This window comes from Theropithecus gelada, chromosome 1 (genome assembly GCF_003255815.1).
Source record: "Theropithecus gelada isolate Dixy chromosome 1, Tgel_1.0, whole genome shotgun sequence".
Lineage (NCBI taxonomy): Eukaryota > Metazoa > Chordata > Mammalia > Primates > Cercopithecidae > Theropithecus > Theropithecus gelada.
In genome coordinates this window covers 71,351,065-71,493,795 of record NC_037668.1, presented here as the reverse complement: position 1 = coordinate 71,493,795, position 142,731 = coordinate 71,351,065, and the positions used below count along the sequence as shown (strand labels likewise).

Sequence of the window (142,731 nt, the reverse complement as noted above, 5' to 3'; positions counted from 1 at the left end):
AGTTAACTACAGCTGGGTACAGTGGCTCACTCCTGTAATCTCGGCACTTTGGGAGGCTGAGGCGGGTGGATGACCTGAGGTCAGGAGTTAGAGACCAGTCTGGCCAACATGGTGAAACCCTGCCTCTACTAAAAATGCAATAATTAGTTGGGCATGGTGGTGGGCACCTGTAATCCCAGCTACTCGGGTGGCTGAGGCAGGAGAATTGCTTGAACCCAGGAAGCGGAGGTTGTAGTGAGCCGAGTTTGTGCCATAGCACTCCAACCTGGGTGACAAGAGCGAAATTCAGTCTCAAAAAAAAAAAAAAAAGTTAACTACATTTATTGAGCTGTTACATTTCAAACACTGTGCTAAATGCTTTATATGCACAAAAATTGTTTACATTTAGATATATGCTATCATTAACAATGTTCTTTTTAATAGTATAATTTAATGATTTTTAAATAAATTTGCAAAAGCATGCAACTATTACCGAATCCAGTTTTGGAATACTTCCATCACCTCGATAAAATCTACCACCTCAATAAGATTACCTGTGCCCAGTTATAATCAGTCTCCATTCCCACCCCTAGCCCCAGGCAACCATTAATCTATTTTCTGTCTATATAGCTTTGCCTTTTCTGGACATTTCATATAAATAGAACCATAGACTATGTGGTCTTTTGTGTCTGGCTTCTTTCACTGGGGATAATTGTTTTGAAAGTCACCCATGAGGCCGGGCGCGGTGGCTCAAGTTTGTAATCCCAGCACTTTGGGAGGCCCAGACGGGCGGATCACAAGGTCAGGAGATCGAGACCATCCTGGCTAACACAGTGAAACCCCGTCTCTATTAAAAAACATACAAAAAACTAGCCGGGTGAGGTGGCGGGCGCCTGTAGTCCCAGCTACTCGGGATGCTGAGGCAGGAGAATGGTGTAAACCCGGGAGGCGGAGCTTGCAGTGAGCTGGGATCCGGCCACTGTACTCCAGCCTGGGCGACAGAGCGAGACTCTGTCTCAAAAAAAGAAAAAAAAAAAAAGAAAGTCACCCATGAGGTAACATGCATCAGTATTTCCCTCCTTTCTATTATTGAATAGTATTCTATTGTAGTGTTGATTGATGTTTCGGTTGCTTCCACTTTTTGGCTATTAGCAATAGTGCTGCTATGAACATTTACATGCTAGCCTTTGCGTAAATGTCTGCTTACATTTCTCTTGGGTAGATAACAAGGAGTGGAATAACTGCTGGGTTGTATAGTAAATTTATGTTAATCTTTTTAAGAAACTGCCAAACTATTTTTTTTTTTTTTTTGAGACAGAGTCTGGCTCTGTCACCCAGGCTAGAGTGTAGTGGTGCAATCTCCGCTCACTGCAAGCTCCGCCTCCCAGGTTAACGCCATTCTCCTGCCTCAGCCTCCCGAGTAGCTGGCACTACAGGCGCCGCCACCACGCCCGTATAATTTTTTGCATTTTTAGTAGAGACGGGGTTTCACCGTGTTAGCCAGGATGGTCTCGATCTCCTGACCTCGTGATCCGCCTGCCTCAGCCCCCCAGAGTGCTGGGATTATAGGCGTGAGCCACCGTGCCCAGCCCAGAAACTGCCGAACTATTTTCTAAAGTGGCTGTACCATTTTACATTCCCATCAACAATACCTGAGGAGTCCCATTTCTCCATATCCTTGCCAGCATTTGGTATTGTCTATCTTTCTGATTATAACCATTCCAGTGGGTGCGAAGTAGTATTTCACTGTGGTTTTAATTTGCATTTCCCTAATGACTAATGATGTTGGGCATCTTTTTATGTGCTTACTCACCATTCATATATCCTCTGGTGAAATGTCTATTCAAACCTTTTGTCGATGTATTAATTGGGTTGTTTGTCTTCTTATTATTGAGTTGTAGAAGTTCTTTATATATTCGGATACAGATCCTTTATCAGTTGTTGGCTTTAAAAATATTTTCTCTCCTTCTGTGGCTTACCTTTTCATTTTCTTTAGTGCCTTTTGAAGCACAAGAGTTTTCATTTTGATGAAGTTCAATTTATCAGTTTATTTTATGAATTGTGGTTTTGGTGCATTGACATTAACATTTACATAGTTCTCTGCTCTGCCCCTAAAATATGTCCAGAATTCAACATTTCCCTTTACCTCTACTCCACCGCCCTGCTCCAAGCCATCCTTAGCCTGAACAGGATAATTGCCACAGCCTCCTAATGTCTCTCTATTTCTGCCCTTGCCCCCTACAGTCTCCTCAACACAGCAGACTGATTCTTTTTAATTTTTTAAAAATATTATTTTCTAGGCTGGGCACGGTGGCTCATGCCTGTAATCCCAGCACTTTGGGAGGCGGAAGCGGGTGGATTGCTTGAGGTCAGGATTTCAAGACCAGCCTGGCCAATATCTACTAGAAATACAAAAATTATCCAGGTGTGGTGGCACGTGCCTGTAATCCCAACTACTCAGGAGGCTGAGGCAGGAGAATTGCTTGAGCCTGGGATGTGGAGGTTGCAGTGAGCTGAGATCTCGTCACTGCACTCCAGCCTGGGAACGGAGCAACACTCCGTCTCAAAAAAAATAAAAATAAAAATAAAACGGGTTTTCTGTTTTGTTTTTTCCAGCCAGGCACAGTGGCTCACGCCTGTAATCCCAGCACTCTGGGAGGCTGAGGTGGGCAGATCACCTGAGGTCAGGAATTCGAGACCATCCTGGACAACGTGGCAAAAACCTGTCTCAACCAAAAATACAAAAATTAGCCGGGCTAGTTTTTTTTTTTCTTTTTTTTCTTTTTTTTTTTTGAGACGGAGTCTTGCTCTGTCGCCCAGGCTGGTGTGCAGTGGCACTATCTCCACTCACTGCAAGCTCCGCGTCCTGGGTTCATGCCATTCTCCTGCCTCAACTCCCCGGGAACTGGGATTACAAGCACCCGCCACCACTCCTGGCTAATTTTTTGTACTTTTTTAGTAGAGACGGGGTTTCACCATGTTAGCCAGGATGGTCGCGATCTCCTGACCTCGTGATCCACCTGCCTCGGCCTCCCAAAGTGCTGGGATTACAGGGTGAGCCACTGCGCCTGGCCTTAATATTTTTTTTTTTTCAAGCAATTATCCTGCCTCAGCCTCCCGGTAGTTGGGATTACAGGTGCCCGCCACCATGCCCGGCTAATTTTCTGTATTTTTAGCAGAGACGGAGTTTCATCATGTTGGCCAGGTTGGTCGTGAACTCCCGACCTCAGGTGATCCACCCGCCTCCACCTCCCAAAGTGCTGGGATTACAGACGTGAGCTGCCCCGCCCAGCCTAGAGTGATTTTTTTTTTTTTTTTTTTTTTGAGAGGGAGTCTCACTCTGTCACCAGGCTGGAGTGCAGTGTTGTGGGCTTGGCTCAATGCAACCTCTGCCTCCTGGGCTCAAGCGATTCTCCTGCCTCAGCCTCCCGAGTAGCTGGGACTACAGGCACATGCCGCCATGCCCAGCTAATTTTTGCATTTTTAGTAGAGATGAGGTTTCACCATGTTGGCCAGGATGGTCTGGATCGCTTGACCTTTTGATCTGCCCACCTCAGCCTCCCAAAGTATTGGGATTACAGGCGTGAGCCACCGTGCCCAGTCAGAGTGATTCTTTAATACTAGAAGTTACATCATGTTACTCCTCTTCTTACAACCATCACATGACTTCTTATCTCATTTTGAAGAAAAGCCAAATCCTTTTTTTCTTTTTGTTTGAGACACCCAAGCTGTCACCCAGGCTGGAGTGCAGTGCTGCGGCTCACTGCAGCCTCTGCCTCCTGGGTTCAAGCAGTTCTCCTGCCTCAGCCTCCCGAGTAGCTGGGATTACAGGTGTGCACCCCTACACCTGGCTAATTTTTTTTTTTTTTTAGATGGAGTCACACTTCTTCGCCCAAGCTCAAGTGCAATGGCGCAATCTCGACTCACTGCAACCCCCACCTCCCAGGTTCAAGCAATTTCTCTTGCCTCAGTCTCCCAAGTAGCTGGGATTACAGACACATGCCAGCACGCCTGGCTAATTTTTTGTACTTTTATTAGAGACGGGGTTTCACCATGTTGGCCAGGCTGGTCTTAAACTCCTGGCCTCAGGTGATCCACCCCCTTCGGCCTCCCAAAGTGCCGGGATTACAGGCCTGAGCCACCACTCCCAGCCGAAAAGCCAAATCCTTTTAACAGCCTACAGACAATCATCCCCCACCCGCTCTCTGCTCACTCTTCCAGGACCCTATTTCCCCTCAGGTCTGAATGGCTTGCTCCCTCACCTTTCAGGGCCTCACTGAAATGTCACCACCTCAGTGAAGCCTTCCCTGACCACCAGTATATCTTTTATTTTTCTATTATTTAGTTCTCTCCATTAGAATGCCTACTCCATGAGGGCAGGGACCTTTGTTTTGTTCACCACTATCCCCAGCCCTTGGAGCAGCCCTGGCTCCTTGTATGTGCTCATTAAATATTTGTTAAGTCAATGAATGATATTCCTTAATTTCATCCATGCAATGAACTTTAGAAGGTGGCATTATTACTGTCCCATTTTAAAGCTAAGGAAACTAGAGTGCAGGGAGGTTAAGTAATTTGAAATGAGCAGTCAGCCTGAGGATGTGTATGCAATAAAATAATGGGCTGGGCGTGGGTCACACCTATAATCCCAGCGCTTTGGGAGCCTAAGGCAGGTGAATTGCTTGAGCCCAGGAGTTCAAGACCAGCCTGTCTTGGGCAACATGGCAAAACCCTGTCTCTACAAAAAATACAAAAATCAGTCAGGTGGTGGTGTGCGCCCGTGGTCCCAGCCACCTGGGAGGCTGAGGTGAGAGGATCAGTTGAGCTCTGGGAGGTGGAGGTTGCAGTGAGCCAAGATTGCACTCCATTGCACTCCAGCCTCCGCAACAGAGCAAAACCCTGCCTCAGAAAAAAGAAAAAAAAAAAAAAAGAAAGAATGAATGGACGATAAACTGAAACTGAATGAATAAACGAACAAAGACTATGTTTGTAGACTAATGATGCCTTCAGCCTTCACCTCTGGGTCATTTACATTCAGCCCTTGCCAGTGGGCAGTAGTAGCTGAAAGAAAGTAAACAATCTTCTCTTGTACTTTGGGAAGCTCTGGACAAAGAGCCTGACAGGAGCCGCCCAGATAAGAAGCCACAAGAGTAAGCACCAGGAACACACTGACACACTCTGACCTGGTCAGCCTGGTTCCCTGGGGAGCGGGCTTCTGCAGCCAGTTTAGCCCATGTAAATAAGAAAGAAAATTCAGCCTTAATTCAGCCTTGAAGACAAGGTCAGTTGGCAATACCAGGGCCCTCTAGCCTATGAAATATAGAAATACAAATATAAAAATGCTTAGCGGGCCAGGCATGATGGTTCATGCCTGTAGTCCCAGAACTTTGGGAGGCTGAAGAGGGCAGATCACCTGAAGTCAGTGGTTCGAGACCAGCCTGGCCAACATGGTGAAACCCTGTCTTTACTAAAAATACAAAAATTAGCTAGGCATGGTGCTGCATGCCTATAATCCCAGCTACTTGGGAGGCTGAAGCAGGAGAATCGCTTGAACCCAGGAGGCGGAGGTTGCAGTGAGTTGAGATCATGCCACTGCACTCCAGCCTGGGCAAAAGAGCAAGACTGCATCCAAAAAAAAAAAAAGGCTTAGAGGCAGACACACACACACCCACAAATACACTGAGTTCCAATGTTTAACACAGACATTGCTTTCTTTCCTAGCTGATGTGTTCTCTCTACTCTGCAGAGGATGGTTTGGTGTTTCAGGCAAAGACACAGAGAGCTTTGGGGATGGCCGGGCGTGGTGGCTCACACCTGTAATCCCAGCACTTTGGGAGGCTGCGGCGGGGGCGGATCATCTGAGGTTAGGAGTTTGAGACCAGCCTCGAACATGATGAAACCTCATCTCTACTAAAAATACAAAAAAATGGGCCAGGCGTGGTGGCACATGCTTATAATACCAGTTACTCGGGAGGCTGAGGCAGGAGAATCACTTGAATCCGGGAGGTGGAGGTTGCAGTGAGCCGAGATCGTGCCACTGCACTCCAGCCTGGGCGACAGAGTAAGACTCCAACTCAAAAAAATAAAAGCAGAAAGCCTTGGGGAGCAGGAACAAGGTGTCCCATGGCCCATGTCTACCTCGCACTCATTCCTTTATCCTTTGCCTCCACCCTGTGTTCTATTTGTTTGTTTGCTTTTTTAATCTCAGGCACTAAAATAACCTCTTCTCAAGGACAAATGCCATCCATTCTTTAAGACTTGGCTTAACTTTTACCTACTCGTGCATTCTTTTATTTCAAGACTTTTTACTAGGCACCTATTTTGTGCTGACTCTGGAAATACAGAAATAACAACTCCATCCGTCTACTTGGGACAATTACAGGTACTTCAACTCAACAACAGTAAACTCTTGGCCGGGCGCGGTGGCTCATGCCTGTAATCCCAGCACTTTGGGAGGCCGAGGCAGGCAGACTGCCTGAGCTCAGGAGTTCGCGACCAGCCTCAGCAACACACTGAAACCCCATCTCTACTAAAATACAAAAAATTAGCCAGACATGGTGGCTTGCGCCTGTAGTCCCAGCTAGCTGGGAGGCTGAGGCAGGAGAATTGCTTGAGCCCGGGTGGTGGAGGTTGCAGTGAGCCAAGATTGCGCCACTGCACTCCAGCCTGGGCAACAGAGTGAGACTCCGTCTCAAAAAAAAAAAAAAAAAAAAAAAAAGTAAAATCTTGGTTCTCCCCTAAGTCTACTCTGCTGTCAGTGTTCCCCACCTCAGTAAAGGCACCAGTATTCACCCAGGTGCTCAGTCATTCTCGATCCTTTTAGCAGCCCACATCCAATCCTATTAGTCTTACTCACTTTCAAAACTATATCCTGAATGCTTCTATTACCTCCCCATCACTATCACTATACTTCAAGCAGCCATCACCCTCCACCTGGAACACCACAACAGCATCCTGACTAGACTCCCTGCTTCTGCTCCTGCCCCTTCCAATCTGTTCTCCAAATAGGTGCCAGAGTGATCTGTCAAAAAAGCAAGTCCCCAGCCTGGGCAACATAGGGAGACCCTGTCTCTACAAAAAAATTTAAAAATTAGCCAGGTATGGTGGTGTGCACCTGTAGTCCCAGCTACTTGGGAGGTTGAGGTGTGACGATGGCTTGAACTTGGGGGGTCAAGACTGCAGTGAGGCGTGATTGCACCACTGCACTCAGGCCTGGGCGACAGAGTGAGACCCTGTCTCAAAGACGAAGAAAAGCAAATCCAATGAACTCACTACCTTAATGAAAACTCCTTAAAAGCTTTCTGCACCCCTATCCTGAATCCAAAGTGCCTTGCTCATGTCTGCGACAGCCCCTGCCCATTCTGCACCCCATCCTGCCCCACTCTCCCCTTGCACTCTCTGGGCTGCAGCCATGCTGGCCTCCGTTCTGTTTTGCTAAAACACCTCTTGAAAGAGCTATGTTCCCTTGTGCCTCAGGATCTTCATACCCTGTTGAGCCTCTTCCTTGCAGAAGCCTCCGATTCCCCACACTTGTCTGGGTCCTGCTGTCCCATGCTGTGGGACCTGGACTAGTAGGAGTCAGAGGCTTCTGTGAGAAAGGGGCTCACCATGCATCCTGCATGCTTCCTGCAAAGCATCTGAGCTTTTGATTGTGTGTGTGTGTGTAAGATTTCTTTGAATGATGTCTGTCTTCCTGCCAGATTAAGGTTTCTAAGGGTACTTTGGGCTGGGCACGGTGGCTCATGCCTGTAATCCCAGCACTTCGGGAGGCCGAGGCAGGCAGATCACTTGAGGTCTGGAGTTCAAAACCAGCCTGGCCAACATGGCGAAACCCCATCTCTGCTAAAAATACAAAATTAGCCAGGCATGGTGGCACATGCCTGTAATCCCAGCTACTCAGGAGGCTGACATGAGAATCACTTGAACGTGGGAAGCAAGAGGTTGCAGTGAGCCCAGATCGCACCACTGCACGCCAGCCTGGGTGACAGAGTGAGACCCTGTCTCAAAAAAAAAAAAAGGGTAGGGACTTTATTATTTCACCATTGAATCTCAGTACCTTGGACAATGCTTGGTTCATAGTAAGTGCTCAATAAATATCATTGGAATATGATTTGTGGAAAGAATGGACAAATGAAGCTAGGTGGGTTGTAGTTTGTATGGTAGTTAAACATTCAGGCTCTGGACTCACAGAACCAGGCTCAAATCTGGGTTCTGCTCTCTTCCTAGCTGTGTGACTTGGAATGAATTGGTTGACCTCTGAGAACCTGTCTTCCATCGCAAAAGGAGATTGTAATACAAGCTACTATACAGGGTTTTTGGAGGAACTGAATTTTTTTTTTTTTTTTTTTGAGACGGAGTCTCGCTCTGTCGCCCAGGCTGGAGAGCAGTGGCCGGATCTCTGCTCACTGCAAGCTCCGCCTCCTGGGTTCACACCATTCTCCTGCCTCAGCCTCCCAAGTAGCTGGGACTACAGGCGTCCGCCACCTCGCCCGGCTAGTTTTTTTTTTTTTTTTTTTTTTTTGTATTTTTTAGTAGAGACGGGGTTTCACCGTGTTAGCCAGGATGGTCTCGATCTCCTGACTTTGTGATCCACCCGTCTCGGTCTCCCAAAGTGCTGGGATTACAGGCTTGAGCCACTGCGCCCAGCCGAGGAACTGAATTTTAACAATACAGGTAAAATGCTTGTCATATTTAAGTGCTTAATAATTCTAGTGGGTATTACTACAGAACATAATAGGTATACACCATGTTTGTTGGATTTAAATCTTTAGGACCACATTGGAGCTCAGGTGGGGGTAATTAGAGAATGCTCTGAAAATCTGACAGAGGGCGGAGGCTGGAAAGGGCAAACCCTGAAAAAGCACCTGGGACACAAGGTCTTTCGGGGAGACTGAGGAGTATCCCAATTCTGGGGCTAAAAACCTCCCTCCAGCTGGACTGGGTAACCCTTATTTATGTATTTTAGGGATGAGGTCTTGATATGTTGCCCAGGATGGAGTGGGACGGCTATTCACAGTCAAGATCATGGGACACTAAAGGCTCAAACTCAAGGCCTCAAGGAATCCTTCTGCCTCAGCATTTTTTTTTTTTTTTGAGACAGTTTTTGCTGTTGCCCAGGCTGAGTGCAATGGCACGATCTCAGCTCGCTGCAACCTCTACCTCCCGCGTTCAAGCAATTATCCTGCTTCAGCCACACAAGTACCAGAGATTACAGGCGCCTGCCACTATGCCTGGCTAATTTTTGTAATTTTAATTTCACCATGTTGGCCAGGCTGGCCTCAAACGTGGCTTCCCAAAGTGCTAGGATTACAGGTGTGTGCCACTACGCCTGGCCCTGCCTCAGCTTCTTGAGTAGTTGGGATTACAGGTGTGTGCCATCACATCCAGCTCTCCTTATTAGTACTTTTAAAAATTTGAGATGGAGTCTCCCTCTGTCGTCTAGGCTGGAGTGCAGTGGCGCATTCTCAGCTCACTGCAACCTCCCCCTCCCAGGTTCAAACAATTCTCCTGCCTCAGCCTCCTGCGTAGCTGGGATTAGACACACACCAGCATGCCCGGTTAGTTTTTTGTCTTCTTAGTAGAGACAGGATTTCTCCAGGTTGGTCAGGCTGGTCTCGAACTCCTGAGCTCAGGTGATCCACCCGCCTCGGCCTCCCAAAGTGCTGGGATTACAGGCGTGAGACACGGCACCCAGCCACCTTCTTACTGATTTTGAACGTAATGTTCCTTGGTGAATCTCCACGTAAAGTATTTCTACTGTTGGTGTGGGGAACTGGGAGAAAAGCAGCTCATCCTGGTAAGGGTGAACTTTGGTGTGGTGGATGCAGAGATCCCTTGTGAGGTGTGAATTCCTTCCTGGAGTGGACGAGGGTGTGTCTCAGGGAGGGAGCAAAAGGGTCTGAGGTGTTGGGAGCGAAGATTCTTGAGGATTGGATGCTGGCAGCTGCCAGGCATTCCTTCTGACAGAGTGACTTCCCGCCACACGGCCAGCACCCACTCAGCAAACATTGATGGAGTCCCAACTCTGGGCGGGCTCTAAGCTGGAGGCAAATGAGACACAGCTATTGTCCTCAAGAAGTTCACAGTCCAGTGGAGGAGACAGATGAATCAAACCATAATTATAATGCCAATTTTCATTTCCTTTCTGCACGACAGCCTGGATAATTTTCTTGGTATTTCCGCCCTATTTTACTATTTGAACAGCTGAGGAAGCACAGATAATAATTTCAGCACAATGCTATGGTTCCTGAACCAGCAACACAGCTGGATGTGAGACTAGTTGAGCAAGGAAGACGAGGGGCTAAGGAGGGACTCCTGGGAGACGGATCTCGGATGAGATGTGCTAGCAAGGGCTCCAGGAAGAGGGGATAACGTGCAACCACAGCATGCTGTGTTTTCCTATGTGACACATGCTTATGAAAAAAGTGCGTATCAGAGGTAGGAAAATTAGAAAATGCATTTAAAATAGGGAACATAACCACCCAGAAATGTGCTAACATTTTGGTGTCTACGCCTGCCAGCGTTTCTCAAATTTTAATGCTCATGCAAATGCCATACGGAACTGTCAAAATACAAATTCTGATGCAGCAGGTCTGGGGTGGGGCCTAAGATTCTACATTTCTACAAGACCGGCACATTACCACTTGGCCACCACGCCTGAGTCAGATTCTACTTTTTTTTTTTTTTTTTTTTTTTTTGAGATGGAGTCTTGCTCTTTCACCCAGGCTGGAGTGCAGTGGCACAATCTCGGCTCACTGCAACCTCTGCCTCCTTGGTTCAAGCGATTCTCCTGCCTCAGCCTCCCGAATAGCTGGGATTACAGGCGCCCGCCACCACGCCTGGCTAATTTTTTTTTATTTTTAGTAGACGGGGTTTCACCATATTGGCCAGACTGGTCTCGAACTCCTGACCTCAAGTGATCCACCCGCCTCAGCCTTCCAAAGTGCTGGGATGAGGCGTGAGCCACTGTGCCTGGCCTAGATTCTACATTTCTAGAAAGCTCCCAGGTGATGCCGACACTAATGGTCTTTGGATTCACTTCAGCAAGGTGGTAGCCTATATGTGTGTGTGCATAGTATGTTCAATTTTTCAGTATTATGAATGATGATGTAGTGAATCTTTCCCCACAGATTTTTAAATTATGTGTCCAGTTGTTTTCTTTATATAAATGCCTAAACATGTATTGCTGGGTCAAATTAAAGCATAATTTAAGGGTTTTGATAGATATTGCAAATTCTCCTCCAAAAATGTAGAACCAGTTTATATTCCCACTAGTAATTTATAAGTGCCTAATTCCCTGCATCAATATTGACACATAACTCTTGCCAATTTGATAGTCAAACAGTTCAACAGTTGTTCCTCAGTATCCTTGGGGGATTGCTTCCAGGACCTCCCACAGATACCAACATTTGCCCATGCTCAAGTCCCCAACATAAAATGGTGTAGTACTTACATATAACCTATGCTTATCCTCTCTTATACTTTAAATCATCTCTAAATTACTTATAATATCTAATACATTGTAAGTGCTCTGTAAAACAGTTATTACACTGTATCGTTTAGGGGATACTAACAAGAAAACATGTCTGTGCGTGTTCAGTGCAGATGAAAGTTTTTTCCCTAATACACACATATACACATACACATATATATACACATATATGCATACATACATACACAAACACACACGTATATGTATTTTTTTTGAGATGAAGTCTTGCTCTGTCGCCCATGCTGGAGTGCAGTGGCGCGATCTTGGCTGACTGCAACCTCCACCTCCGGGGTTCAAGCGATTCTCATGCCTCAGCCCCCGGGGAGCTGGGATTACAGGTGTGTGCCACCACACCCAGTGAATTTTTATGTTGTTAGTAGAGATGGCGTTTCACCATGTTAGCCAGGCTGGTCTTGAACTCCTGACCTCAAGTGATCCACCCACCTTGGCCTCCGAATGTGCTGGGATTACAGGTGTGAGCCACTGCGCCCAGCCTTTTCTGAATAACTTTGATCTGAGGTTGGTTGAATCCATGGATGCAAACCCATGTATACAGAGCGTCGACGATACCTCATTCTTGTTTTGATGTGTACTTCTTTTATTAGTAGTGAGGATAATAGCTTTTGTATTTTTACTGGAATTTGCCTATCTCCTTTTGAAATGGCCTATTTGTGTCCATTTTCTATTACGGTGTTTACTTTTGCTCTTACTGATTTGAAAGAAAGCTTATCTATTAGGGTAATTTAACCCTTCGATTGTTATAAATGTTTTTTTTTTTTTTTTTTTTTTTTTTGAGACGGAGTCTAGCTCTGTCGCCCAGGCTGGAGTGCAGTGGCCAGATCTCAGCTCACTGCAAGCTCCGCCTCCTGGGTTTACACCATTCTCCTGGCTCAGCCTCCCGAGTAGCTGGGACTACAGGCGCCTGCCACCTCGCCCGGCTAGTTTTTTGTATTTTTTTAGTAGAGACGGGGTTTCACCATGTTAACCAGGATGGTCTCGATCTCCTGACCTTGTGATCCGCCCGTCTCGGCCTCCCAAAGTGCTGGGATTACAGGCTTGAGCCACCGCGCCCGGCCTGTTATAAATGTTTAACACCGTGTGCTTAGGAAACCACAAGTATTTACATAAGGCTGGAGTGAAAAAGAGAGATGGACCACGTGTGGAAAGTTAGACAGACCAGGAGGGACAAGGGCATCAAGTGTCAAAAGTGACAGCCTGCCATTACTGGGGGACCATGGACAGGTCCCAAGTATCCTTGAGTTACATCACAGCTCTCCCTCTAGAACCTGGGATGGTTGCATAAGTCAGACAGCGCTTCCTCTCTTTGAGCAGGGCTGGAGGAATACAGCTTTCTTTTCATCAGAAATTTTAAGCTTCATTTAGACTCCAACCTGCTTTTCTGTTTTATGTTAACACATACATGCTTCAGAAATGTTACTGTCAACTTTCTTGAGTAAAATAAAAATCTGCAATAAAAATTGAGAGAGGGGAATTTTTAAAAAGTAATCTAATGCCCATTTGGAAGAAAAATAGGGGAATGGCACTTACTAGTTTTGAAAAAATAAAAATTACTTGTGTCAGGTAATAAAGCCACCAAAGTTAAATAAGTAGTTCATCTTAGACTGAACAGACAGATGAATGAAACAGACTAATGGCCCAGAAGTAGACTCTGTACATATAATTTATAATACAAAAAGTAGCCGAGTGTGGTGGTGGGTGTCTGTAATCCCAGCTACTCTGGAGGCTGAGGTGGGAGAATCACTTGAACCTGGAAGGTGGAGGTTGCAGTGAGCTGACATTGCATCACTGCACTCCAGCCTGGGCGACAGAGTGAGATTCCATCTCAAAAAAAAAAAAAAAAAAAAAAAAAAGGCTGGGTGTGTTGGCTCATGCCTGTAATCTCAGCACTTTGGGAGGCTGAGGTTGGTGGATCATTAGGTCAGGAGTTCGAGACCAGCCTGGCCAACATAGCGAAATTCTGTCTCTGCTAAAAATACAAAAATGAGCCAGGCATGGTGGTGCGTCCTGTAGTCCCAGCTACTAAGGAGGCTGTGGCAGAAGAATTGCTTGATCCCGGGAGGCAGAGATTGCAGTGAGCCAAGATTGCGCCACTGCACTCCAGCCTGGGCAACAGAGTAAGACTCCGTCTAAAAAAAGAAAAAAAAAAATCAACGTGGGTCATAGGAAAAACAAACAGGGTAATTTGTTGCTGGGTAGCCTTCCTCCTCCAACAACTGCTTAATACAAAACTAGGAACAATGTCTTCACAAGTTTCTGAGGAAAATTATCTTGTATAAGGAAGCCCAGACCAAAGTTAAAATGGAGTGTGAATGTAAAAGATATTTTCAGACATGCAAGAAACAGAAAGTTTATAATGCTCTGTGAAAAAATTATGTGGGGGGGAGTACTCTACCAGCGTGAAAAAGAATCCAAGGCGACTCATGTGGTACAAGTGGCGGTGGCAGCTGAATATGATCCAGAGGTGAAGAACATCGAGAAAAAAGTAAAAGTTTGAAATTGTTTGAAGTTTGTTTGAAATTGATGTTTGAACGATTTTTCATAAACATACAATTAAAATGCTATTTATTGGTTTTCAATTTTTAGAATGAAAGACCTAATTATATTAACAAAACAGAAAGTATCAGAAGCCTCGACAATGTGAAATAACAAAAAATGGTAGTTGGAGGAGGGAGAAGGGAGAATCAAGGAAAGTGAGCTAATTTTCTCATTCTTCACAGAGGGTAATCAATAGATACTGCCAACAGGTGATAAATCAAGAAACAGGTGTTTAAATATAGTGTTTAGCCAGGCGCGGTGGCTCACGCCTATAATACCAGCATTTGGGAGGCTGAGGTGGGCGGATCACCTGAGGTTGGGAGTTGGAGACCAGCCTGACCTACATGGAGAAACCCTCTCTATTAGAAATACAAAATTAGCTGGCCATGATGGTGCATGCCTGTAATCCCAGCTACTAGGGAGACTGGGGCAGGAGAATCACTTGAACCCGGGAGGTGGAGGTTGCAGTGAGCCGAGATCGCGACATTGCACTCCTGCCTGGGCAACAAGAGCGAAACTCCGTCTCAAAAATAAATAAAATAAATAAATAAATAAATAAATAAATAAATATAGCGTTTAAAGTCATGAAAGGAACTCTAGAAGAATTAAAAGTAATAATATATCTAACAAAATCAGGAGGTAGAGGTAGAGATCATGTGAGTTGACTAAATTCCATAGTTTATAGCCAAGGAGCCAGCAGGCACCAGCTACTAAAGGCATGTGATGGCTGCCACTGGAAAAATTAAAATCAGGAATTGCAGGGAATGAAACTAGACTTGGGGAGAGGAGGAAGAAAAGCTGACTTTTTATTTTATTTATTTATTTATTTATTTGAGATGGAGTCTTGCTCTGTCGCCCAGGCTAGAGTGCAGTGGTATGATCTGGGCTCACTGCAGACTCCGCCTGCCCGCGTTCAAGCGATTCTCCTGCCTCAGCCTCCCGAGTAGCTGGGATTACAGGTGCCCACAGCGCTAATTTTTGTATTTTTTAGTAGAGACGGGGTTTCACCATCTTGGCCAGGCTGGTCTCGAACTCCTGACCTCATGATCCACCCACCTCGGCCTCCCAAAGTGCTGGGATTATAGGCATGAGCCACCGTGCCCAGCCCTGACCTTTTATTTTGGACCCTTCAAGACTGCACCTTTTTTTTTTTTGTGAGACGGAGTTTCGCTCTTATTGCCCAGGCTGGAGTGCAATGGCGCAATCTTGGCTCACTGCAACCTCCGCCTTCTGGGTTCAAGCAATTCTCCTGCCTCAGCCTCCCAAGTAGCTGGGATTACAGGGCTCGTGCCACCACGCCCGGCTAATTTTGTATTTTTAATAGAGACAGGGTCTCTCCATGTTGGTCAGGTTGGTCTCCAACCCCCGACCTCAGGTGATCTGCCCGCTTCAGCCTCCCAAAGTGCTGGGATTGCAGGCGTGAGCCACTGTGCCCAGCCTCTGAATCATTTTTATTTGTTTTATCATATGCATCCACTTATTTAATAAAAAAGCTATATAAATAACCATTTTTAAAATTATGGGACATCCATAACAGAATAGTATATAGTAGTTAAAAAAATGAGCTCCTGACATGGAAAGTATGTATTTATTTATTTTTATTTTTTTATTTATTTTATTTTATTTTTTTTTTTTTGAGACGGAGTCTCGCTCTGTAGCCCAGGCTGGAGTGCAGTGGCCGGATCTCAGCTCACTGCAAGCTCCGCCTCCCGGGTTCACACCATTCTCCGGCCTCAGCCTCCCGAGTAGCTGGGACTACAGGCGCCCGCCACCTCGCCCGGCTATTTTTTGTATTTCTTAGTAGAGACGGGGTTTCACCGTGTTAGCCAGGATGGTCTCGATCTCCTGACCTCGTGATCCGCCCGTCTCGGCCTCCCAAAGTGCTGGGATTACAGGCTTGAGCCACCGCGCCCGGCCGGAAAGTATGTATTTAAATGAATGCTTTTTTGTTTTTGTTTTCTTTTTTGAGACTGAGTCTCACTCTGTCATCCAGGCTGGAGTGCAGTGGCGTGATCTCGGCTCACTGCAAACTCCGTCTCCCAGGTTCACGCCATTCTCCTGCCTCAGCCTCCCGAGTAGCTGGGACTACAGGCGCCCGCCAGCAAGTGTGGCTAATTTTTTATATTTTCAGTAGAGACGGGGTTTCACCACGTTGGCCAGGATGGTCTCGATCTCCTGACCTCGTGATCCACCTGCCTCCGCCTCCCAAAGTGCTGGGATTACAGACATAAGCCACCGCGCCAGGCCTTAAATGAATGTATTTAAATGAAATGGGCAACTTGCAGCAAGATATGTATATATCATTCTAGTTACATAAAATAGAAAGTTTCTTATACATGTTTGTATATTCATAGGAAATGCCCAGGACGATGTAGACTAAACTGTTAACAGTGACTCTGCTCCAGGGAGTTGGGGGGAAGGAAGAGAATGGGGACTTCAACTCTGCACACCTGGATCCTAGTCAAAAGGTTTCTGTTGTTGTTTTAATAAATAATTTTTTTCTTTTTTTTTTTTTTTGCTTTTGAAAATTAAAATATTGGCTGGGCACAGTGGGTCATGCCTGTAATCCCAGCACTTTGGGAGGCCGAGGCGGGCGGATTACCTGAGGTCAGGAGTTCAAGACCAGCCTGGCCAACATGGTGAAACTGTCTCTACTAAATACACAAAAAATTAGCCGGGCGTAGTGGCACACACCTGTAATCTCAGCTTCTTGGGAGGCTGAGGCAGGAGAACTGCTTGAGCCCAGGAGATGGAGGTTGCAGTGAGCTAAGATCATGTCACTACACTCCAGCCTGGCCAACAGAGACTCTGTCTCTAAATAAATAAATAAATAAAATAATAAAAAAAATTAAGTCTTCAGGTTGGGCGTAGTGGCTCATGCCTGTAATCTTAGCACTGTGAGATGTTGAGGCGGGCAGATCACTTGAGGTCACGAGTTCAAGACCAGCCTGACCAACATGGCAAAAGCTCATTTCTACTAAAAATACAAAACTTAGCCAGGCATGGTGGCAGGCACCTGTAATCCCAGCTACATGAGGCCTGAGAATCGCTTGAACCTGGGAGGCAGAAGTTGCAGTGAGCCGAGATTGCGCCACTGCACTCCAGCCTAGGTGACAGGAGGAGACTCCGTCTCAAAAAAAAAAAAAAAAAATTAAGTCCTCATAGAAAATTTGGAGAATTACAAAGAACAAAAGTCACCTATCCTCACAACCCTCTGGTATATTTCCTTCCAAATATATTTTTCTTTTTTTTGGAGACAGAGTCTTGCTCTGTCGCCCAGGCTGGAGTGCAGTGTTGTGACCTCAGCTCACTGCAACCTCTGCCTCCTGGGTTCAAGCAATTCTCCTGCCTCAGCCTCCCGAGTAGCTGAGACTACAGGCGTGTGCCACCATGCCCAGCTAATTTTTGTATTTTTAGTAGGGATGGGGTTTCACCACATTGCCCAGGATGGTCTCAATCTCTTGACCTCATGATCTGCCCACCTCTGCCTCCCAAAGTGCTGGGATTACAGGCGTGAGCCACTGCGCCCGGCCCCAAATATTCTTTTCTTAATGCATCTGATGATTTCTAGCTTTAGGCAGGTAGCAGTGTGAGAAGAGCCCTGGAGTTAAGCAGAGCTGGGAGTGATACCAACTCCACCAAATTCCAGTTGGGACCCTTGAGTAGAGTGCTTAACCCTTCGGTCCAACCTTCCCCAGCTCAACAAATGGTAACTGTATCCTCCCAGCTGCTCAGGCCAGAACTGTGGGGTCAACCTTGACTCCTCTCTCTCAATTGAGTCCATCAGCAAATTCTATCAGGTCTGCCTTAAGATATAACCACAATCTGGTCAGTTCTCTCCACCACTGGATTTCTGCAGTCTTCTCAATGGTCAAGGAGCTGGCCCCACTTCCTCTCTAACCTCATCCCCTGCTACCCTATTGCACCCCCATCCATCAGGCACATTCCCACCCAGGGCCTTTGCTGTAGCTGCTCCCTCCGCCTGGATGCTCATCTTGAAGATACGTATGCAAAACTCCTCACCAGATTCGTCTTTCCTCAGGTCCCATCTTTTCAATGATGTGTCCCCTGACCACCCTAAATCAATCAATCAAACCTTCCCTCACATGCCCAATCCCTTTTTTTTTTTTGACAGTCTTGCTCTGTCACCCACGCTGGAGTGCAGTGGTGTGATTTCAGCTCACTGCAGCCTCTGCCTCCTGAGTAGTTGGGATTACAGGTGTGCGCCACCACGTTCAGCTAGTTTTTGTATTTTTGAGTAGAGATAAGGTTTCACCCTGTTGTCCAGGCTGGTCTCGAACACCTGGCCTCAGGTGATCCACCCACCTTGGCCTCCCACAGTACTGGGATTACAGGTGTGAGCCACCATGCCCAGCCCTTGATCCTTCTTATTGTACTCCCCACTAATTAGGCTTACCACCTTTTAACAAACTATAAATACATTGATTTATTTCTTGTATGTATCATCTGCTTCCTGATACTAGAGGATGAATGCCACAAAGGCAAAGTCTGTTCCATTCACTGATGTATTCCAAGCACTTGGGATAATGACTACCACACAGCAAATGCTCATTAAATATTTGCTGAAGGAGTGGATGAGGCCAATTTTTCTCATCGATAAAATGGGCTTCATACATTGTTGAGAATTACATGAAATACTATATTCCAAATAATTTGCATAGCAGTTACCTAGCCTCATTTAGGACAGTTAAGGATGGCTTCTGAAGAAATATTTTCAGGGGAGGGCTAAACAATGAGGGGTTAGCCAGGCGGAAGTGGGGGAGAATGTTCCAGAACAGCTTGTGGGAAGGTCTGGAGCTGAGAAAGAATGGTGAGGTGGACCGGGCACAGTGGCTCATGCCTGTAATCCCAGCACTTTGGGAGGCCGAGGCAGGCGGATCCCCTGAGGTCAGGATTTCAAGACCTGCCTGACCAAACCCCATCTCTACTAAAAATACAAAAATGAGCCAGGCATGGTAGCCCATGCCTGTAATCCCAGCTACTTGGGAGACTGAGGCAGGAGAATCACTTGAACCCAGGACGCAGAGGTTGCAATGAGCTGAGATCGCACTACTGCACTCCAGACTGGGTGACAGACTGAGACTCTTGTCTTAAAACAAAACAAAACAAAACAAAACAAAAAAAGGTGAGGCAGGCACAACACTTAAAGAATTGACTTTGTGATGGCTGGAGGGCAGGGGGCGAGAGGGGTGAAGGAAGATAAGGTCACATAGGCCAGGTCCTGCAGAGCATGGAAAACCATGGGGACCATTAGGGCCTGCCAGAGTCTCCTCAGGACAGTGACTTGGTCATGTCTGCCCTGCGAGGCAGAATCACTCTGGCTGCTGTGCTGAGAACAGGTTGGCCCAGGCAGTGCTGGGGCAGGCTGCCTGGTAGGAAGCACAGCGGCAGTCCAGGCGAGAGGGAAAGCGGCCTGGGATTTGGCTGTGGAGATGCAGACAACACGCGTGGAGGTCAAGCAGGCAGGGTGTGACGATGAGTGGACGTGGGGGTGAGCACACAAGCGATGCCTGCCTGGAATACTGGATGCGTGGGGTGCCAAGCACTGCAATGGGGTCCCTGGAGGAGGAGCAGGTTTGCAGGGGGTAGTGAGGAGGGAGGGAAGAGGAGGAGAGGGAAGGCTGACACTGGCAATGGAAAGGGCAGGGACTCTGGAGCAGACATCAGCAAACGCGGGTCCCAGCTCTGGCGCTTACCTGCCCTGTGGTATCTGATGAGTGATTCCACATAAGCCTGTTTCCTCATCTTAGTGGAGAGAGGAGGGTCATTCTGCCGGCTGCTCCCGAGGACTGGCGAGCAGGCCCATCATGCCCTCAGCGCAGAGCCTGCCTGGGGCAGTCCTGACTGCCGGTCTTCCTCAAGTGAACACCTGGTATTTATCCCTTACTTGAAAATGTTCAATGGCTTGTTATTTAGCAAAGTTAATCAAATTTTCTACCATCAATAATCATGTAATGATGGTGCCTTTTTTCTGAATAGAAATATGCCAGGCACTTAACTAGGTGCTGGGGATACCCCGAAGAGACTTGGTGCCAGGCTTCAGTCATTCACAGCCCCCAAGGAGATGGCTGCCAATAATAGAACGCAGTGAGGGACTCAATGGAGGTGGCCCAGGGTGTTAAGAACAGAAGCACTGCACCTGCCAGGGATACCTGCATCCCTCTGACAATCACTTCAATCCCCTCAGCTGCACGATCTGGCTCCATCCGGCCCAATTTCCCAGCCACGTCTCTCTACTCCAGTCTTAATGCTCTTCTCACAAAGTTGGTCTGTTACAAGCTTCCAAGCCTTTGTACATGTTCCATTGGAAAACCTTTCCCTTCCTTTAAAAACTAACTGCTACTTGGCTTGGCACGGTGGCTCATGCCTGTAACCCAGCACTTTGGGAGACCGAGGTGGGTGGATCACCTGAGGTCAGGAGTTCAAGACCAGCCTGGCCAACATGGTGAAACCCCATCTCTACTAAAAATACAAAAATTACCTGGGCATGGTGGCGGGCACCTGTAACTCCAGCTACTCAGGAAGGTGAGGCAGAAGAACTGCTTGAACCCGGCAGACAGAGGCTGCAGTGAGCTGAGATTGTACCACTGCACTCCAGGCTCACGACAGAGTGAGACTCCATCTCAAAAACAAACAAAAAAACTACTACTCATTCTACGAAACATTCTGAATGCCACCTCCTCCAGGAAGCCTTCCCTGGGTCAGGTGCTGCCTTGGTGTAGTTGTTGCTGACTTATGCCATTTCTCTTCGCACCTTGTGCTGGGTCTCCTTCATCTGTATCCCTAGAAGTTCCACAATTTGACAACCTGGTAGGACTTGTCTGCTCACCAGTGGAGCAGCTGCACAGCTCAGTGGGAGATGCAGCTGTGTGTCCACGGGCCAGGTGGACACACTGTGTTTTTTGTGTCCGTTATCCACACTGCAGTAATTACAGACCTCACTAACCGATTTCCATACAGTCAGTCTCTACTGCCACAGGGCCATCCCTCTCCGCCAAGGTAGTGGGAGAGGGGCAGTCCCAGTGCCCCCACAGTGCAACCCACAGAGTCTTAAAGGGAAAGAGAGGCAAAAGGTATGCTCCCTGGCCTAGGGTGCTCCTCACACGCACTGGTGGCTCCGGCCTGGCTGGCTCTTGGTGGCCTGGTCTTCAGGGTTTATAATCACTCCTTTCTGAAAGTGGGTAGCCATGCCAGGAGCCTACTCTGGCACAAATACTTAGGATACCCTCCCCGTCTCCTCAGGAGCAGGGAATCTCCGGAACCCATCCTAGCTACTGATTTGGCCCAGACTCTCTGGTTCCAGAAACAGCTGAGACAGAGGCCTGGTTTGTAAGAAATCTGATTATTCAAATTTATTACCATCAAGAATTATGCAATGATGCTGTAGTTTTTCTTAACAAATAGAAAACAGACTGTGTACAACAGTGAACTCTACAGCACTAGCATCCACAAGGTAAAAATGAATGTTTCATCATCCAACATTACCAACCCTGGAATGTTGATTTTGACTTAGCCTAGCTAGGTTTGGGGACGTCGGCACCACGTCCCTCAGCTAAAACAGCTATGCACCCTTCCCCGCCCCCACTTACCTATCTAGATAGCGCTGCCCAGAGGAAGAGGCCCTCTCCCTGCCCCTCAGCAAGCTGGGATAATAAGGACTGATTGGAGGACCATTGATAGAAGTCCAGTAGTCTTGCCACATTGGTTTATGAGGGCATCTTGGAGTGGAAAAGAGCAATACTCGGGGGCTTTGAAAACAGCTGCAAACCAGGGAGGAAAATCATCTGGCCCCTGCTCTTGAGGACAGACATGTGCTACCAGGCCCACTGGCCTGGACCTGAAAGGCCAGCCACGCCCCTGCTTGGCCCTGAGGTGCATGGGGTGTGGCACACACCCTGACCTGTGCTATTCACCTTGGCCACACAGCCGGACCCCACAGCCTACAAACACCACGCCATACTGCAATGCTGGGGACCAACGCCAGGCTCTGCGGGCCCAGGTCAGCCAGCAGCTCCCTTGGGAACCCCAGGCACATGGAGTTGCTTCCCCTCTTGAGGGTTTGAAGCAGAAGCCAAGGGCTGATTCTCTTTTCATTTTTTCTTGGGTTTTTTGTTTTTTTTTGTTTTTTATTTTTGTGGTTTTTTGTTTTTGTTTTAACCTTTGCAAACACGATGGTGATGAGGAATGCCTTGCCAGGCTCTCCCAGACACGTCTGTGGTTCTGGGCTGTGAATGTTAAACACACACTGGGACAGACGACCAGGGATGAGTGTTCCCTATCTTCTCCCCGCCCACCACTGTCGATGTGGCCTAAAAAAAGGCTTTTAAGGGAAAACAAAACTTAAAAAAAAAATTGAGTTTCCCTGCATTTAGCTGAAACAGGATCTCGTCTGAAGGGCTGGAGGAGCAGCCGGATCAGCGCTGCCTCCCAGCCCACGGCCGAGCCTCCGCTCAGGCTGGCGGCCCCAGCTCTGCATGGGGAAGGCAATGTTCTGTCCTTTAGCAGAAGTCATACAAAATAAGGATCCAAAGTGAACTCAAAATAAACAAAATAAACCCCAACCCCTACAGTGGCCCACTTTGCAGATATGGATTCGCAAAAGGAAAAATCAGAGGGAAGAGGCTAGAATCCCTCAGTCTACCCCACTTAATGTATTAAAAAGGAGGCTTTGCCCCAACCCCACCCCATGAGAAGAAGCATGAGAAACGCAGCAGTGCAACAGAGAGCTTGAAGCAGGCTCCAGGTGGGCCTGGTGGACAGAAGGGCCACAGTGCCTGCCTGCCAGGCCACCCACTTGCCCAGGGATGTTCTAGGCTCTCTGACTGGTGTGGCAGCATTCCTGAAACGCTGTGATCCCCGTGGGCTGCGCTCTGCCAGTGACAGCATCTGTGTAGGAGGGCTGGACGATGGTCGGTATGGCTCAGAGGAGCTGGGTCCCCTCCGGAGCCCCACAGCGGGGGTGGCGGAGGAGAGGGGAGCGGTAGTTACGTTGCATAGTGGTCAAAGCTGCCGAGGTACTCCAGGGCCGCACGGTAGCACAGCTGGTACTGGTCCTGCCAGGACAGGGGCTTGGTCAGTGTGGGTTGCGCGAGTGGGCACCCCCACCACACAGCTGACACTCAACACTGCAGCCATGGGCCATGGAGTCAGCCTCTGCTGGCCAAGAACAGGCGCTGGACCCTGGCAGCTACGTCAGGCAGTGTGCGGGGGAGCCTGAAAGAGCCTCTGAAAGCTCCTCTCTCTCCTGTCACTCTCCCAGGCCCCCACATCTACCTGCCTTCCATCTGCCATCCCAATCATGTTTCTCTGCTCCTGACTGGGCACCCCGTAAGGACTGCTATGTGCAACCCTGCCCAGAGCCAGGCACACCACTGGGGCTAGCAGAGAGCTGCTGAATGAAAGAACACATCTTACTCATCCCTGAGCCCCCAGGCAGCACAGGCAATGTTGCAGCATTTTTGTTTTTTGTTTTCAGCAACAGGGTCTTGCTCTGTCACCCAGGCTGGAGTGCCGTAGCATAATCACAGCTCACTGCAGCCTCGAACTTCTGACCTCAAGTGATCCTCCCAACTCAACCTCCCAAGTAGGTAGGACCATAAGCACACACCACCATGCCTATTGCAGGCCATGTAAAAGGTTGGCAGCATGAATGATCGCACATGCCTGTGTGCACAAACTGCAGCTGAAGCCTAGGGTTCCCAGCAGGGCTGCTGCCAAGGCCCTGGCCCTGCAGGCTGGTCTGCTTTACCTCTGTCTGCACCATGGCAGGACGCTGTGTACGCAGGGTCTTCACGGTCTGAAACATGTCGACCACGCCCTCGTAGCGCATGCGCTCCAGGACAATGCTCAGAGTGATGAACACCCCGGTGCGGCCCACACCAGCACTGCTCAGAAACACAGGTGGGTCAGAAGTCCTGCTTGCCTCACGCAGCGGGTCTGCCAGGCCTTCAGGCCCACCTGCCCCAGCCCTCCATGGGGCCAGTCCCACCTGCAGTGCACCGTGATAGGCCCATCCTGTCCAAACTGCTCCTTGGTCTTGTGCACCTGCCCGATGAAGTCAATGAAGCCCTCGCCTGTCTTGGGCACGCCCTGCTCTGGCCAGTCTGTGAACTGGAACTGCCGGATTGTCCTTGACTGCCCATCCTGGGAAAGGTGGGTGCGGGACATGATTAGGATTTGTGCCTTAGGCTGCCACCCCTCTGGACCAGACCGGGGTAGTACCATGACACAGGCATGCATCTGTGTCACTGCACCCAAGGTCACTGGGGGAGATGTGCTCACACCCTAATACCCACCCCCTGCCTCAGATTCCTGAAGCTTGAGCTACGGCAGCCACCCGCCCCACATGTGGATAGGCAGCGTTACGGACATTCAGCGCACTCACTCACCCGGGCATCCGTGACCTTGAACTCACGCAGGATATACTGGGGCATGTTGTACTCAGCCATCGGGTCAACAACAAAGTACTGGTAGCGAGCAGAGCGCTCTGCTGGCCAGTACTGGTGGCATTTTTCCTGTGGACAGAGGGCCGGGCCCCCATGATCAGGTGAGAAGGAATGGAGGGGTGCCAGGCTTCACAGGATTCTGGGACAGATGCCTCAGGTGGATAATAACGGGGGCCTGAGGCTATGCTGACGCAGCAGCTGGGGTGTGAAAGGAGACAGTAACATAGGCGGCAGCTCCCCCAGGGGTGGCTGGTGTTCTCCCAGGTATGACAGGGGCCCTGGGGGAAAGGGTGGGCTCACCCTTCCCATCTCCCGAAGCTTGGTCAGCATGACGATGATGGTGGAATTGTGCTCCCATAGCATGCGCCAGAAGTCCTCGGTGCTCTCTGCCAGAGGCCCCTGTGTAGCTATGTAGGCCTTCTGCTGTCTGGGGTGGACATAAGACTGGACATGCTGGAGGTGCTGCTACCCCCAGAGTCTCCCCTTAGGCTGCCTAGCCCCTTGGGGCCCTGCTCTGATCATCCCTCCTCCAGGAAGTCCTCACTGCTCTACCCAGCCCTCTCTGGTCTTCTAGGCTGCCCACCCCCACCAGCCAGGCACAGGCCTAGGCCTCTGTAGGGCATGGTGGGGCAGTGACAAGCACGCTGACCTATAACCATCCAGGAAGCTGGCATTGATGTAGTCAGAGCCCTCCACGCCCCGGATGGGCTGCAGACACACACGTGTCAATTCATAGGGCATGATGTTCACCAGCCGGTTCTTGAACTTGTTGCAGGGCAGGTTGGCGCTGATGAAGCGGGACGTGTGGGCCTTGGAGCTGGCCAGCAACTATTGAGAGAGAGGGGTTGGTCAGGCCAGGCTTAGTGTGGGGGTGCGGGTCATCCGCATGTCCCAGTCTAGGCCCTGGGGCCAAGCAGGCCCCCGCCGAGCCCCACCTTGAACTCAAGCTCCATGGCGGTCACACTCTCCCCTGGAGGCACTTGGCCCAGCTTCTGGATGTGGGCATAGAGGTTTCGGGCAGGCACCTCTGTGTGGCCGCACGTGGCAGCCTCCAGCAGTGCCTCGTGGATGAACACATACTGGTCCTCCGTCTGCACCATGTAGTTCCTCTGTGATCGCATGCAGGTCACGTGGCCATAGATGTCTACCGTCTTCTCGTGCTTCATCCGCTCCAGCATGGCATCAATCACGATGAAGCAGCCGGTGCGGCCCACGCCCGCACTGCAGGACACAGGCTCAGTTTGAGGCACAGGTGCCCCCACCTCCCACCCCACCCCTCTGGGTGGCACTGTACCCTCTCACCTGCAGTGCACCACCATGGGCCCTGCGTCTAGGGGGTTGCAGGCCTTGACCCGTCGCAGGAAGGCCAGGATGGGAGTTGGGTACTCAGGAACTCCATGGTCTGGCCAGGCCATGAACTGGAACTGACGCAGCTCACGCTTCTCACTGGAGCCACTCTGGGGGACAAAGTGGGGACATACTGGCAACTAGGAGCCTGCCTGCCAGACTCAGGGCAGAATGACCTGTTGCTGAGGCCAGACCCGCCACTCCCTGATGGGACTCAGAAGTCACAGAGAGTAGCCTGAAGGAGCTCCTAGCACTGTTCCTGTAACATGGATCATCACACCACACTAACACACCTGAGCCTCTAACCCTCCAACACCCAGGTTCCGGTTTTCCCCCAACCCAGCACACCACATCCACGCCAGGCTACTGTCCTTATGGTGTCTGGGTAAGAGAGAAGCACTGGGGAAGGGCCATACCTTGTGGAGTGCGAAGGTGCGCACAGTATATGTGGCCAGCTCCACTGTGTCCAACAGGGTCACCTGAATAAGGCCATAGGTTTCGGTGCCACGGGCGGGCCAGTACTGATCACATTTTACCTGCAGGGGGATGAGCAGGGCAGGCTGAAGGAAGCCCACAGGCTCAGACGGGCAGAAGCAGGGTGGAGGCTGGTCTGCTCCCTGGCTGTAGCCTTTCTGGCTACAAAGGCCCCCCAGCCCTGAGCTCTCAGACCCATTGCCCCCTGTCCTCCACAAGTCACATCAGGTCCTCAAGCTATGTCACCACCCTGCCCTAGCTAGTGGAATAAGGGCCATAATTGAAAATTATTTATTCAAGGCCAGATCGCACCAGGCACATTTTCTGCCAAATTTATCCATAACGTTTATGTGCCATTTTCAAGCTCTGTAAATTTTACGTTCCAGTCAATGCTTTGCAGTCCAAAAACAGATAACAGCAGCTCTTTCCACTAATTAACTTAGGAGATGTGTTAATGCTCCAGGAACACTCCAGCATCTGGGGAACATGTGAACACCCCGGGAGCATGCCAGCAACTGGGGAACACATTAACATTCTCAGAAAATGACAGCATTTGGTGAAACATATTAGCATCCTAAGGAACCCACGAGCATCTGGGGAACACGCTTTATCCCAGAAACACCCCAGTATCTACGGAGCATAATATCCCCAGAAACATAATAGCATCTGGGGATCCCTTGAGCGACTTCCTCCACAGAAGAACGCGGCACTGAAGAAGGTGCCCTGTATCACCTTGTGGCCGGGCATTTCCCGCCCGCCTCCTGGCAGGGCCCTGCAGCCTCACCCGGGACTTCTCCTCCAGCCGTGTCATCATGACCACAGTGGCTGTGCGCTGTTCCCACACCATTCTCCAGAAATCGCCCATGGTCTCCGGCAGGGGGCCCTGTGTGGCGATGTAGGCATTCTGCTTGCGGTAGCCATCGATGTAGTTGGCATTGATGTAGTCACTCCCGGGGACACCTGCGGATAAGAAAGAAGGTGGGAAGGCATTACTGCAGGGTCCCCAGCACAGCCCACCATGCCGCAGTGCACCCCTGAGACTCGTGGACATCCTCTGTAGAATGACATGTTGCCCTAGCTAGCAAGGGAGGAGAGCAAGGGGACGGGAGGGGCACCCCCTTGACTCACCATCGATGGAGGTAAGGATGACTCGAGAGTGGTCGTAGGCGATGACATTCGCATAGCGGTTCTTGGGCTTGTTCACCTCCAGGTTTGAATTCTCCCACGTGAACTGCTGTCCAGGGTCGATGGACTGCAGAGAGTGGAGAAAACAGGTGGGGCAGGGTAAGAGCCGAGGTTGATCTGCTTCTCCTGCAGGGGACCCAGCCTTCCCGGTGATGCTCACATCCTGCCTTCACTCCACAGGCCACAGCCAGGCCCTCTACCTCGTGGTGCCAGCCATGGAGCTCACAGGTTGCCACATGACCTATCATCAGAAAAGTGGTGGGCTGGGGACTCCTCTGACCATGGTACCAAATCCCCTTGTCTGGTAGAGTGGTCTGAGCTGGGTTAGGGGCAGGGGCAGGGGCAGGGTCTCTTGAAGCCCTGCACTCATCTAATGAAATGAGCTAGGACAGGTGGTGGCCCCGTCTCAGGCAGTCCCGACACTGCTGAGGGCTCTGAACACCCAGAGTCCCTCCCGAAGCCCTACATTCACTAATGAAATGAGCCAGGACAGATGGAAGGGATGGTGGCCCCTCTCAGGTAGTGCAGGATCTCTCCCTGCTCCGCTTTCTTCCTTTCTGGCTGCTCCTTCTGTTCCCTCTCTCCCCTCTGCCCTTCTGATGGGCAGGAGGACAGAGCTCCTCCAGGGTTCCTTCCAGGCCCTCTTCTCTCTCTACAACCTTTCCTGGGTGACCTCATTTGCTCACCTGATTCTTACACCATATGCTAGAGCTGCCCATAATCCCAGCAGCAGTGCAGAGCTCTCCCCACAGTACCCAGCAGCCTCTTTGACTCTTCTACCAGGAGGTCCTTCAACCTCAGTCCTTACAAAGCTGAGTTCATCAGCTTCCCCTCCAAACCTGGTGCTGCTGCTGGGACTCCACCTTAGCGAAAGGCACCCTCACCCCTCGGTGCCAGGCCAGAACCTACAAGTCAACCTCAAAATTCCTCTGCGCCCCCCCGCCAGTCACCAGGTTCTGGTGCTCCCCCACCCCCTCAGCTCTCTCCAACCTGCTGCCACTGCCCTGGGCCAGGCCACCCCAACTGAGGCTCAGCCTCTTCCTGCCTCTTTCCTCTTGCCCCACTCTGACCCACTCAGCCCCACAGCCAGAATAATCCTTCCAAAATGCAGATGTGAATATCAATTTCCTGTTTAAAGGCCTTCTGTGGCTCTTCATCACCTCAGAGAGCAATAATGATAATAGCGAAGCGTTAGTGAGGACCCGCGGTGTGCCTGGCACTGCTGTGAGCACTTTGCATGTATTCCCTCCTCAAATTCTCTTACGAGATAGGTTCCATTATTATCTTCACATTTTCCAGATGGATACGATCTGAAGTTTTCAGCATAGCACGCAATGTCCTCCATATGTTGTCCCCAGCCTCATTACTCTCCACAGGACTGCGTCACTGCTTCGGTGAACCCTGGAGCACACCCGACCCCTGGGGCTGCTCTGGTGCTGTCAGCCCACCTTTTGCACGCCTGTCGGTCCTATTCAACACGGGGCCGTGCTGTCAGAGTCACATATTCAATGCTGATTATCTGTCTGCACGTGCCGTGCTCCCCATGACTGGGTTCCCTGAGGGCATGTGTCTCCATATCCCCAGCACGGGGACTGGCACATGGAAAATGTGTGATCAATGACTGACTGAACGGAAGACAACAGAGCAGGCCGGGCGTAGTGGCTCATGCCTGTAATCCCAGCACTTTGGGAGGCCGAGGCGGGCGGATCACAAGGTCAGGAGATCCAGACCATCCTGGCTAACATGGTGAAACTCCGTCTCTACTAAAAATACAAAGAATTAGCCGGGCATGGTGGTGGGCGCCTGTAGTCCCAGCTACTTGGGAGGCTGAGGCAGGAGAATGGTGTGAACTCGGGAGGCTGAGATTGCGTCACTGCACTCCAGCCTGGGCGACAGAGCGAGACTCCGTCTCAAAAAGAAATAAAAAAAAGACAACAGAGCTATGGGGTCCTGGCTAAGGGAGAGCCCACAGCAGCCTTGGGGAGCCTGAGAAGGCTTCCTGGAGGAGGAGGGTCTTGTAAGGAAAGCTCTCATCAGAGGAGGGAAGCAGAGAGAAGCTGGAAGGGGACTACTGTGAGCAGAGGCCCCACAAGTCCAGATGGGGAAGCAGGGCTGCGCTGGAAGGAAGGGCAGGTGTGGGACATGGTATAGATGAGTGTGGGTGGAGGCCATGGGAGGCAGGGAGCCCACCTTACAGGCTCCGAGACCCAAAGCCCAGCCTTGTGTGGAGCAGGGCCCTGGGGGGTGCCCAAAGGCAGAGGCTTACTGTGCCGCAGACATATTCATCCATTTGCCTGCCAAGCCCAGCTTCCTCTTCAGAAACCTGGCCCACAGCCCTTGGAGGTGCAATCTTTGAACCACAGCTGAGGGTGGACATCAGAAGGGGCGCAAACTCACAGGTGAGGCTGAGCCAACCCCCCAACTGCCTGTCCACCAACCATCCACTGAGGTCAGTGCCAGGTGCTGAGGAAACAGCCATAGACAAGGCAGAAAGACAAGCACAGGCTGCTTCTTCGAGGAGGTGGAAGAGGGGGAGGTCTCTCTCTCTCTCTCTCTCTTTTTTTTTTGGGTTAGGGGTCTCTTTTTATTTTATATTTTTTTGAGAGGGAGTCTCACACTGTCACCCAGGCTGGAGTGCAGTGGCATGATCTTGGCTCAATGCAACCTCCGCCTCCTGGGTTCAAACGACTCTCCTGTCTCAGCCTCCCGAGTAGCCAGGACTAAGCCATGCACCACCACACTTGGCTAATTTTTGTATTTATAGTAGAGACAGGGTTTTGCCATGGTGGCCAGGCTGGTCTCAAACTCCCGACCTCAGGTGATCCACCCGCCTCGGTCTCCCAAAGAGGCGTGAGCCACTGCACCTGGCCAGGAGTCTCTTCTTTAAATCACCTCCTTCTCTAGCAAATCCCCTTCCTAGATGGGCAGCCTGGGGATGCTCAGAGTCACCCCGACACCATCTGTGGGTGGGAAATCCTCAGACTCTTGAAGGCTGAGTCCCCAGCAGGCTCCCAGGAGTTAAGTCCAGAGTAAGGTGAACGTGTGGAGGTCTCTGAGCAGGATTTGTGCAGCCTGAGCAGCCAGTCTTGAGGCCCTGACTCCCGCTCTGTGAGCTGTGGCACCCTGAGAACACACGTGAGCACATGGATGTGCAGAGCACAGGGCAGCAGTCAAGCCTGGGTTTGAATCCTGGTGTCACTACTCATCAGCCGTTTGACTCGGGCAAGTCACTTCCCCTCTCTGAGCCCCTGCTTCCTCATCTGCAAGATGGGATAATAATAGTCCCCATTTCAGAAGACTTCAGGGGGACCGAAAGAGACAATGCATGCCAAGTGCCCAGCCTGGTGCTGGTCTGCAGGAGGCTCTTGATAGATGCCAGCTACTGTGGCTGTTGTCACTGATCTATGTCTGTATGCCTGTGGCCTTGTGTCTGCCTGTGAGCACTTCGGCATGTGTCTGAGTGTCCAGACCCTGGCGTCACTCAAAGCCTTTTGAAGCCATCTCCTAAGGGTGACCCCAAGAAGGTGGTGGGCCAGGCTATGGCCAGACCCAGCATCTGAGGCACCCGGTTCCCCGCTGACCCTTGCCACTGCCTACCCTCCTCCTCTGTGCTCCTGGAAAACCTGGACCCCACCTCCCTCACCTACCACAGCTGGGACCTAGGACAGGACAGGAGCTGGTTTGGGGTAGGCCTGGGCCAGGCACATGGTAGGGGCAGGAACGCCTCACCTCATACTCCTGGGAGAACTTGAGGCCATCGTTGGCTTTGAGTCGTTCAATGTTGTCCGCCAGGTCGGTGATGGGGATGGGTGGATGGTCTCGCATACCTGAGGGAGGTAGGGCACACACAGGCAGTGTCAGTGAGAGGCTTGAGCAGGGTGGCAGAGAAAGCTCCAACGCATGTATGTGCACATGTGAACAAGTGTGACCATGGAGCACTCGGCACTGGTGGCATGGAGACAGCAGCACATGCGGCGACAGGGATGGCGGAGGGTGGGAGAGGACAGAAGGCAGTGTTGTGCCATGAGCGTGTGGAGCCTGTCTTGGTGGCAGGGTGCTGAGTGGGGGCACTAGGCCCTGCCTGGCAGCTCTCTTAAGAGGGAGGAGAGGCTTTCTTCCTCCCAGGAGGGGTGAGATGCCCAGGTCGGTGGCAGCAGACGTGACGGGAGCTGGGCTCCATTGCACCTACTGGCGGCAGTCGCCATGGGAGACTCACGGCCATCGTCATCCCGGGCACCAAGTGTGCAGATGGAGTGGTCACGAAGTACAGACACAATGGCAGAGGAACACAGAGGAACTCAGAGAGAGAAGCACAGATCAGGAGGGAGGTGGGAGACAGAGGCACGCAGAAGGAAGGGTGTCAGGCTGGGACTGGAGGCCAGAGAGGCAGGAAGAGACGGGGCTAGTGGGAGAGAAAACAGGCCTAGAGGAAGCAAGGTGGGCAGAGGGGAAGGAAAAAGGTCAGGGGGCAGCGGGATTGGGGGAGAAGAGAGGGAAGGGGAGAGAATTCAAGGAAGGACGGAGGTGATGGGATAAACAAAAGTAAGGAGTAGAAACAAGACACAGAAGCCAAAGTATCCCACAAACATGGGAACTTTGAAAACTAACTTGAGGTATTCGGGCAACTGGGGACACTGGAACCTGCAGAGAAAAAAACAAAAAAAACATCGGGGCAAGAAAAGAGAGCCCGTTAACTTTTTCTGCTTACAGCACTGTCACACGCAATGGAGGTGCTGAACGGGCTTGTGAGGGGCTGGCAGAGAAGAGGACAGGGCGGAGAGGGGCTGGGGCTGCGGACAAGTTCCATCAAGACTCCTTCTGTCTCCCAGTTAATACAGATGGGGTGTCCCACCCCCAGAGGCGAGCACTTCTAAACCCTGGCGGCCTTGGCAGTCTCGGGGGGCTCTATGACTAAATACTTAAGTCCAAACCAACCCTGCCCTTTTTGGTACCAAAATTTGGCCTTGGCGATTTTCAGATGATCTCCATGTTGGAAAAAAGAGCCCTCCTTCTCAGATCCCACACCCTCTCCGCTCCCACTTGCCCTGTCCACTGCCTCCTTCCCAGGTATCTTCCCAGCGTCTTTGAAAGGGGTTTCTCCACTTCCCATCCCCCGCCTGCCATGCTGCTCACTGAAACACTTCTGCTCACAGGATGAGGACGTGGCCACCACCCTCTCTTCAAGGCCCCACCTGCCAAAGCCAACGGTCCTCCCACTGGGTGTTCCCACTACCCTATCTCACTAAGTCCTCTCGTCCCTTGCACAACTTCCCCCACCCTGGCATCAGGGACACTGTGCTCCTGCTCTCCTCTCTCTGTGTCTGCTCCTTCTCAATCTCTCTAGCTGCTCTCCATCCATGTTTCCTTAACGCTGCACCACCTTCCCTGCCCTGGGCTCCTTTTTTGGTCCAGGTCTCCTTCTGGCCCTCACCCTGGGAGAGCCCATTTATTCTTAGGCTTTGACTACCACATGCTCCTTGGCCCCTCCCACAGGGCTTCAGCCCTCATGTCAGCTCAGAAGTCCTCAGACCCACAGACCCGCTGGCCCCAGGACACCCCTAAGCCCTGCTGACTCAGCCAGCGACTGCAGAGCCACCCTCACCTCTCCCCACGCGGACTCTGCTGCTCAGACTCTGCTGCTCTCCCCTCCTTCACGTCTCCCAAGTCTGTCCCCTCTGTTCCCACTGCCACCTTTCACTTTGTTGGTGGCCTTTTAAATGGTCTCCCTGCCTCAGTTTCTCCTCTCTAATCCAGTCACCTCAAGGAGCCAGAGTGACATTTCTAAAGCATGGTTCTGACCATCTGGCTCCCTTGCTGAAAACCTTTAATACCTCCCTGGCATCCTCAAGAGGAAGTCTAAGCCCCTTAGCCTGACATTCAAGGTCCTTTTGACTGGACCTCTGCCTAGCCCTCCAGTCTTCTCTTGGCTCAGCATTCCCCCAGCCGCTAACTCTCATGCTGCAGAAACCCTCAGGTGCTCGTAATTTGATGCACATGCAATCCGCCCAAGCTTCTGCACGTGCTTCCACTGGGGAGCTCTCTCCCACCCTTCTTTTCTAGACCAATGCCCACATGGCTCAGCATCCCATCCCCGAAGAGGCTTCTCTGCACTCCAGGTCCCAGCATCCTGGTGCTTGATGCTTCACAGATCTAATCATGCTAGCTTGCAACAGCCTGCTAGGTCTGCCTGGTACACTCTCCAGACGTGCTCACAAAACTCAGTCACCATGTTATGAGGAAGCCCAGGCCACTTGAAGAGGCCTCATATGGGTGTCCCAGCTGAGAGCCACAGCAAGGCTCAGAGCTGGCTCATCAACCATCCGTCACACGGATGAAAGAGGCTTTAGAATCCAGGGGTTGGCAAACTTGTATCCGTAACAGGCCAGAGCGTAAATAGTTTAGGCTTTGTGGACATCTGGTATCTGTTGCATCTATTTAATTGTGCCTTTATAATGCAAAAGCAACCATAGATAGGTACTATATAAATAAATGGGTGTCGCTGTTACAGTAAAATTTTGTTTGTTTGTTTTTTTGCTATTTTTGAGACTGGGTTTTGCTCTCGTCGCCCAGGCTGGAGTGCGATGGAGAGATCTTGGCTCACGCAACTTCCACCTCCTGGGTTCAAGCGATTCTCCTGCCTCAGCCTCCCGAGTAGCTGGGACGACAGGCGCCACCACGCCCGGCTAATTTTTGTATTTTTAGTAGAGATGGGGTTTCACTAGCTGGTCTCGAACTCCTGATGTCAGGTGATCCACCCGGCTCAGCCTCCCCAAGTGCTGGGATTATAGGCATGAGCCACCGCGCCCGGCCAGTAAAAATTTATTTACAAAAACAAGTGGTGGGCTGTACGTGGCCATGGGCCATAGTCTGCCAACCCCTGCTTTAAATGACTCTAGCTCCCAGCCTTCAAGTCTTCCGACTGAGGGCCCAGACTTTCTGGAATAAGGACAAGCTGTTCCTGCTGTGCCCGTCTGAATTCCTGCCTCACAAAAACCGTGACAGATAATACATAATTATTGTTGTTTTAAGCCACTAAGTTTTGGGGTAATTTGATATGCAGTAATAACCAGCTCATACATACACAAACCCTGTGTGTATGCATTAGTTCACTCGTTCCTTCATTTGTCTGCGTGTTCATTTCACAGGCATTCAACAAGAACCCATCGTGTGCTGAATACAAGGGATGGGGGATGGCAAGACACAGTTCCTGGCACCACAGAGCTCAGAGACTGTCACTGAGGGAATCCCACCTCACTGTGAGAGGCGTCCAAAGGAAGAAGGAGGGAAGTTCCTGGAGCCAAGGAGAGACACCTAACCCTGTGGGGGTGTGGGAAGGAGGAGAGGTATGAGCTGCATCTGCTGGGTGTCGGGAGGAGCGACATTTCAGGTAGAAGGAAGAGCTGCACAGCCCCGTGAGAGTGGCTAGGAGAAGGGGCAGGTATGTGGTATGGTAAACCTGGGGTCGGCCTCCAGGAAGGCTCAGGTGCATGCACTTCATCTCCCCACGAGTGTCTGGTGAGGTATCTCCCACTGCTAACACGTCCATCTTTCCTGTGGAGGGGCCAGAGTGCCGGCCAGACACTGGCCACCCTGCGGCAGAGATGTGGGCTCTGGGAGGTCCTTAGCCCATATTCAGAGGCCTTGACTGAAGACAAGGCAGGGGCTAAGTGGCTTTTGCACCTGAGAGGGTCCTGGCCTGGGGCACCTGTCCAGCTGCAGGATATGGGGGCTTCTCAGTCATTCCAACCAAAATGGATGAGCGCAGGGAGAAGGGCAGAAAGGAAGAAAAGGAGCAGGAACAAGTGCATGTGGCCCAAGAACTTCAGTGGAGACCCTGAGACCTGCAGAACAGAGCCACAGGCCTGCTAGGTCTGGGCTGGGGGCACACAGGCCATGGGAGTGCCCTACCTGGGGTCTGGTAGTTGAGCCTCCGCATCTCCACAGGGTCAGAGGAGTGGGCCAGCAAAGAGTCCTTCAGTCCAATCGATTGCTCATCCTTAGAGGATGGGGAGTGGGTCCTTTTCCTAGAGACAGAAGGGAGGCTGGTGAGAACCTGAGGTCCAGGCTAAGACAGTGACACATGGCATGGCTGGCTGCCAAGGAGCCCCCCGCCACCATGTCCACGGCTCTGTCCTCCTACTGCCCCACCTCTTCCCAGGATCTCTGAGTGCGCAGGAGCCAGGGCCAGAGCAGCCTTGACATGAGAGAACACAGGGCAGGGAAGGGGTAGGGACAGCACGAGTGTGGCACGAGCAGAGGGGCAGTGCAGCAGGGAGGAAGGGGTCGCAGGGGAGGGCAGCTCCTTTGGATAGAAGGTAGGTCACTGCAGGACAGTGGCTGCTATCCCCAAGGCCACCCAGCTGAGTAGCAGGAACCACCAGGAATAAACATGCAAATGACACATAAAATACACAAACAGCACATGGGACAGGGCCCCAGCTTTCTGGCCCTCAGAGTATCAGGGTAAATGCCCAGGGCAGCAGGGGAGGGATGGGGAAGGCGTCACCCTAGCTGGGCAGAGTCCTCTCTCACTGGCCTCAGTTTTCCCGTCTGTAAGGACAGGTCAGAGACAGACCATAGGGTTCAGCTGCCAACAAATAGCCAGGGGCTACCTGTGGTCTGCAGACACGTGTGCTTGGGGAAGAAGAATTTGAGTGAGTGTGCTCGGGTGTGTACCAGGACACGCCTCTCCGCACAGTGAGTGCTCTTTGCACATATGCGAGACTGTCTCTTGCAGCACTTTGGCAACTTCTCAGAGAACCGGGAGCTGGGTGACAGTTCTGGAGAGCTCTGTGTGCTCAGGGAAAGCAGTGAAGTCTGTATTATGCATGTGCCCCAAAGAAGGAGCAACCTCTGCAGAGTTGAACCGGCAAGAGAGAGACAGAACCTGCCTTCTCACACCAATGAGGACTCAGTCCTGAACCGGGGAGACTGCTGAGCTGACTGGACAGTTTGCTGCTTAAAGCCATAGGCCAGGGGACTTCCGGTCAAAGCGTCATCCCTCCCTGCTGGCCCAAGATGTGCACAAGGATTAGAAGTAGAGGGCGAGGTGTGTGAAGAGAGAAGGAACAACTCCTACCTTTCTTGTTTACTAGGTCCCGAAAGACAAGCAAGGACAGAAGAAAGGAACGGTCACAGTTTCCACCAAGCACTCAGCCCTCTAATGACATGGGGACCCTGCAGGCCCCTTATATGGCACCCACGTGACATTCACAGGGAGGGGGTCCACCTCTCTGGACAGACCCAAAATGCAGGTGGAAGTGGGAAGGATTAGTGCGTTTGTGGGACACTCCTCAGGGACCCGCCCACAGGTCCATCCGCCCTGGGAGGAAGGAGTGGACTCTTTAGGACAGAGCAGTGGATCCAGGGTAGGGGCACAGAATATAGGCACTCCTGCATGGTGCAGAGATGTGCTCAGACACACAGACTAGCGTATCTTCATGTGCCAGGTGCTCACTGACATGCCTGTGGGCTCAGCCCAGTGCTGGGGGCTGAAGGCTTGGCACACAGGACCAGCTGCATTTGCAGTGGAGCATCACAGGGGACAGATGTGGGGCTGTGCAAGGAAGGGGTTGGGGCCAGGCAAAGTCTTGTAGGCAGCAGAGCATGGGCTTGAGTCCTGAATGATGAGGTTGCTGTTGCCAGGTGGGCAGGGGGAGGGAGATCCGCAGAGGGCACACCCTGTGTGGGCCTGAGCACTGAATGAGTTCAGTGTCACAGTGTCAGGAGTGTGGTGGGGTCAGATTAGCCAGGTGTTTGGCTGTCAGGCTAAAGAGGCTGGGCTTTATGTGGGGAGCCACCAAAAGGTTTCAAACCGAGAGTGACAAAGTTAAATCTCTGGAAATCCCTTTCAGGCTGGAAGGTGCACGGATAGGAAGGGAGACTCCTAGGGCAGGTAGTTGCCGCTTCTGATAGAACTGAGTGGGAAAGATACACTGAGGCTGAGGCCGCTGCAGATGGCACGGGCACAGCAGGCCATCAGTCACGTCTGTTAATGAGCATCCATGATTGACCTCTCTCGGCCTAAGCAGGAGAGCAGGGCTGGGGAATCATCCAGGAATGCTGGCAGAAGGAAAGGACTCGAGGTAGGAGCTCAGGAGACGGCAGTGTCTTAAAACTGAAGAGGAGACGGACGCACTCTTATCCACAGAAACACAGACAGACAGACACGCCAGGGATGCACATGGGACAACCTTCTGAGGCTTTAGCTCGTCACGCCCAGGCTGCCACAGAGGCTCCCTCACCTGACAGATGCAGGCCTGCAGATGCAGGTAGGCACACACACTGCTCCTGCCCTTCCTGCCTTCCTGCTGAGCCTGAGGCCCAGGGTCCAGGATGCAAGGCTGCACATTCTCCACAGGCACAACGCCCAGAGAGGGCCTGAAAGGCGAGGGGCAGGTGGCCATTCCCGGAGCTCTGAGGGCAGTGCTTACCTTTTGAACAGGAGGATGGCGATGACAATGAGGATAATGAGGATGACTGCCAGCACGGGACCCGTCACCCACAGCATCTCCGGCTCCTCCTGCTGCTGGGCTGGTGTCACCTGGACCACGATCTCATCCGAGTAGGGGCTGGATGCATAGCGCTTCTGTGGCCCGGTGGAGAACAGTAGGCTGTGAGCTCAGTGTGAGACCCCCCAACCCTCTGCCTATCAATCCTGGAGAAAGGGCTCTGGGTCTGGGTTACACTGGGCCTGGTCTCCCAGACCCTACAAGGTGGACCTGGCAGGACTGGGTCCCTGGAGCCACATTAGGTCTGGCCTCTGGGTCCCAGGGCCGCGTCCCAGGATCCCTGGGACAGGTCTTGGGTCTTTAGTGCTGCCCCAGGCCAGGGATCTTGTAGCCCCCAGACTGATAAAGACCTGGGGTCTTGTGGTGTTTGAGACTGGCCTAGTCTCAGGCCAGGCCAGGGGGATCAGGGTGCTGAGAGCCAAGCCAGCTCAGGCAGACCTGGTCCATGGGTTCCTTCAAGGAGGCAAGCACAAAGCATTGGTAGCTCAGGTCTGGAGACAGGGGCCGGTTGTAGAAGCCCCGGTAGTTCTTCTTGTCCCCCAAGGTGAAGGTCTTGGGGAGCACATCCAGTTGAGCAGCCACATATGGCTTCAGACGCTCTGCCTGCCGCCGCCGCCGCCGCTGCTCCTCTCCGCCCTGCTCGATGGCTTCCAGAAGCTGGCAGAGCAGAGCACAGGGGTCACGCGGGGCCTTGGAGCATGCCGGCCGGCCTGGGATGTCAGCTCCCTGGGCTGAGATCAATGCTTACCTACCGTGTAGGGGTCCACACCTGCCCAACCCACTGCCCCTACAGAGTAATGGATACCACGAAGCCACTCCTCCCCACCAGCCCATGAGAAGCAGCCCTGTGGGTAAGCTGCCCCACCCTAACCAGGCTGTTTCCACACTGGCTGAGAAAGGACTAAAGGGTCTCAAAATTTCAGGGACTCCTGGCTCTGGGGCTCACTGAGCCCTCCATGGCTTCTAGATCGGCGAGGCTCTGCAGTGTCTACAGGGCTTGCCATTCTCTAGACCTGCAGAGGCATCTCCACGACGTCCCACCCCAGGGATTCTTCATAAGCCCTCTGGGAGTTCTGTGAATATTCCCAGACAGTTTCCTCAAAGTCCCTCTCTCCAGAGAGGGGCAGGCTGCCAGCCAGGAGAGCGATTTCAATTTGGGAAGTGAATCTGAGAGTCACTGGGACAGTGCTCAGGGCAGGAAGGCCACAGTCGACCACTGCAATGGGGCTGTCAGTGTCCCCATCCCCTCCCCAGGTACCTCGTCCAGCTCCAGTTCCTCGGGTGTGCTCCACCTTGGCGCCAGCATGCTCCCGCCCACACGGTCAATGGGTACCACCACGATGTAGAACCACCTGGGTGGGCAGGGCAGGAATCACGACTGTCACTGCCGGTCACCTCCAGCCCTGCCCTGCCTCCCCCAACACCTCGTGTGCATACCTGACAAGCGAGGGGTCCTGCACATGGGGCATGGAGAGGGCAAAACGGCCATCCTCTATGTAGGCAGAGGCGGGCAGCGGCTTGTGTGGCAGGAGGTCGGGGGCCGTGCGGATGGACACCAGGTGCTGCAGCCCCCCTGCGCTGCTGCCACGGTTCATCAGCACAAACGAGTACTCCGTGTTGGGCTGCAGGTCAGCGATCAGCTTTCGCATTGAGTGCCCGTCCACCTCCACACTCTGCCCATTGTACAGAATCTGTGGGGGATGGGAGGGGCAATGCCTTTGGGTGAGGTTCCCCACCACGGGCTGCAAGGCACAGTGCACAGATACACAACCACAGTCCTGCTCCATAGCCAGATGCACATGGGTTAGGACTGGAAAGACAGCACCCAGCAGGCCTGTGTGTGTGCCAGGCTCAGCTGGCTGTGGCCCTTACTCACCTTAAAGGGCACAGCTGACTTATAGGAGTCGGGGACCTCCCAGCTGAGCAGCACAGATGTCTTCATTGCAGCCGCCACCCGGAAGTTCTTGGCAAACACTGCAGAGACATAGGGAGAGAGTCAGCTCCACTGGGTATGAGGTGGGGTGAATGCGCTGGAAGGGTGGAAGGTGAATGGCCAGGATGAGATACTGGTTGGGGAATGGGGGGTTGAAGGATGGCTGCAGAGTACCAAGCGCCCCACTCCCAGCCAGCTTCAAACGGCACAGTTGAACTCCCAGCCCAAGCTCTTCCACAGCGAGCACCAAACAGGGTGGGGGATGCCACGGCAACCAGGGTCAGGATCTCCAGAAACACGAGTGTAAAAACTTGAGCCGATGGACACCAGGCCAGAGTGATCAGAGGTCAGTGGGTTTCGGTCATGAGAACCACGTGGCCACACACCAGAGCGTGGTGGAGCATGTTCACTAGAGGTCGGAGGGTCATGGCCCCAAGAGATTAGTGTCACACAACAAAGGTCAGGAGGTTGCACACCCAAGAACAGTGACACAGTCAAAAGAGATCAGTGGGTCAAGGTCATGAGAGATCAGAAGGTCACACAGCAGAGGTCAGTAGGTCAAAGACAGCAGAGATCAGGCACCAACAATGTGGTGCCCATTCACTAGAGGTTAGTGGTCACGGTCATGAGAGATTGGAGGTCACACACCAGAGGCTGGTGGATCACAGTCGCCAGAGGTCAGTGGCTCAAGGAGAGCAGAGACCCCCAGATGCAGCCATGCTTGGGAAGGGCTGCCATGTCCACAGCACACACCTTGCTCCACCGGCATGGTCCGGGACTGGATGCTGGGGCTGAGTGGGCCAGAGCCTTTGCTGGTCCATGCGCGGACCTTGATGTCATAAGTGGTGTCTGGCTTGAGGCCAGAAAGGGTAAAGTGGGTGTCTGTCGTGACGTTCTGCAGCTCCTGCTGGCTGTTGATGTCTCGGAACACCACGGTGTAGCTGATGATGCGCCCATTCCTCTCTGCCAGCACTGGCGGGTCCCAGGCCAGTTCTGTGGTAGATGTGGTCAGTCCTGTCACACGCAGGTTTTGGGGAAAGCCGCTGGGTAGGTCCTCGGGGGTCCTGATCTCCTTCTGGAACTCCTCACCCAGGCCAGCCCGGTTCCTGGCAGCAAGCCGGAAGATGTAGGTGGTCCCCTTGTGCAGGCCGGTGACTGTGAAATGCTGGTCATCCTTGCCGAAATCGATAGTGTTGGGCCGCGCCTCGTCAGCCCGGCAGTACTGCAGCCGGTAGCCCAGCAGCTCGCCAGGCAGCTCCTTGGGTGGGTGCCACTGGAGCAGCGCAGTGTTCATGGCCGTGGTGCTGACCATCACAGTGGGCCGGCCTGGGACTGAAGGACCACAGGGTGGGCTCTGGCGCTGCCCTCCCGCTGCCCCACCCTCAGGTCTGTCCTGACCCCTCACTCACCTGCGCCCGTTGTAGTAACAATTTTGGGCTTGCTGCGGGCACCATCCCCCTTGGTGGTATAGGCAGCGACAGTAATGGAGTAGGTGGTCTCTGGGGTCAGGCCGCTGATAGTGGTTTCCTGAGGGAGGAGGAGGGGTCCGTTCCCATCACAAGAATGCAGGGAGAGGCCAGACCTTGTCAGGGACCTCAGGACCCTAGCCTGAGGGAAGCCCCTGGGCACACAAGGCCACGGGTTGTGGAAGCTGGGGCTGTACAATGGTGGCCTCTGCTGGAGGGGAAGCAGGTAGGTAGGATGCAGGCCTGGGAGGATCCCGCCCATCCCAGAAGCCGCCCGCCTGGGGCAGACAGCTCATCATTGCTTTCAGACAAGAACAAAGGGCCAGACTGTTTCCCTCACTCCATTGTGCTGTGAACGTAGACTGAGGATGTAAACAGGGCATAGCCTCGCACACACCCAGCACCTTGCATGGCTCCTGACACCCACACGCACACAGCCTACAGCTCCTGTGTAAGCAGGCGTAAGGTCGCGTGTGGACACCAGTGCATGCATGCACACACAGAGCAAGGTGGTGGGGGGAGGTTAGGGTGCCATCCAATAGGACCCAGTCAGGACTCTGCTGCCTCCATATAGGCCACTAACTCTGAGAATGTCTATACCCTGCAATACCTCTTGAGAAAGGCCGGGGAGGGGCCAGGAGAATAAGAAAACCTCCACACCTGGGGAACTGGTTTCCACGTCTGTTCCCAGTGATGCCTGAGATAGCAGCCAGGGCAATGTCCTCCCACCTTGGCAGACCCTGCCCATATACCCATCTGCAGCAAAGGCATCATCTCTGGACATGCGGAGAAACACCATGGGAGGTCAAGCCACACCACACAGAGAGAAGAGTGGGAAGCAGGGCAGGGACCAACGTGCAGTGGGAACACAGCCGTCACCAACCCTGGTATCCCTCCAGCTCTGGCCTTGAGTGGGGCCCCTGCAGCTGCCACCACCCCCTCATGGGCCCCGTCTGCCCCAGCTGGAGGGTCTCCCAGGGCTGGGGCTCCAGAATGCACCAATGCCAGAACCCGACTCTCCAGACCGCCCTCCCAGCCTGGGCCCTAAAGCAGGTGATTTTTCACTCAGGGATCAATAAGGCCTAACGATCAGGATCGGATTTAACTCCATCCCTGTCTGGCCGGAGCAGGGGCCGGGCCCTGGTCGATCATGAACACTGGCCTCAAATTGCTGCTCGACAGGCAAGAAGTAAGGATTAGAGGAAATGCCAATCGCTGCTCAGCTCAGTGCTCGTGTCTGAACGTCAGTTTTCTCCGGATGTGGCTGGAGCCCCGTGGATCTTGGCAGCGCAGGCTGGCAGGAAAGGAGGGAGAGGGGGAGTGTCCCACGAGCCCAGCTTGACCCATGTCTTGTCCGCGTTCGCACACCTGTTACTTACATAGTCCTCGGACTCCTCTGGCCGCCACTGACCGCGGGAGAGGGAGAGAAAGGGAGACAGGATGGTGAAGGACTCTGACCTGGAGGGGCCCTTGGTCTGGAAGGGACCTGGCCCAGGGAGGACAGAGGGAGGGCTTTTGGGCCTCGAAGTACCCATGGGGGTAGCACCCCAGGACAACTCCCAGTTCAAAGATTTGAATACCTGCCTCACTGAGCACCAACTGTGTGCGCCAGGGCTGGGCTGAGGAGGGTAGAGAGACTACGAGGGCAGGCAGCCTACAGGGAGAGGACCTGCTGACAGAGGGGCCTAAGAACACAAAGCAGCTACAGATGTTTTGACAATTTTGGGCTTGCTGGGAGGCAGAGGCTGCCAGACAAGGAGGGTGGGTTCAACAGCTCAGGCTGAGGGGAAGGAAGACACTGAGGGGCGAATGGGGTGCCCGTATGCCCTGGTTTGCCTTGGACAGTCCTGGCCTGTGCTTGTTGCCATGGAATGACTATTCAGTGTCTCGTTCCACCCCTCAAGGCATCCCAGATGTAATCATACATTATACAATCACCCCAGGCATGAGAAGCATCCCACAACAGTAACAGCTGGGGGTGAACAGGGCACGTGGCTAGGGTGAGCCCAAGGGCAAGCCAGTCAGCAAGACTATGAAGGCTGCAAGTGACAAGCTCAGAGCCTGGGCTGTAGCCCACAGGCACGGGAAACCACCTATACCTGTTCCTTCCTCAGGGTGTCTGAGAATCAAGGTAGGAAGGAATGTTTCAAGGCTGGCAGTGTTGTGGGCCTTTGGTGCACGTAGATATTCTAGATGGACAGGTGGAGGGACTGTGAGGTCTCCATTCCGAGGCCCCATGAAACATCACAGGGAGATGGTCCAGGACGTCTCCAAGCCGGAGGGTTGGGTCCTCCAGCCCAAGCACCCCCACAGTGCCGGTCTGGCCTCTGTCCACTGGCCTCCATGCTAGGTGGCCTAAGTTCCTCCTGTCCTGGGACACTCTGTTGGAAAAACCTTGCAAGAAGCATGGAACAGAATATGAGACGAGGCTCTGGACAGGTCCTTAGTGCATGGCCACTTTATAGGGTGTGGCTGGGCCCACCTCAATTCCAATCTCCTTGCCTGGGGGCAGACCTGGGCTGTCCCAACGCTAGAGGCAGAGCAAGAAAGAAGAGAAAGAAAGAAGGGAAAGGCAGAGGATGAAATCAAGCAGAGATGAAGGGAAGGAGTCAGAGGAAAGGCAGGGGAAGGAGGGAAGAAAGGAGAAGAGAGAAGAGAATAAGCAAGACAAAAAACAGAGACTCCAAGAAGAACAGAGAAATGAAGGCCATGAGAGGGGAAAAAGGGAGCCAGGGAGATGGTATCAGACATAAAGGGAGACGGGTCTGGCTCCACACTTCCGGGGTGGGGGTGGGAACACGCACCACATAGTTCTTTCAGGCCTGATGGGGACCCTGAGCTGAGCAGATGGTGCTGTTGGGTGAAGGACAGAATGTGGTGCCCTTGATGGAAGTGCAGGAACAGCTGGGCCCTGTGGCCAGGCTCGGGACCAGGCCCCATCTGCTCTCCCACTGGCGAGGAACAGAATGACCCAGTCCCGAGAGGGCTACGGGGCAGGCCTCCATCTTCAGGGTCCTCCGGGAGCCCAGACTCGGGTTACCTCCCACGATGGGATGTCTGAGGCTTTTAGTCTCAGCGTCCCTGAGCCTCTGGTCCAGTTCCCTTCTGAACCTCTTGGGACCAGAAGGGGGTACTTGAAGTGGCTTCTCTGGAACTCCACTGGCCCCTCACAGAGGAGGGGGAAGCCCATTCCTGGGATGTTTCTGGGTAGGTGTGTTCACTGAGGCTCCACGAGGAGCCCTCAGCCTGCCCCAGGAATGCAGGTGGGTGCACATGACCGCCTCCTCCACCCGGATGCCTTAGCACTGGGCAGGCTAAGAGGCGGAAGAAAGCACCCTTTGGGCAGAAAGAATTTTGCTTCAGATGGCTGAACCCAGCTGGAGGGGTGAGCCTCCTGTCTGTGTGGGTGACCCCACCCCTCTGCACAGCGTGTACAGCATCGAGTGGTACACGCACCCCTGCTCTCCACCCAGGCAGGGGTAAGAGGCTGGACGGGGATGGGTGTGTGGGTCCCTCCCAGGCCCTGCTCCTGGATGGGGAGACCTTGAGAGCACCACACCAGGTGCTGTGACTCTCCAGCAGGGTCTTTTGGGAGGGGGCTCATGATAGCAACTGCAGCCCTTTCCTAGGGGTCCACAGACATGGCTTCTTATCCAAGTGTAGCCACCTACTTGCTGAATAATTCTGTACCACTCTCATAACCTCCTAGCCTTCCAAGTTCTTCATCTGAATAGCAACTAGTGTTCAGAATACCCCAGGGAGCTCACCCCAAGCTCCAGAGCAGGACCATCCTCCCAGGAAGACAGATGCACACAGAGGAAGGTGTGAGGCTGGCCAGCAGGCCTAGCCCTTGAGGGTGAACATCAGGGGCTGAACCATTCCCTGTGGGGCCAGGAGCAGGGCAACACCGTGCTTGGCTACTCACAGAGCTCGGCAGCAGCCACAGACCTGTGGCCGCCAGTGGGGTAAGACAGCCCCGGAGCACTCTCTCTACCCTTTGTGTGGGAGGAGTGGATGCCAGCCCAGCACTGTTTAGGGAGAAGGCACATCTCAAAATCCCAGCCTGGTGGGGCTCACATCTGTAATCTCAGCACTTTGGGAGACTGAGGCAGACGGATCACTTGAGGTCAGGAGTTCGACACCAGCCTGGCCAACATGGTGAAACCCTGTATCTACTAAAAGTACAAAAATTAGCCGGGCGTGGTGGCAGGCACCTGTAATCCCAGCTACGCAGGAGGCTGAGGAAGGAGAATTGCTTGAACCCAGGAAGCACTCCAGAGCTGACAAGAGCGAAGCTCCATCACACACACACACACACACACACACACACACACACACGCACCAAAAAAACCCCAGCCTAATCCCTGATGCTGCAAAGCATCTCGGGTCTTACAATCAAGGAAAGGCAGTCACAGCACTGCTGAGGGCAAGCAGGGGAAGAGGGTATCTGGGCCCCAAATGGGAGCTTGTGCATGCTGGTCTGTGCTCACCCTGCCACCCCACCCCCACCCAATGCTGCACCTGGGCCTCGGCTAGCATGACGTCTTGGATGATGGGGAGTCCACGGGGCTCGCCATTCTCCAGCCGCACGTAGGTGACCTGGTAGCCGCGGATCTGGCCATGCTGCTTGCTGGGGACAGGCAGCTTCCAGTAGACATGCACAGCTGTAGAGTTCAGTGGCTCCACCTCTACCTTCCGCGGAGGCCCGCTGGGCACTGGGGGTCAGGTAGAGAAGGAAGTCAGGCCTGGAGGTATCGACCCTGGCACAGGTGGGCACAGCAAACTCGAGGGTCCTGCCTCAGCACCCCACTCCCCCAGGAAAGGCCCTGATATAGGTTCCTTAGATCATCTGTCCCTGGTGAGGCACAAAGAAGGCTCCCTCTGCCCGCCGCAGGTAAGAGCCCAGGACTGGCCCTGCTCACCCCTCTGGCCCAGGCCTGTCACTTGGTGGGTAGGGTCGACATGGGGGAACAGGTAGAGGTGGGACACCAGGTCTTTGACCACCCTCAGTCAGCACAACCTGTCCTGACTCTTCCTAGGCCTCAAATCACGCCAATGTCCGGCCAACGCAGAGTCTTGCTGATTCTACTCTGAGTATCTTTTACACCAATCTTCCCAATCTTGACCTTTCAAATCTTAGACGGGGCTGCTTCTCCCATCTTAGCCTGTGAAGACTTCAGCTCCTTTGGAGACAGCCCCAAAGGCTAGGATTTGGGCCTAAGTTATCCCATAAGTGACATCCCCCCACTCTGGGCCATTAAGCCTGAACCAGAAAGATGAGTCGACCTGGGCCTGTGTTAGGGAAAGGAAGGCCCTGGGGTGCTTGGTGGGTGGTGTCTGAGGCAGGACTCCTCCCCTCCCACCCCGGTGGCACTGCCTACCGTCCTCATCGGTGCGCACCAGCACCGGGCTGCTCTCGGGGCCGGGGCCCACATCTGTGTGTGCCCGCACCCACACCCGATACTCCGTCCACTTCTCCAGGCCCACCAGGTCCCAGCTGGAGTGCTCGCGGCTGATGCCATCCACCACATGCCGCCTGCGGTCCTCGCCGTCCACCGCCTCGTAGGCCACGGAGTACTGGGTGATAACGCCGTTGCGGCTGTCGGCAGGCGGCGGGACCCAACTTACCCGGACCGTGGTGGAGCCCGTGCTCACACACATCACCTTCTGGGGAGGGGCGGAGGGGGCTGGGGAAGACAAATGGGGGGGAAGCAAGCAGATGGAGGGTGGGGATCACAGGCACAATGACTGAGTCACAGTGGACTGGAGACTCACCCGGGCAGGCTACCCCTCAGGTGCTGAAATGGCCATCCCAGGGTCCCTCCAGGCAGGCTGCTGCCACTCTCGCCAAGGACGCCTGACTCCCTCTGACCTGCCTCCCTCTCTCTCCCTCCCTCTCTCACACACGCACGGTGATACACACACAGTATCGCACACACTGACTCTCACACAGCCTCACACACACATAGTCTCTGTGCCTCTCCACACACAGCGTCCCTCACAGTCTCAGTGCTTCACACACGCCTCTCACATAGTCACACACAGGGTGTCTCATACATATACTTGGAGTATCAGTGTCTCTCACACAGACTCACACATACACAGAGTATCACACACCCATAGCATCTTGGTGTCTCACACACGGCATCTGACACACAGTCTCTCACACAATGACTTCCAGTTCTGACACAGCTTCGAGTTCTCTCACACGGGGTCTCTCCCACACATGTGCTGCCTCACACAAAACATACACGATATCAGATACACACAAGCACGTGGCCATCCCACCGCCACCCACACACACAGGTCACATATGGAGAACTGCTTCATGCCCACTGTGCCGCACAGTTCTGCCCTTCTGAGGAAGAGGGGCCGCAGTGGCCCTTTTGGCATAAGGCAGCCTTCACCTGTACCTGCCTGGAAATGGTCTCTTTGTCAGTGCCACAGGTAATCACCAACTGGAGACTGGACACGAAGGCCAATGGCCCCTGGGGTTTGGAGAAAAAGTACCCAACAGAGGTGCCCTCACTCAATAGCCTCCTTGAGAATTAGGAGGCAGACATGTGTCTCCTTGTGTCCAGTGATGTGTCCAGACTCCACGCCCACCGAGGACTCTGCTGAAATGCACAGGTTCCCTCTTCAAGTTCTGTCACCACCCCCTGCCATGAGGACTTCAGCAGCCCCCTGACCCACTGGCCCCAGAGCCCCTCATCTCCAGGACTTTCTCCTCCCCTACACAGCTGTGGTATTGCCCTGGAGGCTGCCAGTACTGGGGATGGCCCTCCCTCCAGAATCACGGGCTCTAACATCCCCTCGCAGACCCTACCCCCTTGTCCTTGCTCAGTCACTCCAGGTCCCGGGCACTGCGCCTGCTCGCCAGCTCCTCGGGATGCCTGTCTGTCAACCTCGTCCTTCCTACCCTTCATGTTCAGCTTCCACAGTCCACCACCTACCACACTCTCACCAATATCGCACAGTCCCTTACCTCCTGATCTTTCCATGCTCCTTCCTGGCCTGTGCCAAGCGCTAGATGAATCCAACTCTCCCTCGCCTTCTCTACAGCAGCACTGGGGCAGGCTGGCGTCCTATGCACGTGTCCCCAGAGGCCTCATCCTCCAGGACCCTTTATGCTACCTATTTCTGCCTCCTGCCTGGCTTGCTCTGCCACCTCACACAAAACACAGTCCCCCTCCTCCACGCTCCGCAGACCTCCAGCTCCCTTTTCCTGCCTCCTCTTGGCACATGACTATGTCTCCCACTCCGCAGAGAAGACTGGACTTTCACAGCAGCTCTCTCCCTCTCTTGCTACAACCCCCCACTCTACTTGCATCTGCAGTGATTCTCTCCTTTCCACCCATGAGAATGGAGAGTTGAGCCACCCTGTCCAAGGCTAAGCTCTCCCACCACCAATGCTGTGCCCCTTCTCTCCACCTCCCGAGGCTCCACCAGTTATCCCTTTTCCATGGTTTCTTTTTTTCCTACTGACTGTTTCCAATAGCATTTAAATATGCTTGAGATTTTCCCATCTTAAAAGAAAAATCTCAGCCCAGGTGCGGTGGCTCACGCCTGTAATCCCAGCACTTTGAGAGGCCAAGGCAGATGGATCACCTGAGGTCAGAAGTTCATGTTCCTAGGCTGGTCAACATGGTGAAACCCCGTCTCTACTAAAAATACAAAAATTAGCTGGGCATGGTGGTGGGCACACCTACAATCTCAGCTACTCGGGAGGCTGAGGCAGGAGAATCACCTGAATCCGGGAGGCGGACGGAGGTTGCAATGTGCCAAGATCGTGCCATTGTACTCCAGCCTGGGAGACGGAGTGACACTTTGTACTTTGTCTCAAAAAAAAAAAAAAAAAAAAAAAAAGAAAAGAAAGAAAAATCCCACCCTCAGCCCCACAGCCCTCTCTAGCCATAATGGTCCCCTCGTTCAGAGCTACACTTTCTGGCAACGTCTGGGCTTGCTGCCTCCACATCCTCAGCACCCACACAGGCCTCATGAAACACCCACCAGCTTTCGTCCTACCATGCACCAAGCTTCGTCTCCAGGGCCACTCCTCCATGTTGCTTGGTCCAACAGGTACTCCTGACCACTCAGCAGCATCTTGTCTACTTCTTGAAACTTTCTCTCCTTCCAATCTCCAAGTCGCTCCCCTCCCCGATTTCCTCTCATCTGCAGTCTTTCTTCTCAGGGTCCTTCAGCTCCGGCCCAGCCCTGGATTCCCACAGCATGCTGAACTCTGCCATGTGGATGGCACATGGCATCTTGAACTTGGGTGTCTGAGACCAGCTGCAGTCTTCACACCTGCCTCTGCCCCATTTTCCATCCTGCGCCAGCACCACCCGCCTCCCAGGTTAACACACCAGAAACAAGATTCACCTCCATTTCCCTCCCCTCTGGGCCCCTATTCATAACCCATCACCGAGTCTGACCAGTCAGCATCCCTGACAGTTCTCAGATCCACCACCAACATCTCACCTGGGCCACCATCTTTTCCCCGGACTGCTTCAAAGCCTCCTAACTGGTCTCTGCTTCCTCGCGGGCTGCCCTGTCCACTCTCACAGAGCAGCCAGAGTCAGCCCTCCTGCCTACCCTGTGTCCCCAAGGCCCTGCCATAGCTCCGGCAGCTACTGCAACCACACTGGCCTGCTGCTTACCCAGTGACCATAACCACGAGTCTTGCAGCTGGAGGGCCTTCAGGCCTGCAGACTCTCCCCAAGGCCTGTGTGCTCCCTGCTCCTGTTCATTTACTAGTTGGCTCCCACTCTTCCTTCAGGCCTTGGGGAAGTGTCACTTCCCCAAGGCAACCCTTTTTGACCCCTCAGATCAAAGGGGGTTTCATCATCTCTCCAACCTGTCTCTTCCATCCTACCTTTTTTTTGAGACGGATTTTCACTCTTGCTGCCCAGGCGGGAGTGCAATGGCGCAATCTCGGCTCACCGCAACCTCCCCCTGCCAGTTCAAGCAATTCTCCTGCCTCAGCCTCCCGAGTAGCTGGGATTACAGTCATGTGGCACCATGCCCAGCTAATTTTGTATTTTTTAGTAGAGACGGAGCCTCTCTATGTTGGTCAGGCTGGTATCGAACTCCCGAGCTTAGATGATCTGCCCTCCTCGGACTCCCAACGTGCCAGGATTACAGGCGTGAGCCACCACGCCCGCTCTTCCATCCTACTTTACACAAATGTCATTAAAAGCTCATTTGGAGGTCAGGTGTGGTGGCTCATGCCCGTAATCCTGGCACTTTGGGAGCACTCTGCGGAGGCCGAGGTGGGCGGATCACCTGAGGTCAGGAGTTAGAGACCAGCCTGGCCAACATAGTGAAACTGTCTTTACTAAAAATACAAAAATTAGCCAGGCGAGGTAGTGGTCGCCTGCAATCCCACCTACTCGGGAGGCTAACGCAGGAGCATCACTTGACCCCAGCAGGCAGAGGTTGCAGTGAGCCGAGATGATGCCATTGTTCTCCAGCCTGGGTGACAAGAGCAAAACTCTGTCTTGAAAAATAAAATAAAAAAGCTCATTTGGGTAATTACAGGTGCAATGTCTGTCTGCCCTGCTGGAATGCGGGATCCCCATGGGCAGACGCCATGTGTCTGGTCATGCTGCCAGCCCTGTACTGTGCATTGGGCCTGGCCCCCAGCTGGAGCACAGCAGGTGCTTCTGGAATGAATCCATGAACACAAGGTCACACACAGCCTCGTGACATCACTGGTACATGCACATGGTCCCACTTCATAAGGACCACTTCAGACACCGCCATGCTTATGGTCATCACATGGCCACATCAGATGTGGTCACCATCTCAATTCCACAATGCTACCCAGCCACAGTCACATCCGTGACACCCTATCACACAGAGTCTCACACAGCAGCTGACTGTGGCTGTGTGACCACACACAGGCTACCCAGCAGCAACCACAGAGTCACCCACACACTCAGTCTACTCTCTGGGGGCTACCGAGACCCACAAACACGGTCACAGGGTCAGGCCACAGAGTCACCCACAAAGACAAGGGTCATGCCCAAGATCCACCGACACACATACACACGTGCTGCACAGCCAGCTGGTCAGGTATGGTCACACTCACACTCATGGGCAGTGCCACTCCCACAGCTGCAGCATCGGAGTCTCACACACGCAGAATATAGTAACACACACCACCAGAGTCATCACACACACAGCCTTGCAGACAGTCCCCTGCATGGCCACATGGTTACAATTCAATGCCCACGTGGGCAGGCTGGGTCACATGGCCGCATTTTCAGACCTGTCCCCAAGTGCTGTCAGCTGAGGGTGATCACATGACTCCCAGGTAACTTTTATTGGGGGTATGAGGAAGGGAATGTGGGTGATGGGGAAATGAGACGCGGGGCCATGGGGAGGAGAAACAGCCACCAAAGCAGGTCTGGGACGCAGCAGACCCACCGAGGATGGCCCATCAGCTAGTGTGACCAGCACAGAGTGGGGATGGAGATGAGGCACAGACACAAAACTTACCTGGGCAGCATGTGGGGCATGGGCGGGAGGAGGGGCAGGAGGCTGGGTAGGGAGCAGGGAGGGCAGCAGCTGCCTGGACTGGACAGATTGGGAGGCACTTACCTGGCCCTCTCCCGAGGCCCAAAATCAGAGCCCAGGCCAGAGTCCGGTTTGGCTAGCAGACCTGATCACCCACCCGCCTGGTTGAGGGGGAAGGGGGGGTGTGTGTGTGTGTGTGTGTGTGGTGTGTGTGTGGGGTGTGTGTGTGTGTGTGGGGTGTGTGTGGTGTGTGGTGTGTGTGTGTGTGTGTGTGTGTGTGTGATCAGAGCCCAGGCCAGAGTCCGGTTTGGCTAGCAGACCTGACCAGCCTGGTTGAGGGGGAAGGGTGTGTGGGGTGTGTGTGTGTGTGATCAGAGCCCAGGCCAGAGTCCGGTTTGGCTAGCAGACCTGACCAGCCTGGTTGAGGGGGAAGGGTGTGTGGGGTGTGTGTGTGTGTGATCAGAGCCCAGGCCAGAGTCCGGTTTGGCTAGCAGACCTGACCAGCCTGGTTGACGGGGAAGGGTGTGTGTGTGTGTGTGTGTGTGTGTGTGTCCCCGGTTTGGCTAGCACACCTGACCACCTACCCGCCTGGTTGAGGGGGAAGGGTGTGTGTGTATGTGTGTGTGTGTGTGTCCCCCACCCCAGGTGAAACAGGCAGTGGACTCGGGAGACACTTACTGGACTGTGCTGTGCGGGCCTCAATGGTGGGGGTGAAGACGCCCACCCCCATATCTGAGCGCGCAGCCAGCTGGAAGCGGTAGAGTGTGTCGGGCTTCAGGTCCTCTAGTGTGTAGGAGGAGGTTGGGTCGAAGGTCACCTTGTGCTGGAAGAGCAGGGAGCACTCACTGACAGCTCTGAGCTCAAAGGTCACTCAGAGGTTTTTCCCAACATGGGCTGCAATGTGACACCTCTGGACCCACCATGGCTCCAGGACTGGCTCCACACCATAAGGCCACATGGACCACACAAGCAACTCAGGGCTTAGCCCATGCCACAGGAGCCTCACAGACCACATGGGCCACGGGAGCCACCTGGGACACATGGCTTCTGGGGAACCTTTAAGGCTCTGCCAGTCATGTGAGCCACAGAGCCTAGGAAATTCAAGGCAGACCCTGGGGACTTTGCCCCCAGCAAAGAGTCATACAGCCTGTATGACTCCAGAATCATACAGGCTGTGCAGGCCACATGGCACGCATGCGCCACCAAGCCTCCAGCAGAAACCTTACAGGCTGTGCCCACACAAGCCACAGAATCCAGAAAACACCCTCCTGGGGTTAAGCCCATTGCAGACCCTCAGGGACCAGGAGACCCCCTCAGCACTTCTCTGCCCGCTGCACACCTGTTGGTCTTCATCCTCTGCCACCCAGTACACCAGCTCATACATGATGATCCGCTCCTGAGGGGGCAGCAGCCACGAGAGCTGGATCCTGGTGTCCGACTCCACCTCGGCCTGGAAGTCCGCGGGCTGGGCAGGCACTGCAACACCCCACACCAGGCAGGTCAGCCTCATCTGCGTGAGGTCACGAGCGCCCAGGGAGGAGGGGGCCGAGGAAGGCAGACCCTAATCTCACACCCTTATCCTACATCCCAACTGACCACACATCTATGGAATATGGCACCTTGATCCTCCCAACAGCCCCCAACCTCACAGCCAAGAGAAGGGGAGAGGTGCCGCCACAACCTCAGCCTCCCCTTCTCTGCTGTCGGCTGCCCAGCCAGCGTGCCCCCACCTACCTCCCTGCTGCGTCTTGACCTGGATGGTGGGGCTGGGAGGGCCGTCGCCCACAGCGGTGAAGGCAAGCACGCGCAGGCTGTAGGTGATGCCAGGCAGCAGGCTGCCCACGGTGGTGAGGAGCCCCGCGTCGGTGTTGTGCTTGTGCCAGGCACTCGGGGGGCGGCGGGAGTCCGGAGTATAGTAGACGCGGTATCCTCGTACCAGGCCGTTGGGCTCCTCAGGAGGCTCCCACTGCACCAGCATGGTGCTGGCGCTCAGCATGCGTGCCTGCACGCGGCGCGGTGGGCTGGAGGGCGCCTGTTCTCCCGTGCGTGCCCGCACTGCCTCGCTGGGCGGCCCTCGCCCGATGCTGTTCACCGCCAGCACGCGGAAGGCATATTCCGAGAAAGGACTGAGGCCGCCAATGCTGTAGCGGGTGGTGGCCACACCATCCACCTCCTGAAAGGGGCCCTCCGTGCCCGCTGCGCGGTACTGGATGCCATAGTAGGATATAGGCTCTGAGTTCCCAGAGTCCCAGGTGAGGGTGACACTGGTGGCAGTTGTCTCTGTCACCACAAGATCAATCGGAGGCTTCGGCAGAGCTGGAGACAAAGTGGAAGGCTCAAAGCTGCCCGAGGTCAAGATCCTTAGGAACCAACCCTATACTTGGGGATTATCCAGGATACCTGGTGCGGCCACCTGAGTGTGGCTGATACCCACAGCCTACCTTGAAAAATGTCCAGAAAAGCTTATGGTGACCTCTGAAGCCACACGTGGCCGACGGTGGCCAGGTGCCCCCGGGCCTTGGGTCATCTAGTATGTACACATATCAACTGTGGGACTCACTGGACCCTCCCATCAGTACACAAGACTCATCTAACAAACAGACCTGGAGGTGAGGTGACCCCTGCAGTCCCATGTAGATGAAAGGCACCCAGACTGTGTAGCAGCTATCTGCCTCTGCAGGTCACCTGAGCCCACGTGGTGGAGAGTATGTGTAATAGGCAGGGGAAGGGGAGATATTTCCTTAGGGACTAGCCCAGAATTTTAGACAGAGTGATGGGGCTGCTGGCCCCACAGACCCTGTGGCTTGGCTCAAATTGAAGTGGGAAGGCCCTGAGTCCACAATCATTCAACAAATAATTAACAAGCACCCGCTCAATGCCAGACACTGCGCTGGGGCTACAATGCCACATAGTCACATCCCTGCTCTCATGGAGTTTACACCTCAGTACGAGAGAGAATCAATACATGAGTCGATCGTACTCATGATTCTGGCAGGCGCAAGGACAGCAAGAATCAGGGTGCTGAGGTGGAGTAAGATCCAGGGAATCTCCTTGGATGGGGTGATGAGGGAAGGAAAGCATCGAGCTGAGGCCTGGAGGGGTACATGGAGCCAGTGACAGAAGGGGCCGGACAAGGAGCATGGCAGACGGAAAGCAGCGTGCGTCCGGGCAGCTGGCATGTGACAGGGTGGGAAGCCAGCGGCCCTGGGAGACCACAGTGAGGATCCTGATCTGTATCCTAAACCAACGGGAAGCCACTGGAAGGTGTTTCTCCCTTTCCCAAAAGGAAGTGACTTGATCCTGGATTACATTTTTTAATGATCACTCAAGTTGCAAAATAGATAATGGATCAGAGGCTGTTGACAATTGAAGTAGGGAGACCAGGAAGGAATCTTTTCTTTTTTCATAGGGTCTCACTGTCACTCAGGCTGGAATGCAGTGGTGTGATCATGGCTCACTGCATCACTGCAGCCTCATCCTCCCGGGCTCAAGCAATCCTCCTGTCTCAGCCTCCCAAGTAGCTGGGCCACAGGTGTGTGCCACCATGCACAGCTTTGAATTTTTTTTTTTGTAGAGATGGGGTCTCACTATGTTAACTGGGCTGGTCTCAAACTCCTGAGCTCAAGCAATCCTTCCAACTTGGCTTTCCAAAGCGCTAGGATTACAGGAATGGGCCACCGTGCCCGGCCAGAATCTGTTACATATATATAACATATGTATAATATGTGTGCCTGTCCCCAGGACAGAGAGAACCCACTTCCCCTACTATTTTACCACATCCTTTTTGCTGGGAAGCTATTACACCTGAAGTTCTGGTACTATATAGTGGTTAGGAGGGAGAGTTATGGATTCAGACCACACTGGGTTTAAGTTCCTGCTCTGTCATTTATTTTTGTGTGACCCTGGGCAAGTGATACACCCTCTCTGTACCTCAGTTCCCTCATCTGAAAAATGGAAATAATAAGAGCACCTATCTCCCAGGGTAAAACAGAAAAAAACAAAAGAAACTGTGCTTGCTAGCATGCTGTCTGCCACCGAGAAACTCAATATGCCTTAACTATTATCGTTAAGCCGGCTAACAACGGAAATCCCTCCTTCCCTCCCTCTAAGGGCTGGAGGACCCCAGGGCAGGGACGCCCAGGAAAGGGTAAGAATCCCTCAGCCATGCCTGTGCCCATGGCAGTCAGCTCACATTCGCCCGCCACCAGGACCTCCCGGATGACAGGGAGGGTACTGGTCACAGCACCTGCCACACTTACCTTTCACTGTGACCTGGGCTGTGGCCTCGATCATGCCCAGTGAGGAGATAGCCACACAGGTGTAGTTGGCGGAGCGCACGACATTGCTGAGCTCCAGGACGTTGCGGCCGACTGGCATCTCATCCTCCTTGGTGAGCTCCTCGACTCCCATCATCCACTTCACGTAGGGCATGGGCGCACCCACTGCCACACATGTCAGGTTCACACTGCCGCCTGGCATCACCTCCTGGCTGCTGGGTGGGATGGAGAAACGAGGAGCCACGCGGCGCACTGCAGGAGGAGGGAGAGAGGCACTCACAGGCCGGGCAGAACACACAGCTGCATGGAAGGGCAAGGGCCCCTCATCCAGGTAGCCCCTCTGGTCAGAGCCAAACCCACACTCAGAGACGGGAGGGGTGGCACCGCCGCACCCCAGCTCACCATCCACTCCCACCCCACCCACTTCCAGCCTAGAAGTGGCCCCCACACTCAGGGGCTGTCTGGAACACAATGTCTTACTCAATGAGAGATCTTGCAACCAATCTCCCATTTTATAGCCTAGGAAGCTGAGGCCTGTCAGGAAGCTCCTGTCTGCCCAGGGTCACACAGGGACTCAGTACAAGGTCCAGGCCTGGTCAGGACCACAACCCAGGTTGTCCTCCAGGGCCCATCTCTGCCTGCTCCTGGCTGGGGCACCAGGGAGAGAAAGCAGGCCCTAGGGTGGAGGGTCCTCAGAGCATGGCTGGGCGGGGCAGAAGGTCAGTCCAGAGGGCCACAGCCACTGCTGTGGAGTCACTGCCTCCACCTCCAGGCCAGAGCCTGAGGGGAAGAAATAAGGTTAAGTGGCGGCGCCACCTGCCAAGGTCTCAGCCATGCTCAGGGCACAATCTGGGAACCCAAGCAAAGGGGCTGCCCTGAGGAGGGCTGGGCAGGGGTCAGGGCAGGCCAGGGACGTGGTCCGCGGGCAGGATGGGCATGACGATGGCAGTAACATGATGAGGGCGCCAAACAGACGGCTTCCTGCGCCAACAGACAAGGGTCTCAAGGGGAGGGTGGCTGTGCCTGGCCACGACCTCCAGCCTTGGACTCCCCTGGCCAGAAGCTGTTCTGAGCTTCTCAGTCCAGGGTACAGCCTAGAACCACCCCCCTGAAGTTGTAAGCTTGGCACAGACACAGGAGCATGCAGAGGGAAGGAAGGTGACGAAACCCAGCCGTGGGCAGGCATGCCTGGCATGCAGATGGGCCATGCAGCTGGTGAGCAGAGGCCAAGGTGTGCCCTACACAGGCACTCTCACATGCAGGGCCAGAGGCAGCAGGCAGCAGGCTAGTCAGTACCCCAGAGCACTGCTGAGAGCACTGGTCTCTGAGGAACCTCGCTGGGGACCCCAGGCATGCAAAGACCCCAGAGCACCACATCAGGAGCACCTCTACTACAAGCACCAGACTACGCTGCTCGCGCAGCCCCAAATCACAGAACCAGAGCTAGAAGCAACTGCAGAGACCACCCGGTCCAACGTCTGACCTCACTACACAGGGGTCAAAACTGAGGCCCAGAGATCAGACATTCAGCAAGTCACCAGGTCCTGTCAACGGGGTGGCCTAACATATCTTTCGAATCCATGTATTTCTCTCCAGATGCAGAAGCAACTGCCACTACCAAAGTCCAAGTCACCATCATCCTTCCCTGGGTTGCTGAAATGGGTTCTGCGTTGGTCCTCCTGCCTTGTTTTCCCCCGCTCCAATTCCTGCTCACCGGCTCTCCAGAAACAGCTGGCACAAATTTGATGCCACTCCCTGTTTAACAAGCATGGCTCCCAGTGACACCTCTGCCTAGCCTACGAGACCCTACCTAACTTAGCACTTGCTTCAACCGCTTCCACAGCCTGCCTTACTTTGGTGCTCCAGACAGAACCCAAACCCTGGCAGCCCCAGAGGAGGCCAGGCCTGACAGGTGCTGGTGGGCTGGATCTGTGTCCCCACGTTCACCTAGGGGATGAGAGTGTCTTGTAGACATTCAGGGTTCTGCCTTCTCCTCAAATCAATCAGCACTCCCATTGTCTTTAGGGAAACCACTTCTACCCCCATTCTTGGTACATGGGGCATGTGACCCAGATCTGACTATGGAGAAACAGCCTTTGGACTTCTGCAGAAACTATTAGAAAAGCAACCTTCTCTCTCTACTGACGTAGCTAAGCTTAGAGCAGGTGGGGACGGCTTCTCCCAACACACAGGAAAAGCTGCTTGAGAACAAAGATGTCGACAGAGGAGAGGGGAGCCAGAAACAGACAGACAAATGCCTGGCCAACCTGTTTAAGTACCTGGATCTAGCCCTGCCCAACACCAAATCTACTACATTTTTCAGGTTTGTAACACAAGAGTTCCTTGTTTTGCTTACGCTGGTATAAGTGGGTTTCTGTCATCTGTTCTAGTGCCAAGAGTCTCTACCTAAACGATGACAGCATGTCACAGACACAGTTCTTGTGGCAGAACAGGTGGATCCCGGGGCATGGCTGGCAAGTGTCTCATGGCAACAAAGGATTCTCTGAGCATGCTCTCTAAATGGTCCAAGGTGAGAGCAGAAGGCTCAGCCAGGACTACCACCCAGCCTGGTGGTGTGTGCCCTCCCTCTGCTCTGGAGATGGGCCTCAGGGATGGGCACAGGCAGGCAGGTCTGTTTGCAGATCAAGTCCAGGCCTGCCATGGAAGCAGGGTGGGGGCAGCACAGAGGAGCAGCCTTAATGAACCAAATCTCTCCTGTCCTCTCGGCCAGTGGGTGCCCCGTCTCCTCCTCTTCATGGGAAGGGACGCTATGCTTAAGCACCTACTAGGTGCAGGTTTCCACGCTGTAGATGCTATCACCTGCCAATTACAGTCAAGGGAACTGATTTAAAACCAAGCCACATGACCAAGTTTATATACGTAGTAGAAGTAGGTCTGTGTGATGAAAAACTGTCACCCTTCCGAGCCCTGGCTGACAGGCCTGAAAAAAAAACCCAGAAGGCTCTGGGGAGAAGCATCAGAATTAACAGACACTGGCAGGAAAGGACGCTGCTCCAGCGGGCATAAGGATGGGTTTAGACAGCCTGTGCCGGGGAGAGGTGATGACTGCAGGCTTGACCCCAGCCAGTGGTGGAATCATGGGGCCTAATCAGGTCGCTGGATACCAGGACGAAGAGCCCTAGCAGAAGGAAGTAGGTCCTTGGCCAATAAACCTTGGGCACCAACCTAGAAACTTGACTGGACTTTACCCCCAAATAGTCCCTGGAGGACAGGGTCTTCAGGCCAAAAGGCAGACCTCATGGACCAGCCCTGGAGGTCAGGCCAATGCCCTGAGCCACACCTTCTAAAGCCTCCAACTCCTGCCGCTGTCAGGAAATTGAGGCGCTTCAGGAACACACAAGAGTTGTGTTTATTTTTTCCCTCCTAGATACAGGTGGCAGGGAGAACTCTAGGGGCTAGGGATAAGCGTGAGAGGTCAATAGTGGCCTTTAGGGTCATCTGCAACACCAAGCAAGGGCCTCAGGGCCAGAAGCTCCTGGGCGCACCACCTTCACTCTCACAAGGACACTGGGCTTCAGCCACGCAGACACTTCACTGCGACTGAGACATTTTCCATGTGAGGGAGGTCAGGGTATGTCTACAGAGGAAGGGTGGGGGAAACAGGCAAGGGAGAACCTCCTTGTATCCCAAGTGCCAACAGGGACCTGCATCCTAGACCTGCCCAGCCAGCCACCCCCACGCCAACAGGCTGGAGTGGCTGGCATCTCATGCAGCAGCCCCTACCATCCTCCTCCCACTGCTGCAGGCACAAGGCCTCCAAAAAGGAGCAGGCCTCACCCTGGACAGTCTATTGACAGAAGCAACAGCAGGGAAGGAAAAGCTGGAGCTGGGAAAAATGCACTTAGGGTCTAATCTTGGGCTCCAACAATGCCGGTCTATTACCGTTCCCTGTGCATCCTTAGTGCTGACATATTATAGACAATTTCCAAAACAGGGCCCTGCCATTTCTGGATTAGATTTCAGCTGTAACTTTTAAGTCTAATTATTTGCGCTGACAACCCCCTATAATAGGGCGGTGCGGCGCCCAGAGGCATCAGCATTCAGTGGAGTGACAGCCTAATCGCAGGGGGAGGCAGCCCCGCAATCTGCATTCACTCAGAGAAATTTCTCTGATGAAAATAATGCCACATTAAGGAGGGGATGAGGGGCAGGATCCACTGTATCAAGATAAAATAACTCTTTAATAAATAACCTTGTGGCTGCCGCAGAGCAGTAATTAAATGCCGGCATACCCGGCACACAGTTTTAAGTAAAGCTGGAAAAATGTAAGATGCAATTATCAGCACCAAACAAATTACTAGCCCGGCAAATCCCCCTGGAATATTTAGAAACTAATTTCTGCCTTTCCGCTAAATATTTGTGCATGTGCTTATTTTTGGTGGGACCATGGGGTAGGGTAGGGGTGGGATGGGGAAAGGGAGGGGATGAGGTACCAGGAGGGTAGAGGAGGGGGCATGGAAGGAGCCACTGTGGGCTGGGTTATCTCTGCTGATGACTGTTTTCTGAATGCGCTGGCAGATCTGCCCGGTCAGCAAAACGGTGTAACAGAAATGCCCCAGCACTCAGGAGTACATATGGATGGATGCTCAGAGCTGACATCTGAGCCAAGGCTACAGCCCTCCTCTCGACTGGCTCCCTCACCCTCACAGAGGAAACTCGAGCCACGGAGGATGTGGCAGAGGGAACCGGGATGGCCTGGGTCTGTTCCCTGAGGCTCAGCCTGTCCTACATTTCTGTCCTGAACCCCCAAAACCCAGAGAACAGGTGAGTCTCCTCTGACCACACAGATCAAGTGATACATGAATGACCACTAGCCGCGGCTGCCAACCCCAGCATCATGGGTGGGGGTCTGGCTCCAAGGGGGTGCTGAAAACCAAGCCTCAAACAGGCCTGCTCTGGAATGGGCTCAAGGACAGTCTCCAGGAAACCCTTCCGAACTTGTGGCTGACTCAGGGCCACTTCCAGGCTCCCATATGGATCTTCCTAAGTTGCAGTTGACTGTTCAGTCACTCCAGGTAGAAGCGACTTGAATCCGAATGCAAAGCACCAGGCTAAGGAATGTCAGTTAGCTGGCTGGTGGGCTAAATAAATTCCACCCTCAGACAGACACGGGAGCTAGCTGGGAAGCTTGGGCAGAGGGGCCTGGGGCAGGTAGGAGGATCTTAATTTGGATCCGGCTGGAGAAGGAAAAGACAACCTTATGGGAGACTTCCTCAGTGTGCCAAGATGACGCTACTCACCCTGTGCCATGGACACCAAGCTCCCTGAGGCAGACCAGGGCTGGCTACCCCATTGAGCCCTGGTGGGGGACCTGAGGGCCTCAAGGACAGGGTATACACTGCAGGACTTTTGCCCTGTGCTGCAGGATATTGGGAGGACAGCCTACTCTAGCCTCTTGCCTTACTGTCCCAGTGGTTTGGGCTGAGACTGGGTCTCTAGGCGAGGAGGGGTTTGGGCCGAGCCTGGGTCTCTAGGCGAGGAGGGGTTTGGGCTGAGCCTGGGTCTCTAGGCGAGGAGGGGTTTGGGCTGAGCCTGGGTCTCTAGGGGAGGAGGGCGGTGAAAGGTCCTACAGGTGCACATAAAGCGCTACAGCTCTTACACCTCTCTCTGACCACAGCCCCCCACAACCATTCCTGAGCACCACCTGGATCAGACAGCTGGCCTGGCCTGGGTGCAAAGGTGGGGTGCAGTTTCATGCCATGCAGCATGCCCACCCCACCACCCTTGCAGGGGAACCAGGCTAAGGGGACATGCAGATACGTGGTGCACCAGGGACCCAAGCAGCAGGAACATGCAGGTCAGGGGCCTGCCCACCCACCCCTGGTCCTGCCTGCCCGCCGGCCCAAACAAGAGACTGGCAGGCAGGCACGGCGCAGCGAGCCTGAGGGAGCTGACCGAGCCCGCTGGGCCCTACTGACAGGCGCGTCCCATCGACGGGCGAACTGTAGATGGATAAGAAGTGAAAAGGACCAACCTTCTCGCTGATCTGAGAGATGAGAGTTTGGGTTGATGGCAGAGTGCGATGAAGATGAGGAGGGAATAAAAAAAAGACAAGGAGAAACACAGAGAGAGTAAAAACAGGCCAACCTTCATCTGCCCACACAGCACGGAGACGAGACGAGGCTCCTGTGCCCCCTCGCACACACACATGCACACAGGTGCACACGAACCACATCGCTCACAAAAGACTCAGGACTCATGGAGGACATGGTGGACAGAGCTGAGGCCCGCCAGCAGGTGCCAGAGGCCGAGGGTGGGGCCGGGGCAGGTGGAAATGGGGCACAGGCGGGCCCCCATGCCTCACACGCACCCCACAGCTCAGACCCTATGGACTGGGCTCTGGGGTCAAGGCCCACCCAGCCCACAAACTTGCCAAGGTACACGAGCCACCAGAAACCACCCCCACACATGCCACCAGTGTGAGGAGCACGTCTGGGCACCTGTGAGGAGAAAGGCACTGTCCCTGTTTTAGACAGCTGTGGCCCTGCAGCCAGGTCCCTGGAGAGAAGGGGGAAAGCTGGTAGTCCTGGCACAGGTAGGCCAGGCTCTGAGGAGGGCAGGGCTCCACCCTGGCCCCAGCAGCTGTACACCCAGAGAGCTGTAGATGGATAGAGAGAATGAGTCACTCAGGGAGAGTCAGGTGGTGACGGAGAAAGGCGCTGGCCCACCCAGCATGCCTGGGCCTGCTAGACTGTGGGCGGAGCTGTGGACAACTGTGAACAAAGTCAGATGTAACTGGATGACACATCCCCCCACGGTGCTATCCGGACAGCCGTAGAGGCTACTGACTAGCAAGTGATTCCTCTGTGCCTGGCAATGTGCCGGGTGCTTCACATGTACTGTCCCATTAAATGTAGCAGCCGCGTGGCCTCAGAGAGACACTGGGAGCCCTGAGAATTTGGGGGACAGAAGGGAGATGTGAGGGAGACACCGAAGCCAAGTCTGATGAGGAGACGAAGACTGGCGGCCAGTGGACACACAAGAGAGACAATGGCAGTAGGAAGCCGTCAGTAATTTCCTCCAGGTGACATGTGGCAACGTTTGTTTTGACTGAGGGGTGCTACTGGCATCTAGTGAGCAAGAGATGCTGCTAAACACCCTCCAATGTACAGGATGGCTCCTCACAACTAAGAATCATCCAGACCAAAATGTCAACAGTGCTGCGGCTGAGAAACTCAGGGCTAGAGCCCACACCAACCCAACCGAGGCTCAGGAGCCTGCTATGGGAGGAAACCTCGAAGCCTCTCTGCTGGGAGATGGACAGGGTGCAGGCCAGCACTGGGGGTTCCTCCACAGCCATCCACTCGCAAGCAGGGCTCAGGAGGCAGAGGGGGTGGTCAGCCTGGTACAGGCTGTGCCCAGGCCCTGGGGCTGAAGGGCCCCTAGTACTGCTGAGGGCAGAAGGCAGGGGTTTTGCCAGGCATGAGATGAGGAGCGGTGGGGGCACCAGAGGCCAGGGACTCAGGGAGCAGGGCCTTTCAGGTGTGCGGAAGTCCTGTTGTCAGGACAGGAGGGCCTATCCTGGACCTATGAGACAGGTTGCTCTTGGCAAAGCACAGTGGCTATAGATTCAGTTAGGGTCTAGATGAGGCAGGTCCTAGGGACAGAGCTTAGAACTGGTCCTGAGACATCAGGGCCCACAGGAACGTTGTATGTGTGTGTGAGAGAGACAACAGAAGTCAGGCTTGGCTGTTTTAGAGTCCCTGGCAAGTGGTGCTGGAACTAAAGGAACCCCCGTATTTCCTACCAAAAGGCATGTGGGGATGGAGCCAGAAGGGTAGATTCAGGAAGAGCTGGTAGGGGTAGGGGATGGGCCATGGCAGGAGCCAGTCAGGGCCCTGCCTGAGTCTACCATGTGTCAACAGAGAGCTCCACAGACAGCGATGCTCCAAGGGACTGCACATAAAAGCTCCCTGGGCAGTGACTGAGCTGCCAACTACAGCAGCTAAGCTCAGTCGATCTCCAAAGAGACCCACTGCTCTGCCTCCAGGGCTGGGGCCAGTGTAACAGTGACTTCCGAGAATGCTGGCTAGCCAAGAGGACAATGTTGGGGGGGGGGTGTCCATCCACCTCTGGGCCTTCTCCTGCCTCAGCATTGCCTCCTGTAGCTGTGCCCTAGGAAATGTGCCCACAGGCCATGCCCTTGCAGCTGGCTTAGGTTTACAGTGGCTCTACTGGGCCTCCCTTCTCCCTGATACAGACAAAAGGCTTTCTTGCTGAGGCCTGGAACTGCCACTGTCTCAACCCTAGTCTTGGGAACAGAGCTCTAGAGAGCGCAGCATTTGGGATAGTCAGGGTGGGAGGAGGCAGACCTTTGAGAAGAGTCATTCCAGCTGCTCCTCTGCTGGAGCAGACTCGCCAGCCCCCATGCCTGCCAGACACTCTGCCTGGGGCAGGGTGGGGCGAAGGCTGGGCCGCTTACAACTCTACACCTCTAGGCCATTTGGGAAGTTTTTGGGCTCCTGTTCCTGAAGACAGATGAGCTGACCTGAGGCCTGAGCCTTGACGAGCAAGACACCTGACAGTAAGCTAGGGGACCTCCCATCCCATGCCCCCAACTCCCATGAAGCACTTTTAATAGTCTCTGAAGCACAATTTGCCCACCACGAATAGCTCCTCTGCAGCTCAACTGGCTACCAAATGGGTTGGCAGCCTGTGGCCTCTCCAGAAACACCCTCTCCATGACAGACAGCAATCCCTTGATAAGTGTATTTTGGTTGACAGCCTAATTCTCTCTGCTCTGAGTAAGCAAGTCTGACCACATGGCCCCAAAGAGTGGGACAGGCCACTGCCATCACCCGCTGAGTCCACTGGGTGGAGAGTCAGACGACATCCCTCAGGAGGCTGTGCTAAGCACTTGGCATGATGGAATCATCACTGCAAGGAGCCATATCCAGTTTCCTTCACAGATCCCTCGGGTGGAGACAGTTTAACTTTTTTTTTTTTTTTTTGAGATGGAGTCTCTCTCTATGGCCAAGCTGGAGTGCAGTGGCGTAATCTCGGCTCACTGCAACCTCTGGTTCAAGTGATTTTCCTGCCTCAGCCTCCCGAGTAGCTGGGATTACAGGCACCCGCCACCACGCCCAGCTAATTGTTGTATTTTTAGTAGAGACGGGGTTTCACCACGTTGGCCAGGATGGTCTCGATCTTCTGACCTCGTGATCCGCCTGCCTCAGCCTCCCAAAGTGCTGGGATTACAGGCATGAGCCACCACACCCGGCCAACAGTTTAACTTTTAATGACATCCATCTGTGCAGGAGGGCTAGGTAAGGGGACAGTGTGAGGGTAGAAGGGGCTTTCAGGGCCCCTCCTGGGCACATGTATACCAGACCCAGTGTGTTCTCAGGAAAGGGTAAGGTGGCCAGCTTTAGTCACCCTTAGGCTGTGAACACAGCAGAGACTGGAAACCCCAAAACAGTCCCCGGGCTCCTCTCTGCTGGGAACTTGGACTTCCGGAAAGCACACTGTCCACTCGCTTCCAGCAATGAACACCTGGAACACACCAGGTGCTCACCCGAGGCAACATAACCATAGGGGCTCACAGCTGAACACAAGGGTTCCTCCAGGAAGGCCCCAGGCAGACCTGGCCAGAGGACAGGCTCACCTGGCCTGGTCCATTCCTGAGGCTTGACTACCCCAAAGCCCAGAGCCACGGTGGTTCTGGAGCCCACTGCGCTGCGGCAGGCAGGAGGATGTACTGAAGGAAAGCCAGGCCAGGTATGCATGCATTTACACACAGATAAGTGTGCCTGTGTGTGCACACACACATGCACATACACCAAGAAGTCTGCTTGGATGGCTCCAAACTCCCATGAGGCTCTGGGCCCATGCGGCAGGACCTACAAGAGATACAAATGCTCCCCAGAGTGGCTGCTTCCCCGTGGGCCTGCAGGGAAGGAAGGCAAAGTAGTGGCAGATGCCGGGAGCCTGCCCAGTGGGAGCTGCTGCTGCTGCTGCTATCGCTGCTGCAGAAAGAAGCAGGAAGAAGAGAATGGGCCCGTGGCAGTCCCTTGTGTGTCTGCACCAAGGGCTCTGGGCAGAGAGCCTGGCAGGTGCAGCACAGCTCCGCGGTGACAGGGGCCAGGCACTGCCTGAGTCCTTACCTCGTACATACAGGTTCGCAGGGGCTGAGTAACGTGTGCCTGCCGAGTTGGTCGCCACACACTCGTACTTGCCTTGGTCGGATTCCTCACTGCTCTCTATCTGCAAGGCACCTGTGGGGACACGAAGCAAGAGGTCAGGTAGGGCCCATGTCGAGTGTGGCCTGGAACACGGTGAGAGGTCTCGACAGCGTCTGTGGCTGATGTTGACCAGATGTCGAAGCTCATCCAGGCCACACCCTGGCACCCCTGCTGCTTCCAGGAAGCTCTACCTGATGAGCCCAGTGGCCTCCTGGCTAGAACCAAGGGTTGTGTTTTGGAGCACAATCTCATGCTCCCCACAGTCCAGCAAGACCCGTCTTTGCTCTGCCAGGGACTGTACTCCAACCCTCAGCTCCACTCAGTTTCCACCACACTCTTGCCAGTACTGAAGCCTGTTTCCCAATCAACATCCCCGTTAGTGTTCCCGGCCCCGCAGCCCAGCTAGGCCAGTCAGAGCCAGGTGTGGGAGCAGCCTGCAGAATGGCAGGCCTGGGATTCACAAGCACACTATGCCCTCACTGGGCTGGAGCTTGAGAATTTGCCGCCCACCAGGAAAGAATGGGCTTGCCCTGGGGGCCTGATGCCCAGCAGCCTCTGCTCCCAGCACCATCTTCCCCTCCTACTCCACCCCCTCCCCACCAGCCCCACCCATTCCGGCTCCTCTCCTCAGCCTGGTCCTGCTAAAGTGCTTCGACCCACCACGGCTCCTGCATAATTCAGGAGGCTAATGGAGGTTGGAGCTCCCACTCGGGCCAGTGCCCTGAGGGGCTGCTCTGGCCGCAGACGGACAGACAGGAGCCAGGGTTGGGGTGGGTAGCAAAAGGACCCTCAGAAAGGGTGGAGGAATCTTGGGCTTGAGGCCAGTTCTGACAGGTCCCGGCGGGGGAGGCCAAGGCAGAGCGGCAGGGTGGGGGCGGACCCACTCGACTTGGCCATCCCCTGGCCCCATCAATAAACACTTGAAAAAACTGCTTGTGAAAGCACACTGGGCAAGCTGTCTGTGACAGAAACACCCCCGGGCACAGGCAGCACACCCCTCCCTAGAACAATCCAACAGACAATTACACCCACACAGGACGGTCCAACAGTTAAGAACCCCCACAGGACACAGTCTGACAAAACCACCTCCTGCACAGAACAGCCAGCCTGACCTGACAGCCCCCACCTTCCCAGGGCCCAGGTTGATGGACAATCACACCCACACAGGACATGGACAGAAGCTGCCGGGCCCCCCTTGCCTGGACTGGACAGGAGCCAGAGGAAGAGTTCCAAGTCATGCTCTCACAGCTGGGGTCCAAAGAGGTACCACCCTGGGTCTGACCTATAGCCCCCTCACTGCCTGATATCCCTCTTCCACCATCTAACCCAGGGCAGCAGGAGGGGCTGGGGACCCCCAGGGGGCTGGGAGCTGGAGGTGAAGGAAGAGGGGAGGCCACCAATGCAGGATGCAGGACCAGCCTGCCTCTGTGGTGCTGGCCTCAGCCCTCCCCACCAGGTGCCAGGGAGCACCAGGGCCCAGTGCACATGCCAAATACCATCTCCTTCAAGAGCAGCCCTGAAGGGCACCCAACAGGTCATGCTGATGGGATGGATGGACACTATTACAGAAAACGTTCATTCAAGCAGGTGTGGTTCAGGCCCGAGGGGTCGAGGCTGCCCTAAGGTCACCTCAGTGAGGCAGGGGGTGTGGGTGGGGTGGGGGAGACCTGGTGGCTGGTGCCACAGGCTTGAAGCAGAAAGTGTTGCCTGGGTGGAATTTCTGACCCAGAAAACAGGAGGTTCCTCTGCAACAAGAGCCTGAGAGTGGTCAGGGGGCCTAACAGAGACCGGGTGCCTATTTGCATACAGAATCCCCCAAATCTGGAACCAACACCAAGACCCAGCAGCAGGGACAGCAAAGAGTCAGCACAGGCTGAGCAGATGGGCAGAGGGATTGGGGGGCTGCCAGGTGAAGCAAGAGCCAGCCTCAGGGTGATGGGCAAGATACCACCCAGGAAGGCAGCTGCTCTTCCCTGAGACCATCCTGGTCTTGAGCTCTGAAGGTCTAGATGTGCCCACAGACACTGAGAGAACTGGGGAGAAAATGATGTGAATAGACAAGCCACCATTTTACAGGTGTCTGCTCTGCGCCCGACCCTACACATCCTCCTCTCCTCTAATTCTCATGACCCTGTGCGGCAGGTGGCCATGCCCCAATTTAAAGAGGAAACACACTTCTGAGAGATGAACTGAGTTTCTGAAGATCACACAGGTGGTAAGTCAGACTTGAACCCGGATCTTCCTGAGTCCACAATCTGTGCTTTTAACTCTTAGGCTGCAGGGCCCTGCTGCATGGAGGGGACTCCGAGCTGACAGGCCAGGTGATACAGTTATGCACGAGCCTGTTTACCTCCCTGTTGTCATCCCAGCACCTACACGGAAGTCTTAAGTGAACGTTCCTCCTAATCCTTGCCGGGCTGAAGGGATGATCCTCATTCTACTCCAGTATAGAGCCAGGATACTAAAGGGAAAGTCAAGTAATAACTGAGGTCCCCCCAAAAGAGGAGACTGTCAAGAGAAAAGGCAAGGCTTGGTCATGCTCCTCAACCTTACAGGAGGCTTTTCTGTCTAGGGAAGTCTGGGGATAGGCTAAGTTTCACAGCAGGAGCTGATGGGGTCCCTTCTGTGGGGATGGCCTGGAAGGCCTGGGCAGCAGGGCTTGCCGTCCAGGACGGGGCTCGGCGAGTATCTTCACAATTCAGACTTGCAATGGATGAGTCCACAGGAGGGAATGACTGAGAGTGGATGTGTGTGGTGGCCGGTGGTGTTGGGGGTGCTGGAGCTGGAGATGAGGAGGCTGAAGAGGTGGGGATGGGGATGGGGAGGTGACACACTGGACGGGATGGAGTGGAGGTGACGGCAGTGGCAAGGCGTGGTGTGGCGAGAGGCACGGACAGCATTCTTACCTCTGATTGGTGAACCACCTGGCGAGGTAATTTGAATGCAAATAAGATCAGAGAGAAGCATTAGTACAAAAGGAAGGAAAGCCACACAAAGCCAAATCAGGTAAAATAAAACACAAGAAAAGACCTTAAATACATGGAGAAATTGAGGCCTGAGTTAGGCCGACGCGGACGATGTGTGAGCAAGCACCAGGTAGAGCCAGGCTCAGTGTGGGTGAAGCTGTGTCCCAGGTCACTGGCTCTGCTCTGGGGACGAGGAGGGGCTGGGGGTGACGAGAATCAGGGAGGTGAGTCAGGACTCCTGCAGACCACACTGGCTGGGGCCAATGGAGGGGGAAGGTGAAGAAAAGAGGTAGCAACCCCACCCCACAGGGCCACCCAAATCCCACCGGTGGGTAAGATTCCAAAACAAAGCACTTACCAAAACAAAGCCTGGTGTTAAGGCAGACAGGACAGAGGCTAAAGGGAGGGCTTGTCATGGGCTACTAGCACACTGGGCCTCCCATAACACGCAGCCCAGCCCAGCGGAAAGGGCGGCAGGACTCAGCAAACTCACAGCCCAGAGGCGGAGTCCACAGAAAGCCCACTCAACCCCGCTAAAAACTGGGGGACTACTGAACTTCCCCCCTTTGGCCTGGCTGGCGAGAGGCAGAGATCAGTGCCCAACCCTTGCCTGTCTGGCACCTCATAACCCTGAGGGTTGGTAACCCAGAGGGCCAGGCGCTCACCCTCCATATCCAGGCCTATTAGGAAATCTGAGCAGGTTTCATCCCCAACAAGTACCTTCTCTGAGGCTCAAGCCCCCTGTGCAACCACTGCCTCCCCCAGAGGAGTGAGGAGCCCATAGATGGGCCCAGATCCAGCTGTATCTACCCTGCTCTGCTGCTCGCTTCCTGCCCACATCTGGGGATTGGGAAGTGTGCAGAAAAACCAAAGCCAATCCCTGTTTCAGGGGACTTGACAACAGCACCTAGAGGAATTCTTCATCTATAAGTTCAAATGAGAAAACAGAGGCCGAGAGACATTCAGGGAACTACCCAAAGCTCAAGGTCACACCAGCTTCTAAGTCAAGCAGAAGGACTTGACAAGGTCCATCTAACTCACAGCCTGCCCACAGGATGAGGCTGCCAGTCCTGCCGATGCAGAAGCAGGGGAGTGGGCAAAGGCTGGGACCTGGGAGTGAGGGTTATGTGGGAAGAATCCACACAGTGATTCTCTCTTTCCAAGAGACCCTTTTGGGAGGTCCACAAGGTCAAAACTGTTTTCATAATACTAAGAAATTATTTGCTTTATGCACTTTCTCTCATGAACATAGAGCTTTTCAGAAGCTAATGACATGTGCCATCACAATTGACCTAACACACAAGTGGCTACGAAATCCAGCTGCCTTCTACTAAGCCCCAAATCAAAGAGATTCGTAATAAGGGTAAAACAATGTTGTCCCTCTCGGTAAATTTTTTTGTTTTAAAAAATATAATTATTTTCCCTTAAAAATGTTATTTATGCTAATATATCATGGGGTTTTATTATTTTAAAATGGATTAATAAATATTCTAAAATAATCTCAATCTTAATACCTAATATGGTAAACATCAATAGAAATAACCCACACAACAGCTGGGTACGGAGGCTCACCCCTGTAATCCCAGCACTTTGGGAGGCTGAGGCGGGCGGATCACCTAAGGTCGGGAGTTCAAGACCAGCCTGATCAAAGTGGAGAAACCCCGTCTCTACTAAAAATACAAAATTACCCAGTTGTGGTGACTCATGCCTGTAATCCCAGCTACTCAGGAGGCTGAGGCAGGAGAATCGCTTGAATCTGGGAGGCAGAGGTTGCGGGGAGTCGAGATTGCACCACTGCCTGGGCAATAAGAGCACAACTCCATCTCAAAAAAAAGGAAAAAACAAAAAAAAAGAACCCACACAAACAAGAGCTCTTTGAAGTTCTCTGATATTTACAAGCAGAGGTCCTGAGACCAAAAAGTTGACAATGCTGATCTCCTGTCATCCAAGCCAGGGCTTGGTGGGGGGTGGGAGTAGTGGATGTGGTCCAGGACTGGCACCCCTCACTCCTGGCCTCAGCTCTTCCAGAACCTAACCTGTTCTGAAAGAACCTAACAGTAATTTCCCCACCAAACAGAGAATCTGCCTTTTCCATTTCACAAGACGGGTGTGAGGGACTGAAGGGGCCCAGGAGTCAGCATCCCTAGGGGTGTACTCGTGCCCGAGAGGTGCCAGGGAACTCTGGGTCAAAGGGAAATTGTGAGCATGCACTGGCAGTGTGCCCTCCTGGCAGGCCCCGCAGATGGTGAAGCAGAGTGGGGTGGGGACAGGTTCTTCCAGCCAGAGCTGGGGCCAGCCAGCAGGGTGAGGGGCTGCAAGCCCTCTGTGTCCCACCCGCGAGCCTTCTCTGCAGCCAGAGGCTGCATCTCTTCTTAAGACCCTCAGGTTTTGCCTCAGGGTGCTGGGGGTGGGGAAGAGACTGCTCTCTGGATGAGCACATGGACTCAGTGAGTTAGGCTGTCCTCTACGACAAAGGATGGCAGCTCGTATGTTCAGGCCACAGCAGGAGTGCGGGAATCCCCTCAAGCCCTGTCCAGGCTCGGCACAGCCTGCAGGCCAACAGCTCCTCTCAGGACCCAGCAGAGGCTCCAAGCCCCTGCTCACAACTCCATTTCCACTCTATAAGCTTGCTCCTGTTCCTCCTGGGCCTACCCCAGTCTCAAGTTCCAATTCTCCAGGAGGCGGTTTTGGCAGCATGTCATGTCACTACAGAGAAGAAAAGGCCTGCTGAGCAGAGCTCACATCTAGGCAGTGCATGCTGTCAGCTACCTCCTGCCCAGCTCCTGCTTGGGGGAGAGGGGGTCATGCCCTGGTTAGATGTGCTGTGGCTCAGGTCGCAGATGGTGGAAGACTTCCGGGGACTGGTCAGTGGGGGCCTGGGGTCTGGAGAATCTAGGAATGTGCAGCACTGAAGCCCCAGCAGGGTCCAGTTGCTCCTCAGGGCCCCAGGTTTGCTATTGTGATAATAGGTCCTGGGGTGATCTCACAGGGGAGCTCCTAGGACGAGTCTTGATGCGTGACCCCAAGTGACTCCCTTAAATCAGCTGTGAAGTGGGCATGGTAATCACGGTCTGTCCTACTTCACAGAGCTGCAAGAGAATCAGCTGCAACAAAAGGGGGGAAAGCTCTGTTGTAAACTGTCGGTGATGCGTAAACCGTGAAGGTCCCTGTAAACAGCTGAGCGCTCACGGGCCTGAGTCCACTCCATGAAGGGTTGTCCCTGAAAAATGTGCACGGAATAGCCTCAGCACCCTTCTAAATGGTAATGGGATAAGGCCAGCAGCAACTGAGGCCAACGATCCCAGGCCAGGTCAGGCAGGGAGGGGAGAGAGCCCAGTTATTACTGCAAAGGTGGGATGGTAGAGGCCCCTTAGGTGCCTTCTGGCTCCATCCCAGGAGCTGGACCCTAGGCCCATGACCCTGAGGTCACAACTTCCAGGTGGCAGAAAAAGAAACAAGGAAGTCTTCCTTGGACCTGGGAAAGCAGGAGGAGGAGTGAACATTAGAGCAGATATTAGCCTACAGTGACAAGTACCAAAGGTCAAGTTCATGAAATCATTCACTTGACAAGGGCTCAGAGAAGACCTGTCCTACAGCTGAGCTCACCAAGTGTGATCAGACCCAGGTCCTCCCTGCAAGGCCTAGCTGAGCAGAACTGGAGCCAGATGGTGACAATGTAAAGCAAGGTGAGGTCTGAGGAAGCAGCCAGAGGCTGGGCAGGGTGGAGGCTTTCAAGTGGAGCAGCCGGAAGGTGGGCAGAGGGCCGGAGGTGGGCAAGGACCAAGGACAGGTCAGCACAGCTCTGTGTTAGGATGGTCAAGGGCATAGAAAGGAGAAAGAGCTCCATGAAGCCCTTACCAGAGGCCAGCCCACCAACTCAAGTTTTGACTGCTATTGACTCACTCACTGCTTACTGTAACTCCTTTTCAAACATGAGAAAACTAACACACGAAAAAGTTAAATGACCAACGCCAGAGAGCTGGTAAGTGGTGTAGCCAGGACCCGATGAGACACGGGCAGGTGAAGACCAAGAAGGGCCCTCCAAGCCTTGTTCGGGAGCGTCACTTGACCAGGTAGGCAAGGAGACACCACTGAGGTGGTGAGAGCACAGGAAGGATATGAGCAGCAAACCTGACCTGCAGGACGATGGATTCTCGGGAGGGCCTGGAGGCAGGGAAAGCAGTGTCTGGTGCCTAGGATAGGACTGACGCAGTAGGAGGGGAGAAGGGGGCCAATTTGAGAGCCACAAGGGTGATACATTTGAGAGCTCTCAAATCAAACCAACTTGAGACCCATGTTCCTTAGGTTGGGGGGTGCCACTTACGGAAAGAGGGTATGGCTGTCTGGCAGGAAGGTCACACTCATCACTGGTCATCACTGGTCAGGGAGACCAGAAGGCAGGTTGACTTTTGGATCCAGAGCTCAGGTAAGAGGTTTGGGCTGGAAAGACTGAAGCTAGAGTTGCAGGTGAGGAGATGGCAGTTGGAGCTTTAGGAGGGGTGAGCTCTTCCAGGGCAAGGCTGTGTCCATGGGGCAAGGGTAGGGCTCCTAGGCTCCTTGGTGGAAGGGAAGATGCTGCTGCAGGGAAGGGGTGCTAGGAAGAGGGAAGTCGCAAGAGACAGAGTCCTGGAAGGCTAGGGAAAATGGGAGTGTGGTTGGGAAGGAGGGAGAAATGTTAGCTGCTGCCAAGAGGACAAGGAGGATGGGGTCTGAGTGGCATCCAGTGGAGTGACAGGCAAGGAAGGGGTGGCCCAGGGCCGGGCACCCCAAGCACTATATAAATGCTAGATGAACCAACGTGTGAGAGAGCCTTCCCAGAGCTGCTGCCAGACAAGTCCATGTGGTTCCGTGGAGGGGCCCAGGCCTGCAGGGAGGAGTGTCTGGTTGCTTGGGGAGCCTGCCTGGGGGAACTGTGAGAAAACGCAGAGGAGCCGAACCGTGCTGGCCGCTGTGCTGCGCTGGGCAGCGGCCACAAACACTGCCGGCCGTTTGCTGCCTTGATTATGGCTGTTTTAATTAACTGCGCTACAGCTGCCTCCATCTTGTTGAGTTTTAATTAAATTAAATGAGCTAACACTTCGTGGGCTGTCTCAGGCGGCCGTGGCTGGGGCCAGAATCTTGCCCTGCTGGGAAGCTTGTCTCTCCCTCCTCCTGCAGGTCACCAAGGGGCTGTGAGCCTGGTGGGAATTGATGGGGAGGGGCTGGTATCCCAGGGAGTGGGAGGGCACCTCTGAAGCCTGCAGGCCCCTAAAAGGGGCAAGAGTCATGTCTTCCTTTTCAGCATTGACATCACAGCTGACAGGCAGCAGGGGCTCTGGCCGGCACTGGCCATCCTGCCCGAGGCCCACCATCCCATAGCTAGCAGGAGAGCTTCTGAAGCAAAGACTATTGGTCCAGGCTGTGCTGGCAGCAGATGCAGAATGCAGCCAAGCTGATTCTGAGCCTCTTTTCCCGCCTGCTCTGTTCCCACAAAAACTGAATCAATTATCCTGGCGGGAGCCTCACAGGCAGATCGATCAATGGGGCGACACCTCCTTCCTGCACGATGGCATCCTTGCTCCCAGGGCTCCGAGCTGGCTCAACAGAGACATCCAGAGGAGACAGGTGGCTCTGGTAGTCGAGGGACAACAGCAAGTCCCCTTAGTTACAGGCCCCTGAGGTCCAGCCTTTTGAGGCCTGATGAATCAGGCACCTTTGGCCTCTTTTCCCAGCTAAGCCCTGCCATCTGGGGAAGCAAAGAGAAGCATCATCCAGGCCCTGTCTCAGGCCAGGCTACAGGGGAGGAGGAGGGTGAACATCCATAGAGCACCCGTGAAAAGTCCACCACATTGGCACGTCACATGTGTTGTGAGGGGCAGAACTGGCCCAAGGTCTGGAGTCTGACAATCCCAAGAAGGTAAAGGCACAGCCAACCATGAGCTCTCTTCCCTGGGCCAGGCACACTTGCAGTAAGACCCAGCCCACCCCACTAGGTCCCCTCCGCTCAGCCCTGGAGGCGCCCAGGCCCAAGGGCATAGGCTGTGCTGGGATCTGGCAAGAGGCCTGTTCTGAGGTCTGAATGGTCACTTGACCCCTGCCCTCTGCTCACCTGAACGCAGCTGCTTGATGCGGCCGTTGCTCGTGGCGGGGTCTACAGGAAGAAAGTCCTTGAACCAAGAAATCTCAGGGTCTGGATTTCCACCTGCGGCGCATAGCATGGTGGCTGTTCGTGCCTTCTCCACCACCTTCAGCTGGGGCCCCATGTCGATGGAAGGGAACCCAGGGGGCAGCTGTTCCTCTGCAGATGAAGAGCAATGTGTGTATTAGGGCTGGCTCTGCCTGCCCCCTATAACCCCTCTGGGGGTAACTTCCCCAACTCCAGGTTGGCCAGGGACCTCAAGACTCCCCTCCCCCATCCTTGACTTCTAAGCAAGAAGTGTACCCCGATTTGAGGAACCAGGGCCATAAGTCTCTTTGGCAGGGTAGAGGCTGCAGCGGGGCCCATCCCTGCCCTGTCAGGGAGTTTCCAGGTCTGAGACGAAACGCCTCAGACTGAAGGCATCAGCACTTATCTCTCCAGGCCCTGAGAAGAACGAGAATCGATGCTCTGCTGGTCACAGCAGAAAGCACTGTATGGATGCTGGGTTGCAGGGGGTGGGGGCTAGTGGGGAGCTCATGCAGCATCCAACAGCCACAGCTCAGCCTGAAGGCCTCTGTGCTGTCCAGCCCCCTCTCCCCTGTCCACACACACAGTGTTCCCTCCATCTGGCCTTCAGCTCTATCACATGGCAGGGCCCCAGGTCACTGCCTGGTCTCTAGCCCTGACCCTGGGCACCCAGCCCTACCAATGATCCCCTTCTAACTCTGATCCTGACCTTGACCTATTCTCTACTGCAGCCTTGACCTTGAGCTTTCTCCCTCACTCAGTCCTGACCCTGGGAGTCACAGTCAGGGCTGCGGACCATGCCTGAGCATGTGGAGGCACAGGAGATAAAAAAGCTCTAAAGACACCAAAAGTTGGTGGGGGTGGGGAAAACTCCCTCCTGGCTGCCTTCTCCCAGCTTGCTAGGGGTTGACGGCACACAGAGGAGTCACTGGCACGGAGTAAGAGGAACAGATGTCAGCAGCAAACCCACTCCCACTGCACATGGGCTCCCATATCAGCCCCGAGGGGCTGTAGGGCAAGGCTATCCACTCTCCAGCCCTTGGAAGCACAAGTCCAGGACAGGCTCAGGACTAGTATAGACCAAATGGGACTCCCACCTCACCACAAACTAGCTTTAGGGCCTGGTATGTTACTCATTCTGTGTCTGCTTTCATCTGTACACAGGGTTCAAGTGCCCACCTCGTAAGGCCATTGTGAGGTCTGTATCTGATCATGCATGCAAGGTGTTGCAGAGCATCTGATGCAGAATTCACTCCCAGTGAATATTAGCTGGTATAACTAGTAAGGGCTGAGCCACTGGGGCAGACAGGTACTGAGACTAGAGTCAGGAGCTCCCTTTTCCATCCTAGGCTGGTGAGAGGCCCTTCCCACTAGGACCAAACCACCAAGCGTTTTCAAGGCCTCAGCAGAGCATCTCTCCTATTGTGGATGCCAGGCACACCCAATGTGGGGCAAGGGGAATGTGTGTCCTTTGTCTCCTGGGGAAGGGGGGGGAGCTGGGCTCATGGTGGGGGAGACCAGCACCACTCTGTACCTCCCTTCCACAAGCCCAGCACAAGATGGGTGTGTGGGAACACATGCCAAGGGAAGTCAGGCTTCTATGCCAGAGTAAAGGCACATGGCACCCTCAGACGTGAAGGTAAAGGCTGGCAGAAACCAGCTTGCCCTAGAGCCTCTTGGAGACCCAGGGGGAGCGACTGGGGGATGGGTAGAAGAGGGAGTTGGAGGAGCCCCAACAGGCAGGAGCAAGATACCTATATATCTGCTGCCAGACCCCAGGGGACGCTCCCCAAGGCTCCAGCTGCCAGGGGCATCCCAAAGGGACTGTGGCCCATGAGGAGCAGAGGTCTCAGGCTAGGGAGCAGCAGGATTCCCAGCACGGCCTTACCACCCCACCCTTTCCTGGGACCTGGCTGCACGTTTCCCCATCTGCAGCCCTAGAAGTTCTGGATATAAACCCAGTATCTCCTTGGCTGTAAATATGGTCCCACAGTGCCCTTTCAGCTTTGATTTTTAAAAGTAAAATGTTCAACAGTGGCAAGAGAAGGGAAGGAGGACAGAAATGAAGAGGACTGAGATGCACCAGGCAAGGGATCAACCTCCTTTGGCCCATCTACGGCTTGCTTCCATAGGAAGGCCAGAGGGGGACCAGAGGTGCAGGGTTCACCTCCCCAACACCTGGGGACACTCACGGCTGCTAGGGCCATCCTAGGTGCCCTCCAGAGCACCAGTCTAGTTCTTCCAAGACCTCATTCCTACCTGCCCAGTTCATGGGGAGCACATGGCCACGGCCTGCCAGAGTCAGGGCCCAGGAGTCAGGTGGCCTTCATCTCCACCCACAGACAGGGAAGGGAAGGGAAGTACAAATGTGTGCAGCCTCGTGTCTTGGAATCTACTCTGAATTCTTTACACGGGGAAGGTCTTTGGGATTTATGCCAAATTAAGGACAATTAATTTTCCTCCCTCAATTATCACGCCCTCAGTGGCTCTGTCCTTGGCTCAGATCATCCCTCAGGCACTGCCTCCAGAGCCTAAAACCAGAATGTGTGGAGAGCTGTCCATAAAACAGCAGGACCCAAAAGCCAGTCCCCTGTGCCAACTAGGCTTCTAGGCAGCACGCAGAAAGCTGCCACTCTGCCACCTGGGAAGGGAATTGGGTCTTACAGGAGGGCTCCAGCCCCTCAGGAGCGACTCACTGCTGCCTCTTCCTTCTCTCCCATCCAGGTGCATCTGGACATTCAATTCACCCAAGTACAGCAGCCCTTTCCTGATGCCCACCATGCACTTGGCCTGGCAGAGCCACTGGGCATCCTGGTGTAAACTGACCTACCAGCCAGACTGGCACACTTACCACCTTCCCCCACAGGCACCCGCAGGAGCTGGGTCTACTGCAGCCTCAACACTCAGGTTGAGGACCTGGGCAACTCCTCAGCTGATGTCACATGATCACTCCAAACCCATCAACAACTGGGAACACTGAGACACAATTATGAGGAACAGTAAGATCTAAGGAGCATTTACTAGGTTCCAGGTACTACATTAAAATGCTTTACAAAATGACTGAAATCTTTACCAAACCCTTATGAGGTACATGGGCAACCAGGGGCTTAGAGAGATCTAGACATCTAAACACCTGCCCAAGGTCACATAGCTAAATCGGAGGTGGGGCTGGGAGGTGACCGGGTGGTAGGCTCCCAGCTCCAGCGCTCTAGGCATGAACACCCTGCGAGTGAGGGGCCCGGCAGCCCTCCCCCACACCACGCCTCGGCCGGCGGGGCTCAGGCTCCACTGCAGAGCCCCGCACAGCGCCACGGCATTTGTGTTTATCGCAAAGCGAACCCCAGGGTCCCCCACATGTGAACACTCGCAGGCACGCACCCACGTTCCAACCCCGTAATGCACCAGTCACGCAGAGTCCCCTCAAATCGCATCCTGTTGGCGCCGAGGGGAGGAAGGGCCCCTCCCCGCTCCAGACCAGCCGGTAGCCATGGCGACGGTGGAGCGGCGGGTGCCTCGGCTGAAGGGCTGCGTGTGCCCGAGTCCGTGCAGGCGCGCGCGTTCGCTGTCCGCCCCGGCACCGCCCTTCCCGCCCCCGCCTGGGTGGAGCCTCCGCGCCCCTTCCCAGGCCCCGGCTCCCCAGCTCCAGGGAATCCTCCCACTAGACTTTCCCGCTTCACCGACGCGGCCCTTCCCTCCACCCGCAACCGGGTACCCCGCACAGTGCGGGGAGGCGCCATCTGCCTCCGCAGCCTCAGCGCCGGGGACGTCCGCACTACGCATCTCAGGCCATCGCCTGATAAGAGGGTCCCCTGGATGGAAGGAGAAGCCCATGGGGACTTTAGGGGCCTTCAGAGGTACCCAGGAACCCGACTCCCCATACCATTTGCGGATGATACCTGCATGCATAGGCAGCATGCACACACATTCCCTAGGGTCTCCCTGGCTCGCGCAGATCTGTGTGCAAGGTGGGGAGTGTGCACGTGTGTGTGAATGCCTCCTGCACCTAACAGAGCTGGCCTTTAGCCACTGCAGCAATGAGACCTGTCCCCTTCTGTGAAGAGGTTTGGTTGTCCCATGGGGAGAAGACGATGACAAGCCCTTGCGGGGGGAGGGTCGGGGGTCGATGGTGGGAATCTAAGGTTCAGAAGTGGGTGAGAGCTTGGCTAACCTCCCACAGCAGTGTTGGAGCTGATCGGTTTGACTCCACAGCTCACTTGCTATCTTGGTGGCTTCCTGGAGGAGGGAGATTCAAGAACAGGAAACACATGAGCATGGGAGGCAGAAAGCTTTCCAGGGAGGAGGGGAAAACTGCCTTTGTAAAGGCTGTTGGGGGGAGGGTGGTGAGATGACAGTACCAAGGCGAGTCTAGTGGGAGCTGGGGCATGTGTTGGGGTCCTGACAGATGAGCCTAAGATGGGGGTGGAGGCTGCTGAGGCCCCCTACAAAGTACACACAGGTCTCTTTGTCCAGCTCAGCCTTGGACGCCTGAGGGGGAGTCTCTGGGCCAGAGGGAGGGGCTGCACCAGGGAAGCTGGCAGATGGAGACGCCTTGCAGGGTCCCGGGGCAGGCAGCACCGTCTGTCAGTATGACCTTCTCACCCGTGTTTATCCAGCTTCGTGGCGTCTCCGTGCAAACGCAGGCACACACCCGCACACACAGACACAGGCTCCCTGGGGTGGCACCGTCTGTGAGCCTGACCGCCTCCCCTAAGCTTGAGTGTTGGGCCTGGCCTCACTCTGCCTCTCAACACACAGACACCGAAGAAACATGCACAGCCAGGAACCCACAGAAATATACATGGAGAAACAGGTGTAAAAATAGAAACCTACATGTGCATGTGGAGGGGCACCTGCAGTGACAAGCACCTGTGGAAACAGACACATGCAAGCAGATCCAGAGGCAGTGCACACAGAGACACGCAAACACACATGTGGAGACATGCAGAGCCAGACGCACCTATGCCAAGACACGTGCACCTGGAGACACATGCAGGGACGAGACACATGAAGGAACCTCATAGGTGGCAGGAGTGCTGGCTCCCCCTGCCCTCCAGCCTCTTCACAGAAGCCAAGGCCACCTCCAGCAGCTCCATCCTCAGCAAGGCCAGGGCCAGACGCCCCCTAAAAGTCGAAGGCTGCCAGATCTGCATGCTCCCACACCCAGAGAGCCCAGCCCCACCCCCAGGCTTCCAGGCAGTAAGCGGGGCCTGGGGAGCCTTGGGCCCATCTCCCTTCGCAGCTTTGAGTCTCGATTTTCAGCTGTTTTTCCAAGAGCAAACTCCCACCTCTTCCAGCACTCAGATTTCATCAAACTTGGCATCTTAAAAGCCTGTTTTGTTTTTCAATCTGAGCTGTTTGGGGCCTGTTGGCAGGCGCGGCCTCCCCCTCCCAGTCCTATCCCCCCTTCCTCGGGTTTCCCTGGCACCCCACATCACCCTACTCAACCTGGTTGAGGCCTCCCCACCACATGAACCCAGGGGCCATCCCCTGCGCATACACCCAACCCACACTGCAGTTCCAGACTCTGGTCCACACTGAACTCTCCTTCAGTGGCTCCCCAACCTCAGTCCTACTGCAGGAAGACTCTTGTCATCCATTCACTCCCTAGGTTCAGGCCCTGCTTCCAATTACTCTAGACACTGATAGCCTCCCTTTCACTTCTCAGCCCTGTGGCCCGGCTGCACCCTGCTGTCTCCCAACACCAAGGCCAACAATGGCTCCACCGAACTAACTGCTAAGGACACATCCTGGGCCTCTCAGCAGCACCCGGCCCTGCTGACCACTCCTCCTTCACACACTTTTTTCTCTTGATCTTCTTGGCCTCACACACTCCTGGTTTCCCTCCAGTCTCTCAGGAACCTCCTCCCAACACGAAGATTCAGTTCCTGGGGCTCCTTCTGTCCTGGCTCTGGCTCCCTGAGATTTGCTATTTCTCAGCCTGCAAGATTCCAATTCCAGATGTCCCCTGGAGTGCCAGGCAAATGTGTATGAGGCCTCTTTGACACCTCCCCTGGATGCCTGCGCATACCTGGCTCAACAGATTTCTAACTGGACTCACCAACTTGCCTCCTCAAACCTGGTCCTCCTCCAGTACATGAATCTTAGAAATGGCACCCCCACCTACCCAGCCCCAGAGCCAGGAACCTGGAGCCTTGCACCTCCCCAATCCTACAGGTAGCCAGGCAGGCCTCTACTCTTTTTAATCTTCATTTTTTTTTTTTTTTGAGATGGAGTCTCGCTCGGTCGCCTAGGCTGGAGTGTAGCGGTGCCATCTCATCTCACTACAACCTCTGCCTCCCAGGTTCAAGCAATTCTTTTTTTTTTTTTTTTTTTGAGGCGGAGTCTCGCTCTGTCGCCCAGGCTGGAGTGCAGTGGCCAGATCTCAGCTCACTGCAAGCTCCGCCTCCTGGGTTTACGCCATTCTCCTGCCTCAGCCTCCCGAGTAGCTGGGACTACAGGCGCCCGCCACCTCGCCCGGCTAGTTTTTTTGTATTTTTAGTAGAGACGGGGTTTCACCCTGTTAGCCAGGATGGTCTTGATCTCCTGACCTCGTGATCCGCCCGTCTCGGCCTCCCTCAAGCAATTCTTATGCCTCAGCCTCCAGAGTAGCTGGGATTACAGGCTCCCGCCACCACACCAAGCTAATTTTTACAGTTTTAGTAGAGATGGGGTTTCACCATGTTGGCCAGGCTGGTCTTGAACTCCTGACCTCAAGTGATCTGCCCACCTTGGCCATCCAAAGTGCTGGGATTATAGGCATGAGCCACCGTGCCCAGCCTCTTTCTAACCTTCTAGTGATCTGTTCCCCTATCTTCCCCTACCCATACCCAGATTTGCACCAATGCCATCTCTCACCTGGACTGCAACAACCTGTCATTGGTTTCCTTCCAGCCCCAACTATGCCACCCACACAGACCTTTCTGAAGCTTAAGTTTAATCATGTCATTCCTCTGATTAAAATTTGGCCAGGAGCGGTGCCTCATGCCTGTAATCCCAGCACTCTGGGAGGCCAAGACGCGCGAATCACTTGAGGTCAGGAGTTCAAGACCAGCCTGGCCAACATGTTTCGCGAAACCCCATCTCTACTAAGAATACAAAAAATTAGCCGGGCGTGGTGGCGCATGCCTGTAATCCCAAGCTATTTGGGAGGCTGACACATGAGAATCACTTGAACCCCGGAGGCGGAGGTTGCAGTGAGCCGAGATCACGCCACTGCACTCCAGCCTGGGTGACAGAGCGAGACTCCATCTCAAAAAAAAAGGTCCTCTCAGGGCCAGGCATGGTGGCTCATGCCTATAATCCCAGCACTTTGGGAGGCTGAGGTGGGTGGATCACAAGGTCAGGAGATCGAGACCATCCTGGCTAACATGGTGAAACCCCATCTCTACTAAAAATAACAAAAAATTAGCCAGGTGTGGTGGCGCATGCCGGTAGTTCCAGGTGCTCGGAAGGCTGAGGCAGAAGAATCGTCTGAACCCGGGAGGCAGAGGTTGCAGTGAGCTGAGATTGTGCCACTGCACTCCAGAGTCTGGGCGACAGTGAGACACCGTCTATTAAAAAAAAAAAAAGTCCTCTCTCCCCAGCAAGCAAACCAGTGGGAGGGAGCACCTTACCAAGGATGGAGAACGTGCACGCACAGGGCATTTGGGCATTTAAACCTCCATCTTGGTGAGCCTCTTCCCAGAGCCACTGGCTCCACTGTGGTCATGAGGCTAGGGAACACGCACAGTAGGCCTTGCAAGTACCCGTGACTATAGGGACAGGGGGTCAGGCTGGGCACAGGGGAAGTGCCCAGTGTCCACGGCTAACAGAAGAGGCAGGGGTACCACCTGCTAAACAGGAGCATCCATTCAGAAGGGAGTCCACTTGGGCACTTGAAGGCAGATCACAGCTAATAAAAACAGGAGAGTCCAGGTACCAAGAAACCCAGGGTCTGACCTTTAAGGCCCTCCCGGCAGTGCCTACTTACTTAATACCTCTCCCATCCCCATGCCTGGGGCCTAGAACCTCCAGGAAATGGTTGTAGAACCTCATGTCTGCGTGGATTTGAAATCTACTGTGGTCATGGGGGTGGAAGGACAGGTCACAGAGGACCACAGCAGCTGGACCAGGGGTATATAGGTCATGCCTCAGTTGTTAAAGGAGGGGTAGAAGCTGGCTTGGGTTCCAGGTTCTGGGGCCATTTCTACATCCTCTGTGCTGCAAATCAGGTAGGTGACAGGCCCAGCTTCTGCCAAAGCAGACTGTTACCCCAGACACACATGCAGACAATAGAAAGGGATCACATCTTGCCACTTGGGAAGCCATCTCGTGCCTGCAATAGCCCTTTACCCAAACTCCTCAGCCATCAAAGTCAGGCCTGGGCCAAGTCATTCCACCATGGGTGGGAGGAATATACAGGTTTGGAGCAGGGCAGGAGGTGGAGCAGAGAAAGATGACTCCTTGAGGAAACACACATGCACCCATCTTGCAAATGGAAGCTCCCTCGCCAGCTCTGCTCCAGTTCCAGCCCAGCCCAGGATACCTCAGGACAGGGTCAAACGTCTATCATTGGCCCTCTGTCTCTAGAGCTGTTTCCAAAAGGACTGTGCTGGGGAGTGGTCAGGGGGTATTTCAAGAGGTCCTTCATCATCCTCCGAGCCCCAGAGCCAGCCAGGGTCAGAGCTCCTGCAGAACCCAGAGGTCCAAGCTCAGCACAGCACTGATTTGCCCCCACCCTGGTCACTACTTCATGTGCCTGATAGCCCTTCCCCAGAGCCTGCTCCAAGGCTGGCAACACCAGGCACTCCATCCAGACACCTGGATTCCCTGGCCCGCATGGCATAGGTGGTATGGTCCTGGCCGGTGGGCACACTGAGGCCGGGTGGGAACAGACAGAAGGGATTATGGGCTTGGTGGGGTAGGAGAGGGAGAGTAAAGTGTCCCAAGACCTCCTGCAGGCAGGCCTGGGCGGGATCCCTATCTGGTGCACCCCACCTCCTCGCCTGGCTACAGAGGAGATGCTGAGGGACCACCGCAGGTGCTGAGAACAGCTAAGCCAGACCATTCTGGCCACATCCAACTCTGTCCAGCTTCCTGGCTGACCAACAGCTCCAAACAGGGATCCTGCGGGGTCCCAGAGACAATGAGCCCAGACACAGCATCTCTGACCTCCTGCCAGTGCCAGACTGACCCCACCACACTTCAGTTCAGGCTGCCTGCTGCCCACTCCTGCTGCTGCCCACACAGCTTGTACGGCACATACCACCTGCTGTTCACTCCCACCCCCCACACACTGCCTGAGGCACACCTACACACACAGCCTGCTGCACGTCACATGGCACACACACTGCTATCCACATGGCACACACACTGCCTGCTGCACACCACCTGCTGTACACACCACACACATGCACATTGTCTGACATCCACACACACTATGTGCTGCATGTACAAGCACACAGTCTGCTGCACACCACCTGCTGTACACACCAAACACATGCACAAGCATTGACATCCATACACATACACTATGCGCTGCATGTACAAGCACACAGTCTGCTGTACACCACCTGCTGTACACACCACACACCACCTGCTGTACACACCACACACATGGCCTGCTGCACAAATATACTGCCTGTTGCGCATGTACACACACGCAGCCTGCTGCACACACATACGCTGCCTGAGGTATACACAGATAGCCTGCTGCACACCACCTGCTGTACACACCACACAGCCTGCTGCACGCACACACACGCACTGCCCACTGCATACCACCTACTGTACACACACACACACACACACACAGAGCCTGCTGCACACCACCTGATGTACATACCATGCACACTGCTTGCTGTACACTCCTGCAAACTACCCGCTGCGCGCACACACACACACACACAGCCTGCTACACACCACCTGCTAGACACACACACATAAACATACCGCCTGCTGCACACCACCTGCTGCACACCCCACAAACTACTCGCTGCACATAAACACACACACACACACCACACACTGCCTGATAAAGATACTGCCTGCTGCACACCACCTGCTGTACACACACACACAGAGCCTGATACATATACACAGCTTGCTGCACACCACCTGCTGTGCACCAAACTACTCGCTGCATGCTGCACATAAACACACACCATACACTGCCTGATACACACACACTGCCTGCTGCACACCACCTGCTGTACACACACACACACACACACACTGTCTGCTACACAAACACAGCTTACTGCACACCTGTTGCACACCCTTGCTGCACATAAACACGCATACACTGCCTGATATAAACACAGGTAGCCTGCAGCACAGCACACTGCACGCATATATTGCCTGATACACACAAACACACACACCGCCTACTGCTTCCACCACCTGATGCATACCCCTTGTATATACATAGCCCATAAGGTACTCACTACGTGCTTACATACCACACCCACGCACTGCCTGATGTACACAAACACTGTGTGCTGCACACACTGCCCATAAAGCATGCAGTACCTCCTGCACACACTGCCCCTTCCCCACTGCCTGAAGCTCACGTGTGCACTGACTACTGCACACCCCGTTCTGTGCACACAGCTTGCAAGGCAGCACCTCTGCTGTATACACTGCACCACACACTTCACACACATACTGCCTTAAACATGGAACACAAAGCACCCACACCACACAAAGAGTGCACGTTATCTGCCCTATCAATGACCCCAAGACAAACAATGCTACCTGTACTCAGACCCCAAGACAAACTAGCTACCTTGGAGCTAGGCCCCCCCAGGACAAGTCCAAAACAGCTCATCTCTCCTCCACAGTCTCTTTCTTCTCCCTGCCTCCTTGTCCCTCCCAGAACCTACCCAAAATCATCAGTGCCCTCCCCACACCACTAAATGTCTGGTGGCCTCCTGGGCTTTCCCAGCCAGTCCTTCCAGGCCTGAAACCCGCGGCCCCAGGTGAATCCATGACTTACAGACTGAGCTCCAAGACCTTCACTGCCCCCCATCCTCCTGGGGGGAAAGGCCAGGAATCCAGGCCTGCCTCCCTCCCCTCCCCCAGGGCTCCCCCTCCCTGGTGAGGGAAAATGTCAGATTCCCTGTCTCAGTGGCGGCAGCGGGCGGGCGGGTTGGAGGGGGAGTGATTCAGCCGCCGCCTCAAGAGTGCGGAGCGAGAAGAGCTTTTCCTGCCATTACCCGGCGAGGGAGAGGCTGGCGCGCTAATGGCTTCAATTACCACTCAGACAGGAACGCTGGGCGGCGGGCCCCACGCTCATCACAGCCAGGACGGGCTCACCCCGGCCAGCTTGTGCTGGGCACCTCCACCTCATATGCAGCCCTGGCAGGGGTGTCGAGGGGAGGCCACACTGGGAATGACAATCCTGCTCAGAAGCGGGGTGCAAAAGGCACGGCTATGGGGAATGAGTGGGGGCACTCCCATGGGCTGTGGTGGGAGTGGCCCTAGCCAGAGCAGTTGGGCCTGGTGTGACATGAGGCAAAGGCAGAGGCCACAGAACAGACTGCAGGCCTGGACTCCTTTTTGGAGGCACACTGATCTTCACCTGAGCCATTTCACCCTGGACAGCCCTCAGCCACTCTCCAAGGAGCCCAGTTCACAGGCAGAGCTGTATGCAACTCAGGAAGGGGGCTGGACTCTTACTTCTCAGATCCCAACCAGCTCCGTCCCCTCCCCAGGCCTCCTCGGACCCTGTGGTGGTCTCCCAAGAATGGCCCTGGCTCCTGTCGGCCCCATCCCAGTCTAGCCATCCTTTCACCCAGTTCCTGCAGGCACCCAGCTGGGGGAGGGGGGGGGGGAGGCGGGGCGGGGGGCGGGTGTTCACCCTCTGGCTCTCCCCCAGCACACCTTTCTGTCAAGCCCAATGCTGGTCAAGGTTACACAGACCAACAGGATAAGTCAGCATTTTGTCTTCCTGGTGCTGTGTTTCAGAAGCAGGAGGGGCTCACTCAGGCCCACAGCTCCACACCCTTCCCCGGAACATGGACAGGGTCTGGGTACTTGTGCCACACTCTCCCCAGCCTCATCAGACACATCTCACACCCCAGAAGCACAAACATATACTGCCCGCCCCGGTAAAGAAACCAAACAGAGACACCTCCTGCAGAGACACCTCCTGCCAGTCCCTTTTTTTTTTTTTTTTTTGAGATAGAGTCTCCTGTCGCCCAGGCTGGAGTGCAGTGGTGCAATCTCAGCTCACTGCAACCTCCTCCTCCTGGGTTCAAGCAATTCTCCTGCCTCAGCCTCCCAAGTAGCTGGGACTATAGGCGTGCACCACCACGCCCAGTTAATTTTGTATTTTTTGGTAGAGACGGGGTTTTGTCATGTTGGCCAGGCTGGTCTGGAACTCCTGACCTCAAGTGATGTGCAGGCCTCTGCCTCCCAAAGTGCTGGGATTACAGGCGTGAGCCACCACACCCCGCCCCTGCTGTCAGTCTGAGTCGGTTTTCCTCACCCCAGGCCTGAAAGACCACCTCCATCCTCCTCAACCCTTTAAAAGATAAGGCTGCCCAAGGCAGTGGCAGAGGTAAGAGGGCTCCTGACACAGCACCTGGGGCTTAGGCACTTTTGAAGGACTTCTCTTTCAACACTAACAAGGAGGCCCTGTTCCCCAATCTGAGAGCCTGAAAAGAAGCCCTCTGGGGTATCTGGTCCTTCAGCTGCCTACCAAATGCCAGGGCAGGGCAGACGGCTCCCTGCTAGGACAAATGCCAACAGGAGGACTGGGCAGTGTTGAAATACTTGCCCCAGGTCACAAGTGGGGAAACTGAGGTCAGCAGTGGCAGGGAGGAGCCTGAGAACTCAGCAATCAGTGATGCTGGTCCAGGACCTGTTCTCTGAGTTCCTACTGCACAGGTAAGTCCCCCCATGGGAGTAGACAGTGGGGCTGCACCACCCGGATGATGCCAGGCAGCACGGAGGAAAACCACCTTCAGCTCACATGGTGAGGCCTCAAGATGTACAGCTTCCAGCCCCACAGCAACCACCACCACCCTCCTGGGAAGTGCTTCATACAGAGCATTCAATCTTCCAAACCAGCTTGGATGGTAGGCATTATATCCATTTACAGATGGAGCAAATGAGGCTCAGAGGCATAGTTACTAACCCAAAGACACACGGGAAGTGAGTGGTACAGAGTCTTAACCACTGTCCGCCATGGATCCTCTAAGCTTATAGAGCCCATGGACTCACACGAGACACAGATGCAAAAGAGTAACTGGCAGTGGGCATGGTAGCTCATGTAAGCCCAACACTTTGGGAGGCCGTGGTGGGTGGATCACGAGGTCATCAGGAGTTCGAGACCAGCCTGGCCAACATGGTGAAACCCCCTACAAAAAATACAAACATTAGCTGGGCGTGGTGGTGCCCACCTGTAGTCCCAGCTACTGGAAAGGCTGAGGCAGGAGAATCACTTGAACCCGGGAGGCAGAGGTTGCAGTGAGCCGAGATCGCCACTGCACTCCAGTCTGGCAACAGAGACTCCGTCTCAAAAAACAAACAAACAAAAAAAACAAAAACCAAACAACAACAACAACAACAAAAAGAGTAAACCGAATGAGATGTGGGTGTGAACAGATAAAGTCATGGCGTAAAAATGGCCAATGTGAAAAGATGTTCAGCTGTTCTTGTAATCAAAGATATGCAAATTAAAATGAGATGCCACTTTTTGCCTATTAAGTTGGCAAAAAATTTTCTGATGATAATTCCCAACACTGGGGAAGATGTGCAGGAAAGAGGTACTCTTCTGCCCTGCTTGGCAGGAGTATGAACTGACACAATCTTCTGGAAATATGGAAAGGCTTAAAAATGCATGTGCCCTTTGACTCAGCAATTCCACTTCCATGAATCTAGAATAAGGAAATAATCAGGAAGGCGAACACATCCATCTACAATGATGTGTATGGCACCTTATTTATAGAAACAAAAAACTGAGAACAACATATGTGTCCAACAATAAGGGAATGGCTAAATAAATTAGGGTACTTCCATGTGACAGCTTACCCATAGCCATTAAGGATAATGATACAGGCCGGACACGGTGGCTCGCACCTGTAATCCCAGCTCTTTGGGAGGCCAAGGTGGGCGGATCACGAGGTCAGGAATTCAAGACCAGCCTGACCAATATGGTGAAACCTCATCTCTACTAAAAATACAAAAATTAGCCGGGCATGGTGGTGCGCGCCTGTAGTCCCAGTTACTCGGGAGGCTGAGTCAGAAGAATTGCTTGAACCCAGGAGGTGGAGGTTGCAGTGAGCCAAGATGGCACCAATGCACTCCAGAGCGAGACTCTGCCTCAAAAAAAAAAAAAAAAAAGGATTAATGATACAGAAGAATATTTAATGACAAGAAAAATGACATATATGTATATATATATTTTTAAGCAGTCTACAAATCATCAGATAGTATGTGGTCCCATTTCTGTTCACACACACACATATGTGTGTGTGTATATATATATACGCACAGAAAATAGACCATGAGCAAATAACCAAATGTTATTAGTAGAGGTAGAGAGACATTTTAATTTTTCCCTGTGTGCTATTCTATACTTTTCAATTCTTCAAAAAGGAACAGGTATCGACATCACATTTAAAAAAAGAAAGCAACAAGGCCGGGCGCGGTGGCTCAAGCCTGTAATCCCAGCACTTTGGGAGGCCGAGGCGGGCGGATCACGAGGTCAGGAGATCGAGACCATCCTGGCTAACATGGTGAAACCCCGTCTCTACTAAAAAAATACAAAAAACTAGCCGGGCGCGGTGGCGGGCGCCTGTAGTCCCAGCTACTCGGAGGCTGAGGCAGGAGAATGGCCTGAACCTGGGAGGCGGAGCTTGCAGTGAGCCGAGATCGCGCCACTGCACTCCAGCCTGGGTGACACAGTGCGAGACTCCGTCTCAAAAAAAAAAAAAAAAAAAAAAAAAAAAAGAAAGCAACAATTGGCCAGGTGCAATGGCTCACACCTATAATCCCAGCACTTTGGGAGGTTGAGGCAGGCGGATCACCTGAGGTCAGGAGTTGAAGACCAGCCTGACCACATCTCTACTAATACTACAAAATTAGCCGGGCATGGTGGTGCATGCCTGTAATCCCAGCTACTTGGGAGGCTGAGGCAGGAGAATCACTTGAACCCAGGAGGCAGAGGTTGCAATGAGCTGAGATCGCACCATTGCATTCCAGCCTGGGCAACAAGAGTGAGACTGTGTCTCAAAAAAAAAAAAAGAAAAAAAAGAAAGCAACAATCGATGCTGTATTTTGAAAATACAGATTCAGACTGATGAATCCGTTGTGGCTGGGGTCTGATCATGTCACCCCCGCCTTGTTTGTGGCTTCCTATGTCCCTAGGAGAGTGTTCATTTCTCAGCCAGAGCCTGTGTAATCTGCCCTCCAAACCTCTCCAGACTCATGCTGAATTGCTTTCCCCTTTTTCCTGTGCTCTCTAGCTCCCCCTCTGCCCTCCAGAAAACCCAAACTGAACTACTCAGAGCTCTCTGAAAGCTCCATTCTCTCTTGCTTCTGGGCCTGGGCACCTGCCTAACTGCCAACCGCCACCCCCAACTCCCACCTGTCCTCAAGACTTGGCTTAGACACAGCTCTCTTCTCCTCGATGCTCAGAGGACTTCAAGGTGATCCAGGGAATGCTTGTGAATGCATGGAGAAGCCACCAAGTGAGAGAAGACACTAAAATCCACGGACACAGCCCCAAGCCTCAGCTCACAGGGGCAACAAGAAACACACCTGACACCTACGGCCAGGCTCCACATGGAAATCAGGTTCACTGCCACAGCCACAGCCATAACCACATAACCCAAGGGATACACAGCTGCGGCTCCACATCTCGAGTCAGACCCCAGACCCCACCCAAGCGACGACCCAGCTCAGCAGTAGAATACAAATGCATCATGCCCCACATGGCTGGCCTCAGCATAAGCCACACAATCCAGGTCAGATCCAATGACTATCACTGTCCACCACTGACTTTCACCGACCCCAAGGTGGCCAGTCCTCCTTTCCGCCAAATGCACATGGGCCCAGGGTAGGATCAGGGCTGGCTGGCTCTTCCCGCACCTCAGCCCGGCAGCCCACTGTGCCACATGTCTCCCTAGCACGTACCTTCGAGCACTGAGAGCTTGGCACTAGTGTTGATCTCACCCAGGCTGTTAGTAGCTGTACACTCATAGATGGCTTCATCTCGCTGCACCCGCAATGGCTGGATCCGAAGCACTGACCCTGCCCCATCATCAAACTCAATGACCTGTCAAGGGGACAGACATGGGGTCACAGCCTACTCAGGACACAGGAGCCTGCTCAGGGTCAGTTGTCCTCCCACCTTCAAAAGGTCCATGGGGAGGGAGACTGAAAGGAGAGAGTGTGGGCAGACCCTCAGCCCTGCCTACCCCTTCCCACCACAGACGCACCTCGAAGCGCTGGGAGCTGACTTTCTTCCCCTTCTTCATCCATGTGATGCGTGGCTTGGGTTCTCCTGTGGCTTGGCACACGAAGGAGGCTACCCCTCCTGACAACCCAGTCTGGTCCTCAGGGACTTTAATGAAGACAGGTTTGCCTGGAAGAGATGGAGACACCAAGTCACCACGGCACAGTCACTACAGGAATGGCCAGTGAGGCAGGTGGCAGTCATGGGAGCAGAGAGAAAGACCTACAAAGAAAACACGGACACCTCACCTTTATGCAGCGCTTAGTATGTGCCAGGCACTGTTCAGAGAGCTTAACATTTTTTAACTCTGTTAAGCATATGAGGTGGGTGCTATAACTGTTATCTGTTTCTAGAGGCCCGGAGAGGTTAAGGGATTTGTCCAATATGACACAGCTGGTAAGTGGTAGAGCTAAGATCCGAATCCAGGTGTTCGGAGTCTAGAGTTCACACTACCACTGCACCCTTCCGTTGCCCTCCCCACATCAATACATCAATTCCAAGCTCCAGGAAAAAGGCGTGCCGGAGAGCTTCTGGGAAGAGCTCCAGCTCTCCCAGAGTTGTCCCTCCCCCTGCTCTCCATCTCAGTGATGGCACCACCATCCACCCCGGGGCTCCAGCCAGGAACCGTGACTCCTCCCTCTCTCCCAGCCCCCACATACCAGCAGCAGTCCCCAAGGCCTAGACAGTCCAGTTCCTAAGTATCTCTGGATGTCTTCCCAGGTGAATGCTTTCCTATAAATCTGCCTCTCCCATCCCTCCCCCACTGACTTGGTTACTGCCTTCTGACAGTCTCCTCAAGGTGTCCACAGGGAGGCAGAGGGAGGAAAAGAAAGGTGGGGGCTCGGCCGGGCGCGGTGGCTCACGCCTGTAATCCCAGCACTTTGGGAGGCCGAGGCGGGCGGATCACGAGGTCAGGAGATCGAGACCATCCTGGCAAACACGGTGAAACCCCGTCTCTACTGAAAACACGAAAAAATTAGCCAGGCGTGGTGGCGGGCGCCTGTAGTCCCAGCTTCTAGGGAGGCTGAGGCAGGAGAATGGTGTTAACCCGGGAGGCGGCGGAGCTTGCAGTGGGCAGAGATCGCGCCACTGCACTCCAGCCTGGGTGACAGAGCGAGACTCAAAAAAAAAAAAAAAAAAAAAAAAAAGGTGGGGCCTCAGACATGGCACTGCCACACCCTCATCACCTCAGTACACATACCAGGGCCAACCTGCAGCCCCTATCCCTAAGAATTCCATCACCTAGGGTCATGAACCCAGAGAAGCCCAACCCATTTGCTACAATCTTGTAGCAATAACTCGTTAATCTTGACAGCTGATCCGTTCCCATTAATCAGGCCAATGAACAGCTCCAAAAAGGGCTAGTGCCGTGAGAAATGACCTTTTAGACCACCTGTTCGGTCCCCAGGAGCCCACGCCCAGCCTGGCACCTGGCACAGAAACGTGTGCAATGATCACAATCCTTTGCCAAGCACCCACTCTGCACCAGGTTCTTTATCTTTAGTCCTTCATTGCTATTATCCCCAGTTTACAGGCTCAGAGGAGTCAAGTCACTTGTCCAAGGTCACATGCCAATGAGGGGCACATCTGGGACCTGAATCCAGGCATGTTTGACTGTAAAACACCTGGTACGAAACAGTTCACACAAGACTGTCAGGGACCTTGACAAGAACAGAGTCAGTGGAGTGGTGGGTGGGGGGCCAAAGCCAGACCAAAGATGGCCAAAGAATGACTGGGAGGTGATGAGGGAGAGAGGGAAGTACAGGTGACTATACAGTCGGCAGCTGGAAAGGATGAGGGGGGAAGGGAGGTTTGTGAATTTTTGTTTTTCTTTTTTTCTTGAAGACAGATATGAAAGGCAATGTTTAAATACTGACGGGAGCCAGCAGAGATGAAGAAGGTGTTGATCCAGCAGAGAAGGGTCAGCAGATGGGGCAGAGTCTCCAAGGAGGAGAGGGTCTATGGGAGCGAGGTAGGGAGTAGCAGCTGCAGGTACCAGCAGGGAAGGAACTTTTCAGAACTCCAGGGGCCAGGGGCTCTGGGGGTTTTATGTAATTATTATGCAAGTCACTCACCATCTCTGAGCCTCTGTTTTCCCATCTCCAAAATAGCGACACAGGATTCTGTCATAGATGGAATGTCTGTAAACTGCTTTACGTGGTGGGCCTTCCATGAGTGAGGCCATCATTCGTATCAACATTATCAGTCTCACAGCAATCCCATAAGGTAGGTAGTATTATTATCCCCATTTAAGAGGTGGGGAAATAGAGGCTCAGAGGGTGAAATGACTGGCAAGTCAGAGTGATGCAGGCGAGGAGCCAGGCTTTGATTCAGCCTTCTCACTCCTAAGCTCGCCTATAGCCTTCCCTGGAGGGAGACCTTGGGACTGACTATGTTCTCAGAGTGCCTAGGGCAGGCTTGGGCAGCCAGCCTCGCTCAGCGAGGCTGTAGCGGCTAGAAAGACAAGGAGACACCTCAGAAGGTCCAGAACCCCCCAGCGTGCCTTGCCCTTCCCCTGAATGCCATGTGAATGAGGCGCCAGGCTCTCCCAACTGCAGCTGTCTGCAAAGTTGGCGCCTGTTGCTCCTTCCAGACAGGTGCTTTCAGACATGACTCTCCTGCTCAGGCTCCACTGGGGGTGTCTCCTGTCCCCCACCCCCATACCGCGCACTCTTCCCCCACACTTGAAGCCCTCCACAGAGCAGCTCAGGGTTCTCCATCTGCGCTGCCACACCCTAGTCCAGATACCACCTTCCCTTGACTGGCACCCCATTGGCCTAACATGCGGGAGGCCCTGCCTCCAGGCTTGCCCCATGCCTCCCGTCTGTTCTCTACTTAGTGTCCACAGTGAGCTGACAGACTCCCCCGACACCCAGCCCCATCAGAACCCTCCAAAGGCCCCCGAATCACTCTCAAAACAAAACACCTATTATGGCAGACAAAGCCGCTGGGTCTGACCGAGCTGCTCTCCCCAGAGCCCCAGCTTTGACTCCTCTAAAGAAGCAATGTCATGTTCCCTGCAGCCACAGGGCCTTTGCATAAGCTGCTGCTTCTGCCAACCTCCACTGTATCCTCTAACGTCCATTCATCCTCTGCTCTCCATTTGAATATCACTGCCTTCTCCAGTCCCCCTGCCCCCAACCCATGTGCTCAGTTCCTGGTTTGAAATTCGAGGGTAACTCCCTTGCCTCCCACAGCACTGCTCCTAGCTTATTACCTACCTGCTGAGCTTATAACTTTCACTCACGGTTTATTAGGCACACGTGTGAGGCTATTACTTTTCCACATTTTTGGTGTTTGATTAATGGCTGCTTCCCCTCCTAGAACATAACCCTGGGCAGGGCAGAGAGCATGCCTGTCTGGTTTCCTGTCCCAGTGTCTGACCCAGTTCCTGGCACCCAGGGGTGGAGAATGAAAGAAGGACCGAACTGAGAAACTGAGGAGGATGAGGACTGCGGCCCCTGCTGCACCACGGGAGAGAAACCCGGGGAAAAAGTGCCCCTCCAGCTCCTGCCGGGACCTGCAGCGGCAGAAACCGGGCGCTGGAACCTGCTGAACCGGAATGGCCGGGCGAGTGGGCCTGGGGGCGGGGCGGGGCGGGGCGGGGCCTCAGCTCCAAACAAAGAAGCAGAGAGGAGACGCCGGGGAGGAGATCCAGGTGTAGGTCACCGGCGGCCTGGAAGGAGGAGGGCCCGAGAGCCGTGGGAGGCTGGGCTGTGCCCAAAGCCTGGGGCTATCAAGGAGGCAGAACAACTCCCCTCCCTTGGAGGCTGGAGAGGAGCCTGCACCCTGCCCGCCTACCCAACAGACTCGGCCAGGCTGGCCCAGTGCAGCCCCGGGGACCAGACAGGCAGGCCCCGCCCCTCGACCAGGCCTCGCCCTCCGCTTCCCTCCAATCCACCTCCACCCGCAGGACACAGCACCGGAGACAAGGCGTCGCCCCTTTCGTTGAGCAGAGAATCTTCGGGGAGCTCAGATCTAACCACACCTCCTCTCAGCTACCAACGGGCCTGACGTTCCTCTCTCCACTCCCCTCTGAAATGTGGTCCTCCCAAGCTCTCAGGCTCACCTTTCTTTAGTCTTTTTTCTTTTTTTTTTTTTGAGATGGGGGCCTCACTTTGTCACCTAGGTTGGAGTACAGTGGCACAATCAGCTCACTGTAACCTCCGCCTCCATCTCCTGGGCTCAAGCGATCCTCCCACCTCAGCCTCCCGAGTAGCTGGGACCACAGGTGCACACCACCATGCCTGGCTAATTTTTTGTATTTTTGGTACAGACAGGGTTTCACCACGTTGCCCAGGCTGGTCTCAAACTCCTGAGCTCTGGCGATCCACCTGCCTTGGCCTCCCAAAGTGTTGGGATTACCGGCGTGAGCCACCACACCCGGCTTCTTTACTTTTTCAACAAGTATTTTTTGATCACCTACTATAGTATAGGCCCAGCACTGTGCAGAGCACAGAGCTTGGACCCACCACCCAGGCTACCCTGACAGGCCAGGTCCTCGGGCTCCTCCCTGCCTTTGAGCGTGCCCAGCCCAGCCCCTCTCTCATGTCCCACCTGACCAAGCTGCTGCAGGAGCCTGCTCTGTGTCCCATGGCCTGAGGCGCCCGGGGCTTCCCATCCCAGCACTGACCAGATCCCACAGTGTCAGGTCCCCAGGCAGGCAGCAAACCAAGCTACTTTGACTACTCTGCCCAGTGCCTGACCCACAGCTGGTGTTCAGGGAGATCTGAACACAACTTCTGAGACTGGGTCAACAGGGTGCCACCAGAACACACCAGGAGGGCCTTTCTGCCAGTTACCCACTGCCACCTGGCCTGACACCCCACGAGAGCATGCCCCCTCCCCGACACACACAGCCGCACAGCCCTTTCTGCTCAGCTCCCGGGGTATGCACGGCAACATTCTCGGGCCACCCAAACCCATGCAGGGTAGGAGGAAGTGGCCTAAGAAAGGAATAAGTGGAACTGGCTGGAAGAGGGCGGCTGCAACCACCTCCCAGGGAGGTTGTAGGGGTCCAGCCCCAGGGACAGTCAAACTGGGCCACCATCAAGGCTCTTCTATAGAGAGACTGACTGCTATTTTGTGCCTTTCCCATGGAGTACACATACACACGTACACAAAGGGAACACGGAGGCAGGGCTGTGAGGGCCAGCGAGGGCAGGGCAGGGAGCTTCTGGAGAGGCAGATCTCCCCGGCTCTGAGCAGCTTAGGCGGGGACTCAGTGAGCTCCTCTGACTGCTCCTGGTGCCCCCTGGAGCCCACTCAGAGACAAGCCTGGTTCCCAGGGACACAGCAAGAGCCCCAGGTCACGGCCTCAGATAAGGGGAATACATACTAGGTTCCAGGCACCTCGTCCACGTGACCTCAGTTAACCTTTCCAGGTAGGCGTGATTATCCGCATTGTGCAACAGGGAAACAGGCCGAGAGAGAGAAAGCAGCGGAACCTGTGGGAAGTCCCACAGGGAGCAGAGTCTAGACAGGCCACCCATAGAACAAGGGGGAGAGCATGACGACAGACGACAGACCCTGTGTGCTCCACAGGCTCTGGGGAGGAGGGAAATGACACAACAGACACACTCCCAGCTCCTCAGCCTCTGCCCACCTCTGTCTACCCCCCCACCACCCACCACCCACCCCCCACCCCTCCAGCCAGCACGCATCCTGCTCTGGGCTCCTAGGATTCTGGGTAAATGGGCCATACCCAGGGTCTCACTCCCACCTGGTCCCGGGACCCCACCTCTGTCCCATGCTGTCACGTTCTCACTGTGGCTCTCCCATGAGTTCCACAGAGAAGCCCAGCCACATTCCTGCTTCTTCCCCTAAACCCCACCTCATTATGCAATATGCCCCCATTAGCAAATGTCCACTCACCCTTCAGGGCTCCCCTCTTCCAGGAAGCCTCCCAACTCCCCTCCCAAGATGCTTCTGCCATGGCCTGTGTCACTGCACCCACCCAGCACACCCTGTGGTCACTGCTCACAAGCCTGTGCCTCCACACTACAGGTCCTGCCTGAAGGCAGGCATGCGACACGCACTTGAGATCAGCAAAAAACTCTGCCCTGGCTCAGGACACCTCTGGCCCCACAACCTCCCCTCCTGAGAAGCCACGAAGCCCGGCTGGGGAAGCTGCGCTGTGGCAGATCCTACCCCAATGTATGCCCAAATCTCCACTGGAGCTGCGTGTGCGGCACTGACGCTGGGGCCTCTGGGCTAACTCTTGGCAGCTGCTTCTCCACCCGCTTCCCTCCACTCCCCTCAGAGGCCAGGGCCCCCATTCATTTGTCTCGTTAAGAGGCCTATTGAAACACATTTGTCCGCTCCGCGCTTCACTGCCCCAGCCATCAATTCTCTGGGGGGCCTACCCTACCTTCTGCAGTGGCCCTGTCCATGCATGGCCACTTGCCCCTGGCTAGTAGTTGCCCAAGCTCAGCCCGAGACCAGCCTCAGTGCAGGGAGAGATCCAAAAGTGTGTGCAGTGTAAGACAGGCCCGGAGGACAGACCCTGGCTCCTGGGGCTCAGTCACCATGACCCCGAGCCCAGGCTCCTGCCCCATGGCTCTCTGCCTGGGAGAAGGCCTGAGTGCCCCGAACTCCCTACCTGGATAAGGCAGGATTTCAGCTTCTTCAGCTGCTTTCTACCTTCAAGACCTGGTCTTTGGGCTTTGGTTCCTAAGGAACCAGCATGGAGGTGCTTGACTTTGCTTTAAAAACTGTTCCGCCTTGCCCCTACCAATTCCTACTGGGAACTGGTGAGCCACTAAAAGAAGTCAGCATGGTGGGTGAGTGGGGTGGGTAGGGGGACAGCAAGAGACGAGGTGGATAGAAGCCTGATAATGCAGGGCCTAGAGAAGGGTTACAACCCTGGGGGCCTGGGGGCAGGAGGGACTGAAGGATTCTAAACTGAAGAGTGACATGATGATGTTTTCACCTTGTGACATGACGCTACCTTTGGAATGCAGAATGGATTAGGAAGGAAAAGACTGGAGGCAGGGAAATCGTCAGGAGGCTGCTGCGTGCAAAAGCCCAAGAGCCGAGGGTGGCTTGAATGAAGGCGGGAGAGAGAGAAGTGGATGCATTCCAAAGATATTCAGAAGGTAGAAGCAACGGAGCTTGGTGATGGATTAGATGTGGGATATCACGGAGGGAGGAGGTTGGGAGGAGGCCCAGGTTCTGACTTGGGTGACCAGGTGGGTGGTAATGCCTTTCACAGGAGAGAACGCGGGAAGACAGCAGGCTAGGGGATGAGAGTGAGGGGTACAGGTTGGAGCGCGTTGGGTCTGATGCAGTAGGAGGGCAGCTCTTCTCCCAGAATGTGTTATCTGTTGAAGCCCAGCTGGGCCATCCTTCCCCTGCCCTAGAGCTCCTGTCTGAAGGCCCTCAGAGTGCCTGGGGTTGGGTCAGCGGGGAGGGCAAGGACAGTACTTCAGTGTCCAAGAGCTGCTAACCACACCTGGACAAGCCTTCACCTTCCTGCCAACCACAGGGGTCACACCTGATAGGGCTTTCTACTCCAACCTGCCCCTGCAGGTTCCAGGCAAGCCTGGAGATACCCTGCCCCACTTCCCCATGTGATTCCCCACCTGTCTTGTTCCTTGCTCTCATCTCCCCAGCCCTCTCTTTGGTACCTGGTGCTCCCATGACCCTTCGCCCCACCCCTTGGGAATGCCTGCCCCTTCTCCTTTCCCTTCTATCTCCACCCAGGACCCAGCACCTAAGGACAAAGGGCGGGACCACGCCAGTCCCACCCACTCCAGAATGTTTCTGAATAATTAATGAGCCATTAGAAGAAAGAGCCCCGGTGGGGCAAGGGGAGAGATCTGTGCCCAGAGATACGGAGGCGGAGGTGGGTGGGGGAGCCCTACGGCCTGGTGACCCGTGGACTGACCCCAGGGTTGGCCCTGGATCACCCCTGGGCTCTGGACAGGCTGGGAACGGCCCCTTCCCCCAGGGACCTTGGCTCCGACCTCGCCCCTCCCCCTCAGCTTGCAGATTGGCTAAATCTGCCCTGTGCCCCGCCTCCCACCAGTAACCAAGCAGTGGTAACCATGGTGACGGGGCGGGCTGCGGCCAGTCTCATAGTGCCAGGCAGGGGGAAGGGCAGCAGGAAAGGGACCAAAGTTCGGAGTTGGATCTGGATGGGGACAATTCCACCCCCTTCTAACACAAACACACACACACAGGGGCGTTGCTCAGCTTCCTGCCGGCCAAACACAATCCTTCCCCCATTTCCAGGGCTGAGGAGCTGGGGTAGGGGGGATGCTCCTTTGCCTAGAAGGTCCCCATGAAAAGAGAAGGAGGGGCTCAGATCTGGATATTTGGATCCTGAGGGTCCAGCGTAGGGGAAGAGCTATGGGTGGCTCCTGCTTTTGACCCTCCTTGGGCCTATGGACACACCTGGCATCCTGGGCATGCATCCATACACATGCCCTGCGTGCCACCCCCCAATTCCCATGCCGACCCCTGGCTGTAGCTCACACTGTGCCTTCAGCACAGATCTGCAACAGTGGACACAGCACATGCACAGGCACATCACACAGTGACCACATGAATCCAGGATAGGTCTCACCCTGGCCCCGTACGACAGGGTCACGATTCGACTGCCCCACTCTGGTGCCTAAAGATGCTCCTAAGTACCCAGGTATTCCTTAGAAAGAGGCTCTCCAAGCAGTGGGGGCTCTCTAGGACAGAAGGTCTAAAGGGTTTCTGGCCATCCTGTCTCTCCTAGTAGCTGGTCTGTCCCCATCCCAGAGTCCTGCTGGGAAGGATGCCACCTTTCAACCTGGGAGATCTGCACCTTGAGGATTCAGACTTACTGTCACCATGGGCGCCTGCCACCAAACCAAGCATCACCAGTGCAGGCACAAGGGGCACCATCGTCCTCCCTGGGGCTGGCTCGGGGGCCATCCAGGGCTCTAGCTCCACAGCCAGCCACAGCCCAGGACAATCAACCTGTAATGGAGAGAAGGGCAGAGCTAGTTAGCTGGTATTTACTGGTATCCCTAATGGCCACCCCTGTCGCTTCCTGACCCCCACTGACCGACTGACCATGCAGAACCTCGTTCAACAGACCCCCCCACTACTTGGGCTGTGCAATGACCACCTAGACCTCTGACCCCAGTGACCACCCAAGTTCCTCACTGGTTCCCCAGCACCCATAAGGACAGCCCAATAGTCACAGTGGAGGAAGAAAGAGTGCAGGAGGCCTTCAGGCCATTCTCTAAACCTGAGTAGGGGGTACAGGGAGTGGGTGACATCAGAGAATGTACAGTGTGTTCCATTCCAGACCTTGAGCTTCTAACTCACCCCCATAAGAGGACAGAGAAACAGGGTCAGAGAGACACTTAGGTGGGACAGAAGACAGAGAGACAAGACAGACAAGGAGCAGTGAAGGGCTAAGCAGACTGACTCTGGAGTCTCCCTGAGATAATTATGTTGCCCCTCCTCTCCCCAGCAGGGAGGGAGAAGGTGGGAGGCCAGACTCCACAAGCACGCTGAGCACAGGCCCCAGAACACAGGCTTGTTAGCAGAAGATGAGCTCCAGGTATCAGAGGCTTCCAGCCAAAGCCACAACCCATCAGTGCTCGCCAGGACGTGCTCTTGACAAGCTGCTGCTGCCCTGCCTGGCCACCTTCGTCCTACCCAATTCCCATGGCACCTTCCCACTTCACAGAGAAACCACAGGGAGGCCTTAGTGGCCAGGAATGGGGGTGCTAGACCCTAGAATTCAAACCCCACATCTCTTCTGCCCTTGCCCCAGAAGCCCAGAGCCGAACAAGTGTAGGGAGGATGGGGTGTGAGCCTCACGCGCCGATGTTTGAGACAGGAAGCTATGCACAAAAAGACTGACTAGCCTCTGGGACTGGCTGAATGCCTCTAGGCCTTTACTCCCAAAGCTCCTGGCCTGGAGTGCCCCTAGGCACACCTGGGTGAAGCCTCTAGTGTGGCCGCACTGTACATGGGAGATACGCTGCTATCGCTCTCTGGCCCCAGGGAGAGTGAGCTCCCCAGGGTCTCTCTCCCATACCCCTCACGGGGGGCACCAGGGGATGTATGGAAGTGCCCACAAGCTCTGATCACACCACGCTCTGGGCAGAGGGATGAGACGTGGTCAATCCCTCATGAATGCTGTGAAGACACAACAGAGCAGAGTGCATGACGACGGACACGCCCTGGGGCCCCAAGTGATACCCATGGACTTCGGTCAGGGAGTTGTGATCAGACCCAGGTCCCCGCTGACCCACAGTGGTAAGAGAATTTTCAAGGTGACAGGGCAGGTGAACAGGAAGGGGCAGGGCTCAAAGGTGCTCCGGTCCTTTCTGAAATTTGAACCCTTGTCTTAACTGAGATAATCAAAGGTCATGAGGTCAGGGAGCAGCAGTTGAGCAAAGGTGTTGGACAAAGCAGGTGGGACTGCAAAGTGGGATGGGGCCAAACACAAAGGAAAAGGGGTGGGAGTTGTCCCCTGTCCCAGGATCTCACCAAAAATCTGAGACAGGAGCTGAACAACAAAGTAAGAACATTGAAGGGGCATGATGGGTGTCCATTTACACCAAGCTGGGGGGGGGGGGATCTGCTTCATGATCCCAGAGCTCAGGCGGCTGAGACCACAATGACGCCTGCAAGGCCACGCTGGGATGGGGGTCACACATCACTAAGGCCCTGCCTGAGCTTGCGCTATGGTGCCACATGCAGCCAACAATGGAGCACCTTCCCAGCGGCCATCAGGTGGTGGACTATGAGTGGCTCTTCCTCCCTGGGCCTGTGGACACATCTGGTATCCTATGCCAGGCCAGGTCATCATGGGGGTATGGGCCTCTGATGGACCATCCTGGAGCCCCTGATTGAGATACATGAGTTTATAACTCAATAGTTGTGTTGCACCAAAGGACAGGGTACAGCAGCCTTGTACCGGCATCACGGGTATAACACTATAATAGTCACAGATGTTAACTCCCAGGAACAAGCATTCCAAGCATGTAACCCCTGCCAGGCAGGCTTCATAGGGACATAGGCCCCCAGCACGAGCATATCTCCCTGCTCTGAAAATAAAATGCACAGTACAGTCATCACAGGATACAGCTCCCCAGTACAATGAGCAGAGGCTTAATCCCCTGTAGCCGCCTTGGTGCAGTAATCATAGCAGTGTAACTCCCAGGTGCAGACATCATGGAGGTTTAACCACGTGGTCTAGACATCACGTGGGTGGACCCAGAGGGTACAGTGCAGCTGCCTGATAAGGACATTACAGGGGTGCAACTCCCCATACATCATCACAGAGATGTAACGTGCTGTTACAGACATCACGGTGGGGGCAGAGCTCCCAGGAGAGCCATCGTGGGGGTAAACTCCCAGAATAGATACCCATGTGGTACAAGCTTGGATGAGAGTCTGGCCATGGGTGTTAAGAGAACTTGGGCCTCAGGTAACCCTACCCCCAACCTGGGGCCTCCAGGAACCCCGTGTCTCTGGGTTGGGGTGCTCAGGACACTTTGTTCAGATCCAGAAAGTAGAAGAGAGAGCTTCTTCCAGTGGTCCATGATGGACACAAGGACACAGATGCCCAGGGAGATGGGGAAACACAAGGGACACACACAAACACATTCTCAGGCAACTACTCGGGCAACCACACAGCTGTACGAGCCAGGGCCTCTCCCTCACCAGCTCCTGGTGAAAGCAAACTGCCTCCCGCCCCGGACTCCGGGCACAGAGCCTGCCCTGGTGTCAGGCGGTTCAGGCCACTCCCAGCTCCAGGGCCTCCCTCATCAGAGCAGAGCAGCCCTGGATCCCCAGGCCTGGCCTAAAGTCTAGACCTTGGCCCTACACCAGCCCCCAGAGTCCCAGGGTCACCTGCGGGGAGAAGGTGGGAAAGGAACAGGGGGCAGGGCTGCTGCTAGCCTGAATGCGGTTGCAAGGCTGAGCATCTTGTGAATCCATGCAACGGTCTTCACAGCAGAGCACCCACTTCACCAGCATGGCTGGGTGAGCCTGGGCTTTCAACAACCAAGATAAAAACAAGGCCGGGGCACTTGGGCACTCAAGCTCGTCTCTGAATTGCACTGTGGACCATCCGTTCTGCCAAGCTGACATACTTGGGCAGGAACACAATTACATACGGTATGATATTATAGAATATAATTGGACACAATTTTTCCACATTCAGAATGGTTTTAATATATCCTTTTCCTTTGCTACGTCAGTGTAAAGCTGCCAACTGCCCTTTCTTGGGAAGAACTGTCCTTTATTCTCAAATTTTGTCCTTGGTGTTAAAATGTTCTCTCCTGTATGAAACGATGGGGATAGCAGGTAACAGTTGTTTTTTTATAATGCCTTTACTTGGCAAAATAAAAAATTGCCAACCCCATGTCTGGCTCTTGAGTACTTTTGGAAATTGTATTGGTTCGTGAAACCAAAGAGCCTGGGAATCACTGCTTTGAGGGAAAAGGAAGAAGCAGGCACTAGAGCAAGCCACAGTATTTGCGTATGAACGTCACAGAAGGTTCATGTTACAAAACACAGAAGCCATGTCACCTCCATGCAGCCCACCCTAAGCACCCTGCCAGCCTCTGTGGGGGCCCAAGGGACCATGTGACACCAATGATGGGGGGTTCCCTGGCTGGAGAACAGCTGGGATCATTCCTGAGTCCTCGCCATAAATATGCAAACACAGATTGATTTGTTTCCTTGGGCAAGCATTATTATTCGCAAATATTAATTAGTCTCCAGATACCACCTGTTTCTGCAGCCTCCCCCACCTTACCTCCCCAGGCCAGGACCCTGGGGCCCAGAAATGGACATGAGCAGAAGGAGGGGTAACCAGGGCCCCACAGAGCAGACGGCCAAGAGGAAAGGCCAGCGCTTGGGCAACGGGAAGGAAAGCGCCTGTCAGCAGGGCGAGCTCTGAGCTGTTCATCTTCTAACCAGCGGGCAGCTAACCGAGCCCTTTTGTCATGTCCTGGACAGTTCACCGCGTGGCACTGCAGCAGTGGCCGCGGAGGCGGAAACAGGCCTTGTTAGACTTGGGAAGGGAAAACCAACATGTTTCCAACTCTCACCAAAGCAACCACTGGATTATGACAGGAATAAATCACAGTCTCAGCCAGGACCCCTGACCTAGGGAAGGAGGGGCCTGTGGGGAAGAGGGCGAGGCCGCCTTCCCTCCTCCAGCCAGTTGGCTGGAATCTGTGAGCGGAGCCAGGAACAGCCCTCCCTCCCACGGCTGGTATTGGGGCTCCCACCAGCTGGACTGAGTCCCACCCTGTTGCAGCTCTTAGTTTTTCCATCTCACTGAGGAGTGGAGGGGAAGATTAGGAGGAGTGTCACAGACTCGGAGGGGGCAGAGGGTCAGCAGGAGACTAGCTCTGGGGGCAAACAGCCACAGGGGACCAGCAGAGGTATCTTCCTGCAGTTGTAATCCCTAAGCCTCCAGGCCCCTTCCTCTGGGGCTGGGGTCCTTCTTGGATTACTGTTCCCCAACTTTGCTGCCTCCAAGCCTCTGTACTTGCTGTTCTGTCTACTGGAAAAAAATGACCTTCTCCTGCCCCAGCACTCCTCACCCCTCAAAACTCTGCTCAAGTGGCCCATCACTGTCCGTCTTCCCCACTGACCTGCCCCAGTTTTCCACGTTTGTACAGCATAGTGAAAGCAGCAAGAGGCTGTAGACCAGAGGTTCTCAATTCAGGATAATTTTGCCCCCATGGGACATTACACAACGACTGGAGACATTTTTGATTGTTGAGACTGGGGAAAGCGGGGAGATGCTACTGGCATCTGGTGGGAAGAAATCAGGGATGCTGCTAGACACCCTACAATAACAAGCCCCACCCCCACAATAAGGGGTTATCTGATCCAAAATATCAACAGTGCTGAGGCTGAGAAACCCCAACACAGACAACAAGATCCTTTGCCAATTGAGTCTAGAGCCTGACCTGGCCCCTGCCCCAGAACCCAATCCCCTGGGCACCCTGGGCCTTGTACCCATGGAAGCTCCAAGCTGGCTTAATTCCTGTACTAGCTGGCACCTGGCCTCGGGACCTCAGAGTACCTTCCCCTGTACCCCCATATCAGCCCTACGCAGCTTCCAGAAGTCAGGCCCTATAGCACACCCCATCTTCACCCCATCAGACATGCCATCAGCTAGTGGCCTCCCCAGAGGACAGAGGGCTCTACCTTCAGGTACCTCTTCTGGCAAGACTGGACTTCAAGGTAGGTCAGACCATCATCTGAGGATGGAGAGGCGAAGAGACACATGATGTCCCTACACCCACCCTCCCCATCTGACCTTTCCAGCCTGTGACATAGCCCCTCTTGCTGCACTCTCTACATAACCCCAGTGCCCATCTCACCAAGCATAGGGCCTGAACTCCAGCAGACACCCAAGACACACACATTTCCTTCCCCTACCCTGGCCAGACCCATCTCTTCCACAGCCTTGTTAGTTCAGCCACCCGTCCGGATGTTCAGTGGGCAGGGTGATGAACAAGACAGTCAGAGGCTCTGCCTTCAAGGAGCTTACAGAGAATGAACAGACCCACTGAGTTCTTGGCTCAGGATGGCCCAACCAGAACTCATCTGCCCCAATCCCACTCCTCCTCCAGGGTGTCCAGTCTTGGGGACAGCCCTACCATCTGCTCAGTCACCAAGCCCGCAAACCCTCCTTAAATGCTCCCTTGTCCTCATCCCACACATCTAACCCATCAATAAGTTTGAATATGCCCTGCCTCCATCCTCACTGCCACTATGTTAGTAAGACCTCATCACTTCCTGCCTCTTTGGTGGGCTTCCTGCCTTCAATCACTCCCTTCCAACCTGGACTGCACACAGACCAATGCCACCTTTCAGCACATAAAAATGCAAATCTGCACTTTTGTTTGCCACTTTATTCCAGAGCAGGCACTCAGATAGTGTTCCATGAATGAATGAACAGATGGGCAATGGACAGATGAATGCATGGATATTGCTTCTCTGCTTAAGAACCTTCAATGCTGCTGTATAGCCCTCAGAAAAAAGTCTAACATCTTTAGCCTGACATCCAAGGCCCATGATGCTAACTCTAAACCAACTCGCCAACTTCATTCCCTACAACTCCAGCCCACCCATTCTGTGCTTCTAACAGAGAGGAGGACAAGGGGACCTCAGAGAGATGCAGAGGACATGCCCAGATCCTGCAGGCACCATGCTCTTTCTACCACAACCTACAGTTGATGGGAACAGTCCTTTCTACAGAAACGTGGTGAATGGAGAAGCAGAAGATAGATCCTGGTCTAAGTCCCAGGACATCACCAGAAGCCTATTTCACACCTACAGTAGCTGACGAGCTGTATGTCATTCCCTATCCACCTCTATCATCCACTCCAGCCAGAAACTCAGGCACCATCCGTGACACCTCCCCTCCCTCATGCTCCGCATTCAATCCTTCACCATGTCCTGTCTACTCCACCTTCCTAAATAGCACTCACATCCCTTCTCTCCACTTCAGTCACTGCCTTCCTGGTCCATGCCTCCACATCTCTCACCAGTGCTCACTGGATCATGTCATGCCCCCTGCTGACACCCCCTACATAGTTCCACTAACCCTGCACCAAAGTCTAAGCTGCTCAGCCTGGCCCACAGGACCCCTACGCACTCCTGCTCCTGGCCACTTCTTGGGGCACACTCACCAGGTCTTTGCTTCTTCACCCCAGTCACTCTTGCTGGATACTCAGCACCAAGGGCAGGGCACCAGGGCCTCCGCTCCTTTCTGGACAGAAAGGAAAGCATATGAAAAAACATCAAGAATTTCATCACAGCAGCATATGTATTGACACAGAAAGACATTAAAAATTTGCTGTTTATGCAGAAAAAAAAGCAGGTTATGGAAATGTTCATGTAGAACCATCCCCATCTGGTAAAAATGCCCATCTTTTCCCTTCACTCCCTCGCTCATTCATTTTGATACTCCCTGAGCACCTACTATGTGCTAGGCATCTTTGCAGGCACTAGCCATATAGTTGTGAGCAACACAGACCAAGTCCCTGACCTCAGCAATAGACTTTGTGGCCCAGCTCCTCAGCATGACCCCGGAGCCAAGCAAAGTCAGCCCGTCCCACCTCTGCGGCCCTACCTGCCCATGCTCTCCTCCTGCCAGCATGGGAACTTCCTCTTCTGATCCTCAAATGTGCCAAATTTCTTCCTATCTCCCAACCTTGCCGGTGCTGAATGCCACTGCCTGGCACAGGCTACCCGTGTTCCTCCGGCCAATTTACCCTCGGATCTCAGATCCAGTGGCACTTTCTCAGGGAAGCCTTCCACAATGTCCCAGACTACCCGCCTGGACCTTGGCTTGGAGCTGTGACCACAAACATGACTCTTTACATATTTTTACAATGACTGAGTCACTACCATAAGCTTGACAGGAACATGGACTGTGGCTGCCCAGCTCATCTCCATATTCCCAGCACCTGGCTGATAGCCGGCACGTAGTAGGTGCTCAGTCAATATACACTGAATGAGTGGATGAACGCATGAATGAGTTCAAAGAAAACAGCCCAGCCTGGAAGAACACACTCCAACATACATGCCAGTCTTCAAAGAAGCTTCAGAAGCAATATTTATTTTTGCCTTTCTGCTTCTCTATAATTTTCAAAATGAAGGTGTGCCCCTGGATGCCTCCTCCGCTGGCACACATGCAGCGACAGAGCCCAGCCCCTTCCTTCTAGAGCCATTATTGAGCCCCCACCAGCGTGGGTGCCATCCTGAGTGCGGGGGGGGAGGGTCAGACACATCCACACCACCTCACAGAAGCTCAGCTGTTTGGCCTACTCGACGCAAGCTGCACCTTGTAGCAGGCTTCTCACCTCATGCCCCCACATGCACAGTGATCCTCGCCCCACTCCACTCTGCCATCTTGGCTCCTCCTATAACGGACACAAAGAAACCACAGTGGGAGGGTGGTGCATGGAAATGTCCTCACTGGCCCAAGACTGACCCTCATCATGAAATCAAGGACACACCTCTGCACCTGGAAATTACCCTCAAGTTGCACTAACCACCTCTGCCAATATGGGGGTGCTCTCATGGACTGAAGGCCATCCCAACTGACGCAAGACGGCCCTCACCAGCTCACCGACCCAGCCTCTACTGCCCCACCTACCTGCACCAGAACCCGTGGCCCTCTCTGCATGCTTCCCTCCCAGCTCCCCAAGTCGAGTTTCTCGTTTCCAGCGGCTGCTGCTCCCAGCACACAGGCTGCCTGGCGGGTCTGGCCAGACAAACCAGCTTCCAGGCCCCAAACTTAAAGGCCCATTTGTCTAGAGATGCCCGCAGGGCCTCACAGTATTCAAGTGAGGTTTTTGGCTACGCCATTGTGCAGAGACCCTGGGCAGAGGGGCAGAGTCCAAGGCAGGGAACTGGGTAATGGGAAAGGCCTCCCCCAAGCTGGCCAGGCGCTGCTGCCACACCCAGGGCCATAGCAGGGTCTCGTGCTTGGAATCTGAGATAGGCCCTACATGGAGCAGAAGCCACACCTGGAAACAGGAGTGTACCCAAAGCGGCCAGGGACCATTTTAGAAGACTAAACATTTGCAAAGACCCAGAGGCACACAGAACAGCGTGAGGGCAGGATCCTAGAAAAGCCAGACAGTAATTTTGATCCACATCAGTCTGGGATCAAACTGATCTCAAAACAACCTATCAGGCAACCAAATAAAGACTCAGATTCACCAACTGCAGCTCCCAGAACCACTCTACACTCACATTGGGACAGAGCCCAGAACAATCAGGACAACCAGATACACCCCCAGAACAGAGCTGGCACTGACACCTGGAAGGTTGACTAGAAAGCTACTCAGAAAGGGCCGGAATGGTTCAGGACCCAAGTTAGAAATCACACTGCTGGCCAGTCACAGTGGCTCACCCCTGTAATCCCAGCACTTTGGGAGGCCAAGGCAGGCGGATCACTTGAGCCAGGAGTTCAAGAGCAGCCTGGACAACATGGCAAAACCCCGTCTCCACAAAAAATACAAAAATTAGCCAGGTGGGACTACAGCTGTAGTCCCAGATACTCAGGAGGCTAAGGTAGGAGGATCGCTTGAGCCCAGGAGGTGGAGGCTGCAGTGAGCCATGACTGCACCACTACACTCCAGCCTGGGCAACAGAGTGAGATTCTGTCTCAAACAAACAAACAAAAAAAAAAAAAAAAAGAAAGAAAGAAAGAAATCACACTGCTTTGCACCCAGAAAGGCCTCAGAAAGGGTGAAGTCCACAGTCATGTCCAATATCAAGAAAGAAAGCCCTTGGGGTCAACCCAGGGCTGGCCCCAGCAGGGTTCCCCATCATCTGCCAAGCCTGAAACTTGGCAAGTAGATATCTAGGGGAATACAGGCACAGCTGCCCTCTGGAGCAACCCCCAGAATGCCCCTGTGGCTGCACCGGGAACAGTCCCCAGAAACAGCAGCTAAAATACTGCTAAGGAGCTAAAACCGGAGTTCTCAGACCTAGAAGTCATGGTCCCACAGAGACGTGGTGCATCTGGACCACAGAGGCAGATGCTGGTGGAAAGAGCCTCAGTAGGAGCCCAGGGCCCAGGGAAGGTGGAAGGAAACGGAGAACTCAATACCCCAAGGCTGCCCCTTCTCAAAATGCCCTTCTACCTACCCTAAACCTGGAGTCTCTTCTGCAGGCCTCACCTCTAGTCTTCTCAAGCCCACCACCTGAAGGTCAAACACCTGAGCAACATTCACAATCCCATCGATAACAATGGGGGCTGGGCACCCCCTTTGTTGAGCTCCTCGACCTGCTAATCTCAGCCCAGAATTGCAGCAACCTTAGGCAGACAGGTACCCTAACCTTAGCAGTCTATCTTCTTATTAAAGGCAACCTCATGTGACCCCTGATGGGAGAGTGGGTTTACACCACCCCTGTTGAGGATGATTACAGTAACTGCAAACACAGACAACAGTACTCACTAGATGCCAAGCCCTGTGCTATGCACACTTTATACATACTATCTTTAATCCCCATAACAACCCTTATAAGGCATGGGTTTTTATTATAATCATTTGACAAATGAGGAAATGGATTCAGAGAGGTTAAGCCACTTGCTTAAAGTCACGCTGCTAGTAAACAGAGTCCAACCCTAGCAATATAAAACTCGAGCTCTTCCCCACTGTCGGAGGTTACTTTCTCTGATGGGCACAGCTCTACGCTCTCACACAGCTCTCGCTTCTCTTTGTCCGGGCCACATTTCTCTCCCATACCCTCACACCAAAGCCCCTCCTTGATGCGCCTCCTGCACTGAGCCTCAAATGCCCCAAATACCTCAAGGGCCACATGTCCAACTAAGAGCTTATTCTCTGCCCCTCCTCACCAAGTCCCTAACTCAGTGAAGCTTCAGGGCCTTCAGTGAAGGCCCGCTCAACCACTCCCAGGAACCTGGACTCCTTCCTCTTCCTCTCCTTCACTCCCACACGCAATAATCATTCTGTCCTGACAAGTGTGCCTTCAAGATGGCTCCATGCTACCACCTATCAAAGCCAGCATCTTCTCTTACCTTACTTACCTGCACCTCTTGCCCCACTGGGCATCCTGTCTCCATCCTTTTCCCATAGCCACAGAGCATTTTCTGGAAACATAAACCTGACCACCGCACACTCCACCCTCCCTATCCAAGCTTTAAGCTTGGTGTTTTCTCTCTGGGTTCTCAGAGTAAAATGATAGGTACTTAACAGAGCATTCAATGCCCTCTGTGATCTGCCACATCTCTGAATACCTCACAAGTGACAACACCTCCCAGTCTTTATTCATACTGTTTTTTTTTTTTTTTTTTTTTTTTTTTGAGACGGAGTCTCGCGCTGTGTCACCCAGGCTGGAGTGCAGTGGCGCGATCTCGGCTCACTGCAAGCTCCGCCTCCCAGGTTCACGCCATTCTCCTGCCTCAGCCTCCGAGTAGCTGGGACTACAGGCGCCCACCACCACGCCCGGCTAGTTTTTTTTTTTTGTATTTTTAGTAGAGACGGGGTTTCACCATGTTAGCCAGGATGGTCTCGATCTCCTGACCTCGTGATCCACCCGCCTCGGCCTCCCAAAGTGCTGGGATTACAGGCTTGAGCCACCGCGCCCGGCCTATTCATACTGTTTTTTATCTACCTCAAGTCCTTTCTCTCTTCTTCAAACTCCTATTCATCCCTTCAAACCCAGTTCAGATCACTTCTTCTTGGTCTCCTCTGGGACTCATCTCACCCTGACCTCTGAACTCTCCCCTGTCTCTTGATGAACTCTTCCAATGTTCTAACTCAACTCAGAACTGCAGCTGCTTTAGTTGAGCAGATGCCTGAACCTTAGGCGTGGGCTGCCTCTTCTACATAGTTGTTAGTCCCAAAGGAAGCAAGGCAGCCGGGGCTGAAAGTGCCTACCCCGGGGTCTGGCACACAGTCAGCAATCAATAACAGGTAACTGAATTGCTTTTGCATTCTCATGGTGCAACCTGCTCCCCCAGGGACCACGAGCTTCTCGAGGGCAGGGCCCTGGCTGCAAGCTTGGACCAAGCACACAGCAGTGTCAGTCACATGGGAAGTGACTGCCACTGCTGATGATGCACTGCCACACAGTTCCCTTGGATTCTTACAACAGCCCTGGGACCAAGTCCGGGTTGGATTAGCTGCCCCATTTTACAGGGAGTGAAATTGAGACTCAGGGAGAAAGGGGCCTCTTTGAGGCCTGAAGCTGGAAAGTGGAGGAGCCGTGGTATGTATCACAACCTCTATTGCAGGAGGTCTGGGTCCCCTCCTCCCCGCCCCCAGTGAGGACCCTTAAAGCTAGACTCCCATAGTTCGGGCTGATGGAAAAAAGGGTGGACTGTGCCCAAATTGCCAGGGCTGGTATTTTGCTGCATATCAATACGATTACCTACAAAAGATGTGTTGCTAGTTTACATCTGCTGCAGTCTATAACTCTGCCCCGCCAAATTTCTTCACCAGCACCCAACCACCTCCTCCTCTCTCGGCAGCCCTGTACACCAAGCCAACCTGCACAGGGCACACAAAGCTGGATAAAGGGGGGAGGTATCAGTAGTTGCAAGAGGAAGGAAGAAAGGGAGAAAGGAAGGAATTATGTTAAAACAATTTTCTTGTTGAAAGAGGGAAGAGGAAGAGCAGTTGGAAAAAGAAACTAAAAAAAAAAAAAAAAACACACACTATACAGACACTTCAAATGATGAGGGAGACTGAGCAAGTAAAATGTGCAAGAAAGTGCATATACAAAAATGCACAAGGATGACTGTGCATGTGCACAGGTGTGCTGCGAGTGTGCAGGCACAGATTGCTTGAGCCCTGGCCGGCATGCGGGTCCAGGTTTGTGAGTGGGGTCAAGAAAGCAGCTGAACAGGGAGTGTGTGTGGGGATGGAGGGGGGTGAGCTGAGTGTGGAAATGAAGGCAAGAGGGTACGAGAGAGTGTGGCCTGTGCCTGGGGCTGAGAATGTAGGGGGTTGTACTTGGGGAGTTACACCTGCTCCTTCTCGAAGCCCTAGGCTCATTCATATAATCAGTAAAAAACAGGGATTTTCATGCTCCCTGAAGCAAGAGTTAATAAGGCGCTAAGCACAGAAATTTCCTTAGATAGCCTGTCAGAACTCTCTTCTGGATCCCTCAGATCCCCGAAGCCTCCCAAAGGATCCCCCATCAGATCTTCCCTTCTCAGCAGATCTCTCCCCATGAGCACCCGCCTGGAACCACCACCCCATATCCTTTTCTACGCCTCTCACCCCAGTGCACTTCCCTAGTTCTTAGGCCAGATCTGGCACCAGGTCGCTCTGGATCCCTGCCCTTGTTCCTTCAGAAGTGGAGCCTTCCTCATCCTAATCCAGTCTCCCGGCCCTGCTCTGTGGCCCCTCAGGGAGATCCAGACAACCCGCAGGCTGGGGCAGCCTCCCTCTCCCATTTCACAGCTCAGGCAGGTAGCGCTCCCCACCCCCAACCTGCTCCAACTCAGGGGCCCTGCACTGGGGGGCAGGGGGGTTTGAAATGGGGAGAAAGTCTAGCCCCTCCCCCTCCGAGGTGGAAGAACCAGAGGGGCAGCATTCCAGGGAAATGGGGGGGGGCGCCTAGCACAGAGGGTGCAGAGACACCAAGAGATGGGTGAGAGACAAGAGGCAGAGAGAGACTTAGGGAGGGAGACAGAATCCAGGGAGAGGAAACAGAAGAGACCCAAGGGGAGAGAACAGAGAGACTCAGGAACAGGGAACAAGATGACCCAGGGAGACAGAACGGAGAGACCTGGGGAGAAAGAACAGAGTGATCTGGGGAAAAAGAACGGAGACAGCCGGAGAGACCCTGGGATTGCAGGGGCACTGACACGGGGAGGCAAAGACGCCAAGGAAAACAGAAAGCAGCCGAGACAGAGACGTGGGCACGACGATGGGGAGCCGGCACGGCACGGGACGGAACGCGGGGCAGCCACTGAGTGAACTTTCGGATCGGGTCCGAGTGGCCACGTCCTCATGGGACAGGTCGCTCCAGGGCCTCCAGGGCGTTGCACCCGGTTGGGGGCGGGCACAACCCGTTCAGCCCCTCCCCAACCCGTGCTCGCGAACGAAGGGGGTGGGGGGCTCCAAACTCGCGCCCGGCGCAGCCCGGGACCGCACGTGCGCCGGGGCCGCGAGCGAGACCCGGGCGCGCAGGCTGCGGATCCCCCTTCGGCTGGGAGGGGGCGCCTGTGCGGCGGGGGCGGGGGCGGGGGCGCGGCCTGGACCCGCCCGGAGCCGGGGGCTGAAGGGTCTGAGAGCCGCCCCCGAAGCGCGTCCGCGCTAGAAGGGGGGACGAGGCGGGACTGATGAGGGGGAGCAAGAGCGCAAACGGGAAACTTTGCGCTGGGCGGGGGAAGGGGGGGGGCGGGCTGCGGCTAAGGTGCGGCGGAGAGGGAGGGAGGCAGCGAGGGGCGGCGGGGAGCGAGCCAGCCGGCAGCGCTGGGGGCGCGTCTGCCGCGGGGTGAGCGGGGAGGAGCCGCCAGGCTGGGGCGTGGGGGGGCTTCGCCGAGGCTGCGGGCGCGGCAGGTGGGGGCGCGGCCCGGCCTCAGCGGCGCCCTCGTCCCCCCGGGACCGCCCCCAGCTCCGCCGGCTGGACTAGCGGGGAGGGCAAGGAGAACGGGGAAGAGACGGGCGCGGAGGGGGCTGGCGGGGGGCCTGGGGGTCACTCACCGCCTATCCAGGGGCCGTCGGTCCGCATGTCCCCCCGCAAGCCGCTGGGGCCGCTGCTCCCACTCCTCTGCCGCCGCCGCCTCCACCTGGTCCCGCTCCCGCCACCGCCACCCGAGCTGGAGCCGGAGCTGGAGCCGCCGCCTCTGCCGCCGCCACCGCTCCCGCCGCTCCCGCGCCAGCTCCAGCCGCGCGCTCCCCTCTCGCTCGCGCCCGCGCCCCTGCCCCTGCCGTGCGCGCCCCCGGCGCCGCCCCTCCCCTCGTGCACTCTCGCTCGTAGAGCCGCGGAGCCGCGGAGGCCCAGAGAGGCCACAACTCAACGCCAAGTCGAAACCGACCGGAACCTCAATGTTGAACCCGAACCCCAATAATGAACATGGACAGACCAAACTCTGATACTACATCCAGATCCTTCTAGTGGCTCCCAGTCCTAGCATGAACCTAATACCACTCTAGGACCGCATTTCCTCCCCATACAGATCTGAACCTGATACTGAGCCTACACCTTGCCCTAAACCCAATATTGAGTCCAAAGCCCTTAATCTGCCCCCAAATTAGCACAAGTAGGAATTTTGTTCTGAACCTCTGTACTGATCCCAAATACCAATTCTGACTCTAAACCTCTTTATTACTCTACCTGCCCTAACCTTGATAGTGATGTTAGCACCACCTCTGGACCTTAAATGGACCCCTGTGCTAATGCTCAGCCCCCAGTCCCTAAATGAACCCTAAAGTCCAAAAGCTACCTTGCTATGGACCCCAATTCTCTCTCTTCTGAACCCCAAGCCTTACATAAAACTCCAGTACTGCTCTCCCATTCCCAGATCAACACCAATGCACTCTGAATTGGGATTCTCAATTCCAGAGTTGGGATTGAGTCACCAGAAAAGGACCCCCAAACAAAGATACTGACCTGAAACCCCACCCAACCTTGAGACCATTTAGGACCCTAAACCAACCCAGCTTTAATAATAATCTTGGAATCCAAGATGAGACTGGCTTTGCAGAAACCCCACACAAAGCCCCTTCATCCTCATGCTCACCCTCCACTTCTCTGACCTAGTGTCAACCCCAAGCAGAGGCTGGCTAATACCCCAATATTATACCAATTCCAACTGTGAACCTTACATTGGCCTCGGAATTAAAGACGTGATAATGCCCTCCAAGTCAAATTTAAATCTCAGTATTGAGTTTCTGACTTCTCATATCAAACTCAAATGATGACCCTAGAAATGTCTGGGTGAAACCAACAACCTACCTGAAGATTTATTCCAAGACCCACTGATCAGAGGGATTTGATGAGCTTCAACCCAAGAGCCCCTGCCTCCAGACCCCGCCCCCATGCAATCCATGCTACAACTACTCAAGAGTCAGCCAAAGCCACACCAGTTCTTTCCTATCTACCGCCCCGCCCCCCCACCCCCCACTCCCCCATTCTCCCCCACTGCTTGCTAGGCTTCACCATGAAGGTTGGGGGAACCTACCCCCACTGCCCTGGGTCAGGTAACTGAGCAGAGGAAGAGATGACATTTCTCCTCTGTGGGGTTTCTTCTGCGGGGTGTTTCTGGTATAACACCTGAGTTTGGAGTCAGGTGAGAAATAAAATTTGGACATTGTTGAGGTGCCTGGATTCAGGGATCACGTGGTAATGTGCAGGGCAAGGTTGCTGTGATGTTCAGGGATCTGGGCTGAGGGATCAGGTTCTGGTAACCACCTGATTCACTGCCTGTTTTTGTCCTGAACTTGAATTCACAAACAGTGCGTGTGCGCCCCCTGGTGTGTGAGGAGGGGATGGGACTGGCTCTGGTGATTCTGGACAGACAGTTTGGTTTGGATGACAAACGGATCAAAAATGAATATTTCCAGTGTGTGGTTTTTCACAATTGGTAATTTTGGTGCACCATAGGGGAGGTATTGCAAATTTTATGCATCTTTAAGCATTTTTGCCTTTTTTTCCAGAACTTTGAGGATTTAGAGTTTTCCTGTCGGCCCCCAAATTTTAAAAGTATACTTTTCAGCCAATTATGCCTGCCCATTGCTGAGTTATTAAAGCAGTTCTTTTCCTTGGCTTCATTGGCCCACCCTCTCCTCACTGGCTCCCCTCTCCGATTCCTTTACCACCTCTTCTTCTGCTCTTCTGGGACTCTGTCCTAGGCCTCCTCTTTTCTCTTGCTCTGCCCCTTTTCCCTGGATCATCTTGACCACTACCAACCATATGCTGATGACTTCCAAGTCTCTATCTCCAGTCTGGGCCGCTCCTGTGAGCTCCACATCCGTATAACTAAGAGCCTCCTCTGTCCTGCCCATCCCAGATCTGCAATACTCCCCGTCTCAGGCAGTGTCATCTTCAGTCACTTAGTCACTGACATGCAGAGACCTTCCCTCCTGCATCACTGTCCAATCAGTCATCAGTCCTGCAAATTTTGAAAAATAGAGACTAGAGACCATATGGCTTCACGAGGGACACATGCAGAGAGTTTCTGGCTTTTGGGTTTCAGTCCACACGCACACAAAGCCAAATTGGTCCTAACTTCTCTTGCATGCAGTTATAATACAATACCCCTTAAGACTTGTTCTACTGGCCAGGCACAGTGGCTAACGCCTATGATCCCAGCACTTTGGGGGGCTGAGGCAGGCAGATCACCTGAAGTCAGGGGTTCGAGATCAGCCTGGCCAACATGGTGAAACCCCATCCCTACTAAAAGAAAAAAAATAAATACAAAATTTAGCCAGGTGTGGTGTTGTGCACCTGTAATTCCAGCTACTTGGGAGGCTAAGACAGGAGAATTGCTTGAACCAGCCTGGGCCACAGAGTGAGACTCCGTTAAAAAAAAAAAAAAAAAAGACTTGCTCTACCTTTAGTGTGTTTGGCACCTCAGAGCCAACTGTATGTGTTTGGAACCATTGTTTCCTCCAGGAAGCCATCCTGGCTGTCACTACTGTTTGCATCTGTGTCTGTCTCCCCGATCTATGGACAGCAGGTTCCTTGCAGGCAGGAGAAATGAGTCCACCTTGTCCCCTGTCATATCCCAGTGGCCAGCACAGGGTCCTGACACACAATAGATACATATTTGTTAAAGGAATGAAGATTGACTTTCCCATCCGTGCTCAAGGAACCATCAGACATAAATGACTAAGTGAGGAAACAGCTCCCTGACCAAGTCTGAGCGCTCATCCAGCCCCAGTCTTCTGTAGTCCTGGCATGCACTAGAAGAGGGGCTCGTGGTGTTCGCTGGCCTGTGTGCCTGCTAGCCTGGGCCTTGGTAGTCCTGAAACTCTGGCAGCGCTGTTCCCTCTGCCCCACATTGCCAGGGCTACTGAGCACAGTACTGGAAGGTAGGTGAGCTGGGACCCCTGGCTTCCTGTGGTTGAATAGCAGATGTGCTCACTGTTCTACCAACCAGGCTCTTGCTCCAAACCCCACAAGGGACACAGGGGTCTCAGAATCCTAACCCATTGGCATCTGCCCTCTCATTCACCCACATGTGGCAAAGTGTTTGCTGAGGCAGGGCAAGAGAATGCCTGTAAGCCGCCTGCCCAGATCTCTGCATGTACGCCATCTGGAACTAGATACAAACCCAAGGTAATGAAACTAGAGGCCTAGGTGCCGAAGCCACATGGATGAGATCAGGTGGCCAGGCCTGGGAGAGCGTGATAGCTGCTGAAGGAGAAGAGCCAAGGCTCTGTCCAGTTTGCCAAACTGTGAGCACGGGGTCCATGTGGGGCTACCCTGCTGCCCTGCTCCTGGGCCTAGGGGGAGGGATGTCCTTGTGCTCATCTGTGAAGGCCGAGTAGCACCACGTGGTCGTTGTGTGTCTGCTGTGTTCCAGCCCCAGGGTGCAGGGTGAGGAGAGAGCCAGATGTCAGCTCCCACTCACTGCTCACCCTTTGTCCAGGTCCTGGGCCCACTGGACACTCTCTGCAAACTCATGACGTAAATATACCCCTTAGTCATCCCTTAGTTGGTCTAAACCAAATTAAATTCAGCTTGAATCTCTACCCATGAGATCAGCAAGATTTCCCTACCACTCATGGCTGCCCTTCACCTCCCTCCGATCATCCTTGAACTCCAGGGGTTTGCACAGTCCCAGAGATGGTCAGTCCATGCTCCACAGCCTTGCAGAGAAAGGTGGAAGGAATTTGCAGGCTGCTGCTGCTGTTGCAGACATCAGTGGTCACTGTCACAAGGCTTCCGCTATTTTTTGCCCATCTTCAGGGCCTCACTTGTCCGACCTGGTCCTTGGGAAGATAACCCTCTACTCCCTCCATCCCAGCTCTTTCAAGAGGACCTCTCCCACAGTTGCAGCCCTTAGTCCTTGGCATTTCGAATCGCATGCAGCCACTTTCTTGTGGGGTCAGGTCAGGGTGGGATAGAGAATGCCTGTCCCCCTGCCCCCTCCTCCATGCCAAAGCATCAATTCCCCAAGACACAGTGGTATTCTCCCTCTTAGCTCAGGCACGAGAACTACAAAATGCCTGTTTACTTTCTCAGGTATGAGGTGGGAGAAAAAAGGCCCAGGACTTAGAACGCAAAAGCCTGATTAATGCTTTTTTAATTAAAAAAACAAAAATTTTTTTTTTTTTTTTTGTAGGGACAAAATCTCATCATGTTGCCCAGGCTGATCTCCAACTCCTGGGCTCAGGAGATCCTCCAGCCTCGGCCTCCCGAAGCACTGGGATTACAGCAGGCATGAGCTGCAGTGCCTGGGCCTGGCTAATGCCTTTCATTTCTTCCAGCTGAGTCACTATGGGCAGGGAGAAAAGATACAGGAGTTAATTTCTCAATGAACACTCTGCTCATGTTTCCCAGAGAAAACAGAAGCTACCACAGGAGGACTCCCCCATCTCCCACTACCAAATCCTCAAACCCACACACCTCTCCTCCTTCCGCTGTGTCTCCCCTATGCTCAGGGTGCTCCGGCTCCTCCAGGCTTTGCTCTCTATTCCCCGTCCACTGCACCCTCCTCACTACAGCATATTCCCATCTGCCCATGCGCATGTCTCTCCCATCCTAAAAAAAATTCCCTCCCTTGGCCCCACACGCCTCTCCAGAGTGGGAGAGACTCGAGTGCCTCTCTGTTCTCCTTCCCCACAAACCCAAGAGCCATTTCTAGAGGACGCCTCTATTATTCCATCTCCTGCTCGCTCCCCAGCCCACCACAACCCTGCTTTCTGGCTTTCACTGATGTTGCTCTTTTTTTTTTTTTTTTTTTTTGAGACTGAGTCTTGCTCTGTCGCCCAGGCTGGAGTGCAGTGGCGCCATCTCAGCTCACTGCAACCTCCGCCTCCTGGGTTCAAGCGATTCTCCTGCCTCACCCTCCCACCCTTACAGGTGCCCGCCACCACGCCCAGCTAATTTTTGTCTTTTTAGTAGAGACGGGGTTTCACCATGTTGGCCAGGAGTTGATCTTGAACTCTCGAGTTGATCTCGAATTGTCTCTGCCAATCCTAGATTCCCTACCCCCTCCTGCTTCTCAGGCCCCTCATCTATCCATTGCCCCCTCCTTCCCTGAGCACCAACCCCAACCTTCAACTGGAGCCATCCATAAACCTACTCCCTGCATGCTTACTTTCTCCTCCCTTTCTCTATCAACTTTATTTATTTGTTTTATGTTTTGTAGAGGTGGGGTCTCGCTATATTGCCCAGGCTGGTCTCAAATTCCTGGCTTCTAATAATTCTTCCACCTTGGCCTCCCAAAGTGCTGGGATTACACATGTGAACCACAGCACATGGCCTTTTCTTTCTTTTAAAATTTCAAAAAGCTTTTGGAGTACAGGTGGTTTTTAATTACATGGACGAATTATACAGTGGTGAATTCTGAGATTTTGGTGCATCAGTCATCTGAGTATCGAACATTGTACCCAATATGTATCCCTCACCACCCCCATCCTCCCCGTTCTGAGCCTCTAAAGTCCACTATACCACTCCGTATGCCTTTGCATACTCACAGCTTAGCTCCTGCTTGTAAGTGAGGATGTATAGTATTTGGTTTTCCATTCCTGAGCTCCCGGCCTCTCCTCCCTCCCTCTTTTCCTTCCTTCCTCCCTTCCTTCCTTCCTTCCTTCCTTCCTTCCTTCCTTCCTTCCTTCCTTCCTTCCTTCCTTCCTTCCTTCCTGCCTTTGTCTCACTTTGTCACCCAGGCTGGAGTTCAGTGGTGCAATCTCGGCTCACTGCAACCTCCACCTCCCGAGTTCAGGTGATTCTTGTGCCTCAGCCTCCCGAGTAGCTGGGACCACAGGTGCATGCCACCATGCCTGGCTAATTTTTTTTGCATTTTTTTTTTTTTTGTAGTAGATTTAGGGGATTCGCCATGTTGGCCAGGCTGGCCTTGAACTCCTGGCCTCAAGTGATCTGCCCACCTTGGCCTTCCAAAGTGCTGAGATTATAGGCGTGAGCCACCACACCTGGCCCCAGCCTCTTCTTTCATAAGAGTGTTCTGTTTGCCATTATGGCATTCCTACTCACTTCATCCAACATTTGGTCAAATCTGGCTTTTACTATCTCTGCCCCCAACGTCTTCCCTGAAACACAGTGTTTGTGCTATGATCTCCATGTCTTAAAATTTGAAGGCCATTTTTTTTCCAGTATTCGTTTTCTTAGACCTCTTAATTACTGCATTCTTCAAACCCTATCTTCTTTGGCTCCCTTGACACCATACTCTTCTGGTTTACCTCTTAACTCCTAGGTCTTCTTCTCAGTTTGCTTTGCGGGATCCTCCTCCTCCACTCAATCCATCAAGTGCTCCTGTCTCCCAAGGCCCATGCCTTGGCCTTTCCCCTTCTTACTGTGGACTCTGCCCTGGTGATCTCATCCATGCCTATAGCATTGAGTACTGTCCATCTGCTGATGATTCACACCTTTATGACTCTTACCCAGGGAACCTCTTGTGTAAGCCCTTGATGGAGAGGAGCCCACCCAGCTGCCTAGTCAACATCTCCACCTGTGTCCTGAAGGCACCTCAGCCCCAGCATGCCCAAGACCTCCCTCCCGATCTTTACTCTCTGACTCCTTTCTCGAGTTCTCCGTCTGAGTCAGTTGCCCCACTGTCCATCTATAGGCAAGCCAGAATCCTAGGACTCATCACCAAATCCTGTTCATTTTACCTGCAGATCACCTGTCTAATCTGCACCTTTCTCTTCAACTCTGCTGATGCCTCACTGGTCCAAGCCACCATTAACTCTTATCTGGACCTCTGCAGCACCTCCTCACTGATCTCACTACATCTGCTCTGCCCCTCCCCCATCTTATCTCTGCGCTGCAGCCGCAAATGGGGTTATGTCACTCCCCCATGAAAACCTTCGAATGGCTTCCATGGGGCTGGATTAGGAGCCAACTCCTCCACATGGATGAAACGCCCTCCCTTTGCCTACCTCCCCGCCTCATCCAGCACAACATTCCCAGCTCAGTCCTCTGCAGCGGCACCAGCTTCCTTTCAATTCCTCAAACATACTGCATCTTCCCCTTCCCTCTCCCCATTCTCTCTAGAAGACTTTCCACCCCACCTCCTTCACATGGTAACTCATTCTTCATTTTTTGGCTCAAGCATCACTGCCTTGGGGCAGCCTTTCCCTGACCCTTAGTCTAAATAAGTACAGAGCCCTGTTGCTGTCTGCCAGAGCATTCCTTTACACTTCTCATTACACATTTAGTGGACTGATACCTGTCATCCATGTCATTCACTCAATAGCTATATGTTAAATCCATATGAGGTGTCTAGAGTAATGTCTGGCACCCAGTAACTACCCAATAAATGTTAGCTATTGTTATCCTCAATATCTGGAGACCAAGGAAAGGCAGAAGAGCCTACAAAGGAGAAAAAAGGAATGGTCACTAGGAAGGAAAGAAGAAAAGCAGGGGAAAGTTACTCTTTCACTCATCTCCTCTATTAGGCTCACCCTTCAGATGCTGCTCCTCCTGTGGCACCTGGAGCTCTTCTCCCAGATATTTGCATGGCTGGCTCCTTCTCATTTTTCATGTCTGTCTTAGGTCAGGTTCCCCAGAGGAAGACCCTGAGATGAAGTGATTTATTAAGGAAGGGTTCCCGGGGGAAACTGGCAAAGCAGGAGGGGAAGCAGAACAGAGAAGGGTAAGAAACCAAGCAAGCGGGGGATTTCAGGCCATGTTCTTGGAAGGGTAGCTTCAGCCTGACCTCAGGGGTCCGGGAGTGGAAATTTATGCCTCAGTGTTGTCCCCACCTCCGCCAAGGGCGTTGGAGCCTTCATACCTCCTACCCTCCTTAGTCATCTGTTGAGGGCTACAGTGGGGCTGAGGATGGTGGGTGATGAGTACACCCTCTTCGGGGCCTTTCTAGCTTGCATGCAGACAGAGTGTCTCCAGGAAGTCAAGGACAGTCCTCCATAAAAGAGCTGGTGCTAGCTGCTGGAAGGCAAGGCACGCTGAAGGTGGGGCTGTGTCTGCCTCTCACCCCCTCACCAAAAATGGTGGAAGGGGATCTGAGGGGTCTGTCGTGTCTCCGCTGAAATGTCACCATCTCAGAGAAGCCTTTGCTGACCACCCTATCTAAAATAGTTTTCTATCACTGCAACAGCACTCTCTTTATTTCCTTCATAGAATTTACAAGCATCTGTAGTTAGTTTGATTCCATTTTTGTTTAACAACTGTTTCTGCTGCTAGACTCTAAGGTCTAGCAGGGCAGGAATCTCCATTACTTGACTCTCACCAGATCTTTAGCACTAGGACAGTGCTTGGAACACAGGAGCTGCTCAATCCATCTTTTTTAGTGAATTAGGCACATGCACTGAGCACTCAGCTGGGTGAGAGGCAGGTAACTCTAGATGTACGTATAGGGGGCTAGCTGCACCGCGCTGGCCAGAATGTGACCCACACAGTTGTGCTTGTGAAAGGGGCCATAGAGGGTCAACTCCCCTCTGAGGCAGCAGACATTACCCCAAGGCTGTGTATCTCTCTGGGTCCCCAGCCCTTTGTGCAAAGTGGGATGGAGCCCATGGGGATCCAGGCATGTGGGCAGTGGGATTCAGAAGTATAGGAGAGCTTCTGGCAAGGGGCTTGAAGCTGCATAGGTGCATGTCATGGACACCTCCCCACACACATGCCACCAACACCACCCAATGCCTCAGGCTAAACTGGCCTCAGTGAGGGTAGACTAGGCTGCAAGAGGGCGGCCTTACATTTGGGAAAATATGGCCCTGGCTCTGAATAAGACCCATGGCACTTATTAGCTGTGTGGTCTTGGACTTCTCTAAGTCTCAGTTTCCTCTTCTATAAAAAGGGGATAATACTTACTTTGCAGCATTACAGGAAGGACATGAAATTGTGTTTGTAAGGAGCTTCATCAGAGCCTGGCACATTGTAGGTTCTTGAAAATAGAAGCTATTTGATGATTATTAGAATTAGCATAATCGAGCCTCTCATGGCACCAGTTTGGAGAACTATTTAAAAGCGAATCCCATCAGGCTCCATACCCTGGTAATCCCTGACTGTCTGAATGAGAGCCCGTTTCAACATCCATCCACCTTCTTCTGCAGTCGCCCTCCCCCATCCAGCTCCCCACTGCTCCTTCCTCAACCTCTTAAACTCTCAGCCCCTTCAGACTTCCTCCCTGCAATTCCTGCCTAACTGAGGACACAGCAGCTGCCTCCAGGGGAGGCCACCATTCCACAACCACAGAGTAGTGAGGCAGAGCAGCGTCTTCCTCACTCTCAAAAGCCACTCCCACATCATTATTCCTTCAGCCTCATGGAAAAATCCCTGCTCATTTAAGGCTCATGCCATCTGGCTCTTGCAATTCATTTATTCAACTAAGATTTATTGAGTGCTTTTTCCTCTTTCTATTTCCGTACTTTACCTTCTTGCAGAAAAGATTTCAGTGACTTATAAAAAAACATGGAATAAAAGATTCCTGGCACATAGTAGGGCTCTCTATCTAGCTGTGAGTAGATGAATACACTTTGAAATGTCACATAGATGTTCACCTCTCCCCAGTGCCCCTTCAGAGGTGGGTTTCATCCAACATAAACAGTGAAGGAGAAGACTCAGTCTTATGCCTCTCTTGAATTGTTCACTTGGGAGCTGGCTCACCATTTCAAATGTTCTTCTAAGCTCTGCAGGGAATCACATCCCATAATGCTGGTCACCACCTGGAGCTTGCAATATACTACCTCAAGAAAATAAACATTTGCTGTTGTTATTATCCATAAGAAACTCTATAAGCAAACCATTTTAAGGACATGTGGTGCATTTTAAGGGCTGCCACGTGTTGCAATTTGTCTCTGCTGGGAAGGATTTCCATGGGTCCCAGTGAAGAGGTGGGGGATGAGGCAGGTTCTCTGCCCCTTCGCCACAGCCCCTTTTTATTCTTTTTAAGACCATTGCCCAACACTGGGCTGCCATATTTACTTGCTTTAATGAAGGGCAGTGCAACTTGAAAGGGGAATTACAATGCAGGAAGAGAATGTGATAGCTGGATAATAACGAGGATTTCCCCAGAGACCAAAGAGAAAAGTACCTAAGGATCAAGTGCTATCTTCTCTCTCCTGTCCTCCATTAGACAGCCTCTCTCCAAACTGCATTCTTCATCAACTCTTCCCACACCCGCCAGTGCAGGTTTTTTCACTTTCAGAAAATCCCTTCCTTCCCCACCAGACTCATGGCTTCCTTCCTTTCCCTGTGCAATTCTCCCAGTCAGGACAACTCCTTTGGAGTCATGTCTGCAGGCTTCATCAAGTTGCATCAGCATCAGTAATGCTCCAGTTGGAACCTCCTTCCAAGATCATTCTTGTGGAGAAGGGTGTTGGCATTTGACAGCCCATCCTTCAGGATGGGTGAGGACCATCTAATAGAACTTTCTTTTCAGTATCCAATATTCCCATTGGCTTCTTTACATATTGAACCTGCTAAATAAAATGCATTTGTATCCGTAGCTCGAACACAGACATTACTTCTTAGGTCTAGTACATTCTAAAGCCACATTGAGAAAGGAAATAATTCCTTAATTGCCTCATAATTAGCAGTGTGTCTTCTCTATTCCCTGGGAATCAGTAAATCCGATTATTGTGGCAAGGGTAGATGTCTGTTCCTTTCTTTATCCCCTTCGGGGTTTGTTTGAATAAGAATATGGTCATAGTCCCTTTAATGATTTCTCAATAATTTTCACAAGAGAGGTTTGATGGTTTGATTTTAGGGAGCCTCAATTACATCCTTGCCAAGGGCTGATATCAATTTGGGGAAAGGGAAAGGGGAGGACCTATACTCCCAGTTAAATAAAATTAAAGATAAATATATAAAGAAACAGAAAAAATGACAACAAGAACAGGAATCAAGACAGTGTGACACTGGCATGGGATAGACATCAAATCAATGGAACAGAAATGAGAGTCCAGAAATAAACCCTTACACTTATGGTCAATTGATTTCCACAAAAGTGCCAAGGAAATTCAATGGGGAAAGGATAGTCTTTTCAACAAATGGCTCTGACACAATTGAATATCCACATGCAAAAAATATTAATTTAGACTGTTGTCTCATGCCATGCGTAAAAATTAACTGGAAATGGGTCATAGACCTAAATGTAAGAGATAAAACCCTACAACTCTTAGAAGAAAACATAGTAATAATTCTTCATGACTTTGGGTTAGGCAAAGAGTTCTTAAATACAATACCAAAAAGCACAAATAATTTAAAAAATGAAGAGTTGGACTTTATAAAGATTAAAAACTTCTCACAGAGCACCATTAGGAAAGTGGAAAGACAAACCACAGACTGGGAGAAAATATTTGTAAATCATACATCTAACAAAAAGATTTATACCCAGAACATATAAAGAACTCTTAACAACTAATAGGAAGGCAAATAACTCAATTAAAAATTGCGTGGGATGACCGGGCGCGGTGGCTCACGCCTGTAATCCCAGCACTTTGGGAGGCTGAAGCACGCTCATCACCTGAGGTCAGGAGTTCAAGACCAGCCTGGCCAATATGACGAAACCCCATCTCTACTAAAAATACAACAACAACAACAAAATTAGCCAGGCGTGGTGGCGTGTGCCTGTAATCCCAGCTACTTGGGAGGCTGAGGCAGGAAAATCCTTTGAACCTGGGAGGTGGAGGTTGCAGTGAGCCGAGACCACGCCGATGCACTCCAGCCTGGGCAACAAGAAGGAAACTCCGTCTCAAAAAAAAAAAAAAAAAAAATTTGTGGGAGGCTGACATAGGTGAATTGCTTGAGCCTGGGAGGTGCAGATTGCAGTGAGTCAAGATTGTGCCATTGCAGCCATAGAAAAGGATGAGTTCGTGTCCTTTGTAGGGACATGGATGCAGCTGGAAACCATCATTCTCGGCAAACTATCGCAAGAACAGAAAACCAAACACCGCATGTTCTCACTCATAGGTGGGAATTGAACAATGAGATCACTTGGACACAGGAAGGGGAACATCACACACCAGGGCCTATTATGGGGAGGGGGGATGGGGGAGGGGGAAGGGATGGCATTGGGAGTTATACCTGATGTAAATGACAAGTTGATGGGTGCTGACGAGTTGATGGGTGCAGCACACCAACATGGCACAAGTATACATATGTAACAAACCTGCACATTGTGCACATGTACCCTAGAACTTAAAGTATAATAATAAAAAAAAAGATTGCGCCATTGCACCCCAGCCTGCGCAACAGAGTAAGACCTTTTCTCGAATAAATAAATAAATAATAAAATAAAAACAAATAAAAATTAAAACTAAAATAAAAAAAAAATTGCAGATGAACGCAGTGGCTCATGCCTATAATCCCAGCACTTTGGGATGCCGAGGTGAGTGGATCACTTGAGGTCAGGGGTTCGAGACCAGCCTGGCCAACATGGTGAAACCCCATCTCTACTAAAAATACAAAAATTAGCCAGATGTGGTGGTGAGTACTTGTAATCTCAGCTACATGGGAAGCTGAGGCAGGAGAGTCGCTTGAACCCAGGAAACAGAGGTTGCAGTGAGCCAAGATTATGCCACTACACTCTAGCCTGGGCAACAGAGTGAGATTCTGTCTCAAAAAATAAAATAAGGCATAAAAACTGAAGAGACATTTCACCAAATATCATGTATAAATGGCCAATAAGCACTTGAAAAGATGCTCAACATGATTAGTCATTAGATAAATACAAATTAAAACTCCAGCAAGATACCACTTCACACCCACTGGAAAGGGTATAATAGAAAAGATAGGCAATAACAAGTGTTGGTGAGGATGTGGAGAAACTGGAACCCTCATACATTGCTTACAGGAATGTATAATGGTGCTGTACTTTGGAGACAGTTTGTCAGATTCTTCACATAAATTTAGCATGTGACCCAGTAATTTCACTCCTAGGTATCTATCTGCCCAAGAGAAATGAAAACATATGTCCACAGACGGATTTATGTAAGAATGCTCATAGTAGCAATATTCGTAATAGCCAAACAGTAGAAACAACCCAAATTTTTATCAACTGTGAATGGATAAACAAAATGGAGTATGTCCATGCAGTAGAATACTATTTGGCAATAAAAAGGAACGCAATATGGATAGATGCTACAGATGAACCTCAAAAACATTACGCTCAGTGAAAGAAACTAGACCCAAAAGATCATATATTGTATGATTCCATTTGCATAAAATGTCCAGGCAAAGAAAATCTATGGAGACAGAAAGTCGATGAGTGATTGACTGTGGGAAAAGGAACTGACTGGAAATGAGTGCAAGGATTCTTTGGGGGATGATAAAAATGTTTTTAAACTAAATCATGGTGATAGTTGCACAGTTCCATAAATTTACTAAAAATTATTGAACTGGTCAGGCGCGGTGGCTCATACCTGTAATCCCAGCACTTTGGGAGGCCGAGGAGAGTGGGTCATGAGGTCAGAAGTTCGAGACCAGCCTGGCCAACATGGTGAAACCCCATTTCCATTAAAAATACAAAAAAATTAGCTGGATGTGGTGGTACGTGCCTGTAATCCCAGCTACTCCAGAGGCTGAGGCAAGAGAATTGCTTAAACCTGGGGGTGGGGGTGGAGGTTGCAGTGAGCTGAGGTTGTGCCACCACACTCCAGCCTGTGTGACAGAGCAAGACTCTGTCATGGAAAATAAATACACAAATAAATAAAAATTATTGAACTATACACTTTTTAAAAAAGACAACAGGGTAGAAAAAAGAAATGGAACAGAGGGTAATATTAAGATCCGAAGGTACGCATAGTAGAGACGAACTCTAAATATGACTGAGCTTCCTGACAGTCAAAGGAAAAAGGGAAACAGGCTTGGTTATGTGATTCCTAGGTATCCTTAAGATTAAGAACTAAACTACACTAAACTAGGTATTAAGGAACAGCTTTGTTTTTTCAGTTCCTTAGACTTAAGAAAAATTTCTTCTAGTGAGAGGATAATACATGAACTAGTGAACATCCTGGATACTAGCCTACAGTGAATTTTATTTGTTGATTTATTTATTTATTTATTTGAGACAGAGTCTTGCTCTGTCACCCAGGAGTGCATTGGTGTGATCCTGGCTCACTGCAACTTCCGCCTCCTGGGTTCAAGCAGTTCTCCTGCCTCAACCTCCCGAGTAGCTGGGATTACAAACGCCCATCACCATACCTGGCTGATTTTTTGTATTTTTAGTGGAGATGGGGTTTCACTATGTTGGTCAGGTTGGTCTCGATCTCCCAACCTCTGGTGATCCGGCCTTCTTGGCCTCCCAAAGTGCTGGGATTACAGGCGCGAGCCACCGTGCCCAGCCTACGGTGACTTTAAATATTTTTTGACAGTTTCATATACTGTCTTTTATTGTCATTGGAGGAATGAAGCTAGAGTTGTGCTATCCAATATGGTAGACACTAGCGACATGTGGCTATTTAAACTAAAATTAAATAAAATTGGAAATTTGGTTCCTCAGTTTCCCTAGTCAATTCCAAGTTCTCAATGCTTACATGGGCTAGTGGCTTCCATACTGGACAGTGCCTATATAGAACATTTCCCTCAATGCAGAAAGTTCTGTTGGACCTGCTGGTTTGGAGGGCAGTTTAGTAAAAACACATAAAAGTTGGGAGTTGAAAATGGTGGTGAGAGAGTGATGCGGTCTCAACTTTGGCCAGGGCAGAGCTTTTAACTCTACTTTCATAACCTCACACATTGAGAACAGGGACAGAAAGACGGGTTGGGGAGAGGAGTAGAAATTTTATTTTTAAAAATAGGACAAGGCTTAACATAGATAATATTTGGGCTTTTGAACATGGCATGGTGAGATAAACTGAGGTCCATCAGGGCACACTTGCGGAACAATGTTTTGGTTAGTTGAGCTGTTTAGTTAATGACTGCGCTTTTGTTTTGCAGAGTACCCTTTGGCTAGCTTCTCATTTGCTGAATGGTATATTCGGGCTGGCAGGATTTTTATATACAAAACAGAAGAGGGCCAGAGCCAGCCTGGCAGGAAGAGGCTGTGGAGTGGACAGTGGGTGGGAGAAGGGGAATGAGAAGGGGAAAAATGTGGTTAATGCCCTTGGGAGAGATGCTAAAGGGGCATGGATTTGGAAGGAGATTCTCCAGGGATTCTGCTGTGCACAGGGTCACGTAACCTTCTCCTCTAGCTCTTCAAGAAATGTTCAGTCACTTGGGAGTGGGCTTTGTACTGAGGGGCATTTCATGGTATGTAGGGACAGACTTCAAGTCTGGTCTTGGATGTCAGACGCAATGGCTCAAGAGGACGCAGTCATGTGTGGGTTAAAAGCTGGGCTTTGTCTGGGATTTTTCTCCCCATCGAGTGATACCCAGCTGCATCGTGGTTAAATTGTTCTTTTCAAACTCCAGAGTATGACTTCACTAGGACTGCCAAGCTTGCAGATTTACGGCACAAAGAAATGAAGATGGATCAGCCTGAGAGGGGACGGAATTTGGAATACCAACTCCAAATCAGGGGGAAACCGTGGCAACCACCCTGAGATAGAAATGACAACTATGGTGTTGCAAGTTCCTCTCTGTGCCCACATCTGCCTTCCTGAAGCATGAGATGTACGATGACCAGGGTGACAAAAGGGACATATGGTCACCTGACTTGTCACCAGACAACAGCTCTTTCCACATCATGACACAGGCCATATGCCAAGAGGGGATGGATCTTGGCAGTGTGAAAAGTCTGTCTTTCTTGTCAATATTCCACCAACCAGTGGTGCCCATCTCCACCCCAGCCTTCCTCATCTGGAGAGAAACTGAGGGAATGAACAGCTGATAGCTGTTCATTGAGGTAGAGGCAGACTGCTGCAGGAGGGGAGGCAAGAGATTAGAGGAGACGACCAGGCCAGAGAAAGTGCTAGGGGGTTGGAAGAGGTTTTCCTCCTTCTGGCCTTGAGCAGGTGGCCATTTGGGGTGCAGTGAAGGCCCACATGAAAAGGCCCTTGCTTACTAAGGTGCTGTTTGGGTTCAGCCATTTCCGAAAACATTTCTCTGGCTACTGTCCTCATGTGTTGAAAGAAACACTCAAGTCAGATGTCAGCAATGATTTCATATATTTTCCTTTGATTTTTTTGTTTGACACAGGGTCTTGCTCTATTGCCCAGGCTGGAATGCAGTGGTGCAAACACAGCTTACTGCAGCCTCCACCTCCCAGGCTCAGTTGATCCTCCCACCTCAGCCTCCTGAGTAGCTGGGACTACAGGCATGTGCCACCACACTTGGCTAATTTTTGTTTTGTTTTATTTTATTTTGTACAGAAGCAGTCTCACTATATTGCCCAGGCTGATCTCAAACTCCCGAGCTCAAGGGATCTTCCCGCCTTGGCCTTCCAAAGTGCTGGGATTACCACTGCATCCAGGATTTTGTACATTTTTCTATGCTTCAAGTGTGCATTTTTTGACTGATATGGTTGTTTATGAGAAATTTTTTCCTTCCTTGCATGCTTAGATTGTATCTTGGAGTGAAATCATCCAGAAGTGTGGAGTAAGGCCAGTGTCAGCTGTGACCAGATTCCAACACATCTGTGAAGTGAGCCAGCGTGGTGGCATCTGAGGCATGGTGAGCAACACACCCAGGAACAAAGGGCGTCTGGCATGAGAGGAACAAGAAGCCACCCATGGGGGAGGCTGCAGTCTCTCAGGCACTGGCACTGCCGGGGGATGTGGTTATTGAGAACTGATGGTTCAACCGGACAGCCACAGACAACCTCTAGGAGAGGCAGCTGGGAAGACAGCTGTGGGGACACATGTGACCTGACCAGGTCTGAGGCAGCAGCCGCAAATTGTTGTCACTAACGAACCACATGGTGATCCACTGCCACTTTCCAAGGCCTGTCTTTCTTTGGCTACAGCCAAATTGGAGAATTAGCTGGTCTGTGGTAGCAATCACCAACTCTGTGTATTTCAAGCTGTCTGTGGTTTCACTAACATCTCTGATTATCCCAGGGATGTGATGTAGTATAGCTTTTATCTTGTTTGGCTAGGGAAGGAGAAGGCAGGAGATCACACTAGGTCCTTCCTCTGGAAAAAAAAAGAAAGCCCTTAATCCACGTAGAGTGGGGATCTGGTGCGGAAATGCAGGGTGCTGGTGCGGTGGATTTCAACGACACCTTCGGAAGCCAGGAGAGTGACTGCAAGATACGGTTGGGGCCTTGCTGGGCCTTCCGTGGGGTGGACTCAGGTCAACAGCTCCGTTTACCCTGACCCCGTATATTCCCACTCTGACCACGGCATCACGGTAGCATTCTGGAGTTCTAGAAATCGGTGTTAGCTCAGAGATGGTATCCAGGTATCTTGAAAATGTCAGGGGCAGCCTTAGGCCCTGAAAGAGGGTAGAGTATTAGGAACAGTAGGGGTCAGCTAGTCCATGCTCTCACCTCACCCTGCTGCCCCAAGTAGCCCTTGCCTCCCTCACCACTCCCCCTCAGAAGGTGTATTACTCAAGATTCTTTCTGTTGCACCTGAACAAGAAAGGACAATATACTGGTTGAGATAACTCAAAAGCCCAGGGTGTGGAAGAAAAAGTTCAAATTGTGCATTGTGCTTTTAATGTGAGTCCGTTAAAACCAGTATTTGTTTTTCTTGTATAACTTATGCAAGGGGGAAAAAAAAACTTTACAAATACTTTTTTTCCCAACACCAAGAAAGTATACCAGCCTTGTACTGCTGGTTGGTTTAAATAAAACAAGAGTACTGAAGTCATACTCAGCTCAGGTGAAATATTACAGGGTTGCTGTAAAGTTCAATTCCTTATAACAAACTTACAAGGAGTAAATACAATTTTCTACAATAAACAAGCGTCATAGTCTCAGGGTTAAGGGTTATAAAACAATAAACCATTGCAGTTAGAGTAGAAAGTCAGAGGAGAGCTTCATGCATACAAACTACTCAATATCATGATGACAAGGTATAAAATAAGAATAAATGTAATTTGAAATAAGATCTTAACTCCATATGGTTAATAGTCTCTCTCTTTCTCTCTCTCTCTCTGTGTGTGTGTATTTATCTCCCTTTGTCTGTACTTTGTACCTTTCACCTTACTCCTAATTTTTGCCACACAAAAAATTATGTCCAGTCCAGTGTTTTGCATTCTCAAAAGCACTGTGTCAATAACTATTCATTCTCTGAAGATTCCTTATTTATTGGGATTGAAACCTCTGGTTTCAATTACAATGTTAAACAAAAATGAAGTAATAGACTGGAGCTTATAATATTTTATCTTCTCAAAGCCTAGATTAGATACTCAGAAATGGCTGGGTTCAGGGACTCAAATAACAGTTATCACGTTTCTCTCTGTTTCTGTGCCTCCTTCCCCCTCCATCTCTCATCTTGGTTTATTCTCTGGTTCACATTGCTTGTTACCCTCATTCTCTTCTATTGCAGAATTATTCCTTCACATGGACAGTGAAAATGGCTAAGGCAGCTCCATCTTCCACTCTCGGAGAATACAGGAGCATTTTCTTGATAGTTCTGACAGAAAACTCCCAGGGAAGATTCTGATTGGCCCATCCTGGTCATGTGCCCATCCCTGAACTAATCACTATGGCTAGAAGTTGGAAATGGAGTAGTCTGATTCGCAGGCTCATGTCACGCACCCACCTTTGGGTCTTGAGGATGAGGACTGAGTGGGGATCAGTGCCCCCTAAGCCACATGGAATGAGGAAGGGGTGGTTCCCTAAAGGAAAGAATGCCGGCGGACAATCTTGATCTAGGACAAACAGATGGAAGGTGGTGTTATATCAGGTCGATGGGGATAATAAAATTGTGATGTTGCTCATCAATGGCCATTTGGCAGTAAGGTCCAATACTCCATGAACAGGCCAGGTTTTTGTTTTTTTTTTTTTTTTTTTTGAGACAGGATCTTGCTCTGTTACTCAGGCTGAAATATTGAAATACAGTGGCTTGATCATGGCTCACTGTAGCCTAGACCTCCCAGCTTCAAGAGATCCTTCTGCCCTAGTCTCCTGAGTAGCTGAGACTACAGGTGCATGCCACCATGCCCAGCTAAGTTTTAAAAATTTTTTGTAGAGATGAATTCTCAGTATGTTGCCCAGGCTGGTCTTAAACTCCTGGGCTCAAGTGATCCTCCTGCCTCCGCCTCCCAAAGTGCTGGGATTATAAGTGTTGGCCACTGCCACAGGCCCAGACCAGCATTTTTAATGCTGATATGGATTATCAGAATACATCTAAGGAATGTGAATTTGGAGCACCCTTCAGGTGTGGGCTGTCGCACCCTTCACTTCCCAGCACTGAACTGGGTATTGGGACGCAGGCTGGGGGATGCTCCAGTGGCCTGTAATTCCGACATTGTTTTCGTGTGCTCCGAAGGTACAGCTGCTATGTTACAAAGGTCATGTCCTCGGGTCACTGAGACCATCTTTAATGAGGGAGCGTAGACCATTTGGAATGGCAAAGGGGTCTGGAAAAGAGGCTTGGCTGACAGCCTAGGGCAATGCTCAGAAGCTGTACTTAGAGCCTTGAATTATATAACCCAAATCTAGCTCCCTGCCCCAGATGAATGTGGGGGACTGGCAAAGAGCTTTGCTAGGAAAATGTCTAGCTGTGGTTGACAGCGAAAGGGAAGAAGTAGGTCTCTTGGCAGGAAGGGTACAAAGCTTCTCTTACCGCCTGAACGCCATTCTCTAGGAATGACAGAAATTGCCCTAATTATTAGGTATTCTACAGGATTCCTTGTGCCTCATACATGGTCTGTGGAAGCAGTTGGTACTGCTTCAAACAGGCTACCCCGTGGCGCTGAGTCCACGCATGATGATTTTAGGCCTTGGGGAGGGAACAGATGCTGGGGCTAATTAGGGCATGATTCCTCTGGCCCAGGATGGCAGAGGATGTCCAGATAAAATGTGACACCTGCGCCCCAGTGCAGTTCATAGAAAACACTGCCCACCAACCCGCCCGTCTGTAGATGACTTAGCGTGGGATGCTCTTTGAAAATGGCACACCTTGATTGCTGTCTTCTGAAACTGGACAGTCAAGTCTGGAGGGCGTACTTCCTCCCGTGCCCAGCTACCCCAGCAAGGATCAAGCAGCATCCTCGGTGGCAGGAGGGTGGTGGGAGAAGTTCTTTTCAGTTTTTGGATCTTCTGTTTTGAGATCTTCTCACCAAAAAATGGTGAGATTTTAAGAATTATTTTACCCGCAGAACTTCAATTGGCAAGACTGGAATTGTTCCCCAAGGGGACTCCCGAGCCCAAGGGACTGAACAGAACATTATTAAATGTGCTTGGCACGCTCTATGCAAATCGGATAGGGCCGTAGGGCTGGTGTGAAGATGTCCTCATCCACACGCTGCCCCCGGAACGGTGCTGCTGACTGAGCAGTCTATCTTGATAGTCGGGCTGCAGCCATGATCACTTGTTGATTTTGTTTTGGGCTTGACAACAAGGAGACAGGGACAGTCTCATTCAGGATGCCACCAAGCTGAAGGATAAACTCCAAGTGGCTTATGGCTTGTCACTGCACAGAAAACAAGATCAGAGCCTGTAGAGCAGACATCTGTTGTTTTGGCCTGCTCCAAAGCCATTTATCCTTCTCCCCAGTCTTTACTTGGGGAGTCACACCTCAGCCACTCTCAGTCTTTGCAGTTTAGGGGGAAGGGCAAGGGCATTAACGACAGCCTTTAGGCAATGAGAGATAAAGGCAGATTCCTAATGATATTGTTCAAGCCAGGGGTTGGCAAACTTTTTCTTTTTTTTTTTTTTTTTTTTTTTTTTGAGACGGAGTCTCGCTCTGTCGCCCAGGCTGGAGTGCAGTGGCCGGATCTCAGCTCACTGCAAGCTCCGCCTCCCGGGTTCACGCCATTCTCCGGCCTCAGCCTCCCGAGTAGCTGGGACTACAGGTGCCCGCCACCTCGCCCGGCTAGTTTTTTGTATTTCTTAATAGAGACGGGGTTTCACCCTGTTAGCCAGGATGGTCTCGATCTCCTGACCTCGTGATCCGCCCGTCTCGGCCTCCCAAAGTGCTGGGATTACAGGCTTGAGCCACCGCGCCCGGCCCTTGAGCCACCGCGCCCGGCCGGCAAACTTTTTCTATAGAGAGCCAATGGTAAACATGTTCAGCTTTGTGGGCCACGTGGTCTTGGCTGCAACTACTCAGCTCTGTGGTTGTAGGGTACAAGCAGCCACAGACAATATGTAAACAAATAAGCACGGGTGCATTCCAATAAAAAGTTATTTACAAAACAGGCGGCAGGCTAGATTTGGCTCACAGGCTGTCATTTACCAACTCTTTGTTTAAGCACCTGGATCCAGCTGAGCCTGAAGCTAACTGCCTCTGTGATTTTTCAGTGAACGAACCAGCAAATCCCCCTTTTTTCCCTGTAGTAATTTGAGCTGCTGTTCTGTTATTGCAACTGAAAGATTTCTTTCAATGTATCCAGGTGTAGAGCCAGGTTTACAGACTGGAGATTGAGTTTCAAAATGGGTTTGGTGGCCCCAGATAGGCAGGAGATAGCTTAGCAATCGAGAAAATTCCATATCTGAGAGGGGATGGGGCAGGACTCCTGACAGTTTCTAACATGCAACCAGAGGCCAGGACTGTTAAGGTGGTATGTCCAAACAGCAAGCCACCCAAAGGAGACCTGGAGGAGTGGGAATCCACCTGTCTGAGGGCACTGACTATACCTCCCATGACAACCTAAACAGGAAATGCCCCAGAGAAGCCAGCCTTCTTTGTTGATGAGGAGTGAGTAGGAGATGGATGGTGAGGAGGAGGATGGGGAGACAAAGCTGACCGGTGACTCTTTGAAACGAAAACCCAGTGATACCTTGACCCTAGGTTGGGGTGAGACACCCATACATCTGTGGGGATGTGGGAAGCCTCTCCACCACACTTTCTTTTTTTGAGATGGAGTCTTGCTCTGTCACCCCAGCTGGGGTGCATTGGGGCGATCTCGGCTCACTATAACTTCTACTGCCTGGGTTCAAGTGATTCTTGTGCCTCAGCGTCCTGAGTAGCTGGGACCATAGGCATGTGCTACCACATCCAGCTATTTTTTGTGTTTTTAGTAGAGACGGGGTTTCTGCCATGTTATCCAGGCTTGTCTCAAACTCCTGACCTCAAGTGATCCACCTGCCTCGGCCTCCCAAAGTCTCTCCACCACAGTTAATCTGGAGACAGCAAAATATAATGAAGAGGAAAAAGAGGAGCAACAAAGGACCGGTGATTCCCTCCTAGCCTGAGTGGCAGGTGGAGAGCTTGGTGCTGAAGCAGAGGGGCATGTTTCAGCTCCCCTGGGGGCTCAGAGAAATCCACTCATCATTCAGGTGAGGGCTTAGAGGATGGTTTTGCCTAGGACAAACATTCCCACTTGTCTAGAGGCTGGCTGCTCTGTGGGGCAGGTGGTATGTCCAAGGCCCTTGCTGCCCTTCATGTGGAAGGGATTTCCATCTTCCTTTATGAGGATATAGGAAACTCCAACCTCAACAGACTTCCCATTTCTTAAGGGGTTGAATCCTTTTCTGGAGAGGAGAGGAGCTGGGAGCAGAGACCCTTGGACTGGATCGGGTTCCAGGCCTGCCTCACCTGCTGGTAAGCAGATGCCAGGCGACAGACACTGCAGCAAGCAAGGGGCTCTGCTCCCAGGATAGGAAGAGGCTGAGAGTGGAGGCTGGAACATGCTAGGGGAGCATGAGAGGTTTGCAGGCCTGGAATAGAAAGAGTTTGCATTGAGAAATGATTACAGAGAGACTCTGTAGCCAATGTTATCTGCATTTTGCCCCTATACCCCGGGTCACTTTTGCACACCAGCAACCTGAGTGCTTTCACCTATGACAGCCTGCACTCTATCTTTGCCAGAGGCTGAGCTCAGGCTCCTGGAACCCATTTTAAGTGAATGCAAGGAGGGTGCAAGTGCCTGGGAATTTATGTGGGGCAAGGGCAGCCTTTACCAGGGATTAAGGGGTTCAGGCTTAAACCTTGCAGCTCCACTGCTCCCTGGACAGGGCCAACTGACATGTGCCCTGCACCGGCCTCAAAGTCCTGTGAAGGGATTGGGCCAAAGTCACCCTCTGTGGGACACTGCTCAGTAGCCCACCCTTACTCAACCCCCTTCCTTTCTTGGTCCCCACGCCTCACTCTCCTACTGGCTCTTCCTGGGAACTCTTCTTAAATCACCTGCATGTGAATCTTCCTTCCAGGGTTTGCTTCTGAAGAGGGAACCCACATCGAACTCCCAGCTGCTAAAGCTATTGTCCCTGTGGCTCTGTGAGCTGAGGGCTCTGACCCCTGATGGTGGACAGCTAGGAGGCCAGGTCTTGAGTTAGTAACCCCAGGTTACCAGATGCGGGAAGGCGCTCCACACATGTGCATGAGTTCCAGAGGTGTTCGGAAGGAATTTGACAAGGGGCACTGCACAGCTTCGAGAATCTAGAATGTCTGAAGCCAGCTGGAGTGGGACCAATTTAGCCAGGGTTTCCTAACAATGTTAGACCCTCCAGAATCTAGAGGGTCACCGCATTCCAGCCCTTAGTGGGCGGGCAGAGAGGGAGGCAACCTAAATCAGAGTTGGGATCACAGGGGAGACGAATGTGGGGAGCTTAAGGTGAGCAGGTCCCAATCTCAATAGACAAGGCCCTGCTCTGAGGGGCCGTCTGTCAGCCCCTGGCCCTGGCGGGACACCGCTCCTGGTATGTCTCCGAGGGGGCAAGTTTAATCCGTTGGGATTGCAGGGCCAGGGTCATACAGCCTCAGGGACAGCCCAGAACAACCCAGGACTTTGTGGCACCCTCCACGCTCTCATGCCCTGGAAACATGTATGGCTGACGGCAGTGAATGCCATCTGTGGCAGACGGTGATGTGGAGAAAGAGCTTGGCAAAGACTACCTTTCCCCCGGGAGGGATGGGTCAGGGTGCCGTCGTGGGTGGGAGGAGCTGCCCCAGGCAGGTTGGGCAGGCTGGCTCTGTTCCAGGTGAATCCCAGGTCTTGTGGACGTCCCTCCACAGAGTCAGACAGGCTCCAGGACATCACCTGGAACCTGTCCAGGGTGCTGGTGGTAATCACAGGGTTCCCCTGCGGGCCAGGCTGGGGCTGGCAAGGATATCCATAAGCAAAGTTTCAGAGTTGAAGGCAATGAATATGGGGAGGTGGGGAGGGTGCTGTGGCTGGGCTGGAGCTGGAAATAACACACCCACTTCTCTTTGCTGAAGACCACAAGTATTTCCAGCAGGAGAGGGTGGGGAGATGAACCAAGGCCTCCTAGGGGGCCGCTGGCTAAGGATGCCCCAGGTTTTGCACGCTAACTTTGAGAGGGTGTCAGGGAGGAAGCTGGAGCACATGGAAAGAGAAGGCAAGGAAGAAAGGTTGGAGAGCAAGGAGAGGAGTGTGCAGCCACAGTGGATGGGAAACTTGGGGGAACAAGCTTGTGGGGAGCATGATGACTCCTGAGTCATCTCACAAAACCTTCAGTAAAAAGTCCACATTATCCGTCACTGCCTTTGGAGTTGGAATTCTGTTTATTTGGGATGCAGTAACATGCGGGGACTGTCCTCAAGGCTGTCAGGAGGAGCAGGCCCAGCCCGGCGCAGTCCACTCACACAGGCGACATGATAAGCCGGCGAGACCCAGAGAAGGTTCAAGTGGGGACGTGAGAGAGGACCCTGTGCTTGGAATCCAAATGAAGACCTCCTATTTCTGCTCCTCTGTTTTCCAGAACAAACATGATTCCATGCAGTCCGAAGAGGGCAGTTAAGACAGAAGAATGGCTACGGGATTCAGAGAAGGCGCCCAGCTCTTCTCTAGCACGGATGGGGAGTGCGGGCTGTGTTCCTTTGGAGACCACCTCCAGCCAGACTGCCTGCCCTGGCCTGGAGAATATTTCAGGGGACCTGTGTCTGGGGAAAAGGGGATTGGGGAGCCCCCAGTGCCTGTCTTGAATTGGGTCCTAGGCCCATGAAGTGTGAGTCCTTCACAGCTATAAAGGATTCAGGAAAAAATGGAAGGACTCTGGGAGATCCTGGGGAAAGCAGTGGCCTTGAGCAAGTGATAATGCCACTGCTATGTGGAGGAGGGGCCCTCTCCAAGCCTGGCCAGTCTGTCACTGCCAGGACTCTCTGTCTCCAGGGCTGGCCGACCGGGGAGCAGAAATGTCTCGGTGTGATGCTTGTGAGAGTAACAGGTGGAGGAATTGGAAGCATGGTGCTCTTGGGACCCCAGCTGTATCAAAGGCTGACACACCTGGTGAAAGGCAGGTCCTATGTCTTTGCTATGGGTCTGTTATTAAGAAAAATAAGATTGGGCCGGGTCTGGTGGCTCATGCCGGTAATCTCAGCACTAGGCCGAGGCGGGTGGATCACTTGAACTCAAGAGTTCGAGACCAGCCTGGCCAACATGGAGAAACCCCCGTCTCTACTAAAAAATACAAAAAAAAATTTACAATACAAAAGAAAAAAAAAAGCTTCACATTGTGGCACACTATTAGGGAGGCTGAGGCAGGAGAATTGCTTGAACCCAGGAGGCAGAGGTTGCAGTGAGCTGAGATTGCACCACTGCACTCCAGCCTGGGCAACAGAGGAAGACTCTATTTCAAAAAAAAAAAAAGAAAGAAAAAAAAAAGTAAGATCGTTCTGAACAACAATAAAAAAATATTCCTTCTTGTTGCTGACATCTGCCTAACTTCTAGGCTTATTGTTCTCAAGTCTATCACACCCAATTCATATTTATAACAAATGTTTTGCACCAACCAAAGAACATTCTCTTTACCATCTTGAAATAAATACATATATAGGCTGGGTGTGGTGGCTCATGCCTGTAATCCGAGCACTTTGGGAGGCTGAGGCAGGCGGATCATTTGAGGTCAGGAGTTCGAGGCCAGCCTGACCAACATGATGAAACTCCATCTCTATTAAAATACAAAAATTAGCCGGGCATGGTGGCGGGCACTTATAGTCCTAGCTACTGAGAAGGCTGAGACAGAAGAATTGCTTGAACCTAGGAGGTGGAGGTTGCAGTGAGCCGAGATCATGCCCCTGCACTCCAGCCTAGGCAACAGAGCAAGACTTCTTCTCAAAAAAAAAAAAAAAAAAAGAAGAAGAAACAAATGCATAAATAATATTACCTACTATGTATACAGTTTCAAACATCTAACATGTTCAAATGTCAAAATATCCAAATAAGGGCCCCACAGTAACATAAAGGTGACATAAAGGGAATATGATACAGGATTAGATCTCAATCAATGACCACACTGTAGACATCATGCAGGGGCCACAGGCCTATATGTGGATGTACAGTCACTGAACATCACAGGCAATCACAGGTATAAATGCAGCCTGAGACACTGTGATGTGTTGGCACGAAAATACCTCAAGGGGCTTTGCTCCCAGTGGTTTTCCTAAGTGCCGAGCAACTATTGGAAAAGTTCTAAGCAAAACAAAGGTCACTCTTCCCTTGATCTACACTGTAGTTACCGCGGTCCTGGAGAGGGGATCCATGAGGGAGTGAAGTGGCTCGGGGTACCGGCAGGTCTAGGAGGTATGGGGAGCAGTAAATCCAGGTTCAAAGCCTTCAAAAGATGAGAAACCATGTGTAGACAATCCCCCAGCTGCACTTAGAAAATTTTGGGGTCACTTTTTGGTGGTCACAATGATTAAAGGGGTGTGTGCCATTGGCATTTAGTGGTCAGGGGCCAGGGACGCTGGATGCTCTGGGAGCCCGGGACGATCCTGCACAGTGGAGAATGGCTCCACATCCTGCCTGACTTGGGAATATCACGCTAGACTTCCATGCAAGTGCCAAACCTGCTTATAATGATCTGAATCTAGACCCTAACTCTGCGTTATATGAAAACAGTGTGTGGTGTCCTCAGAACCGTGTGGCCCTGGGACTTGGAGCCTCTAAACTGATGCCGCAGATGCTGAGGGCACTGCACATGCATGAAGGGGTGCTCTAGTCTGTGGTCTGGCCCTTGAACACAGTCAGGGAAGTGGGCATGTGGGCAGGCTAGATGAAACGCTAGCTTCTCTACACCTGAAATCAGAGGGTTATCGGGGGCGGGGGCGGTTCTACTAACCTGCTTTTCAGGCTTAGAGGGGCAAAATGACTTGAATGACTTGATAGAGTCTGTGTAGCTCTTCTCCGGTGGATCATGACGATGGTGCCCATGATGCAGAGCTTCCCAAAGTATGAGGACGCCACCTGAGGCCCTT

The 142,731-nt window shown here is 53.0% G+C and overlaps 1 protein-coding gene across 2 annotated transcripts; it reads right to left on the bottom strand.

Annotated features, from left to right (window-relative positions):
* Nucleotides 1-21,370: 21,370 nt before the first annotated feature.
* On the bottom strand, nucleotides 21,371-115,291 carry PTPRF (protein tyrosine phosphatase, receptor type F). 2 transcript variants are annotated; one of them, XM_025377924.1, is made up of 37 exons: nucleotides 115,126-115,291; nucleotides 107,617-107,696; nucleotides 100,774-100,909; nucleotides 91,941-92,086; nucleotides 91,636-91,777; nucleotides 75,457-75,645; nucleotides 69,309-69,326; nucleotides 66,325-66,435; nucleotides 62,196-62,207; nucleotides 56,183-56,452; nucleotides 53,658-54,239; nucleotides 53,263-53,399; nucleotides 52,602-52,746; nucleotides 46,787-47,092; nucleotides 45,927-46,120; nucleotides 42,785-42,811; nucleotides 41,349-41,466; nucleotides 40,693-41,271; nucleotides 39,883-39,980; nucleotides 39,444-39,697; nucleotides 39,265-39,358; nucleotides 38,445-38,663; nucleotides 37,929-38,083; nucleotides 35,404-35,519; nucleotides 32,104-32,136; nucleotides 31,225-31,322; nucleotides 27,439-27,562; nucleotides 27,095-27,270; nucleotides 26,253-26,372; nucleotides 25,792-25,946; nucleotides 25,425-25,710; nucleotides 25,139-25,317; nucleotides 24,790-24,916; nucleotides 24,433-24,558; nucleotides 24,033-24,187; nucleotides 23,793-23,928; nucleotides 21,371-23,097 (listed from the first exon to the last, which is right to left on the bottom strand). In XM_025377924.1, the coding sequence occupies exons 3-37, from the start codon at nucleotides 100,862-100,864 to the stop codon at nucleotides 23,029-23,031; spliced, it is 5,787 nt and encodes a 1,928-aa protein (XP_025233709.1). In that variant the 5' UTR covers nucleotides 100,865-100,909; nucleotides 107,617-107,696; nucleotides 115,126-115,291; the 3' UTR covers nucleotides 21,371-23,028. The 2 variants fall into 2 exon arrangements, with proteins under 2 accessions (XP_025233709.1, XP_025233718.1); XM_025377933.1 differs by lacking the exons at nucleotides 32,104-32,136; nucleotides 42,785-42,811; nucleotides 62,196-62,207; nucleotides 69,309-69,326 and having other exon boundaries at nucleotides 21,382-23,097; nucleotides 115,126-115,279.
* Between the last annotated feature and the right edge of the window lie 27,440 nt (nucleotides 115,292-142,731).

Excerpts from the sequence above, each read along its gene's own strand:
- PTPRF (XM_025377924.1), bottom strand. The coding sequence starts at position 100,864 with ATGGCCCCCGAGCCAGCCCCAGGGAGGACGATGGTGCCCCTTGTGCCT. Across the intron at positions 53,400-53,657 it reads GGTCAAGACGCAGCAGGGAG|TGCCTGCCCAGCCCGCGGAC; the intron begins GTAGGTGGGGGC and ends GGGGTGTTGCAG. Across the intron at positions 25,947-26,252 it reads GCACCTTCGCACTCCACAAG|AGTGGCTCCAGTGAGAAGCG; the intron begins GTATGGCCCTTC and ends TTTGTCCCCCAG.